This window comes from Budorcas taxicolor, chromosome 20 (genome assembly GCF_023091745.1).
Source record: "Budorcas taxicolor isolate Tak-1 chromosome 20, Takin1.1, whole genome shotgun sequence".
Classification (NCBI taxonomy): domain Eukaryota; kingdom Metazoa; phylum Chordata; class Mammalia; order Artiodactyla; family Bovidae; genus Budorcas; species Budorcas taxicolor.
In genome coordinates this window covers 27733560-27863090 of record NC_068929.1, presented here as the reverse complement: position 1 = coordinate 27863090, position 129531 = coordinate 27733560, and the positions used below count along the sequence as shown (strand labels likewise).

Here is a 129531-nt window from a genome sequence, read left to right as displayed (position 1 = left end):
AGATGCTTCACATTTATTTGGAATATACAATAGTATGTGTTCACTGTCTTTCCCTAGGAGAAAGGAAGAAAGGAAGGGAGGGAGGAAGGGACAAAGGAAAAAAGTGAGGTAAGGAGTAAACAGATATCATTATGGAGGAGAAAGAAATTACCTTCCATCCTTCTAGGTTCCTCTGACTGGCCCAAGGATTAAATTGACACAACCAGATTGAAAGGAGAACATCAAACAAAAATTTAATAACACATTGACACGGCAGAAACCTAGAAAAACTGAGTCATTTGCGAAAATGGCTGAAGCCCTCACCTTAAATACAATCTTCAGCTAAGGGCAAAAGAGCATGCTGAGGGTAGGCGATTGGGACTTCAAAGGGGAGCAAGACAATTTATGTGGAGATGAAAAAGCAAACGTTTACAAAACAAATGTTTGTCAAGCCAGGCAGAGACAATGGGATACAGAAAGGAGCTTTTACAAACACACTTTGCCAGGTCCCTCCCTGTCTACACGCCTAGTTCATACTATAGTTATCTATGGTGATAGTTCCCTCCTAGGAACAGGTCTTCTATCTACATTTTTTAGGCAGTTAGGGGGAAAGTCAAAGGTTTTTCTTGAGGCCGTTGAGTCCAAAAAATAATCAGGCTAAATTAATCCTCATGGAAATGAGACATATTTGAGGGCAGCAAATTTTGTTCCCCTACACCAGATATGATGATAAAACACAGAAGAGAAAAAATCATGTTTAAATTAATGTTTAATGTTGAAAAGTATACAGACCAGGAAGGCTATCCTGAAGATTATCAGTAGAGAAGATAATCCCTCCCCTTAAAAACACTCACCAAATTTGGTTTATACATCTAATGGCTATTATTCAGCCTTTAAAAAGAAGGAAATTCTGAGATATGCTTTAACTTGGATATGCGAAGTGAAATAAGCCTGTCAAAAGGACAAATATTGTATTCCACTTATATGGGATGCCTGAAGAAATAGTCAAATTCAGAGAGACAGAAAGTGGAGTGCTAATTACCAGGGCCTGGTGGAGAGTGGGGTGGGCAATTTTTGTTTAATGAGTATAGAATTTCCATTTGAAAAGGTGAGAAATTTCTGGAGATGGATGGCAGTGATGGTTACACAATAGTGTGAATGTTCAGCATTAATGTCATTAAACTGTATACTTAAGATGGTTAAAATGGTAGGTTTTTTTTGTTATGTATGTATGGATGTGAGAGTTGGACTGTGAAGAAGGCTGAGCGCTGAAGAATTGATGCTTTTGAAATGTGGTGTTGGAGAAGACTCTTGAAGGTCCCTTGGACTGCAAGGAGATCCAACCAGTCCATTCTGAAGGAGATCAACCCTGGGATTTCTTCGGAAGGAATGATGCTAAAGCTGAAGCTCCAGTACTTTGGCCACCTCATGAGAAGAGTTGACTCATTGGAAAAGACTCTGATGCTGGGAGGGATTGGGGGCAGGAGGAGAAGGGGACAACCGAGGATGAGATGGCTGGATGGCATTACGGACTCGATGGACGTGAGTCTGAGTGAACTCTGGGAGTTGGTGATGAACAGGGAGGCCTGGCGTGCTGAGATTCATGGGGTCACAAAGAGTCGGACATGACTGAGTGACTGAACTGAACTGAACAGAACTGAAATGTTACCATAATTTTTTTAAAATCTAGAATTTAAACAAAATCTTCCCCAATATTCACATAATTTAACACTCATTATAAGTTCAGAAAGCAGATCCAGTCCTGCTGAATTCTGACATGGACTGAGTCTCTTCAGTTACCATGTGGATTTAGATGAAAACATTTTACTTCGGGGTGGGACAGGGCACAATGTGACCTCCTTCACTGGCAGTCACTCTCTGAAAGGAAGTGGAGCCTGAGGATGCATTTGGTTCTGTGAGCCCCATTCAGCTAGAGAGCTGGGGGCAAACGAACTTCACCTTTTTCCTCTTCCCCCATGCCTGCCTGCTCAGAGACGTAACATCAACATGTCTGTTGTTTTTGTTTTTTCTTTATAGATGAGCCTTGATGCAGGTGTTTTGAGGTCATATTTTAGTCCCTAATCCTGAACCCAGTCTCTTGGCCTCTGTGGCTCTCATTTAAACTCACTGCAGAGTAAAATTTTTTCTCTTTCTGTGAGAAAGAGCATGTTTTAGATATTTCTTTATTTATGATTTCCCCAGAAGTCTATACAATTTCTAATCTGAAAAAAATAGATAAGCAACAAGCAACAAAGGTTTACTGAACAGCCCAGAGAACTATAGTCAATATCTTGTAATAACCTATAATGGAAAATAATCTGAAAACTAATATATGTGTGATGTATAACTGAATCTCCTTGCTGTGCATCTGAAACATTAATAAGCCAACTATTCTCTTTGCAACCCCATGGACTATAGCCTGCCAGGCTCCTCTGTCCATAGAATTCTCTAGGCAAGAATACCGGAGTGGGTTGCTAGGCCCTCCTCCAGGGGATCTTCCTGACCCAGGAATTGAACTAGGGTCTCCTCTATTGTAGGTGGATTCTTTACCAGCTGAGCTACCAGGGAAGCCCATTTGTATAACTGAATCAACTTGCTGTGCACCTGGAACATTGTAAGTTAACTATACTTCAATAAAATAAATATATTAAGGAAAAAAGGGTTTTTTAAATCAAAAGTCTATAAAAAATAATTACACACAATAAACCTTGAGAATATACTTTGGTTGACTCTCCGTAAAAAAAAAAATAAAACTGAAAAAACCAATCTTCTAGCTTCCAGAGAGTATACTTTCTTTTGCTAATGAGGAATTAGGATTCTGTTTCCAGTTATACAAATTAACCATGATCTTGAAAAGACAAATGGACAAACTCCTGAATTGCTCACAGCAAAGCAGGTAGAGGGAAGCTGTGCTGGAAAACAAGCATTCTTTCTTGAAAGTGATCCCCCATCCCACCCAGAGTGTGGTCTCTTCTTAAACGCCACTGTAGGGAATCTGTTTCTTAAACCAGGTTTCAAACTCAGTCTCCCAAGTTACATAGTGGAACTTTAACTTATACCCAAAACCTTCTTTGTAACACTTCTGAAATTTTGGTTTTTAAGCTTTACTGAATTGAGAATCATTGCCTAAGTAATAAATCAGAGAAAACAGACATATGTTACCTGGATAATACAAGACTGCTCATGGTGTAGCAAATAGAATTAGTAAAATCAGGATCCTTTACCATTTGCTGTTTATAATAATGACTCTGGCTTCAATTGTTTATATACATGTATATTTATACACTCATGGGAAATTAACTTATCCTAGGATGATCATACTGAGTGGTGGTATCTATTCATCTTGTCTACCCAGCAAACTTTCACATCTCTTTTTCTTTAGTAACACATCTGCTCCCCTAATCATAATGCTCTGATTGCCAGGCAACAGAGATCAGCTCAGTGGACAACTATTTACTTATCAGTCGTACAGTGGTGGTGATTTAGTCACTAAGTCATGTCCGACCTTTGCAGCCCCGTGGACCATAGCCCACCAGGTTCCTCTGTCTATGAAATTCTCCAGGTGAGAATACTGGAGTGAGTAGTCATTTCCTTCTCCAGGGGATTTTCCTGACCCCGGGATGAAACCCAGGTCTCCTGCATTGCAGGCAGATTCTTTATCAACTGAACTACCATGGAAGCCACTATTTACCTTTTGCTGCACAACAAATTTTCAGAACTTTGTGACTTAAAACATAAGTAATGATTTATTATAGCTCATGGATGCCGTGGGTCAGGAATTTAGACAGGGCAGAGCAGGATGGCTTATCTCTGTTACACAGTGTTTGGGGTCACAGCCAGAAGAACTGAAGTCTAGGGCTGAAATCAGGTGCAGACTCACAAACATCTCTGCATGTTGATGCTGATGTTGCATCTCCACGTGGCCTGGGCTTCCTCACAACATGGAGGCTGGGATCGAAAGATGAGTATCCCAAGAGAGTGTGGCTGCCAGCCATAACGTGTTTCTGACGTCCTTTTGATATCCTTTTGATGTCCTATCCTCACGAGTTCAATGAGGATACTTTAGAAAGTACTCTGTTTCTAAAGTACTCTGTTGGTTGGAACCATGACAGTCCCCACCCAAATAGAAGGAAGGGAAATACAGGAACCCCCACCAATTTCTGTCCCCTTCTCTCACTTGGTAGAAGGAGTATCAACTATGTTGTAAGATGCTTATCTAGAATGAAGAAGGAATGTATTGATGTGATCATTTCATCTTACCAATGAAAACATCATCTACCATGGTTGGGTATGTGACACAAGCAGAGCTGTTCCAAATACTTCCCTCAGAGTGACAGATGCTGAAAGAAAGAAGCTCCCTTTTCTTGGAGTTTCTAAGCTGAAGGGTGTAAATCAAGGGCAGCAGAAGTCAACTTCTCTACCATGTACAAAAGTCTAAATGAAAAGCTAAGATCGAGTAACAATAAGGCAAGAAGAGAAAGGATCAGAGAAAAAGAGTTCTGATGACATTGTCACTACCCTCCAGAATCTAGCATTGAGTGAGTGACTGGCATATAGCTGTGGACAATAATATTTACTGAAAGAATAAAATGAAAGTCTTAATAATGAACTATTAGCCATGAAAAAGAACAAAATAATGCCATTTGCAGCAACATGGATGGACCTAGAGATTATCATACTAGGTGAAGTAAGTCGGACAGAGAAAGACAAACACCATATGATATTTCCATTCATTTGCGGAATCTCATTTTAAAATGGATGCCTCTTGAGAAACCTGTATGCAGGTCAGGAAGCAACAGTTAGAATTGGACATGGAACAACAGGCTGGTTCCAAGTAGGAAAAGGAGTACGTCAAGGCTGTATATTGTCACCCTGCTTATTTAACTTCTATGCAGAGTACATCATGAGAAAGGCTGGGCTGGAAGAAACACAAGCTGGAATCAAGATTGCCGGGAGAAATATCAATAACCTCAGATATGCAGATGACACCACCCTTATGGCAGAAAGCAAAGAAGAACTAAAAAGCCTCTTGATGAAAGTGAAAGAGGAGAGCGGAAAAGTTGGCTTAAAACTCAACATTCAGAAAAGTAAGATCATAGCATCTGGCCCCATCACTTCATGGGAAATAGATGGGGAAAACAGTGGAAACAATGGCTGACTTTATTTCTCTGGGCTCCAAAATCACTGCAGATGGTGATTGCAGCCATGAAATTAAAAGATGCTTACTCCTTGGAAGGAAAGTTGTGATCAACCTAGATAGCATATTGAAAAGCAGAGACATTACTTTGTTAACAAAGGTCCATCTAGTCAAGGCTATGCTTTTCCAGTGGTCATGTATGGATGTGAGAGTTGGACTATAAAGAAAGCTGAGCGCCGAAGAATTGATGCTTTTGAACCGTGGTTTTGGAGAAGACTCTTGAGAGTCCCTTGGACTGCAAGGAGATCCAACCAGACCATCCTAAAGGTGGACCGGTTGGATAAGTCTTGGGTGTTCATTGGAAGGACTGATGTTGAAGCTGAAACTCCAATACTTTGGCCACCTGATGTGAAGAGCTGACTCATTTGAAAAGACCCTGATGTTGGGGAAGATTGAGGGCGGGAGGAGAAGGGGACGACAGAGGATAAGATGGTTGGATGGCATCACCGACTCAATGGACATGGGTTTGGGTGGACTCCAGGAGTTGGTGATGGACAGGGAGGCCTGGCATGCTGCGACTCATGGGGTCGCAAAGAGTCGGACACAACTGAGTGACTGAACTGAGCTGATACTGATAAAAGAACTTATTTACAAAATGGAAACAGACTCATGGATTTTGAAAACAAACTCATGGTTACCAAAGGGGAAATATGGAGTGGAGGATAAATTAAGAGTTTGGGATTAATATACACACATTACTATTATATAATAGGTTAATCAATAAGGACTTACTGTATACTGTAGGGAATTCTACTCAATATTGTGTAAAAACCTATATGAGAAAAGAATCTGAAAAAGAATGAATATATGCATATGTATACCTGAATCACTTTACTGTACATTTGAAACTAACAACATTGTAAATCAATAAAATTTTAAAAAAAAACCTCAGCATTACTTGTTTTAAAAAAAATGGAAGTCTTGACAAACAGAACATATTCAAGGTATCTAAAACCACTAGAAATGAGAGCTCAAAATTTTGAAGATAACTGACCTATGTTTTTTCCCTGAGGCATGTAGTGATTATCCACATGTAACCCTTCTCCTTGAGGATGGATGGGTCTAATATTACCCAACCTCTGGGGATTCTCTGGTGGTTCAGTGATAAAGAATCCACCTGCCAATGCAGGAGATGTAGTTTTAATCCCTGGGTTGGGAAGATCTGTTGGAAAAAGAAGTGTCAACCCACTCCAGTATTCTTGCCTGGGAAATCCCCTGGAGAGAAGAGTTGAGTGGGCTATTAGTCCATGGGGTCACAAAAAGTCACACATGACTTAGTGATTAAACAACTACAAACAAGCCAACCTCCAAGAATGAGACTTTTTATTCTTTCTACCCTCGGCTAAGTGCTACTTCTGCAGCTAGAGGACAATTAATTTTAGTGACTATTGCTGCCGGCCCAGGTAGTCTTCCTAGAAAAAAGAGCCTTACTCCATATGTCTACAAATGGGGCATTTATTCCTGTATCCTGTAAATCTTCCTGCTTTTATATCCTCCAGTCATTTTAAACTGGCTGTCTCTTTACCTGTGTGCTACAGATTTCCACTTAGAAGTATTTTTTCCCAGTGATTTTAGAATTCCACCCTTAGGGTGGTTCTGATACACATTTCAGATGAGAAAACTGGAAAACACACAAAACCATCTGCAGGAGAATCACTGTAAAAGCTTATAAAGTACATGAGGGCTAACACCCTGCAGTGCCCTTGCTACTGAATTAGAATATTTGGGCTCATTGCATGACAATTATATTTCTAGAAAGCTCCAGAGATGACTACGATACATACCCAAGAACCACTGGGATTTGCATTGCACTTGGGATAGAGGTAACAAGAGAGCTCCATGTTCCCTCTGTCCCCAAACCTCTAAAACAACTTTTTAAAAATGTGACCATCTATTTATTTATTTACTCATTTATCTTCATTTAGTAGTATTTCATTTTCACTTTTTTCTTCTGGTTTTGAGATATAACTGACCTACAGCACTGTATAAGTTTGAGGTATATAGCATAATGATTTGACTTACGTGCATCATAAAATGACCACAATAAGATTAGCAAACATCCGTCATCTCATACAGATATAAAATTAAAGAAACAGAAAAAAACTTTTTTTCTTGTGATGAGAACTCTTATGATTTACTCTCATAATAACTTTCAATACATAATATGCAGCCATGTTAATTGTATTTATCCTGTTGTACATTACATCCCTAGTGCTTATTTATCTTATATCTGGAATTTTGTACATTTCGACCACCTTCATGCAATTATCCAACCTCCACCTCCCTCTAGTAATATAAATTTTCTATCTTTCTCTGTGAGTTGTTTATTGAATATATTATGTAAGTTTCAGGTGTACAACATTGTGATTCATAATTTTTAAAGGTTACACTCCATTTATGCTGTGATCAGTTGTGTCCAACTCTTTGTGACCCCATGGACTATAGCCCACCAGGCACCTCTGTCCATGGGGATTCTCCAGGCAAGAATACTGGACTGGGTTACCATTCCCTCCTCCAGGGGATCTTCCCAACCTGGGGATCGAACACAGGTCTCCCGCATTGCAGGCAGATTCTTTACCCTCTGAGACACCAGGAAAGCCCACAGTCCTTTTATAGTTATTATAAAATATTAACTATAATCCCTGTGCTGCATAACATATGCTTGTAGCTTATTCATATTTACAGTTGTTTGTACCTCTTAATTCTAACACCACTTTTGATGTCAAACTCTTACAAGTACAGTTTACAGGGATTTGGAAGAGATGTCTTACCCCTTCCCACCTGAGCTTCCATTGAAAGGAGCAGATTCCACCATGTATTCCCACAAAGGAAAGTGACCTTTTTCTTCCCCACAGACTGGGGTAGGAGACAGAGCTGGGAAGACTGTGTATTGCAGGACCAATGGGGACAATGGGCTCTCATAAGACCTGAAGCAAATCTGAGTAATTTTGTCCCCTCCCCTTTCCTCTACAGGGCCAGCTTTTAGAATCCAATCTTAACGTCCCACATTCCACCAGGGAAGGTAGAATGAAGCCTGAAGCAGATGCATATTAGATAGAAATGCAGCCCTATAGCCAACTTCCCAGAATGTTCCTTAGGAGACACTGGGAGAAAAGCCCTCAGCTGGCCAGCTTGCCCTAATCAGGCAGAGAGGAAGAAGCATGGAAACTCCAGAGCATAAACTGGAAGAGCATTTCATTTAAAAAACTTCAGGCTTCATTTTAATTTCATCTGATTGAAAAAGGACTAACTGGTAAATAGACAGGTTTTTTAAGTTTCCCTCTGAATATGGCCAATGAAACTGAGGATTTGGAATGGCTGTAGGGGGCAGTGGGCGTGTTGCAGTCCAACAGGAACAGTTTGCACAGCTGCAAAAGGGAGTTTTCCGTGTGCTTGCTCCAGTCTGAGCTGGAGGGAGGTGAGGATTTGACGTCAGCAATGCCTCTGAGCATAGTAACCATGTCCCACGCCCTCTCCCAGTACTCACGGAGCCCCCCAGCCCACCATGTCTTCTCCCCTCTAAACACAGAGCTTCTGAAAGGTGCCAGAGTTCTGCCTGTGAAATGGTGGATTCCAGCCTTTGGGCAGGGACGAGAGGCATGTTCTGACACATTGCCAAGCTGACTCTGAGAGAACTGGACAGATTTTGTGGTGGCTGGAGTTTTGGCATCAGACTTTTATTTCCATCTTGTACTGCTTTGAGCTGATTTAGAAAGTTTCTCTTTCTTAAATAGGAATGTATTTTAGATGTGCAAAATCTGGTTACCATACTCCATGGGCCTATTTGCCTCCAACCAACTTTGAAAACCTACTTTGTCCTAATTGTGCCAACTCTTCAGCCATCCACAATGTTGAGTGTCCCGCAAATCCACATCTTGAAAAGCAAAGATGATTAGTCCAAAGCATTTTCTTTTGTGTGGAGATTTTCACATTGACTAGATTGTCAAAGATGTTCATGACATCATGGAGATGCCTTAGGTCTAACTTGGCAGTGGGCGTGGTGCCAAGAAGGGAGCTGTTCCCACGAAATCGTATTAACAATTTGAGCATACACTTGTCATATTGGTCTCTTAGCTCCCAGTTCATCACTTTTCTGTTACGGTTTTGCCACTAATATTAGTTACTACATGTGATCTTACCAAGTTATTTAACCTGCCAGGCACTCAGTTTCCTCATTTGTAAAATGAAAATAATTTCTTCCATTACTAAGTTGTTATGAAATGAAATTGTGGATGTGGAATGTTTTTAATGAGTTCAGAATGCTACGTGAATGTTTAAACAAAACAAAGGGATAGAGAAGTGGAGATTGTGAGGGAAATTCCAAGAGAAGCCAGGAGTTCAAAACACCATCTGTCAATTTAAGTGCTTACTGAAGGTGGTTTCAGATTTCCCAATCCTGTGGAGAAATGGAAGACACACTTAGATATGTCACAGGAGGGGCAAAGGAAAGATGCTTGGGTGGATATTGCTTTTGTATGGCTTTTAATTTATGGAGCTAACAGACCAGGGAATGGAACATGATGTCTGTGCCTGTGGTCCTGCCTGCTCCCGTTCACTCCATCCCCTGCTGCCAGACCAGAAACTACTCTGATCATAAAAGTCAGGAATGCTAGACAAGAAAGGAACCGTGAAGTCATTTTATGTATAGGTCGGTTGATACTTGTGTAATTTTCTTAGTCTAGACCTAAGTGGCTAGACACCTAGAATACCTCAGACAGTTCCTATTTCTATCATCTGTACCCAGTTTTCTTACTGTTTTCCTTCATAAGTCCCATGCTCCAGTCAAACTAGAATACAGTTTATTGCCTTAAAATTCTACACTTCTTCAGGACCAAAAAAGGCGAGGAGGGAAGTTGACATAGCAGGAACAAAATGGGCAAGAACACAAAGGAGGGTGATACAAATATATTCAGGCAAGGTCGAAGATGTAGACTGGGCTTTGAGTATGATTTGAATAGGGGGAGAAGAAAGGTAAGGAGAGTTATGGACACACAGAATTTCAGAGCAAGGGCTCAGAGCCTATTTAGTCCAATGATTTTTAAACTATGTTCTGCAGATTGTTGGGAGTTGTAGGGAGTAGTTCCCTCTTCCAACTCCAGGCGTCACAGTGAAAGGGAGTGTGGAGTTGGGGTAAGAACAGTATGTGAGAATCTGAACTCTATATTGTTTGTCAATTAAAGTGACATATATTTCTTAATCTGCTCTACTTATAAGCTTTTACATGAAAAAATGGTTTTGCATCAAAGGCAGACACAGATTATAGAATAAAAGTAATTGAGCTGAAAAGGACTTTTGACATGACTGGAGACATTTTAGTAAAATAGGAAAACTTCACTTGTATCTCAGTTCTTCTTACCCAATAGATCTTCTTTGAAGCCTCCCTTTCACAAATTTCTGCCTTTCTTCCATTCCTGATTTAATTTTCAAATATAGTGTTTAAAAAAAGGTTGAAAACAAAGATGTGAAAATAAAATTGGTAAAGCAGAGAAATGAGAGAAGAAAAAGTAGCTTCCAGATGAGGTAAAAAAAGATAAGATAGGATACATTCCACAGTGCAAGAATAATTCAGAGATGCTTCTCAGAATGTAGACAAAGTGGGATAAGTGCTGAATTATTGGACTAATAACTGAATAGGATGGTTGGAGGAATAAAGTATCTGACCAAAGAATTTGAAGAAGGTAAAGTTTCTCTGTACCATTAAAAATAAATTAATAAAAACTTAGTTTAAAAACTATCTTTTATGTCAGTTCAGGCAAACAAGCTAATACAGGGATCTATATAGACATAGACTTAGAGAGGTTATTTGTAAGTAGAACATAGCTATATCTATCTATCTATATCTATGGAATATGGGAAGAAGCAGAACCATAATCCTGCAATGGCTAGAACCAAAACCACATCACAGAAAGTTTATCAGGATGAAAAAGCAGAGGGTTTTGTCCCAGATGAAAGGACAAGATAAAGTCCCAGAAAAACAACCAAAATGAAGTGGAGATAGGCAACGTTCTAGAAAAAGAATTCAGAATAATGATAGTGAAGATAATCCAGGATCTCAGAAAAGGAATGGAGGCAAAGATTGAAAATATGCAAGAAATGTTTACCAAAGACCTAGAAGAACTAAAGAAGAAACAAACAGAGATGAACAATACACTAGAAGGAATCAATAGCAGAATAATTGATGCAGAAGGACAAAAAAGTGACCTGGAGGACAGACTGGTGGAAATCACTGCTGCAAAACAGAATATAGGGGGGAAAAATGAAAAAAATACAGACAGCCTAAGAGACATCTGGGACATTAAATGCACCAGCATTCACATTACAGAGGGCCCCAAAGAAGAGAGAGAGAAAGGACCCAAGAAAATATTTGAAGAAATAATAGCTGAAAACTTCTCTAACATGGGAAAGGAAATAGTCAGCCAGCTCCAGGAAGCATAGAAAGTCCCAGATAGGATAAACCCAAGGAGGAACACACCAAGACACATAATCAAAATGACGAAGATTAAAGGCAAAGATAAAATATTAAAATCAACAAGAGAAAAATGACAAACACAAGAGAACTCCCATAAGGTTTTCAGCCTATTTTTCAACAGAAACTCTACAAGCCAGAAGAGAATGGCATGATATATTTAAAGTGATGAAAGGGAAGAACCCACAACCAAGAATGCTCTACCCAACAAAACCCTCTTCAGATATGATGGAGAAATCAAAAAAGCTTTCTAGACAAGCGAAAGAGAAATCAGCACCACCAAACCAGCTTTACAACAAATCTAAAGGAACTTCCCTAGGCAGGAAACACAAGAGAAGGAAAAGGCCTACACAAAATACACCCACAACAATTAAGAAAATGGTAACAGGATCATACATATCAAAAAGGGCTTCCCTGGTGGCTCAGAGGTTAAAGCGTCTGCCTGCAATGTGGGAGACCTGGGTTCGATCCCTGGATCGGGAAGATCCCCTGGAGAATGAAATGGCAACCCACTCCAGTATACTTGCCTGGAGAATCCCATGGATGGAGGAGCCTGGTGGGCTACAGTCCATGGGGTCGCAAAGAGTTGGACACGACTGAGCGACTAAATATAACATATAAAAGGATTAAAAGCACCAACCAAAAAGCATCAACTGGCTGGGCAGATGAGAACATGTGTATGTATGCACTTCCACGTGATGCATCAGTCTACTTAACCCCCTAAATTGTATGTAATTATTTATATTGTTAAGTCAATCATGTTTCCATATGGCTTGCAAGTGCAATTATCTTTTATTTTTTGTCTGACTATTGATTGTGAAAACTGATAAACATCTTTTACTATTGAAAAAATAAAATAAACAATGTTTTTCTAATACTGTGATATTTTCAGTGGAGAGAGGAAAGAAGATGGGACTAAATGCCAAGTTCAACTAAAATACCATGACACTTTCCTCTCACCCTGAAGAAATTTCCTCCCAACCACACACACACACACACACACACACTCACTAGTGATATAGCAGTTGGCTTCTCCAGTGATCCAAGAGAGAGAGAAGTAACAATGCCTTTTATGATGTAGCCTCAGAAGTCATGCCATTAGAGTAAATGCTTCTTTTTTTTCTGTGTTCTGAATGAGGATGTATACAAAATTTTTCCAAAATGGACGTTTTATATATATCTAACCTTAGCTGTCCCATCCCTGAAGAAGTACCCAGTTTTATATTTAACTCTTTATTATTTATTTTATTTATTTTAATTGGAGGTTAATTACTTTACAATATTGAATTGGCTTTGCCATACATCAACATGAATCCTTTTTAAAGCAAAATGTGGGAGTAGAGAAGAATCTAGGGTAAATTCTTAACAGACACATCAACCTTTCCAAACAATATTTTCAAGTAATTTCTGGACAGACGATGAGGGTCATTAAAAAATACTAGAATTGTCATATTCACAACCAGCAATCCATTCGTCAGGTAGAAATTTGTCTCTAGTCACCAGGGTTGAACACATGCATGTTGTTGCTGTTATTCAGTAGCTAAGAACAAAGATAGTGGAGGTGATGAAATTCCAGTTGAGCTAGTTCAAATCCTAAAAGATGATGCTGTGAAAGTGCTGCACTCAATATGCCAGCAAATTTGGAAAACTCAGCAGTGGCCACAGGACTAAAAAAGGTCAGTTTTCATTCCAGTCCCAAGTAAGGCAATCCCAAAGAATGTTCAAACTACAGCACAATTGAACTCTTCTCACACGCTAGTAAAGTAATGTTCAAAATTCTCCAAGCAAGGCTTCAGCAATACATGAACCATGAACTTCCAGATGTTCAAACTGGTTCCAGAAAAGGCAGAGGAACCAGAGGTCAAATTGCCAACATCCACTGGATCATGGAAAAATCAAGAGAGTTCCAGAAAAACATCTATTTCTGCTTTATTGACTATGCCAAAGCCTTTGACTGTGTGGATCACAATAAACTGTGGAAAATTCTTCAAGAGATGGGAATACCAGACCACCTGACCTGCCTCTTGAGAAACCTGTATACAGGTCAGGAAGCAACCGTTACAACTGGACATGGAACAACAGGCTGGTTCCAAATAGGAAAAGGAGTATGTCAAGGCTGTATATTGTCACCCTGCTTATTTAACTTCTATTCAGAGTACATCATGAGAAACGCTGGGCTGGATGAAGCACAAGCTGGAATCAAGATTGCTGGGAGAAATATCAATAACCTCAGATATGCAGATGACACCACCCTTATGACAGAAAGTGAAGAGGAACTACAAAGCCTCCTGATAAAAGTGAAAGAGGAGAGTGAAAAAGTTGGCTTAAAGCTCAACATTCAGAAAACTAAGATCATGGCATCCGGTCCCATTACTCCATGGCAAATAGATGGGGAAACAGTGGAAACAGTGTCAGACTTTATTTTTCTGGGCTCAAAATCACTGCAGATGGTGACTGCAGCCATGAAATTTAAAGATGGTTACTCCTTGGAAGGAAAGTTATGACCAACCTAGACAGCATATTGAAAAGCAGAGACATTACTTTATCAACAAAGGTCCATCTAATCAAGGCTATGGTTTTTTCTAGTAGTCATGTATGGATGTGAGAGCTGGACCATAAAGAAAGCTGAGCACCAAAGAACTGATGCTTTTGAACTGTGGTGTTGGAGAAGACTCTTGAGAGTCCCTTGGACTGCAAGGAGATCCAACCAGACCATCCTAAAGGAGATCGGTCCTGGGTGTTCATTGGAAGGACTGATGTTGAAGCTGAAACTCCAATACTTTGGCTACCTGATGCGAAGACCTGACTCATCTGAAAAGACCCTGATGCTGGGAAAGATTGAGGGCAGGAGGAGAAGGGGACTACAGAGGATGAGATGGTTGGATGGTATCACTGACTCAATGGACATGGGTTTGGGTAAACTCCAGGAGTTGGTGATGGACAGGGAGGCCTGGCATGCTGCGGTTCATGGGGTCACAAAGAGTCGGACACGACTGAGTGACTGAACTGAACTGAATTGAAGTTGTGTTTGACCCTTTGCAACCCCATGGACTGCAGTACACCAGGCCTTCCTGTCCCTCACTATCTCCCAGATTTTGCCGGACTTCATGTCCATTAAATCAGTGATGCTATTCAACCATCTCATCCTCTGCCACCCTCTTCTCCTTTTGCCTTCAATCTCTCCCAGCATCCAGGTCTATTAGAATGAGTCAGCTCTTCACATCAGGTGGCCAAAGTATTGGAGCTTCAGCTTCAGCATCAGTCCTTCCAATGGATATTCAGGATTGATTTCCTGGTCCTACTCTCCTATCTGTACATGAATACTGAAAAGACCATAGCTTTCACTATACGGACATTTTTTGGCAAAGTAACGTCTCTGCTTTTTAAGATGCTATCTAGGTCATCATAGCTTTTCTTCTGAGGAGCAAGCGTCTTCTAATTTCATGGCTGTAGTCACCATCTGCAGTGATTTTGGAGCCCAAAAAGAGACAGTCTGTCACTGCTTCCACTTTTCCCCCTATTTGCCTTGAAGGGATGGGACTGGATGTTATGATCTTAGTTTTTTTAATGTTGAGCTTTAAGCTAGCTTTCTCACTCTCCTCTTTCACCCTCATCAAGAGGCTCTTTAGTTCCTCTTTGCTTTCTGCCATTAGAGTGGTATCATAGTTACCCCAGTTACTAAAGATAAGATCTGATCTTGCTTACAAAGTTTTAGTTACAATTAGTATCCACAGTGGTACAATTTTGACACCACTGGGTATCAAAAAGGATGACCAAAACATACAGACAGGAGATGGAGTATGGTATCTAGACTCCAAATAGTCTCCAATGAGCCCTGTCTTTTTATAATTACATCCTTGTGTAGTCACCTCCCACACTGTATCAGGATTTGTCTATGTGACCAGTAGGATATGTCAGAAGTGATAGTGTATAATTTATGAAGCTAGGTCATAAAAGATATTGTTTCTGTCTCTCTTAGATCACTTACCTCAGGAAAAGCCAACTGCTATGTCATGAGGATACTCAAGTGGCTTCTGTGGAGAAGCTCATGGCAAGGAACTGAGGCTCCAGCTAACAGTCTTACTCTCCAGCTCCAGTCAAGTCAGCATTTTAATTATAATGTCATGCGGGATCATGATCCAGAACCATCTAGCTAAGCCGCTCCTGAATTCCTGACTCATAACAGTTGTGAGGAAATAAATGTTTGTTGTCTTAAGCCACTAAAGTTTGGGGGTAATATGTTATATGCATGTGTGCTAAGTTACTTCAGTCGTGTCTGACTCTTTGCCACCCTATGGACTACAGCTTGCCGGGCTCCACTGTCCATGGGATTCTCCAGGCAAGAATACTGGAATGGGTTGCCATGCCCTCCTCCAGGGGATCTTCCTGACCCAGAGATCGAACAGAGTCTCTTATGTCTCCTGCATTGGCAGGCAGGTTCTTTACCACTAATGCCACCTGGGAAGCCCTAATTTGTTAGTATAGACGGGCTACATACTCAATAAGAAGTATTCTCACTTTGTTTCTGGGATGTGACCCAGAGTAATATTTAAAATTCATTTTAAAAGGAAAAAGTCATTTGTAAAGCCATCTATGAAGCCAGAATAATACGTATTCAAAATCTGACAAAAATGCCACACAATAAAGAATAGATTAAGTCTCACTTAAAAATATACAGGCAAATATTCTAAATATTATATGAGAAAATGGAATACAGTAATATATTTTTAAAAAACATCATATTCAATTAACTCATTCCAGGAATTCAAGGATGATTGGATTCATGCGTTTATTCATTTAATATATTTTGGAAAATCAATTAATAGAATTCATTGTATTTTACATTGAATGAAAAAACTATACAATTATCTGGATAATGTCAAAAGACAGTCAGTGAAATTAAACATCTATTCTTGATAAAATATACATGTGTGGGCTGTGTACTTAGTTGGTAGTTAGTTGCTAAGTCGTATCCGACTCTTGTGATCCTACAGACTGCTCCTCTGTCCATGGGATTCTCCAGACAAGAATATTGGCGTGGTTGCCATTTCCTACTCCAGAGGATCTTCCTGACCCATGAATCAAACCCAGATCTCCTGCATTACAGGCAGGCTCTTTACTGACTGAGCAGTTGCATATACATAAATATACACAAATTTTTTAAACCAGATATAGAAAGAAGTTTCCTTATTTGACAACATTTTGTCAACAGATAACACATACTTAAATGGAACTACTTCTAGTGTTATACATTCCATCAGAAATAAGGTAAATATGATTGTTTATAATAATTTTTGTGTAGGTTCTAACAAATTCAATAAGACAAGCTGAAATATCAGGAAGGAAGAGACAGGTGGTCATTATTTGTAATACAATTATACCTCAAAAACAATTAGAACTAATAACAGAGAGTTTGGGAAGACAATCATATAGCAAGACAATATTTAAATATCAAACAATTATTAATACAGCAGAAATAACTTAGGAATTACTAAATATTTATATTTTCCTAAGATGTCCATAAAAAAAATAACTTTACTGAAAAACAGGAAGGATTTAAATAAATGGATTTCTATACTGTGATGGACATGGGTTTGGGTGGACTCCAGGAGTTGGTAATGGACAGGGAGGCCTGGCGTGCTGCAGTTCATGGGGTCGCAAAGAGTCAGACATGACTGAGTGACTGAACTGAACTGAATATTGCATTTCTGTTTAGGAAGAGTCCATCTCATAAGTTTCAATTCCTTTCAAATTAATTTATAAATTTACACAATTCTAATAAAGTTTTAATAGCAGTTTGAAAGAATCAAAAAGTTAAAATCAGTTACATTGATTCTAACTTTCATTTGAAAGAATAAATGCACAGAAAAATTAATGAGTGGAAATCTGCCCTTCTAAACATCAAGACATACTTTAAAGCCACAGCAATGAAAACACTCTGGGTTTGAATTAAGTATGGAAAAAGAGACCAATGAAACAGAATATAGGGTCTAAGTTAAAATCCACACATGTATAATTTGTTTTTATGTTTAAAACCTACAGATGAATTTTAAAATAACTGGAGTATTTTAATGTTTCACATTTCATTATGTAGCATTGAAATGATGGTTATATACTGGGTAAAGAAATATGCTAACTCCATTTTGGAGAAATTTTTTTTATACGATGAGAGAATATTCATAAGTTCTTTTGTTTTTACATGTAGAAGTACTTGAAGGAAATGTAGAAGACTTTTATACTTGTGAGGTAGAAAGGGCTTTTCAAAGCATGTCACAGAGCCAGAAATATTACAGCAGAAAATTAACTTTGTGACTTTTGCTTTTACAGAAGTACATAAAATTTAAATCAAGTCTTTCAATATGAGAAAATAATAAAATGTATTATAAAATATTTTCAATGTATATCACAAAGGTTTAAGATCTATAAAATATATAGAACTTTTACCTATCAGTTACAAAACATAAGCAAAAGAAAAATGGGCAAAAATTAAGCACTCAATTAGATAAAATACGAATGATTACCACTATCTGAAAAGAAACTGCTTAAATTCAATAATAAACAGAGAAATGCAAATTTTTTAAAAGCAAGATTGAAGATTTATTTAAACCTTTCAGAGTAATTGGAGTGGTAATATTCAGTGATCCAAAGGTATGGCAAAAATGGGTACTCTCATTCTAGTTTCTAGGAGTATAAACTGTTGCAACATTTCTAGAAAATAATCTATTAACAATTTGAAAGATTTCCTGTACATGCCTTTGAGCTAATATTTCTAATTCTAGTGGTTTATCTTAAAGAAATTATAGGACAGATGTACAAAGATATACTGTATAAAGATGCTTATTGTAGTATTGGTCATAATAATAAATGAATGGCTATAACCTAGTTCTATCAATGGAGAGTTAAGTAAATATGTCATGGTCCACCCACATAGTTATACACTGTAGATTTTTTTTTTTAATGAGGTAGATCCCACTGACATGGAAAAATGTCCCAATACCTTAAAATGAAACAAAAATTAAAGTTACAGAGCAATATATATGTATAGTATGACCCCATTTGGGCTTCCCAGATGGCACTAGTTGTGAAGAACCCTCCTGCCAATGTAGGAGACATAAGAGACAAAGATTTGATCCCTGGGTCAGGAAGATTCCCTAGAGGATGGCATGGCAACCCACTCCAGTATTCTTGCCAGGATTCCATGGACAGAAGAGCCCTGCAGGTGGGCCACAGTCCACAGGGTTGCAAAGAATCAGACACAACTGAAGCAACTTAGCATGTGTGCATGCATGATCCCATTTATATTTTTTTAAATATGTGGATTTGTGTGCATGCATGCATGCTAAGTTGCTTCAGTCCTGTATCTAATTCTCTGTGATCCTATGAACTGTAGCCCACCAGGCTCCTCAGTCCATGGGATTCTCCAGGTAAGAATATTAGAGTGGATTGCCATACCCTGTGGATATGTTAGCATAAAAACTTAGAAGAATATATATCAAATTGTTCACTTACCTGTTAGAGATTTAGGACTAGAAAATGACCATTTCTTTCTGTTGTATTACTTTAATCTTTACAATTGAAACAGATTTTTCAAAAAGATAAATGTCAGGAAAATAAAGTATTTGTGATAGTAGCTCCTTGGTTTTATGCACAAAATGTTGGGCATTTGCTGGATCTTCTAATTCTTTATTTGCTAATTATTATATCTACCAGAACCTAGTGAAGACTCTGTCATTATTAATGAAAATGGAAGAGGTCAACCCAGTTACAGGGATTTCTCACTTAATCTATATGATCAACAACCACAGAATCACCATCCAGCTGTATCACATCCTGTTCTCTGAGAAGAGTCTGCATGCAATGAAACCACTAACTATGACTTTAAATAGTAAGTCTTATCAAAAGCTACATGAGGTGAGGATATGAAAGTCTGGCCTTGCACCTGCTGATGCTGGAACATGCGACTGTGATCATCTATGGGGGAGTCACTCTGAAATAAACTGCCGTCTGTGGAGGGAGAAAGGCACAGGCAACTCAGCTCTCTAGAAGTGAACTTCACCACTGTGGGTGTACCGGCCTCAGTGGCAGGACATCCAAAACCAAGGCCAGCTGGCCAGAATTCAACACTGGGGCCAGGAATCCATGTTTCAATTTGAGGTTCTAGAGCCAATGGCCACCCAGTTATTGCTGCAGAACCAACTACCTGGCAGAGAGGGGTTTGTTTGGAATCACAGTTGTGCCCACCAAGGGAAAGGGGTGTGAATTCTCAGTTCAGAGCCAGGTCCTGAGAGGCCCACTGCAGGTGGGGCATGAACTGGGGTCTGAAGAAGAGGTTTCATAGAGAAGTCTCATTGGCTCAGTTCCTCCTACCAGTTCCGAGGTCACTTGTGAGATGGGATGCAGCTGGGCTCAGGCTTGAAAAGGCAATGTGGCCACAACCCCACCCTGGTTGTAGAAAGAGAATCAAGAAAGAACACACCAGAGCTACCTAACAGCCTTCTCTATATCCTTGGAAACTTGATTTCCTAGAGTAGGAAGGTATACTCAGGTAGCAACTAGTCTTTCCTCAACTTTGAAATTCCTGCCTTCTGTCAGGCCTCTGCCTCTGAGTTGAGAAAGAGGTGTCCAAGTGATGAGCGTCACATTCCTATTGACTTCTCCCACATGGAGGCCTGCTGTTGCCAAATCTTGCTCCTTATGTCTTGTTCCAGCAAGCTGGCCCAGAAATAGAAGCCTGTTGAGTTGGTAGTGGATACTTGCATCTCAAAGGCAAACTTATGAAGTCTCAGTGGCTTCAGAGAGCTGTGGCTTGTTTCATGCTCAGGTGAAGTCTCATGTAAGTTGGAAGGCCATCCTCTGCCTTGCAGCTTTGCCATATGTTCCAACTGATCTCCGAGTTCTACTTTGCAGAGCACATGAAGAATGGAAAAGGGACACTGGCCTGAACTCACTAGCTTGGATGAGGCTCCTCCTCCACTTCTACTCACAGTTCAAGCCAGATGATCTCGTGATTCCAACCTAACTACAGAGGAAGCTGGGAAGTATTAGAGGGACACAGGCAATACGCACTGTGCATCAGCTGTCTCTGGCACATTCATCATGTTGGATGAAATCTCAAAATGGAAGAGCAGGGCGGTAGAAAGAGCCCTTGAGTAACAGTCCAGGTGCAGTGTTCCAGAGCCATTTCTGCCAGTGGTTAGCTGAGGGAACCCTCTGCTCTTCTATACGTCAGCATCCTCATCTATAGAAGATGAAGTAGGGTTGCATGTCCAGAGCTATGCCTACATCCAAAGACACAATTCCATAAAGCTTGGGAGGATGGTACATGGATGATCACTAAGCTTTTCACCAAGGATTCCACACAGAGAAAGCCCTGATGGAGAAAGCTGTGGTGGCTTCTAACCTTCTTCCAGGGCCTACCCCCCTTGCTGTCCTTTATAAAGCTCAGTTCTCAAGGGCCCAAGAGTCATTGAACTCAAACTTTAAGAAGCTCATTGAAAAACAGTAGAGGCCCTTATTTCTACCAAGTTGGGCAACAGATCTCTATTCATACCATTAAAACATGTGCAGGGAAGGGGGAGTGCATTGGCTAAGAACATGGCCTATGGAGCTAGACGGCCCAAGTTCAAATTGTAGCTCTCGTACTATCATGTTGTGGGTTCTCCAGGAGGCAGACTCTGAGTCAAGGGTTTCAGAATGCTGGAGAGTTATTAGGGAGTGTTCCTGGAATCAACTACTATGGAAGGAAAAGGAAATAAGTAGGACTGGGTTAAGGGAGAAGTTAAGCTGCAGTGCAATGTCAGTGAAGGCCTGAGTCAACTTTTCAGGCTTCTGAAACCGAGATGGACCTTCAGCATTATCCTGAGATGAACTGGGGGTGGGGGTTACCTTTGTATTCCTCTGTTAATCAGTCACTGGATACAGGCTGCCTTAAGAAGCAAGTATGGCCCTCGGCTTGATGGTTCTCTTCAGCAAAGGTCTTTCCCAAAAAGGGCTGACGGCTAAGGGCTGTCTGCAGCCACACTCTCAGCAGATGGAGGTGCAAGTCTTTCACCTCTGAAGAGGGAGCTGAGCGGTACATCTCAGCATCTTTATAAGTACTCATTAGTTACATGACCTTGAGCAAGTTAGTCTCTTTATACTTTACAAAGGAGAAAAATGAGATACTATTGGAATATGTAGTTCATCATGCTAGTGCCCGGTCATGTCTGACTCTTTGTGACTCTATGGACTGTAGCCTGCCAGGCTCCTCTGTCCATGGGATTTTCCAGGCAAGAATACTAGAGTGGGTTGCCAATTCCTTCTCCAGGGGACCTTCCTGATCTGGGGGTCGAACCCATGTCTCCTGAGTCTCCTGCGTTGGCAGGCAGATTCTTTACCACTGAGCCTCCTGGGAAGCACGAACTTCATAGAGTATGATAATTAAATAAGTTAAGACATGTAAAACATTCATGAAGTACTTGCTATATGCCTAGCACTGTTGCAAGTGTTAGTTATTGCATGCCTCTCATAAAACTGCACATTAACAAGAATGTTAACATTTGGGGATTAATTGGAACTGTGGAATCTTATGGGAGACCAGAAAAAGGGGAGATGTCTCCACAAAAATCTATCTGTGACCCAGCCCATTGTTGATTCCTCAGAGGCCCAGGCTCTCAGCCAAAATGGTTAGCATGAAAGACTTCAGATCACTTCTTATTCATTCCTAAGCTTACAACCATAAAAGCTCAAGAAAATAACTTCACCTCAAAGGTCCTTTTTAATGCTTCTGAATGTGATCAACTCTCACCTCACTCAGTACCACAGGGAAAGTGTTTTCTCTCTCCTAAGGAAGGCATGTAAGAGCTCTGCCTTTTGAGCTTAGCCCCCAGATTCTCTGCATTCTTCAAGTAATGGAAGAATATGTTAGATCTCCTGAAGGAATCCCAGCCTCCACTCTTTCAGGGCTGGAAGAGATACTGCTCAGGGAGGAATTGTTCCATGTGGGGACTAGCCAGCAGAGACTCCACCCTCATCTGCATTTGGTATGGGCCATTGTTTAGGAATAAAATTCTGACTGATGGGAAAAAAAAAAAAAAGAGCTAAGGCCAGAGAATATGGAGCCTGCAGGAAACAAAAGGCAAAGGGCATGATGGGATGAGTGTTCAACCTTCCTCGTTGAAGTCAGACAGATATCTGGAAAGGTAATGGAAATTTTCCTTCTAAGGCTGGGAGGGTCTCTCCTTATCTTCTATAAACTATTAATATCCCCATGGCGGTGTGAACTAGCCTCCGCTTCTCTTTTTGAAAATGTGGATGGCAATAAAGAAAGGAAGGTTTCTGTGCAGGACTCACCTTCTTACTGCCTCCCTCTGAGACTGTTAGTCTAAAAAGTTCAACCAGCTTCTCTCATCCATAGCCTAGTCTGCCATCAGGGTGGGTCAGACGGAAATTTATTCTACATGGAAACCTCCAATTATTTTCCCTTCTTTTCACCAATAAACTTTCCTGCCCCAACCCAACCACTATTTTCCCTTCCCCTCCTCCAAACCATTCTTCCCCCACCCACTCCTGGACTAGCTGCCAGTGTTGGTTCCAACTCCCTACACATTTCAGTAGAAACAGAACAGTTGTTTTCAATTACATTCCAAAGCACAGGCGAGGGTTTCTGCAAGCAGCTTCCTAGTTCTCAATTGACCGCGGCAATAGCAGCCTCAGAGAAGAAAACTCTTTCCAGGAAGAATGCAGACCTCACTTACTCAGAAAGCAATCTGAGGCTTCTTTTTCCATTGCACACACACACACACAATTATTGGGGGCTTTCCGGTGCTCTCTAAGGAAGGGTTTCTCAGCAAAGCACTCCATCTAGAAGCAAGCCCATCAGAGAACAGGATGGAAGGGCCATAAGATAGTTTTCTGGCCTCTAGAGCTGGGAGGAAACGCAAGAAAAGCAGGCATGAAGGCCAAGGTCTTTCATGACTGGACTGTGTAAAATGCAGGCCAAAGTGGGGCCCTCACAATTTGCAAAGCTAAGCTGCTCCTTCATCTGTAACATGAAACAAACCTTGGAGCAGCCGGCCTAGGGTAACAGAAGAAAATGAGAAGTCAGAGTGTTTTAAAGAGCTTGATGATACAAGTCTGGTAACTGGGGTTCTAGGCCTGGTTGGGTCGCACACCATCTGTCTTGTACCTTCCTTGTGTTTCTGTAGAGCCATTTCCCCACCCTCTCCACCCTGCTGTCTGTCCGGGAAGGCTGCTCTCTATGGACTAAATCAAAGGCAACCTGGCCCTCTGGCTTCCCATTGGGTTCAGTGGATGGCAGTCAACTGGCAGGAGGTCAGAAGGTAGGAGGCAGAGATAAGTGCGTGTCCCCCTCAGCTTTCTCCCTTCCATTCTCTGAGGTTGGCTCCTTCTTACAGCCAGGGAACCGCTCTCTCCAACTCTAGGAACCACTCCTTCCTTTGTCTTTCCAGCCTGAGGGGTTGTGATGGCTCCCTGTGGTGGCAAGTCCTGGGCGTACTGAGCCATACTTCTTCTTCCAGAACCCTGTCCACATCTCTGTAGACTGTTGTTAACTGCTTCTCAGTGACCAAGTTTGGGTGTGCCTTCCGGGACCTTGAAGGTTTTATTACTAAATTCATTGTTACGATGTTTTTAGAGGCAGGAACTCTGAATTTCCCAGGGCCCCTCAGTATAGTTTCATAGAGGAGAATGATATATGAAAGCAGTGACTTTTCATTCTTCAACATGAAAACTGAGAAGTAAGTCATTTATCTGGTCTACATCCCTTAAACCATATTCTGAAGGGGATGTTGGCAGCTACTGGGGAGAGGATGGAGAGGCTGAGAAGGTGACATGAGAGCCCCTACCAAGGCTTCCAGAGCAGCTAAATTTTATCTGCTTAAGAAAATCTCAAGCGGATACTCCAAAATATTCGAGAATAAAGATGATCACTGAAGAGCACTGTTTGGTAAGCAGAAGGGCCCATATGTAGACTTTGAAGTGAATGCAACTCTGGGTGTTATTTTAGTTGTTGTTCAGTTGCTAAGTCATGCCTGACTCTTTGCTACATCATGGACTGCAGCATACCAGGCTTCCCTGTCCTTTACTATCTCCTGGAGTTTGCTCAAAACTCATGTCCATTGAGTTGATGATGCCATCCAACCATCTCTTCCTCTATCACCCCCTCCTCCTTTTGTCTTCAATCTTTCCCAGCATCAGGGTTTTTTCCATTGAGTCAGCTCTTCACATCATGTGGCCAAAGTATTGGAGCTTCAGCTTCAGCATCAGTCCTTCCAATGAATATTCAGAGTTGAATTCTGTTAGGATTGATTGGTTTGATCTCCTTGCTATCCAAGAGACTCTCAAGCATCTTCTTCAGCACCACAGTTCAAAAGCATCAATTCTTCAGTGCTCAGCCTTCTTTATGATCCAACTCTCACATCCATACATGACTATTGGAAAAACCATAACTCTGTCTATACAGACCTTTGTTGGCAAAGTGATGTCTCTGTTTTTTAATATGTTATTTTAGTAGTAGAACACTTACTCCAATAAGAGCCAAAGAAAGTGCGGAGTATTTTGCAATGCCAGCCCATCATACTGGCATTTGTTTTTGCCAAGTATTTCTACCCCACTGCTAGTCACAGCTAACTGAATTCAAGTGGATACCTGACTCAGGAAGAATGACTGTATAAGTTAGACTGAGAAAATTCCTTTCTCTTGAGAATTTGAGCCAAGTGGCCCTGGACTGTAGTCAGATGATATTATGACCTGATACAACAGTCATGTAGCCTGGGGATAAAGGACAGGCTCAGGCTATATGGAGGCTCTGGCTAGTTGAAGCCATGAGGAAATTAAAACTAAGACCTTTGTAGCAGGCGCCAGTCCACTGCCAAGGAAATAGAGCAGGTTCATAGAGATCATCTGTCTTGTTTCCTCCATGTGGTCTCTCATCTCAGTTTATAATATTTCTCTAGACCTTATCATGCTGGTTATTTTTCCTGCCATTGGGTTCTAAACTTTCTCTCTGAATTTTTACTAACAAATGCCCTTTCCTTGCGCTAGAATGAGAATCGGATAGATAAATAGATGTCTATATATACATGCATACACAGAGGAGAAAGGACAAACCTTTCTTGACAGAAGAATTCCAATTAATATATGAACACAAGCCTTCTCTAGCAGATGGAACTCAACTTCCCTATCTCTAAGTGTGAGCTGGACTTAGAGACTCCCTTCTAACAAAAGTATGAAAAGGGAAAAATAGTAGCTTCACAGTGGAGAAATCTATCAGCACTTTAACTAGCTGATCAAAGTTAATATACCAGTGATAAGTCATGTGGATATCATGTATGCCCTGATATTCAACACTTGAAGGGAAGAGACACTTCACCTCTATGCAGTTCTTCCCCCAAATCCATAATTCCAGTCAAATAGCGAGAAAATATCAGATAAATTCAACTTGAGAAACATTTTACAAAACAACTGACAAGTTCTCTTAGAAAACAAGGAAAGACTATTAAGAAATTGTCACAGATGAAAAGAAACCCAGGAGACATGACAGCCAAAAGGAAAGTGGTCTCCTGAACTGGATCCTGTAAGAAAAAAGGAACCTTAGTGGGAAAGTGGGTGAAATAAAGTCTGTCGTTTGGATAATAGTGTTATACCAATGGTAGTTCCTTAGTTTTGATAAAAGTATCGTAGTTATATAAGATATTAACCTTAGGAGAAGCTGGGTGAGAGTACCCGAGGGCACTCTCTACTATGTCTGTAGCTTTTTGTAAATCTATAATTACTTCCAAAAAAATAGAAAAGAGAAAAGATGACTGAGAAGCTCAGTGAATGTCCAGGAGCACCAGAGAACCAGGCGTAGCTACGGAGCCAGGATCTGCTGTCAAACCCACATGGCAGACCTGGGCCAACAGACTCCATGGCCCCCTCGGGGCACAGGCCTTGCAGCTCTACCACCCACACTATAACTCCAGGCCCTTTCCTCGCTCACTGCTGCCTCTAGAAACAGATGTGGCTTCCGCTACCCCCATCTGTCACCACAATGAAGTCCAGACAACACAACTCCTCCCATTGCTGGGCTACACTTGCACAACCGCCACAGGGAGGGTGGGACTTCAGCACCTGACATTTTGGCTTCTATCCCTCAGTGGGGTTCCACTTCCTAAGATCAGAGTTTTCCCAGACATAGGAAGGAGGTTCCAATGCTCAGTGGCCAGAAAGAAGGACATAGGTCCATTGTGGTGACTGAGTCCACATAAATGGAGTGGTCAGACAAGGCCCCTGGGAAGAAATAGTATATAGATAAGGCATTATTAGAGTGAAGCCGAATTTGAAGTAAAACTCAGCAGCCTCTGGCACTCAGCCTTGTGGTCAAGGTGTGATTCTAACAAATAAAAATGCATCCTTCTCATGCAAACACTGTATTGAACAAGCAGTGCACAGAGTGTCAGCAAAAAACAATTTCATTTTTGTCTTTCACTGTCCCCTTCAATCAGCTCTGTGAGGCCATGTCTGCTGATTTTTATGCCGGAAGCATGGAAAGTCCTCAAGAATTCTCTGGTCACTCTTGAGTAACACACACAATTCTAGGGTCACTTCAAGTCATAAATCATAATTTCAGATTTGCTTCAAAATGTGTCTAGTCTTACATAATAGTCGAAATTTCAGATTTGCCTTTAAATTGTGGATTCTCCCCCTCTGATGGCGTGGGTCTGAAGTCAAGGAAGTAGAGGATCTCTCTGCTCTCTTATCTGTGCTTCCTCTGGCTTTGATGGTTTCAATCCCTGCAGAGCTGAAGCACACTCAGAGTGAAGAGGTCAGGGGAGAAGAAAAGTTTCTACTTTCAAATTCTACTTGTCAAATTTATCTACAGATTCAATGAGACATGTATCAAAATCTTCGCTGCCTTCTTTGAAGAAATTAAAAAACTGATTTTAAAGTTCATATGAAAATTAAGGAGCTCAAAATAGGCAAACCAATCTTGAAAAAGAAGAATAAAGTTCAAGAACTCACTTCTTAATTTCAAAACTTACTATAAAACTATAGTAATCAAGACAGGGTGGAACTGGCATAACGGTAGATATAAAAATCAATAGAATAGTATTGAGAAGATAGAAATAACTCATTTTTGAAAATGGAGTATAGACAATTAAATGGGAGCTAATAGTCTCTTCAACACATGGTGCTAAGATAAGTATACATTCAATGTAGAATGATGTTGGACCTACACTTCACACCAAATATACTATGTGTAAAAAGGAACTCAAAATGAGTCAAAGGTCTAATTTTAAGACCTAAAACTATAAAACTCTTACAAGAAAGCACAAGCATAAATCCTTATGACTTTAAATTAGGAAATATTTACTTAGATTCTCCACCATAAGTACAAGCAACAGAAGAAATAATAAATTTTTTAGATATCATCAAAATTAAAACATTTTGTGTTTCATAGGACACCATCAAAAAAGTAAATAGACAGTCCACAGAAAGGGAGAAAAATTTTGTATATTACATATCTGATAAGGATTACTACCATAATATGTAAATCTCTCTTACAACACAAGAATAAAAAGAAAATGGCGTTAACAAAGGATCTGAGTAGATATTTCTCTAAAGAAGATAGACAAATGGCCAATGAGTAAATGAAAAGATGTTCAGTATCATTAGTCATCAGGGAAATGCAAATCAAAACCACAATGGGATAACCACTTCACACCCAGTGTGATGGCTAAAATCATAAAGGCAAATAATAAGTATTGGTAAGGATGTAGAAAAATTTGAACTCTCACACATTGCTAGCAGGAATGTAAAATGTAGTAGCCACTTTGGAAAAGTATAGCAGTTTCTCAGAAGATTAAACATAGAATTACCATGTTCCCTAGCAATTCTACTTTCATTTCAAGAGAAATGAAAACATATCAACACAAACAGGTTCACAAATATTCAAAGTATTATTTTTTACAATAGCCAGAAAAGAGGTGGGAACAACCCAAATGTCCATTAACTGATGCCTGGATAAATAGCTCAAATGGTAAAGAATCTGCCTGCAATGCAGGAGACCAGGGTTTGATCCCTGGAGGGGAAAGATCCTCTGGAGAAGGGAAACAGCAAACCAATCCCATGAACAGACAAGCCTGGTGGGCCACAGTCAGTAGGGTCGCAAAGAGTCAGACACGACTGAGCAACTAACACACACACACATTCATACGCTGAAACAGAGACAGCCACAGAACGGAACTGATACATGACACAACATGATGCACCTTGAAAATACTATGCTAAGTGAAAGATGCCAATCTCAAAGGCTCAAATACTGTATGATTCTATTTAAATGAAATGTCTAGAATAGGCAAATCCATAGGAACAGAAAATATATTAGGGCTGGGGGATTTGGGGATAAATGAAAAGTGATTGCTAATGGGCACAGGGTTTCTTTTTCAAGTGATGAAAATATTCTAAAATTGATTGTAGTCATGGCTGCACAGCTCTGTGACTAGGAACTATTGAATTGTATAATTTGAGTGAATTGTATGGTATGTAAATAATATCTCAATAAAGCTGTAGTTTTTTAAAAAGTGCCAGTGTAGTCTTTGCTATGTGAAGACCTGCAATGCTGAAATGAAATGCAGAGGAGTTTTTTTCAAATATTACAAAATGCACTAAATCTTGGTCTTGCTACAAGTTGTGGTGGATAATTTATTGTTTCTGGGATCTAACACAACCAGCAGAGAAACTGTAGTTTAGAGTGAGGCGATATTCAACTAAAAGGTGGTTTGGGAAAAGCCTAGCTTCTCAGCATGAGGCCAAAATAGCCAAGTCTCCCACCAGCACAAGGCTTCCTGGCTCCCACTTGCAGGCAGACAGCATGTCCCAGCAGACCCGGGTCCTTTGGGAAACAGATCCGGGAGGCAAGTAACCCAGAGCATAACTGTGTGCCTAAGGGTTGTGCAAGGGCCAAGACCCTGAGAGTCCACAGTCCTGGGGCACACAGTACAAGGACAATGTGAGCTATCATCTTAGCCTAGGTTTCCTCCAAAGCAAAGGGTCCTCTGTGAGATGGACAGGACTAATAAACAGGACTGGAAGTATCCATGCCAGTGTATTTGTGCCCAACCTTCAGGACATTCTGAGAAGCCTCACAATGCATTTTATAGCTGTTTACCCCTGAGATGAATGGAGGAAGTGCTTTTTTGTCAGCTCTACTTGGCCAGCGGCCAAGGGCCATTCTGTGGAGAAGTAACTCTCCCTCCTTCTGTGCTGTGCAAGCATAAGTTCCCACAGGCATCCTGTGGGGACCGAGGGACCCAGGGCAGAAGGTACCAGGCACGTCATACCCTCATTTTTAGCTATAAACAAGCTGAGAACAATGCTTACAAGGTGTCTGATGCAACCATCAACTAAGTTCTGTGAGGTCTCAGAATCAGCTACAGAATTTTTAAGGTTCAGTGAAACATGAAAATGTGGAGTCTTGGTTCAAAAATTATTAGAATTTCCAGATGGTGACAGCAGAGCATTAAGCCAAACCCAGGGTTCTTCTGAGAGTGGACCTTGTGTGACTGCACTGGTTGCACACGGCCATGAGGCTGGCCTTGTCCGGACTCTAAAGTAGCAAACTACGTTCATCCCAACTCCCATTCTGGCAACATACACACACACACACACACACACACACACACACACACACACACACCAGGTACACACACACACACACACACCAGGTATACACACACACACACACCAGGTACACACACACACACACACACACACACCAGGTATTCCTGACTAACATCTCCATAAGAAACACTGACATCAAGGAGCTGAATTCCCCTGTCCCTGCCTCTCCCTCAGCTCTGACCACACACCCATAAGGAAGGCCTCTGCAAGGGGGTTCCTCACCCTGGTGTGTGCTAAGACTTTTCCAGGCCCAGGTCAAGTCTGGACAAAGGAGAGAATTTTTCATGAAGCTGCTTATTTTTTTCCCATAAGATTCTTTAATATAAGATTTCTTCCTTACTTTAGAAATGAAATTATGGTGATAGTAAACAGCACTTTTTGGGGGGGGGGGGGGCTATAAAAGGATATTAGTTTTTTTGAGTGTCAGTCCTTTGCAGTTTTGGACTTAAGAAAATTACTGGCTCATGAATACCTGGAAATACTGGGTTGGGAGGAAGAAGAGAAGATAGGTGTTCAAAATCAAGAGGTTGGTTGATGTAAGGATTTGATGCTACTTGGATAGACAGAGAAGAGTGCAGGGTATTTTATCAGCAACGCAGCATCCCTTACAAGACAGAGAACCATCAATACCTCCAAACTCAAGTCTGCCCCTTGTGAGTGTTCTTGATGTGCTTTTTCCTTCATCTATTTTTCTTGCCAAGGCTCTGTGTAAGGATGAAGGAAAAAGCCCTGTCTATCAGTCCCTTGGACTGCAAGGAGATCCAACCAGTCCATCCTAAAGGAAATCAGTCCTGAATATTCACTGGAAGGACTGATGCTGAGACTAAAAGTCCAATACTTTGGCCACCTGATGCAAAGAACTGACTTATTTGAAAAGACCCTGATGCTGGGAAAGATTGAAGGCAGGAGGAGAAGGGGACGACAGAGGATGAGATGGTTGGATGGCATCACCGACTCAATGGACATGAGTTTGAGTAAACTCCAGGAGTTGGCGATGGACAGGGAGGCCTGGCCTGCTGCAGTCCATGGAGTCACAGAGTTGGACATGACTGAGCCACTGAACTGAACTGAACTGTCAGGTAGAGTATGAGCATTCGGGAAGCTCTTAAAAACCCCTCATCTATCCTTAGATCACCCACCTGGCATTCCACTGCCAGTACTGCACTGCTTTGGGCAGAATATGAGCCTCTCGTTTAATCAAGTGGCTTCATGTGTTAATTCTTTTAATATGCATTAAAACCCTAGGCAAGAAGATTCAGTAGCACTTAGTATAGTGCCTGATGCACTGAAGATACTGCTCACATATGATGATGATGATATTAACATCAGGTGATTATATCATTAAATCCTAACAAAACCCAGAGAAATAGGTGCTAATATCATCCCCATTTTCTGGCTGAGGAAACTGAAGCTCAGAGAGACTGAATAAGTTACTCAAAGCCACACTGCTCGGAAGCAGAGGGCCAGGATCCAAAACAGATCCAAAGTCTATTGTTTAACTCCCCTGCTATGTCACTAGTCCTGTGAGAACATGAGTGGGGCACCCTGAGGGGCAGTGATGCAAGGTTGGAGGCTGATGCCGACCACACTGAGAAGTACAGAGGTTGGTGCCAGCGAGCTCCGTAATTCTTGCTGCACCACTGGGTGTGCTGCACTTACCTAAGATGGTTTCTAATGAAAGCACAAGGTCCTGTCCTCGCCTCTGTTTCTCTTTGTCCTTCTTTTCTGTACCCTTTTTTCTCCTAGCATTCCTTGTGTGATTCTGGCAGAGCCAATAGAGGAAACAGACCAAAAATTTCCTTTTAGGACAAAATCTTTGCATCTTCAATATTTAGAAGCAGTATCTAGCATTTAGCATCTCACATATAGTAGGTGCCTGATAAATGTTTGCAGATCACTCTGAGAAGGCAGCCTCTTCCAGGTCCCCATGAAATATCCAGTGGTGTTCTTGAGCAGCCTGGCAAAGTCTCTGGCATCCAGTATGCCACACAGTGGGCTCCATGCCCACTTTTTTGCCACTTCTCTCCCTACATAGGACCAAAATGAAAGGCTGTTGCTGAACCACCAAAGACACCGGGATTCTTGGCCTCCGGAGGAGAACAATTCAACACGGGGCCAGTGACAAGGCTTGATCGCTCAGAGCTTTTGTGTAATAAAGTTTTATTAAAGTATTAAAGAGATAAAGAAAGCTTCTGACATAGACATCAGAAGAGGGCAGAAAGAGTGCCCCGCTGCTAGTTTTTAGCTGGATGTTATATAGAGAAATTAGAGAAAGGAAATGTCTCAAAACTGAGAGAATGGCACCAGGCCCTTCACCCACAATATGCATTTTGAGATAACATTGGCACCAGGTGAGTCATCTGGGGCATAAAACGATTGACATGAATCTTAAAGAAAGGCAGATTTTCAAGCAAATATATAGTTTCATTAACATAGATTAGGAGAACAATGTATGAGTTAAACATACTGGTTTGTCAAGACTGTTTTGAGTCTTAGCAGAACTGATTTGAAGATCAAGTCTAGGCTAAATACATAGTACATTAACATAACTTAAGACAAACTTTTCCACAAGAAAAATGCCTTGGTTAGCTCAAGGTTTGAGAAAAGTTAAGTTCAGGTGGAGCCAGGTGTTGTCATGGCAACACAGAATTTTAAGAGATATCTCTTTTTAAATTTGTATAGAGAAGGGGAAAAAAATCTAACACTTGTTTGTTTCTTCCTGCTGCTTAAGAGAGAGATAAAAAAAATGTCTGGCACTTGCAGCCTATTTCCTCCGCTTGGAGACCCCTGGCTTTCCTGCTTGCTGCTGCTGCTGCTGCTGCTGCTAAGTTGCTTCCGTCGTGTCCGACTCTGCGACCCTCTCAAAAACAAAGCTCGTTATTAATTACAATGCCTCTGAAAGATGCAGGAGGTGTGCAATGCAGCCCCCATTCCCAAATTCAGGGAATGTCATCTGATATGGTCCATTGCCTCCCGTTACCTACCATCCACCCTCCAAATGTGTCTACTTCATCTTCAGAAACCTAAAGAAACAGCTTCTGTGTCATCTCCACTTAATCAATGCACGACTCTAAGGAAGTACTCCCAAGTGTTTGAACAGGGTCTCCTGATGCTGTTTGAGCACAACTGGCTTCCCCAGCGACTCAGATGTTAAAGAATCTGCCTACCATGCAGGAGATGTGGGTTCGATCCCTGGGTCAGGAAGCTTCCCTGGAGGGAGAAATGGAACCCATTTCAGTATTCTTGCCTGGAAGATTCCATGGACAGAGGAGCCTGGTGGGCTACAGACCATGGGTTGCAAAAAGTTGGACACGATTGAGTGACTAACATTTTCACTTTTCTGAAAGGTAAGAATTTGCCAAAGACTCCAGAGAAGGAAAAATATAGACCCTCCCCTCCCAGGCCACCTCAGACAAAATATACCTTCTCTTAAGCAAAATTAGCCACTCTTCTGATACTAGCCCTTAGTATCCACTTATTAAATCACCAGTCACTTGTTAAAATGAAAGTGAAAGTTGCTCAGTGGCTTCCGACTCTTTGCAACCCCAAGGACTGTAGCCTGCGAGGCTCCTCTGTCCATGGAATTCTCCAGGCCAGAACACTGGCATGGGTAGCCATTCCTTTCTCGACGGGATCCTCCCAACCCAGGGATCAAACTTAGGTCTCCTGCATTGCAGGCGGATTATTTATCATCTGAGCCACCAGGGAAGCCCAGTCGCTTGTTAACAAGCATTGAATTCATCATGACAGAATTGAGACTATGCAGTTATAGTTCTGCAAATGGGAGAAACCTTTTCGGACTGATTTAACACTAAACAAGGCTTTGCCAAAATGTTTTATTTCATGTTTTATTTGAGCCAGCACCAAATGATAGGCATTGTTTCCTTTTAATTGAACCCATATGCAAATCGGTAGAATATTCCAGATCCTCTGGAAGAAATCCTTCCAAGCTCTATTTTAATTACTTGATTTATGACTGAGTCTTGACATCTGGATCTCACACTGATGTTCTTATTCTAGCAGGCACACTCACAAACAATGTGAATTATCATTTTAAAGCAGTTGTTTGTGTCTCATTCCAAAATGGACACCAAGTTTGTTTGGAGTTGCAGAGTTAACAGGAAAAAGGGAAATCGGGCTTTTTTGTTTGGTTTAGCTGGTAGTCCCAGCTCCAGAGACTTTATGGCTGAAGCAAGGAAGAGGCCAACATAGTCACAGAGCCAAGTATGTCCAGCTCTCCCACAAAGAACAGGCATTCTCCTTCCCAGTCAAAGGAGAGCAAAGGCTCACTTACTGTATGCAAAGATGCTCCTTGGCCTTCTCTTTCTATGTATAAACTCAAGCACACATTGCCATTCTGCTTCTTCTGAGTGTCTGACTACTTAGAACAGACCTAAGAACAAGCCTATGTTGTACAGTGATCAAACCAACCTTGGATTACAACTATCATTCCTCCTTTTTTCTAAAGGGATCAAGTACAAAAAACACTTGGGAGGTCTATATAAAATTCAGGAATCCAGAAACTGCAGGAGAGAATCACTTTTGGGAGAAGAGCAGAGAAATCTACTTCTGCTAGAGGATGAGATGATTAGATAGCATCTCTGACTCAGTGGACATGAATATGAGCAAACTCTGGGAGACAGTGGAGGAAAGAGGAGCCTGGTGTGCTGCAGTACATGGGGTCACAAAGAGGTGGACATGACTTAGTGACTGAACAACAACAAATAGAAGTCTAGTTCAGCAGCAGTTGTCCATGGCCAGGTATGGTGGCAAAAGCTGTCTGTGGCATACATCTAAGGATCTAAGACAGGCTAGTTGTCTCTAGGCGCACATATGCTATGGCGGTGGTGGTTTAGTCGCTAAGTTGTGTCCGACTCTTGCGACCGCATGGACCGTAGCCTACCAGGCTCCTCTGTCCATGGGATTCTCCAGGCAAGAATACTGGAGTGGGTTGCCATTTCCTTCTCCAGGGAATCTTCCCAACCCAGGAATTGAATCCAGGTCTCCTGCATTGCAGGCAGATTCTTTACCGCCTGAGCTACAAGGGAAGCCTCAACATATGCTATACTTCCATTTATTCTGTAGTTTGTGAAATCAGCTTCCCCAAGAACAGTTAAAATTGGGTTGGGAGAGAAAAGCAACCTAGAAGAGCAGAAAAGGGAGAAGGTGAGGAAAAAGCCTTTTCTATATGGAACACTTTAGGGGCATCAGACTTCTGGGGACACTCTGATCTCACCTTTACCTTTGTAAATATCCTCTCCCCTCCCCACTTTTCTCTCTTTTTCTCCTGATGTGTTCCACTTGTTAGTACAAGGAAACTTTTTTTCTTAGACAAAAAGATTATAAAGAAATGAGTCTGGTCAAGTTTGGTTTGGTTTTTAATATTCTCTTTAAAAATGTTCATGTTTGCCATTAGCCGATCACAATTTCAAACACACTATGGAATTTTTACCCTTCCATTCCATTTTTAGAATACAGTTTTTGCCTAGACTTGGTAATGGATCTATTAATCCTTCACTGGATATAAAGGAAAACTCCACATTTATGACTTTAATCAGGGTTCTCAACTTGGCATTACTGACTTTTGAGGCCAGAAAATTCTTGTACAATGTTGGATATTTAGCAGCATCCTTGGCCTATGCTCGCTAGATGCCATCAGCACCAGCTGTAAAATCCAAAAATGTCTCCTGATATTGCCAACTGTCTCTTAGGAAGAAATTCCTTCCCCCACCCTAGAAACACTGGCTTTAAGAAAATCATTAAAATATGAAAAGGAGACATTAGATACCAATTTGAAAACTCAAAATCTTCATTTCCCAAGTATTTCAATATTTTAATACTTGAAAACTTTTTTAGTAGATCTTATTCATTGCCTATCTAATGGCCATTTCCCAGCCCTCTGTAATTACATGGTGGGCTGATTCATTGACCTTTTTTTAAAATTTTTTCGGCCCTGCTGAAGGGCTTGTGGAATTTCAATTACCCCAACCAAGAACTGAACTAGGGCCATCGCAGTGAACGCACTGAATCCTCACCACTAGACTACCAGAGAACTCCTGGATTCACTGATTTCTGAGCTGGCAGAATCCTGTCCCAGCCCCGGAGGAGGTGCCAATCATGCAAATCCCCTTTCCCTTTGCCAGTGGTTGGTCAATGGATGGGAAACACGTAGCTCGGTTCTAGACAATAAGAGATAAGAGTGGGGGAAATGCTTGAGAAAGCCTTAAGATTTTAAGAAATATCAATAAATAACAATAAATAAGCTCCTCTCTAAGAAAAAGTCTTTCAGCCATCTCTCCTTTTCACCCACTAGGATTTTTGCCTGTGAGTGGGGCTATATTACTTGGAGCTTCAGCAGCTATGTCACAGTCACAAGGAACTAGACAAAAGGCTGAAATGCCAATAGCTTGAGGAAGGTAAAGTAGAAAGAACAAAAGAGCTTCAGTCCTCAATGATGTCTTTGAACTGTTGAACTGGCCTCAGAATATCCACTTTGGGCTGCTTGCTAGTTGAAATAATTCAACATTTTTATTGCTTAGATAAACCAACATTTGACACACTATGGTCTGTGGGTCACATCCAGAAACTAAAAATTGTTCTTACAGTTTTAAAAGGTTGTTAGAAAATAAAAATAAACACCCATATGTGATCCACATAACCAAAATATTTTTACAATATGGCCCTGCACAGAACAAGTTCGCCAGTCCCCAGCCTAAATCCCACTCATAGCAGATGTCTAATGATTTGCTACCCAAAGCATTCCTAACTAATAGAAGTACTGATGTATCCATTTTAAAACTATGGAAACTGAAGGTGGGTTGGCCAATTGTAGGCTCGACTAGGCAGGTCAAATACAAATTTGCCATTATTTCAATTCATTGTAAAGTTAAGCCAAATTGAGGCATCACAAAAGCATTAAACCTATTCCTTAGGGCTTTAAATAATGTTTGTACAACGTGTTTGATAATACAAATAAGAATAGACAAGGCCTCTTGATTAAACACAATGTGTTCAATGAATACCTTCAAAAGGGGCCAGACTGTCCCACTATCTAGAGCACCAAGGCATTTCCTGCATTAGGAAATCAAAGCTGGAGACTCCAACGAGGAAAAGTCATTACAGAAAAACACCAGAAACAAACACAGATACGATCAATTCCGTCTTCTACTTGCTGACACAGTTCCTTCACTTCCTCACTGACTCACTCAGAGAGTGAATCTTCAAGGGAAAACACTCAAAGCCTTCCTCCACTAACTATAGCTCCTGTGTTAATCTGCAGTCAGGTCAGCACGTTCTGTCATGTAAACAGTGACAAAATCTTAAGCACACTCAGAGCACTGGGTCTAGAAGAAGGCACACAAAACTTGTAAACAGCCCCTAAGGTGAGTGTTGCACAAAAGTTACAGTAAACACCTGCCAGCATCTAACCATGGAGCTGAAACTGAGCACCAAGGGGTGGCAGAGCCAGGCTTTTCTCAGTTGATCCAACCAGCATTTCTCTGCCTTGGTATCCCAGGACCTGGCACCTAGCAGGCGGTCAGTGAGGAACGAGCACCCTGAGTCTACACCCAGTACTGCTTGCGCTTCAGTGCTGGGTTGGTCTGTCGGCAGAGCTGGACCATGTCAGGATCCAAATTCACCCATGTCTCCCAAGGAGCACATATTTCTGCTGGCTCGGAAGCCGGAGACTTCTCCATGCGCTCACACTGTGGGGCCCTGAAAAGACTGACTGGAGGACTGCCGGAGCTTCTCAGGAGAGGCGTCACTGTGACAGTGGGGACTGCTGCGCTCCTTTCTGGCCTAGGACCCATGGTTGTGGGTTCTAGGTCGATCTGGGGCTTAGTAAGAGGTTTTGCCTTCTCTGCCTTCCGGCCCAGCAGCCAGACACACAAGGCCACCACGGTTCCTGTTAGCAGGAAGAGCACCACTGTCAGTGGTATGATGACCATCAGAGGCTGACTGCTCTCCCAGGGCTGGGTGTGGGCCCCAGGGCTGGCTCTGGTGGCATCTGGTGACCAAATGACTCTGGTGGGAGAAGCCGTGATATCCAGAGTGGGCTCTTCACCACCGTGTCGTCCCCAGGGAGCTGCTTCCGGCCATCTGGTCTGGGTCAGCTTCCCCAGAGTTCCTGTCTGTGTTGTGGGTTCTGAGGAAACCACAGGCTTTTCCTGAGAGAGACTGATAGTCACAAGGTTATCAGTGACTAAGAAGGAAACATTGGGGGTAAAAGTCTGCGAAAGAAAGGGGCCAGGTGGCACTATGGTGAAGGGGAGACACCCTATTGCTGGTTGGACATGGTCTGCCCTGAGCAGAAATGTGAAGGAGTCATTGAGGCTGCTGGGGCCCGTCAGATTGGCATGCGGCTCGAGCATCAGCAGTCCTTGGTCAATATCCCTCTGAGTGAACAGAGTAACATCTTCCAAGGCAGTGTCCCTGCCTGCTCTTCGTACAAGTCTGCTGTGGAGAGGGGGCTCTGTCACGTCAAATGTGGGGTCACTGTTAGTCCTGTTAGCAAGCTCAGCAGCATCGAGGTCCTTTCTTGTCAGCAGATGGGCCACTCTGTTGGCAACTGTCAGGTCTGACGTAACCCGCAGTAAAGGCTGCACTCGGATGCACAGTGTTTGTCCTGTCAGGTTGCTTTCTGAGGTAAACAGTGAGAACTGTAGCTGGTCCTCTGAGGCAGTGAGGTTTGTCATGTGGTAAGAGAGCTTTCCTAAATTCACATCTTCCTGTCCAAAACTGACGACCACCTGGTCTTCAATGAGCAGATGACCATGTTGGAGGGGCCACATAACCTTGTAAGTGATTTGGGGGCTCCTCCCATTGGTCACTGCTGATAAGTGAGCACTGGTGATGGTGACACTTGTCTGGCCTTGTGGAAGAAGAAGGTCAGTGAGGTTCACAAGGGTGATGGAGACAGGGATGACATCCAGGTGGAAGAGCTTATAGAGTGGCCGGTGTTGGCCATCGGTGACACTGAAGTAAAACGCTCCAGAGGATGGGCTTCCATCCTGTATGAACCACACCCGAGAGTTATCAATGTCGGCTTGTGAGAAGTGGTGAACAGGTATATGCGGATGGTGCGCCATTGCCAAAAAGCCATTATTAGGATCACGGATGATTACATACCTGATCTCTTCTGGAGGACTATCTAGATCTTCCACTTTTAGGTTTTCAGGTCCTAAAACCAACCTATTGCCCTGCAGAACTTGCAGTCGAAGCCCTTTTGTCTTTAATTCTGGTGCTTGGTCATTTATAGGAATGATGGTGATGTTAAACATCTCTTCATGAAAGTCGGCCTCTGGCTTCATGGTGGACTTGCTCTTTTCATTGGGCCAAATGGCAAAGGTAAAGTTATCAGCCAGGGATTCAGAGTCATCGTGAAGGTATGTGACTCCAAATTTATTAATTATATATTGAGAGAAATTGGGTTTTCTTTTGGTAATATTTCTCTCTCCAACCATAAGCGTTCCATGGTGAGGAAGAGATGTAACTTGGAACCAAATTTCATATGAAGAACGCTGAGATTTGGGCAATTTAAGTAAGAGATTGGACGCATCTAACTTAGATTGGTCGATGAGAACTTTGTCTCCCTCCTTGACAACAGCTCCTGTTAAAAACACATGTAAAGAACAAAGTGGCATTTCATTAAAACTTTCAAATGATCTCACATTTGCCTGTCCCAGTGGACGATTCAAAAAACCTTAACACCTGAATTAGCATTGCTACCCAAGGCATACTAAAAAAATAAATTTTAAATACACACACCCACACTAAGTCAGTATTTCAAGTAAGAGAGTTTTAAACCCTGAGATTCACTTACAACAAGTCCATCTCCTAATTTTCCCACTACTGGACTTTCTCTTACCATAGAAACAGGTATAGCTTTCAGTATCTCTTTCTTTTCAAGAATTTACCCTTTTTGTTATGTTCATTTTCCATCAACAGTTTTCAGTCGTGGGCATGGTGAAGTCCCCATTTGGAAGTACAGATAAGAATTCTTGAAAGCTATTTTCCATCCTTTCCCCACTGAAACTATTAAGGCTCAGGAGAGGAAAAAGCAGAGGCCCAGAGAAAAAGCATACATAAAGAAATAACACATTTCATAGCCATATAAGTTTTATTTCAAAGATTGATATCATGGCATTGATAATTAAAAAGGAAAAGATTTATTCCCCAAATGTCCCTGTTCTAAGAAGTGGAGATAAGGTACTGACCTTATCAGTAGGATAAGGTGGAATTACCTGTATTTGCAAGCAGACGACTCTGCCGACCAGGTTCGTTAATTTCATATGAAATAGTTATATGAAACTTCTCAGGGCCTAGAGCTGCTGGCGGGGAGGACACTGTGAACGTGAAAGAGTCTTCTGCGGTCCAGCCTGTGTTTTTCCAGTCCATATGCTGGTATAATATCAGCTGTTCACTCACCTGGCCAGATAGTAAGAAAAATCAGCCCCTGGTTTCAGGGATCATATGAGAATAAACATATATCCCAATTGGAAGAGATGCATGTTTTTTCAGGGTTTATTCATCCTCAGAGTATTGCACATTTCCATGCAAATTCAGAAACATTAAAAGTGTGGTAACTTATTTGTCAAACCTAGGTGATTCTATTACCAAAAGAGAAGGAAAAGCACATTGATTTTGAGATGACTGATGCCTGCGGTATCTATATTATAGCAAGTTTATAATGAACCTTTACTTCCGTGTCAGCATCATAACTACCAACTCCCAACCAATCTTGCTTCATATGTATTCCTACTTTTCTGCCCAACAGATTATTTTGAAGCAAAACACAGACATCAAATAATTTCATCTGTAAATGCTCTAGTAAGTATTAGTAAAAGATGACTTTTTTCAAATATTCAGTTACCACTCATATGGCATCATTTAATGTGGTCCTCTGGTACCTATAGTTCTTATGTACTTGTAGTCATATCTAGAGCTTTAATAAGAATCAGGTTCAATTTTGCAGTAAGAATGTTTTACATGTATATTTCCTCTTGCATTGCATCACAAGGCAAAATAATGTTGGGCTTCTTCTCTTTTGGATATGTTAAGATTGATAGGCGGCTTCAAGTGTTGCCAGACTGATCCAACTATCTTTAAGCTCCCCATGAGTTTATCAACTAACAGTTTTACGTGCTCATTGATACAACTGCCTAAACTCATTATTTTCATGGATTTCCCCAGTGGCTCAGACTGTAAAGAATCCACCTGCAATGCAGGAGACTCAGGTTCAATCCCTAGGTCAGGAAGAACCTCAGGGGAAGGGAATGGCTACCCACTCCAGTATTCTTGTATGGGGAGTCCCATGGACAAAGGAGCCTGGCAGGCTACAATCCGTGGGGTTGAAAAGAGTCAGACACGACTGAGAAACTAAGCACATTATTTTCACAGTGACAAAACAATGATATTATTCATCATTCCCTCTTCATTCTTATTTGTAATTCTTCTATGAAAAACTTTCTCTTATCAGATAATTGGCTGCACTGATATACAGTACATGCAGAACAGACAGGATAAGTGTTTTATTCTTTTCCTTGTAATATCATTCTCCAGAAGAATGAGTCCCTTGGCTCCAATCTCCAAACAATGACCACTGGTTTTGTTTTATTTGCTTGAGAATCATCATTAATTCATGAATTTTAATATATGGTGTATATCATTCTCTTGCAAGTATAACTCCTACTGATTTTTAAGTTTTTCCATCTTGCTTAAGATATTTTTCAAGATTTAATCAGTCCTTCATGTCTGTGACCTATCACTGTCCTTTTTTTGAAAAACATTTTATTTTCTATTGGAGTATAGCCAATTATCAATGTTGTGATAGTTTCAGGTGGACAGAAAACTCAATCATACATAAACACGTATCCCTTCTCTTCCTAACTCCCCTCCCATCCAGGCGGTCACATACTATCAAGGTCCTTTTTATATCAACTGATGGAGATGGTCCCACTCAGTGTTTTGTCGTCCAGATACCATGCGAGCAGCCCTTCCTCCAACAACAAGTGACTGAACGTTCTAAAACTATAACCAAGAAGGGAAGGCTAGAGATAAAATATTCAACCCTTAATTCCTATAGGTCACATCTTTTTCTGACCTGCTATCTATTACAATATCTGAACTTACAGATAGGTTCTGCCAAAGTACTTGACTGTCCGTGTCAAAAGTGCTGAGGATAAACTATCATATAATTTACAGAGAAATTTCCATCAGTCAGTATTTGGAAATATGGTCTTCCATATCCATGGGTTCCACACCCAAAGATTCAACCAACCATGGATCAAAAACATTTGGAAAAAAATCCCATAAAGTTCCAAAAGTCAAAATTGTTATGTGTTACATACTGGCAATGATTTATATGGCATTTATATTATATTAGGTATTGTAAGTAATCTAGAAATGATTTAAAGTACACAGAAGAATATGTGCAGGTTATATGCAAATACCTATTCCATTTTATATATGGGACTTGAGCATCCTCAGATTTTAGTATCTGCAGTGGTGGGGGAATATAGGGAGGGATGGTCCTGGAACTAAAATCCTACAAATATGTAAGGATGACTGTAATGTATTAATTAACAGAGGTTTGGCAATGTGTTGCTCTGACTCTCTGCTCAGGACAGTGGATGTATCTAGAAACAGAAAGGCTTTTGGCTAGTGAGTTTCATGGAATAAAAGATCTGTGTTCCCAGAGTGGCCAAAACTGCTGGCGAGGAGTTTTTTGTTTCTCATCCTATTCAAGGATAAAGCAAGGACGTGCCATCACTTGGGGATTTTAAGTGGGGAGAAGAAAATATCATCTCTCAACATTTCCTAATTAAAAAAACAAGGTTACTCATGAGAAATCAGACTTTCTCCAAAGATAGTAATTTCTGCTACTAACTAGTAACTGAATACCCCAGAAGCTCCTGGGGAATAAGTCAGTTTTATTTAGTAGATCTACCATGTCTATTCCTAGTTTAAGATTTATGACAAAAGGTTAGTTATCAATATATTCCTCCTCCTAGAAGTAGGTGACTGTGCCATGGATTTTAGACCAGAGGATGGTTCCTGAAATGTTTCCATTCTGCTTGAGAAGAATAATATTATAAGGCAAACAAGATCCAGTGTCTTAATATGAAAAATCACAGACTATTAACCAGGAGGAAGGTTTTTGTGGATATGGGTCATTCGTGGCCACTGCTTCTTTGGTATGAGTGAAAGTCAGCTTCCTTAAACAATATATAACAAATTGTTAGACTAATCTAAGATCTTTTGATGTCTACTGTAAGGAAAATGATTTTCCCATGGAAAGAATGGTTTTTATAGATGGGAAGAGTAGACATGAAGGTCAGAAATCTTCTGAAAGAAGTAACTGGGAAAGAGTCTTAAACATAGTTCTGTATTTTAGGAGCCTAATGGCACCCCACTCCAGTACTCTTGCCTGGAAAATCCCATGGACAGAGGAGCCTGGTAGGCTGCAGTCCATGGGGTCGTGAAGAGTCGGACACAGCTGAGCAACTTCACTTTCAGTTTTCACTTTCATGCATTGGAGAAGGAAATGGCAACCCACCCCAGTATTCTTGCCTGGAGAATCCCAGGGACGGGGGAGCCTGCTGGGCTGCCATCTCTGGGGTCGCACAGAGTCGGATACGACTGAAGTGACTTAGCAGCACTTAGCAGCAATGTAGGAGAGGTCTGTTCTGAGTTCTGTTTTTGAAAGGCATTTTAAGAGTAAGAAATTGTGGATAACAAAGTGACATTTTACTCTGGAGAGAGAGAGAGGGAATGGAATTAGATTCATCTTGAGTGTGTGAGCTTCCAAGACCAGAGAACAGGTAACTGAAAAGGCTGAGCTAGAAGTCAAAGGAAGTGAGGGCACCTGTGGAATGTCAACTTGCCACTCATGCCTTGAAAGAGGATAAGAGGGTTGAGGTGATGTTTAGAAAACAACTTTGGCTTCACCAGCTGTAAGAGTCCGGTTCTAAGGGGTGTGTGTGTGTGTGTGTGAGTTGGTGTATTTGTGAGAGTGCCTGTGTGTGTGTGCATGCTGAGAGAGGGCCAGGAAAGGAAGAATAAGATCAAGACCTTATGCAAAAAAGTGTAGGGTCAACCTGAGGAGAGAAGGTTCTCAGAGAAGATTAGGAATTACTTGTTACCTCAAATAGAAGGCAGCCTTAGGAACAACTTCCAACAGCTCTGCATATTTCCACTGTGTTAAATATAGACAGATAAGCCACTTAGCAAAATACCTGGGCTCTGGGATTAAGGGGAGGGGAAAGGGGTGTTTTTGTTTCCTATGGATTTAGATTAGCCCAGATGTTTTCTCTTTCACAATTTTTCTGGTACGTCATTAGAAACTGAATGGTGTATACTTTCAATATAGAAAGAAAAATACAAAATCAGAAAAGTCAGGGTTTCCCTGGTGGCTCAGTAGTAAAGAATCCGCCTGCCAATGCAGGAGACACAGGTTCCATCCCTGATCCCGGAAAATTCCACACACTACGGAACAACTAAGCCCGTGTGCCTCAACCATTGAGCCTGTGCTCTAGAGCCCTTGAGCCGCAACTGCTAAGCCCAAGCGTCCCAGCTACTGAAGCTTCGCCCCTTAGAGCCCATGCACGGCAACGAGAGAGGCCACCGCAGCGAGAAGCCCGTGCGCAACTGGAGTCGCCCCCGCTTGCCACAACTCGAGAAAATCCACGCAGCAGTGAAGACCCAGCACAGCCAAAAATAGACAGATACAATTATTTTAAAAAAGAAAAGAAAACTCACCATTTGGCAACCAACTAGCAATAAATGCTTCAGGTAAGAATCCTAAAATGACTGGTAAAACTACTGAGCTAAATTATGATGAGAAACAGGATATTTAGATGATTCCAAAGCATCTCCTCACAGATACTTACTAATTTTCAAAGGGGAAAATAGTACCTTTACAGTTGAGAAACCGGAAAAACAGCACCTGACCAAGTGATGAAAGAAAATATCATCAGGGACAGGGCAAAGCTGAGCACCGGGCTGGAAGCTCTGGAAGAATCTGGCCTCTCTTGTGGCTCTCTTGCCCCAGACAAGAGGAAACATCAGATGAAACCAAACGGAGGGACTTCCTACAAATAACTGGCCTGTTGGCCACAAAAAATGACAAGGTCACAAAAGTCAACAGGACTGTGGAATGAATCCAGATTAAAGGCGACTAAAGGCTCCTGACACCTATTTGCTATGTTTTGTGCTGTGGGTTTTCCCCTCTGCCATAGAGGACAGTCACTGAAACAACTTATCAAATTTGAATAAGGTCTATAGATTATAAAACAGCATTAGTGTTAATTTCATGCTGTTGAAAATTAAACTGTGGTTATATAAGAGAATGGCTTCTTGATTTTAGGAACTATACAGAGCTAAACATGAATGTACTAAATATAGAGGTAAATAAATACAAATATGTTACTAAATATAGTGGCAAGGGGGGCATCGTGTGTGTACCTGGCTCTCAAAACTCAAAACATCAAAAGTGTGTGTGTGTGTGTGTGTGTATAGGGAGAATGATAAAGGCAGTTAAAAGGCAGATAAATGCTAACATTTGGTGAATATGGATGAACAATATAAGAGAATTCTGTATTCTACTGTGATTTTTTTCTGAGTCTGAAATTATTTCAAAATAAAAAGCTAATATAACAATTTAAAAAAGTAAATCCTGGGATGTCTTACTATATCAACTTCAAGAAGGGATCAACAGTCCCTCTTCTCTGATGACTCTGTGTATGTAGAATGGGGGAAGTGCCTTGGCACTCTGAAATCAACTAGAGGTTGTAGGCTCTGCCAGCATGCACCCCACCTCCAAACTGGTCCATTTCTCTAGGACTCTACTGAGGTTGTATTCCTCTCCGAATGGATGGATATGTGGCTCCAGATCCTAGACCTTCTCAGAGCAGTGCTTTTACTAGAAGGGACACTAGGATAACACCCTTTGGATCTCTGAGATCGAAACATCCTGGATCTCATATCCTCAATTCCTACTGAACCACAAAGAAAAACATTTATCATAGTCTAGAGAGACAGATTTGGCTCTAAGAAGGCTAGGGATTCTATTGGGTTTTGTGTGATGGGCTAAAGTTTACAGCTGAGAGGCTCCTGAGATGCTCAAAGAAGTTGGAATTTCAGTAACTCCTCTCCCTCCCTGCAGTGTCAGGACTAGCTGGGAGCAGCGCAGGGGCCAGAAGCCAGATGTCCAGGCTTACAGATAAGAGCTCTTTCTTTAGAGCCACATTACTGGCAACTTTTTGCCCCCAACTACTTGAACCATTAACCTTCTTCCTCCAAGAAGGAAAAGGATGTTCATTAATATAAAAATGGAAGCACAGGAGTGTAGTAACATTTGAACCCTGGATTGATCAGCTGCTCTGAGGCTTAGTTATTCAGTTGTGTCTGACTCTGCAACCCCATGGACTATAGCCCACCAGGCTCCTCTGTCCATGGGATTTCCCAGATAAGAATACTGGAGTGGGTTGCCATTCCCTTCTCCAGAGGATCTTCCTGACCCAGGGATCTCCTGTATCTCCTGCATTGGCAGGCAGATTCTTTACACTGAGCCACCCGGGGAGCCAGATTGATCAGATCCAAAGTCAAATATAAATATTACCAACTGCCAGCTCTGTGGAGAAGGCAATGGCACCCCACTCCAGTACTCTTGCCTGGAAAATCCCATGGATGGAGGAGCCTGGTAGGCTGCAGTCCATGGGGTCGCTAAGAGTCGGACACGACTGAGCGACTTCACTTTCACTTTCATGCATTGGAGAAGGAAATGGCAACCCACTCCAGTGTTCTTGCCTGGAGAATCCGAGGGATGGTGGAGCCTGGTGGGCTGCTGTCTCTGGGGTCGCACAGAGTCGGACATGACTGAAGCAACTTAGCAGCAGCAGCAGCAGCAGCCAGCTCTGTGGCTTTTATGCAAGTCATTTAATCTCACTGAGCCTCCATTTATGCATTAAAATACAGAATTATATCTGATTTGCAGATATGCATTTGACCTAATTGGTCTTTTGCCATATCAATGTTCAAAATGGTAGGCTTTGGGCATTTCTAGGGCTTTCAAGAAAGGATCTAAGCCCTAACTAAACAATTCCTTACAGATGGAAGGCTATATTCATTTTTTATAGTGAATCATGGCATGAGAATATTAAGCAATCAGAAAGTTCTAAAATATGCCTAATAAAATGAATATTTTCCCATAAAACAAAGGAAATTGTAGGCTGGAATTTTGGCACATATTTTGGAAGCTTACTTTCAGTTGCTTTGTAAATAAGTATTAGCTCACCATTCTATGGGCTTCCCAGGTGGTGTCAGTGGTAAAGACTGAACCTGCTGATGTGGAAAACACAGGAGACAAGGGTTCAGTCCTGAGTTGGGAAGATCCCCTGGAGGAGGAAATGTCAAGCCACCCCAGAATTCTTGCCTGGAGAATCCCATGGACAGAGGATCTTGGTGGGCTACCGTCCATAGAGTTGCTAAGATTTGGACACAACTGAAGAGACTTAGCATGCAAGCATGCACCATTCTACACTTGGTGATTCAGTAAATATTTGTTTAACAAACAGATACACTACTTACAAAGTGTTTTACGAAACTTAATTATAAAGTGTACATTTACATCATAAAGCAGTAGAAATAAGGCAATACAAGACATCTTACCCATTTATTTAATAAAAACACATTGACAGTACCTAACCTTAATTGTGTCCTAAATATATGCCAGGCATTCTGTTTGGCACATATGTAACTCACTTAATTTTTGTTTTAGGAGGGATTGTTATATTCATTTGACAGATTAAAAAAAAACAACAACTGAGGCTCAGAAAATTTAAATAATTCACTAGCCAACAGGTGTAAGAACTCAGTTTTTAATTTAGTCCTGTGTGACTCCAGAGTTCATTGTACCTATGTGTGGAAAGCTCAGTGTGTGCTAAATCACTTCGGTCATGTCTGACTCTTTGTGACCCCATGGACTGAAGCCCAGCAGGCTCCTCTGTACATGGGAGTCTCCAGGCAAGAATACTGGAGGGGGTTTCCATTTCCCCCTCCAGGGGATCTTCCTGACTCAAGGATCAAACCCTATCTCTTACCTCTCCTGCATTGTGAGGTGGGTTCTTTACCACTAGTACCACCTGGGAAGCCCAGAAAACTCAGTGGCACTATAGTAAGCCAGAAATTCACAAGTTAGGCTCTCTCAGTTCAGTTCAGTTCAGTTGCTCAGTTGTGTCCGACTCTTTGCGACCCCATGAATTGCAGCACGCCAGGCCTCCTTGTCCATCACCAAGTCCCGGAGTTCACTCAGACTCACGTCCATCGAGTCAGTGATGCCATCCAGCCATCTCATCCTCTATCATCCCCTTCTCCTCCTGCTCCCAATCCCTCCCAGCATCAGAGTCTTTTCCAGTGAGGAATTCAGGAATGTGGAAAGTGAATGGGTAGGTATGATTAGGGCAGACAAGTGCCATTTTGGTCTGGCCTGTCTAGGACACAGTCAGTAATCTCACCCAAAAAAATCTCTATCTTGGGCAGATATTTGTAAGGAAAGGAAACTATAGGAATCCAAACAGTTCAAAAAGATAAAATTTCCAAGGTTCCATGTAGGTTAATAAAAAGTCCTAAAGGCTACGACTGGGAAAACAACAAGCTCCTGTGCTCCTGAAGGATGATCTCAGAGAAATGACTCCTTTCTGTGTGCCCTTTCTTGTTTCCACCAGGACTGGGACCACCATGTCTGCAGTCGCTATTAGCCAGAGCTTGTAAGGATTCAAAGAAATAGCTCCACATACTGTGTCTATCACAAACAGCAAGTTAAGGGAAGGTTGTATTCATTTTCTTTACTGCTGCCATTGTAGATAAGGTAGACTTTCTTACAGGACACTGAGGGAAAGACAATAGGGCTGAAAGGAAAGGAGTTCCACCTGGCTCCAGACTGAGGGCAATTTCTGTCCAAAAGTACATGTGGTCAGGACTGAGTGTTGGAGAATAAAACTGTCAAACTTGGCCAAAGGGCAGGGCTAGAAAGTTCCGGATTACATCTTTCTAAAGTTCTCGGAGTCTTTCTAAATATAGCTCCCCATGATCCTGATAAGAAAATCAGAACATGAGTTCTTTAAACCAATCTTTCCCTCTGTCTGTACTTAGTCGTTCAGTCGTGTCTGACTCTTTGCAACCCCATGGACTGTATCCCTCCAGGCTCCTCTGTCCATAGGGATTCTCCAGGCAAAAATACTGGAGCGGGTTGCCATGCCCTCCTCCAGGGGATCCTCTCAGCCCAAGGATCGAACCCAGCTCTCACGCATTGCTGGAGGATCCCTTACCGTCTGAGCCATCAGGGAAGCCTGATCTTCCCCACAGTGGATACTGAAAGTTGACTGTAGCTTTGATATTCCCACTGGAGGAGAGAGTAACCAAATTATCTCAGGGTCAGCTGGGTGAAGAGGCAGGGAGAAGGAGGGACATGCAGGCCACTCACTTGATTCTCCATAACATGACAGCTTTGCCAAAAGGCATGTTTGTAGATAGGACGATGATTGGCCAGAAGGAGCAAGGGAAAGAGACTGGCCAAAAAATCTGTATCTCGGACAGATATTTGTAAGGAAAGGAGACTATAGGAATCCAAACAGTTCAAAAAGATAAAATCTCCGAGGTTCCACATAGGTTAATAAAAAGTCCTAAAGGCTGAGAGTGGGAAAACAACAAGATCCTGTGCTCCTGAAGGATGATCTCAGAGAAATGACTCCTTTTGTGAGCCCTTTCTTGTTTCCACCAGGACTGGGACCACCATGCCTGCAGAGAACAGCTGGGCACAGAGGGTTCAAAGGTTCCCAGAAGAGGTCAGAAGTCTGGGGCAGCTCAGGATGAACCAGCTTAGAGGGTGCCCAGGTATCAGGCATGCATAAGTCCCAGGCATGACTCTCCTTAGTGGAAATGGATAGAGGAGGCATTTTAGGAAACTTAAGTTCCTGAACAGTGATATCTGGAAATCTCCAGCTAGAAATGGGCAACTGAAAACCAGGCCCAAACAATTATCCATGCTCCTCCATACTTTACATAAAAATATTACAACAAAAAGCTCTTCATGGGAGCCAAGCAATATATCCATCTACAGCCCTACCTGACAGAGAGGTCCAAATCCACATTTATATGGAAGCAGACTTGCTGCCAGACCAGAGTTCTTTGTTTCTGGAGAAGGGAATGGCTACCCACTCCAGTATTCGCACCTGGAGAATTCTTTGGACAGAGGAGCCTAATAGGCTACAGTCCATGGGGTCGCAAAGAGTTGGACACAATTGAGCGACTAACACTTTCAGACGCAGATTTGGGCTTCCCAGATGGCACTTGTGGTAAAGAACCCACCTAGCAATGCAGGAGATGTAAGAGGCTTGGGTTCAATCCCTGGGTTGGGAAGACCCTCTGGAGAAGGGCATGGCAACCCACTCCAGTATTCGTGCCTGGGAAATCCCATGGACAAAGGAGCCTGGTGGGCTATGGTCCATGGGGTTGCAAAGAGTCAGACACGGCTGAAGTGACTTAGCACACACGCACAGACATAGATTCTCATGGGCCTTATACCATTACAAGCATGGAGTCCTTTAATCAAACTACCAAGTGAGATCATATGGGACCCCCAGCTTTTACTTTATATGAGCATACTAGGCTAAAAACACCCACCAAAAATATCAGGTCCAAATCTCTCGAACCTGTGAATGTTACCTTCTATGGCAAAGACTTTGCAGATGTGAGTAAGTCAATCTTCCTAAGATGGGAAGGGTATCCTGGATTATTCAGGTGGGCTCGAACTGCAATCACATGAATAAGAGGGATGCAGAGGGCTATAAGATACAGACAGAAGGGAAGGCAATGTGACCACGAAGACAGAAATTAGAGAGATGCGGCCACATGCCAGGAAAGCCTGGCAGCCACCGGAAGCAGGAAGACAGGGGAGGAAGAAGTTCTCCCCTAGTGCCTCCAGAGAGAGCATAGTCCTGCCAATGCCTTGATTTCAGTCCAGTGAAATGGAGTTCCAACTTCTGACCTCCAGAACTATGAGACAGTAAATTTCTGCTGTTTTAAGCCACCAAGTCTGAGGTCATTTATTACCGCAGCTTTAGGAAGTTAATAAAAGGAGAAAGGCTCAACCATGCTTACTGAAATGGGAATTAGTTCTCTCTGCTTTTTTAGTTATTCAAAGCCAGCTTCAAGTTTGGACAATGAAAAGGTGGCTAGATGACAATGCAATACAATCATTTCCATGCATGCAAAAATATGCTACCACATAATTCAGTGAACTGCAAGGGCCAAATCAAAATTGCTAAAACAAGAAACTGGAAAGTGTTCAAAATGTCTACTGAGTCTAGTTGCCATTAGGCTTGTCACTGAAGAGACCCCAAGAAAGCAGGGGTCAGGGTGGGGCAAGAGCGATCACTAACACAAAGAAGCTTATCCTTCCCTGTTCAGAAAATAAAAGAGCCAAAGTTTAACCATCCCATTGCACTCTCCATTAAGTTGTAATAAATTAGCTTCTCTCCTATGGGAAATGCGTTCACAATTTCTTAAAATGTACACGCTGATTTCAGAGTCTAGAAGGGGTTATTAGACAAAACTCATAACCCAGAATCGATTGTATCATTTTCTAAATGTGGTCCTGGAATCCTGTATCTGTGCTGAAGCAGCAGGCAGAGACGAAGATGGATGATCTACCCATAACAGCATAATGGCTGAAACACAATTACTGGGCTTTATGGAAAAGAAAAAAGGCCAGGCGTCATAAACCTCAAAACCAGAACACTTTGCTTTTTAATGATTCCAAATTATCTAAACAAGCACTGGAATGAAAATCACTCAATTCGCCTTGTGCTCTACTAGTAAGAGAATTCTTTAGAGAATTCAATTCTTACTTTTTTGCACATTCTTTAAAATGAACAATAATTTCTCTACATTTGTAAAAAGGTTTTATTTCATTTTAAAATTTGATGATTCACCTTTTCTGTGTATTTGTATGTTTAATTCTTTTCTGTGGTTTAATCTACTCCCTCTTGGGCAGTTGTAAAATTAGGCAGATGAAAAATAAGAATGTTACCTGTTTATCTTGGTAGGTTGATATGGTATGGTTTGAAAATCATTAATGTCTTCCAGGATAAAGTATTTTGAGCTATTAACTAACAAATGTTTTCCCCACAATTACTCTTCCAAAGGATGATATTAAGCAAGAAATGTCTTGATTTCTTTCATGAGCTGTAACCATCCAGAGCCATTAATTTAAATGGTCATTTTTGTTTATCCATCAAAAGCCAGACAGGGTATAGGTTTTACATGCAAATGATACAGTGTTTCTGCCTCCCCAAGCTGAGTGGTAGAGAGCTGGAAAGAATTCAGTCCTTTAAGGTAAAGGTGTGAAAAAAGACTCCACCACCACCTGTCTGAAGCCCTCTCCCCATTGGACCGTTAGCAGGTTATGGGCTAGAACCAACTCTTGAAATTAGAAAAAACTAATCTAAAAAGTCAAAAGCAACTGAAGCCATTGTATTACATGAACATGGCTGAACACCTCTGAGCTCCTTTTATAATGAAAATTGTTTCCTCTGTAATATCTCTTCTCACCAACCAGATTGAAGATGACTAATCAAAGCACACAATAGTGTTCAATTAAGGTCCTTGTTCAGTAATTTCAGAGAACAGGTTTTAACCATTGTCGCTACCTCCAAAACCTATCCCACCCTCTTTTTGACTTTTTCTGGAGCTGCTGGTGAGGAAACTGAACCATCATAAAACGGCTGAGAATTTGACCAAGGTCCTGTATGTCAGAGGCCATGAAACTATTGATTTTATGAAAGGATTCATAATCCATTTGCATGTGAAGAAGAAGACAGGATCTGAAAAGAGGAAAGTCAGGGAGGTAAGTAATAAGTTTCTTTCTCTTCCCAAGTCACAAATCAAAATGCGCATTTTTGAACACACAAGCTAAACAGAATTAGAACGCCTTCACCTAAACACCAATTGCACTGAATTTTTTGATGATGCTCTACTCTTTTTCAGTATTAATTTTCTTTGTTTTGATGTCAGGACCTTTTTTATTTTTATATATTTTTTTAGCTTTTTATTTTATATTGGAGTATAACTGATTAACGATGTTGTGATAGCTTCAGGGGGACAGCAAAGGGACTCCGCCATACATATCTCAATATTAATGTTCTGCTTTAATGGTTCCTAATTTTATTTTTACACAAAGCATGTGTTATATAAAAACTCAAAAAACCCACACACACTGAAAGAGCCAGAGTTAGCATTTGGGTTTGTATTCTTGCAGAGTTTCTTCTACAGATTCTCCTTTCCCCCACAGTACTGATGCTCTTTGTGACTAAAGAAGAGGAAAGGGAGTCAGGGTATTTCAATGAAATTTATTCACAGAAGCTTAGAAGCTTAGCCAAACACACCCTGCAAAACACACCAGGTTTGTTCAGCCGCTCCCGGCTGCTCTGGTGAGGCCTTTCACCGGGTCCTCCTTGCCCTGACCCTCTGGGGTGGGATCCTTGGCACTGTCCCAGCCTCAGGCCTCAGTCTGCCTCCAGCCTGTGCTCAGCCCCAGGATGCAGTCCTGCTGGATCCAGATATGAAGCCCCTGACACGGTCCCCAGCCTCCTCTTCTTGTCATTGCAGGGAAATGTGTTCCAGAACACCAGGGACTCTTCCACAAAGGGAATCAGTGAGTGGGTGACAGGATGAAGCAAACACCACTTTCCTCTAATGGCCTCATTCCCATTCATGGAATCATCACAGCCCATTAGGGGAGATATAGCAGCCAATTCCAGTGTCCCAGAAAATGGCCTGCCCCGGGAAATTAGTCCTTTGGCTACGAGAGGAAAGGAACCTCTCGCATTTTTCAAGGACAAAAAGATAATCACAACAGCCTTAGCTACTATTTATGTAGCATCTGCTACATGGGGCAGTGTGCTAAACATTTCGTATTTACTTTCTTGTGTTAATTCACTACAAACTCTAAGAGGAAATTATGGACTAGCAGATAGGAGCATGACCTTTAGTTGAGACCCTGAGTTCCAATCCTGACTCTGACACTTGCGAACTGTGTAGCTGTAGGCAAGTGGCTTAACTTCCCTGTGCTTTAGGATCCCAGCCTGCAAAGCAATATAATGAGTAATATAAAAGAAATCTGTGAAAGTGCTGCACTCAATATGTCAGCAAATTTGGAAAACTCAGCAGTGGCCACAGGACTAGAAAAGTTCAGTTTTCATTCCAATCCCAAAGAAGGGCAATGCCAAAGAATGTTCAAACTACCACACAATTGTGCTCATTTCACATGCTAGGAAGTAATGCTCCAAATCCTTCAAGCTAGGCTTCAGCAGTATGGGAAGCAAGAATTTCCAGATATACAAGCTGGGTTTAGAAAAGGCACAAGAACCAGAGATCAAATTGCCAACACTTGTGGGATCATGGGGAAAGCAAGGGAATTCCAGAAAAACATCTACTTCTTCATTGACTATGCTAAAGCCTTTAACTGTGTGGATCACAGCAGACCGTGGAAAACTCTTAAAGACAAAAGAGTACCAGACCCCCTGACCTGCCTCCTGAGAAACCATATGTGGGTCGAGAAGCAACAGTTAGAACTGGACATGGAACAACAGACTGGTTCAAAATTGGAAAAGAAGGATGTCAAGGCCGTACGTTGCCACCCTGCTTATTTAACTTCTATGCAGAGTATATCATACCAAATGCCGGGCTGGATAAATCACAAGCTGGAATCAAGATTGCCAGGAGAAATAACAACTTCAGATATGCAGGTGATACCACTCTAATGGCAGAAAGTGAAGAGGAACTAAAGAGCTTCTTGATGAGGGTGAAAGAGGAAAGTGAAAAAGCTGGCTTGAAACTCAACGTTCAAAAAACCTAAGTCAAGGCAGACAGTCCCATCACTTCATGGCAAATAGATGGGGGGAAAGGCGAAGCAGTGACAGATTTTATTTTCTTGAGCTCCAAAATCACTGCGGACAGTGACTGCAGTCTTGAAATTAAAAGACGCTTGTTCCTCCGAAGAATAGCTATGACAACCCAAGATAGCATATTAAAAAGCAGAGACTTCACTTTGCAGACAAAGGTCCATCTAGTCAAAGCTATGGTTTTTCCAGTAGTCACATACGGATGTGAGAGTTAGACCATAAAGAAAGCTGAGTGCCAAAGAATTGATGCTTTCAAATTGTGGTGCTGGAGAAGACTCTTGAAAGTCCCTTGGACAGCAAGGAGACCAAACCGGTCAATCTTAAGGGAACTCACCACTGAATATTCATTGGAAGGATTGTTGCTGAAGCTGAAACTCTAATACTTTGTTTGGGCACCTGATGCAAAGAGCCAACTCACTGGGAAAGACTCTGATGCTGGGAAAGATTGAAGGCAAAAGGAGAAGGGAGAGACAGAGAATGAGATGGTTAGATAGCATCACTGACTCAACGGACATGAATTTAAGCACACTCTGGGAGACAGTAAAGGTTAGGGAGGCCTGGTGTGCTGCAGCCGCAAAGAGGGGTTGCAAAGAGTCAGACAAGACTGAGCAACTGCACAACAACACAACTCAGCAGAAAGCTGAGAAAGTTCCATTCTAACGGCATTCCGGGACACAGGGAATGTTCAAAATGGTTTCAACTGTCATTACTACTATTTCCTCCCATTTTACAGATGAGGAAACTAACGATTAAAAGATACATTATAACTCACAGAGTTAATCCAGGTCTTTCCACTTCAGAGGCCAAGGCACTGTCTTCAGTCATAAGTGGTCAGTAGTGGCTCAAGGAGCAGCAAGAAGGCACCCGATTCCTACATGATATGCTCTGTCCCCTCTCTTACACCAAAGACTGGGAGTATGGGCTGCTGTGCTGAATTCCCACAGACTCTAAACGTATCTTAGATGCTGTTTTGGGGAGATAGGAATCATCCCATTCGGGAGTTACCTGCATAAAGACCTGATGCCTTGTACACAACAGAAGGGGCTCCCCTTTGTCCTCTGATTCAAAGCACTGGGCAAGGCCACACTGGCATGTTGGGTGCATGCTCTGGAGAGGAAAGGGCTATGTGGAGAAGAGGGATGTTCTCCTGGTCCATTCAAGAAGGAGACTACACCTTTCTCTCTTACCACACCTGACTTGTGATGTTGCCCAGACTGTGCTTCCCTGGAGCCTCCCCCTGCCCCCACGAGGACCACCAGCTGGATCTAACACCCCTCATCCCCAACACCACTGTGCAGGCACTTTCCAGCCATGAGCCCCACAGTAACACATCACCCACAGACTAATAACTGCCACTGATGATACAAACAGCTGCCACTGATAATACATTTTCCTGATACTCGCCTCTTGATTCATAAAGTAGAAAAAATAAAACCTTAAATAACTGATTTTTAATCAATCAAGACTTTTTCTTCCCCACTAGTTGGCCTTCTGGGCTTCCCTGGGGGCTCAGACGGTAAAGAATCTGCCTCAATGCAGGAGATCTGGGTTTGATCCCTGGGAAGATCCCCAGAAAAAGGGAACAGCAACCCATTCCAGTATTCTTGCCTGGAAAATTCCATGGACAGAGGAGCCTGGTGGGCTACAGTCCATGCGGTTGCAAAAAAGCTGGACATGACTGAGGATGCACTCACTCCAATCTAAATTATTATATATTTGCAATGAAAAGTAGCGGAAATTAAAGCTTGAAATGATCACCATCAAAAAATAATTTTTTAAAGAACTAGGGCTAGAGTCAAGGCATCTTAATATGACTGTCATCATTTTTGCTAGTATTCAAAATACTAGCAAAAAAAAACAAAAAAAAACTGGGCAAGTTTTGATGCCTTTGGGCTCATTAAAAGCTCCCCCTCACAATGTAGTTTTCATCCTTAATTCCTTTTCTCCTTCCTCCAGAGTGCATCTGTGAACTAGAGAATTTATACTTCCTCTTTTCAGTGTTCCTTTCAGAACTTCTGCTAACCTTATGATCTGTTCCCTTCACTGCATCCCAGACAAAGGCAATTGCAAAGCAAAAGCTAAATTCAATTCTGCTACATCACACTGGAGAAAAATGGCTCAGTGGTTAAAGGCAGATTTGTGGTTCACTCTGGCTATTTCCTCTAAACTTGACAAAGCTCTTTTATTCCTTAGTCATGTAAAGCTATATCCAGATCAGCTACCATATCCCTGTACCCATTGTTTAAGAATGGAAAAAGAAAGTTGAATTGATGTGCAATAGTTATATTCAAGAAGACAATTTGGAAACAAAGATTTTTAGAAAATGAAATCACACATAAGCAGTCAGATTCCTAGGGTGCAAAAGTAAAAAAAAAATATATCAAATGACTTGAAGGCTTATACATTTAAATAAAAAGGCATGTACGTAGATGCTGGTGGTGATAAAGTACCAATGAAGTTGGAAACAGATGGCTCTGGGTGCAGATTAAATACACACACACACTTTATCCACATACATATTTACATGCATACATACAACTGTAATACGTGAAATTATGTATATCATTTCATATATTAAGCATAAATGTACACAGACATATCCTTCAGGATTTACTCTTGCAACTCTGCTTTGGGTTCCCTTTTAAATTCATCTTTAGTGATAAAAGGATCCCCTCTTATTTATTAGACACAAGGTTTGAATTTGCTTGGTGTTTTCTGCCAGTCGTGTTTTACCCTGTGTTCACCACAAAGTGTCCAGTTTCAAGACCAGCACAGCTGGAATGAGTAACTGCCTGGGCAAAGGGGCACCTCTGCTTGACTCTAACAGGATGAGGATGAGCAGCGAGGGGCCCGCTTTGCACAGATACCGAGCCCTGTCCAGCTGCACAGAAGTACATCAGGACTCACCAGATTCTGCGTAAACACGGAAACGTCCTCTGTGCTGTTGTCAGAATTGACACATAGCAGCCTCCCGAGTCTAGGGGAACGTATGACAGTAAAGGTTATAGTTCTGTTTCCTTCACTGTCCACGTCATTGGTCACAGCTCGCAGGTCACGAGATGAAAGGGGCTTCACGGAACCTAAGTGAAGATTAAAACATGCATGTAAAGCATATGAAGACTATGGTTAATGACTTTTAAAGACCCCTGGGAACTGGAAAACACGTAGTTATGTACAGGAGACTGGCTAACTTTAACTTGAAGTTGGGCTATGAGGAGCTAGTGATCCATAAGGCATCTGTTTGTGGATGTGCTTTGCTACTGGGGCTGGAGATGAAGAGGAAAATCCCACGAAAAGACCCCCTCAGCCTCCACAGTCCTGTGTGTCTAACTGATCCCAAGAGAAAGAAGGCATTGCCAGGTGAGTGGCACCCAGCTCAGCTCCGGGCACAGGAAGGCGGAGTCGACGTTGTGCATGGAGAGAACAGGAGACAGCCCCCTCCCCGGGAGGACAGGCCCATCCTGGCCTGATAGCAGCTGCAGGTGCTCCATGGAGTGTCCATCTGTGGACCCCTGAGGGAGAGGCTGGCTCTGGGACAAATGTGAGAGGTCTCCAGAGGACCCCCACGCATGCACGCTACATGGATAACATGGGGAGGGAGGAGCCTGTGTAGATATCATGGGAAGAAGAACCAGTGTGAGTGGTCAGTGTGCTAATGTGACCTCATTGATAATCAATGGCCAGAGAGACTGGGGGACATGCAGGTTAGAGCAGTGCTTGTCACATGCTCTGTACTGAAGGATCAGTGTTTCCCCCAAAATCCACTGTGGGCCAATAATTTTATAAAACACAATAAAACACTGCAATAATTTCAAATTGCTATAAAATTTCCAAACACCTCCTTTCACTTTCCATTCTTATCACTTCACAGACCAGAAGGTCCATGGACCACAGCTTGAGGAATACAGGGCTGAAGTACATATCCCTTCACTTTGCACGGGATTAAGGAGTAATCCCAACCTGACAGGATGGCAGATCTGAGAGAAATTTATGCAGTCCACCTGGCCCAGAATTTCACCTTCTCTCTTCTGTTTTAGCCCTAGCTAAAGGGCCTTAGCATCAGGTCTTGCACAGGGGCCTTGCACTAGCTCTTGGAGTAGGCACTCAATAAATTGTTTAACTAAGCCTCCTAAGTGGCATCCACTGTGCTTTCATTACTCAACGATAATAGCCCTGGAGAGTGAGGGCCACCAACTGCAGTATTTAAACCATGTTAGATGCTTAAAGGCAGGACCTTGACTATAGCTAATACACGGAGAAAACCAGCTTTCAGTAAGACTTTCAAACATGCAAGGAATGTTCTGAGCCTTTAATTAACTAAGGTTCCCTTTAAAATAGCAGACAACAAAACCAAAAATAAACAAAATTTCCTCCACTCAGCAAAGGAAACCGTCAACAAGATGAAAAGGAAACCTGTGGAATGGGAGAAAATACTTGCAAACCATATATCTGATAAAGGGTTAATATCCAAAATATACAAGGATCTAAAACAACTTAGTAGAAAAATCCCCAAATAACCCAATTTTAAAATGGGCAAATGACTTAAATAGACATTTTTCCCAAGACGACTTACAAATAGGCAACAGGTACATGGAAAGGTGTTCATCAGTGCTAACCATCAGGGAAATTCAAGTCAAAACCACAATAAGATATCACCTCACACCTGTCAGGATGCCCATTAACAAAAAGACATGAAGTAACAAATGCTAGTGAGGGACGTGGAGAAAAGAGAACAGAACCCTCGTGCACTGTTGATGGGAATGTAAATTGATACAGTCACCATGGAAAACAGTACAGAGTTTCCTTAAGAAATTAAAAGTAGAACTACCATATGATCCAGAAATCCCACCTCTGGGTATACATTCAAAAGAAACAAATTCATTATCTCAAAGGAAAATGTGTACTCCCATGTTTATTGCAGCATCATTCAAAATAGTCAAGGTATAGAGACAACTTAAATGTCAATCAGTGGATGAATAGATCAAAAAAATGTTGTAAAATGTGATATATATACACATACACACACACACACACACATACACATACACTGTGCTGTGCTTAGTTGCTCAGTCATGTCCGACTCTTTGCAACCTTACGGACTAGCCCACCAGGCTCCTCTGTCCATGGGGATTCTCCAGGCAAGAATACTGGAGTAGGTTGCCACGCTTTCCTCCAGGGGATCTTCTCAACCCAAGGATTCAACCCAGGTCTCCCACATTGCAAGTGGCTTCTTTATCATCTGAGTCACCAGGGAAGCCCAGTTATAATCTGTATGGCCTGCCTAATTTGAAAAGTTAATCTTTAATTCAATTACTTTAAAATAGGAGGACCTATCTGAGTCACTAAGGAAGCCCAAGAACACTGGAGTGGGTAGCCTATCCCTTCTCCAGGGTATCTTCCCAACCCAGGACTCAAACCTGGGTCTTTTGCATTGCAGGAGGATTCTTCACCAACTGAGCTACACAGTGAACACACACACACACACACACACACACACACACTGGAATAGTATTTAGCCTTAAAAAAGAAGGAAATCCTGTCATTTGCAACAACATGGATGAAGCTAGAGGGCATTAGGCTGATGTGAAACAAGTGAAACAAGCAAGACAAAGACAAATACTGAATGGTATCACTTACATGTGGAATTTTTTTAAAGTCAAACTCAGAAACAGAGATTGGAAAGTGGTTGCCAGGGGCTGGGGGTGAAGGAAACGGGGAGAGTTTGGTAAAAGGGTACAAACTTTCAGTTGTAAGATAAATAAGGTCTGAAGATCTAATGTACAGCATGGTGACTATAGTAAATACCACTTCATTGTATAATTGATATTTGCTAAGGCAGTAAAAGTGAAAAGAAAAAAGTAAACATAGGAAGACTTGAATGTATTCATTAGCTTGATTTGGGGAGGATCTTTTCACAGTGTACACAAATATCAAATCATCACATTATATATTTCAGGTATCTTACAATTTTTGTCAATTATACCTTTATAAAGCTACCAAAAAAAGTCTAAAATAAGATAAAATAAAACAAGAAAAGATAAACATAATAAAGTAAAATAAAATATCTGAGCTCTGGGGATAGGCACTAAGCCCTGGGGCTCCTGAGAGGAGGCAGAAGTACCTGGAAATATCAGCCTCAGGAACGCAGTTCTGACTCTTGGGCAGAGTCAGAACTGCCTTGGCACACACACACACAAAAGTATGCTTTAATTGGCTCCTGTATTTCTATAGTTCTTGCTGCTGAAAGTCACTGCTACCTTTTAGCTTCTGGAACTGGGGACCCAGGCAATGAGGTCATCCCAGGGAGGCCAAGAAAAATTATTCTGTATATTCAGTCAACGTTACACGAAGTCATAGCTGAGGCCCATTCTCTGTTACCTGTCGAGCAAGGGTCCCCCCTCCTGTCAGGTGGATTATATCTCTTGTGTGCAGTCTCTGGGCACCCCAACATCCAGCTTCTTCTCCTCCTCAATTTTTCATTGGAACTTTTAACACTGTGCTTTCTTAATTATTTCCTTAATGAAATCTTTTCATTTATTCCTTCACCTCAAGGATTATCTGTCAGGTGAAGGGGGTGTTGGTGGGAGGGCTCTTTAAAAAAATCATTTTATTTATCTTTAGTTGAAGCATGTGGCATCTAGTTCCCTGACCAGGGATTGAACCTGAGCCTCCTACACTGGAAGGACAGAGTCTTAGCCTCTGGACCACCAGAGAGGTCAATTTCCAAAAGTCTTTTTGGGTAGAGGGCCCATCAGAGATGCCCTAGGTCAATAGTACTTCTCGCTCAGCCAGGGTATATTAATCCCTCATTCCCTTGTCCAGCTTCCTAACCCAGGAGGGTGTCCAGTTCCTAGTCAGCAGTCACCCAGAGCATGCTCAGTCAGCAAGACTAGCTGGCTCCCTGCTGCAAATGCCTGATAAGCATCTCTGACCACGCAGCCCAATTCACCAAGAGCCAAACATCACTTCCCGCCAACCCCACCTTCTTTCATCCAAGCATTGATATTTTCATCAGTTAGCTTCAAGCACTTAATTTGGGAAAGATTTCACTCAAGTCCCACCTAAAGTTATACTGGAGAAGGACATGGCAACCCACTCCAGTGTTCTTGCCTGGAGAATCCCAGGGACAGGGGAGCTGGGTGGGCTGCCATCTATGGGGTTGCACAGAGTCGGACATGACTGAAGCGACTTAGCAGCAGCAAAGTTATATTCTATAGAAGAACTGCCCTACCAGGAGTGTGGTAATAAAAGGGCACTGTAACCATATCTGTTTGGCAAGCTCCCACGCTATATGTACCTCATGGCGATTTCAAAAGCAAGTTGGCACGTTGAAGACTCTAAGTCTTGGAGTAAAGATATCTTCTTACCCTTCTTTTAAGTACAGCAATTCTTAAACATACTCATATCCTATTATGTTTGCTTCATGAAAAACCACCACCACCATAGCAGCAAGAGTTTCATGGCCACTGTGCATTCCTTCAACAGACATTATCAGGTGCCTTGTACGTGACAAGCCCTCTAATGAGGAATGGAGATATACCAGGAAACAGCACAGACCCAGTCCTGCCTTTTCATTTAGATGTCATGATAACTCCTAAGATGTATGTATTTTTTTCCCTCCTCGCTAAGAAGGGATGATAAGGTTAAGCAACTTGTCTAATGGTCAAACGTAGATCTCACTGACTCTGAAGTCAGTATTATTAGAAAGCTGGCACTCACTATATTGCCTATATCATACTATTCAGTTGGCCGAAATGTTCATTTCAGTTTTTCTATAAGATGCTACAACCAAAATGAACTTTTTGCCAATCCAATACTTTGAGCTCAGTTAAAATGACCCCTGAGTTAGGAAATGTGATGAATGATTCAGGAAATCTGATAGAGGCAGCTCTCCACCTTCCAGACACAGCCTGCCTCCTCCCTGGGCTTTGCCTCAGCATCATGCTGTCCTCACTGGTAACCTCTCCCCTCTCTGTTCCCACCATCACAATGCTGCTCACTCTGCAGGGGCAGCTTCAGACCCATCTGGCCAACAAGATCTCCCTCCCCATTGTTGCCTATGGGAAATTTTCCTCCCCCAAACTCAAGGAGCTCACCCAGGCTGCACCCTCACTGGACACTTAGGATAATATATTTTGCATGATTACTATACTCCTGAGTATAAGTCTCTTATTTCCCCAATGAGTAAGTCTTTAATTTTTCCCTTGAGGATTGACAGTCTTTTCTTAAAGTTCTTGGTTATCTCCCACTAAGTCTTACAATATTCAATTCAGTGTTTCAAGACTATCTGACTAAAAGACTTTATAAATCTCTGCTCCAAACCCTTTAGCAACATGCTGTGACTTCCTTCTGCTTTCTTCTCTCCCTCAATTCCCATCATGCAGGACAGATGGCCCATTGGTGAGACATGATTCCCTCCATAGCATATCCAAACCCCAAGGGGACTGAAGACACACAGTTTGCTATGAATATCCTTCACTGCTCAGTTATTTAACTCTAGGTCTGTGCAAGCTTATATTCCAGACCAGTTTGACAAAACTCTCAAGCTCAACCCCCACCTCTACACTCTTTGTAAAAGAGCCAGGTACAGCTCTGATACACAGAAAGACTAGGACCTAAGGCCACAGTATGTTCCAACATGCTATAACTAAATATAAACACATTCAGTGGTGGCATTCAAGGTGAAAAACTGGTTACAAAATTCCTTTCTGGGGAACAACTTTTCCTGAAAGAAATAGAATATATGTATAAGCATACACACACACATATATATACGTGTATTTGGCGTGCTGCGATTCATGGGGTCGCAGAGAGTCGAACACGACTGAGAAACTGAACTGAACTGAACTGAATTGATACTTATATACAAAATAATAATGAAAATATACATTAAATTTACTTTCTTAGTTGACAACCAGAAAGTCTGTTTAGAACTACAGCTCTTCCTACTTTAAAATAATTGAGTTAAAGATTGACTTTTCAAATTTGGCAGGGCATACAAATTATAACCGGGCTTTCCAGGTGACTCAGTGGTAAAAAATCCGCCTGCAATGCAGAAGATGCTGGTTTGATCCCTGGGTCAGGAAGATCCTTGGAGAAGGAAATGGCAACCCACTCCAGTATTCTTGCCTGGAGAATCTCATGGACAGAGAAGCCTGGCAGGCTACAGTCCATGGGGTCACAAAATAGTCAGATATGACTTAGCAACTAAACAGTAACAACAACACAAATTATAACTAACCTTCAAACATTCACTCAGTAAGTATTTTTATAATTATTTTGGCTTACCCTACAAATTCTCACAAGTTTCAAGCCAGGGCCGCTTTTTAAGGCAGTATACAAAGGAGGCAGAACAGCATGGCCCAAGTCTGCTGGGCTGATAATGAAGAGCCAATTGGTATGAGCTCAGTGGGGGTGATTGAAAAAAAAAATTGACTACTGCTGGGCTATATAATATTTTAATAATTCAAGAAAGTAAAACACACAACATTTCCACATAAGCACTGCTGCTTATTAAATTGCTCTGCACCATTTCCTGGTTGTGTGTATCAATCCATCAATAACATTAAGACGGAGACAGACTAAGCAGCCACCATGATGGTCTTATTCTAAGGGAGCTGATATTCTAACATAGAGGCAGTCCTGGAACAGAGGCACATACAGAAAGAACAGATACTGTGATCCGAGCACACGGTCTGGGGGTCATGTCAGCCCTTGGTCTCGAGGCTTACGATTCCTATCAGTCACCTGACTTTGAACCCGCCCACGTCTCAGTTACTTATGTGCCAAATAAAGATGATCAAAACTTGCTTTTAAACACATTATTTTGTTTAAATCTTTATAACAACCCAGTTCAGTAGATTAAAAAGATACAAAACACTATAAAAACCCAGATGTCAATAGTATCTATTGATACCATCCTATAATAGAAATAGATTTTCTCCTATTATAGTTCTATGAAGTCCATAGCTCTATAAAAAGGAATAAACTGTCTCCAATATTTCAGGACACATAGGTCAACTCGAGTTTGATAAGAGCTACAGTAGCTGACAGCTGACACCTGGAGCCAAACCAGAGGTGGAACACAGAGAGTCCCCCTATCTCCTTCCCCTGCCAAAGGGCTAGCTAATAGATGAAGGAGGCAGAGGTCACTCAAGGCCTGCTCCCAGCAGGATCTGATATGGTGGAGGCGGGTCCCAAGGGAAGATGAGTCAGGCATCTGTCATCATCACCCCTGTAGCATTACACAGCATCAGGGACCAATATCCTCGGGAGGCTGCGGCAGAGCCAGGCTGAGCAAGACTCAACTATGCCTCTGGAGAGAGGATGAGGCCATGTGGTCTTCAGAATCACAGCCCACATCCAGGAATTCTGATGCAGAACAGAGGGGTCACTGCTACTTGGGGACATTAGGGTAAGAAGAATGCCAAGAACAACTGGACCAAGGGACCCATAATGTCCATCCCATCTCTAAAATCTATGACTCCCTCGTTCTCATTCCACACCCACCCAAGCTCAGATCAAATGTAAGAATCAACTGATGGAAATGTACACGAAAATTCATCTTCCTTCTTACTGACCAGGGGCTGGAGTTGGATATAAGTCATGGTCTGGGGATAGAGAATGACAGAGAACCAAGAATAACAGACCTAACAGGCTAGGGGGAGCTGGAAAAAGAAACAGCTCACTTCGGGATCTGAGGATAATGTACAAGTTCTGGTGGAGGGTTCTTAGATACAGGATGCAGGGAGGCCAGAGTAGGGCAGGTGCAGTGCCTGTCGGAAAGGGAAAGGGGAGGGTTACTCAGGGCTGTGTCCATGGTTACTCTATGTTTTGCAGAGTTCCACAAGGGTGACAAGAGATACTTTAACATGTTTTTCTTGCTAAATTAATATTCAGTAAAACAGGTGCCAGAAACTCGAAACTTTCTAAGCTGTAGCGGCTATAACTCCCCTTGAATCTGTCTTCAATCACAAACCAGAGTTTAGCCAGAATAGATGAAAGGTATTTAATCTTTTGCAGCAACGAGATTTATTCTAAGTTTAGACCCTCTTTTTAATAGATGGCTGTATTTTTTTTCCAAAATATTAGGGTGTAGTAGTTTGCTTATTTTTTAAAACAACAAATGGCACTCTAATTGCCTTGAAAAATGATAGAAGCATTGCACTTTTCAGAGAAAAATTATGGACTATAAAAAGGTTTTAGAAGAGAAGAATCCAGGTTAACATATCTTCAGTTAAATTTTGATAAAGATTCTTTTTGTGAGCTCAAAGGCTTAAGGCACCTAAAAGTTTCAAAAATTTTCCTTAAAATTCTTGTTTTTTTTTGAAAGTTATGAACAGTGATTTTTCTCTAGGTTTATTCAGAGGTATGTAAGCTTTGTCTATTTCCTGGTTGCACAATCAAGTTATATCATTTCTTTAAGCCACAAATTCTGCCAACTTGCTGTGAATATACCACCTATTTCACACAGATATAAGGATTAAAAGACTAGTACACCACTAGCCCCATGATCTCAGTCCTGGTTGTACTTCAGGACCACCTGAAACTTAAAACAAAATGGTGGCCAGCACCTAGTCCAAAGAGTCCCATTCAGTTGGTGAGGCTGAGACACTGGTATTTTTTAAAGCTTTGCAGTGGTTGAGGATGACTGGCTAGAGTAACCACAGAGTGACCATATTATTAAAATGATCAATGTCTATATTTTACTGATAACATTGCTGTTGTTGTTCAGTCGCCAATTCACGTCTGACTCTTTGCAATCCACTGGACTGCAGCATTACTGATAATGTATATCAGTTAAACAAGTTATAATACACAGGGTTTTTTTAAACTGTAATGTAAAATTTTATTATTTTCTGTGCAATCTACCTCAGTGCTTTTGGAAAGAAATAACAAGTTTAAAATTTTTTTCTTCCTCTTTTATTACCCTTGCCATTCGGTAAAACCTTGTTCTATCCTTGCAGTGAGGGTTTTGAGTCAGAGATGCTCACTTCTATCTCTCCATCTCAGCCAGGCTGAAATGCTTGGCAAAAACCAGTTCAAAGGCTGTAGGGCCTCAAAGCAAGAACTGCTGGTCCCCTGATACACAAGGTTTTTTATATTCAAAACCAGAAAACCCCAAGATCCAGGTAGTCATGATAGAAGCTCTCCTGCTTCTTTAAGGACCCTAAGGCTAGTGCAGGAAGTGTACACGGACTACAAAGATTCCTTCCCCCACTGCCCATCACCAGCATGCCCTCTTCTGAGGAACAGGAAAGAGGAGGGACAGGGGTGGGGGATACCCAGCCTTACTTCTGTTAAATTCCTGCAAAGACACAATCCTTTTTAGGACTTTGTAACTGTTGTTGAAGTCACTCTATAGTAAAAGATAATACTTTATACTATGCAGGTAGAACTTTCTGTATTTAGAAAGATATTATATTAAGTTATATTTCAATTTATTAATTGAAAAACACTTAAACCCAAACACTCAATGAAGTTAAAATCTTACCTGGGAAGATGCTCAGTCCTCTGTTTACTTCCAAGCTAATGATCAGAGCTCGAGCTGTGATGCTAAAAATTTGTCGTGGTGCAAAGTTCAAACCATCAGTAACCTGAAAATTAAAGCCTCCTGACATTGCTCCTTCAAGAGAAGAAATTACAGTCTGATCAGTCTGGTCATTTTGCAAAAGCCACCCACTTTCACCTTCTCTCCCACCTGATCTCCCTGCAAAGCTACTCCTATCAATTTGAGAGTTAGTTAATACGGTAACCAAGCTCACCAAATCAAATACTGTCAAAACACGAAATGAAAAGAATACCAAAAAGGTCTACAATGCATATTCCCGCCTCATCCTCTCCTGAAAGTAATAAAAGAAAGCAAAGATATCACCTCCAAGAAATTTTTTTAAAAATTTAAGACATGTTCATTACCTGTATTTTATTATCTTGGAGTCAATTTATACCAATAAAAGTAATACAAGGATGCCGCACACACATGCATCCCTTAGCAGTTTCTGAACTATTGATAACACTTGATGATAATGAAAATCAAAACTAGAGGGAATTAAATAACACAGCCCCTCCCCCCCAAATACTTTCCCATTATTCATCTATCTCTGTTTCCTGCTAAGAGGGGAAAGAGCAAAGTGGAGAAAGACTCAGCCCCAGTTTTGTTAAATTTCTGCAAGAAGACAATTCTACTCTCATACTTCCGTCAAGGGATCAGTGACATCAACAAAGTTATAAATTAACTTATGTGTGAAACAGAAGTTGGGCTGGGCCCCTACTGATCCTGTTTCCCCGAGTGCTTTACCAGCCTGACTCCCAAAGCACCAGGCAAGATCATCACGCAGAGAGCATGACGATCACAGCCCCCTCGCCTTTTGAAATTGTTCATCCAGCAGTGAATGTGCAGCCCACAGGTCTCTGCATCATGTAATAGGTAGAAATGCCCTCCTCGTTGCCCTCAGGGACATGCGGCAAGGAACAAAGGAGGCATGATCAGGATCTGCAATTGCCTACAAGTACTCCCTTAATAACATGATTTAATAAAAGGCTGGTTAATGACTTAACCTTCTCTTAAGTCTCTGTTATTTAAGCAAACCCAGAGAGTTCTGACTCCTCAAAATAAAAGGTTACAGCCTTTACACATTTTTTCCCCAATATACTGGAGTCACCATATTTAAAAAAAACAGAGGAAGAGAATTCTGGGTCTGCTTAATTTAGAATAGAGGCGCACAGCCCAATATTATTTTTGTTCGTTTGCTCCTTTTTACTAGAAATAGTACTTTGAAAGTTGCATTTAATTAAATGTGAAACTATGGAGAAAATGGTTTCTGCTATTGTGAATTCGGAAACAAAATGGAAATGGAATCCAAAGGAATCATAGCAAAACTAAGACTAGAACAGTGTACTAGGTACACTGACTATCACACAAATTATGACCAAGAGACAGAGGGAGGGAAACATGAAAGTGACCTGTGGATTTCATTGCATAACCTTAGACTCTCCTGACCTGACAGTACTTTCAGAAGGGCAACCTGAAATCATTTATCCCCCCACTTCTTGGCTGTATCGACCTACTTAGATTGTTATGTGGAAAAATGAATTAGATTAATGGCGGAGCACTTTGCAGATATAAATGCTAAGAGAGACTAATTAAACCTAAGCCTTTGTCTGCGGCTGCTGAGGGACGGATGCAGCAGGGAGAACCAGCTGGTTTTAGCAAGAGGCTCATCTGCAGCTGGGCTCCTGCCACTTTGAAGGCTATTACTGCCTCCAGGTCCATTTAGAAAATGTGATGGATTGACTCTCAAGAGAGCTTGACTTTAACTCTCCTTTCTGCTTTTTTAGAAGAAATTATCTTCTCTATTTGCCAAAAGCAAATATTGACCTGGTAGTTGACAAACAAATCAATCCAAAGAGCTAATTTATATTTCAATCCTTCTCTGCAAAGAGTAACTTCAGCGATTCAAACTACTCTGCCCTGCTATGGGTGGCAGCTATTAGAGAAAGCCCAGCTTTAGAGTCAGACCAGTTCTATCTTTCCGGGCCTCAGTTTCTTCATCTCTATAATGAGATCGTTTACTCCCAATCCCTCAGAAAACTTCTGCAGATTAAATGAAATGGGTCCTGTCACTGTATCTCCTGCAGTGCCTAGCACATGCCAGACAATCAGTAACTCCTTCCCACTGCACACTGCTTAGTCTTAGAAACTCTCTCTGTGCAAGTCTCTAAAGCAGTTCTCACTATTTTGAACATATGATAATCCTTTCATAGAGATAAAAAACTTCTAGGCCCTTGCCTAATAATACCTGGATTTTTAGTATCTAGTAACCAAAACCACACATAATTGGCAGAAACATCGTATCAATTCAATGCCCCTTTAAATGAATTTTACTTTATTAATGAGAACAACTGCATACAATTAAAAAATAAAACACATGTGGAAAAGATCATTTAGTCTAGAAACAATGCTTTGGTACACATGTGGGTAGATTTATGATTTTAGATTTTATTGCAGTAAAACTAACCCCCAACAGGTCCCGAGGCTACAGGTTTGGAACCACTAGATAAGAGCAGTCACATAGTAAATGCTTTTCAGGTTATCTGGGAATTCTTTGTACTTAACTGCAGAGATAATCAGGAAATTACTACCTCTGAATTTAGCAGATTTTAATCTTTGTTTTCTTTATTATATTTTCAAAGAAGGTAATTAAAAGTGGCTGGAAAGATACAGCTTTTAGCTTTCCCATCATGCACCCCAGGCTCACACTCCTCCTCCTCCCACTTCCTCCTGTGGCTGAGAATGGGCAGCTTGCCCTCTCTGACCACTGTCAAGGGCAGCCAGGAAACAGGCCAGCTAGATTACCCCTCCTGCAGATGTACAGTGGTGATGTGACTTACTGATTTACTGGTGACCAGAGGGAAGAAAACAAAGCCTTTTAATATCAGGGTCTCTTAGATTTACAGTTATATCCATTCATTCATCCTTGTAGTTATTCATTTAACAAATGCATTTGTTGCATTCCTAGCATTTGGAACATTACCTGGCACATAATAGGTATCAATAGGATTTCATTCTTACAACTAATTTTTATTAAGCCCCTACTATGTTCCAGTCACTGTTCTTAGGTGGTGAGAATGTAAGAACAAACAAAAGAAAGATCCTATTCTTCTAGCCCTTATACTCTAGTGGGGAAGACAGACCACACACAAGTGAACAAATCAGTCTATACTACAACGTAAGGTAGCCAGAATAAGGGATAGAGATAAATGGAAGAGATGTGATTTCAGTGGGTGGTCAGGAAAAAGATCTCTGAGAAGCTTGCATTTACCTTTTTTATATCTAATGGATAAACAATAAGGACTTACTATACGGCATAGGGAACTGTATTCAATATCTTGCAATAACCCATAAAGGAAAAGAATCTGAAATGTACATATTTCACCTCACATAACAATGTGAGTAAGCCAAGTATGAGTTACAGGTACCATCTGATGTTTGCTATTACTGGCCTTACTCAAATGTAAGGTTAAATGTACTGGCCTTACCAAAATGTGTGACTTTTTAAAAAAACTATACAGTCTGCAAGGGTTTTAGATGGCTTGTGGTTTTCCGTCTGCAGCTATTAGGTTTGACTACATGTTAACCTTTGACTGAAACACATTTTAGTTTCACATTGCTTTTCTCAGTTACCTACCAGTGTGTACAAACACTAGCTGGCCCTCGTTGATCTGAGCCTGGGTGAAGTTCTGGATGCTACGGCCAGGAATGGACTTGAGAGCCAAATGTCCATTGCTGGGTGAAGAGACCAAGTAGGCCAGGTCCTGTGGGGAGGAGTCCCTATCCACTGCACAGAGTTCATCACGGGTAATCTCAGTGACAGAATTCACCCATACCTTAAAAAGAAAGAATCACAGATCTTGTGAGGACAAATTCCAATCACATAACACCAGTAAACTGAATAACTATGAGACACCGGTCCCTTGCACAAAGACTTAAAAGAAAAAAAAACTAGAGCAACTCACTCAAGTTTTTAAAGCATGATGAGTCTTAATTCAAAACAGACATATAATTAAATGCCAGATGAAATGCAGAGCATGTTGTAGTGTTTATTTAATTTATGAGATTTCAATAAAAAAAAACAGGATTCATTGTTATTTATTCAGAACTAATTATTTAAACTGCATATGCATTTATGTAAAGTACAAAAGCAATAAAATTGATGGTTACTAAGTACTGTCTGTGTGGCTGGTATATGCTAAGCACTCCATATGGAATCTCAAATAATCACAGCAACTACCCCATAGGGTTGACTTAAGGATTTCTATTCATTACTTTAAGAAGCAAATGATTTCATCAGCTTTTAAATATTTGAGGGCAGAACACAAACAGTACATTTTTTATTTTTTAATTCTCCTTTATCCTATCCATCTTGCAAAGAAACAAATACCTAGTCCCCATGGCCTTGCCATGTTTACTATGCTTGTGTGTGTGTGCTGTTGCTTGGTTGTGCCCAACTCTACAGGACCCCATGGACTGTAGCCTGCCAGGCTCCCCTGTTCATAGGATTTTCTAGGCAAGAACACTGGAGTGGGTTTCCACTTCCTTCTCCAGGGGATCTTCCCAACCCAGGCATCAAACCCAAGTCTCCTGCCTGCATCTCCTGCATTGGCAGCCAGGTTCTTTCCCACTTGAGCCATCCAGGAAGCCCAGGTGAGTGCTTACTACAGTTGTTTCTGAGTAACAGTCTCCATTTTTCCAATTGTATTTAAAATCTATTTACATTAGTCAACAAGTCATCCTTTTTTGAGCATCTGCTACATCCCAGGCAATGTTCTGGTGCTTGCAATACATTAGTACACAAAACAGAGTCCGGTCCTCATGAAGCATACATTCCAAAAGCAGGGGATAAAGGGATACAGGGAAGAAATGATAGGAATAATGAAAAAATAAATGACAGTCTGTTAGAGAGACACAGGCACTGTGAAAAAATTTTAAATGAAGCAAAATGAGATGCTCAGATGTTAAATAGGAGGCTTATCTGAGGAAAACTGGAAGGAGGTGAGGGAGGACCCATGAGGACACGTGGGCAAGAACAAGCAAGAAGAGAGCACAGCCCTACAGTGCGAGCGAGCCTCGGCCGTCTGCGGAGCAGCAAAGAGGTCAGCGCAGCGGGACCAGAACTAGCAAGCTGAAGAGCAGAAGGAGGCACACCGACACGGCCTCCAAGGTCAAATCCTGCAGGCTCCTGAAGGCCGCCTGGGCTTCACTTGAGTGCAACCAGGAATTACCATGGGGCTTTAGGTGAGCCGTAACCTGGGCCAGCTTAGTGATAACAGATCCCTGTGGCCTTGTGTCAAGGACAGAGTGTGAGAGGCCAAGGATAGAAGTAGGACAACAGTTAGGAGACGACTGCCATAATCCTGCAGAGAGAAGAGAGTGGAGGACATTGGAAAGGAGGGAAGAAGTGGGGAAATTCTGGGTGCTGTCGACAGTTTCTAACGAGCTAGGTGTGGTGAGGTGCAGAAGAAGGAAGACAGTGAAAAGGACCTGGTTTGGGTCTCAGCAACTAGAAGGACCAAATCACCATCAACCGAAATGAGGGTAGGTGCGGGAGGCGCGGATCTGGGCAGTAAGAGAAGGAGTTCGGTTTTGAAACCCCCAAAGCCCGAAAAGTCACTTCAGTCGTGTCCAACTCTTTGCGACCCCATGGACTGTAGCCTGCCATGCTCCTCTGTCCATGGGACTCTCCAGGCAAGAACACTGGAATGGGTTGCCATTTCCTCCTCCAGGGGATCTTCCCGACCCAGGGATTGAACCCGTGTCTCTTATGTCTCCTGCACTGGCGGGTGGGTCCTTTACCACTAGGGCCGCTGAGTTTAAAGTGCTTGCTGAGACATCACATCACATCTCATGGAATCATGCTGCCTGGGGTTTCTCTAATCCTATGGTCATGTGATATTTCACCAACACTAAAGGCGGTGGCTTTATCACTAAATAGATTTTCACATTTCTGTCTGTATTTATAAAGTCATCCCACAAAAATACTGTGCATATTTCCAAACTTATGTGTCATTCTCTGCTCTCTGACAAGAACCTTATCCTCTTCTACACTTCTTACCAACTCTTTAAAAATTCTACCCTAAACTATTTAGGAGGTAATTGCTCTGGTCTAATGGGCTGTTCTCTTCAGTAGAAAATGCAGTTTGTGAAATTAACTATGACTAAACAGAATTTGAGAAAGGGTGATCAGAAACTACATAGGATTTCTACATTTTTCTACCAGAAATGATATGCCACTTCAGCTATGAAACTTTGGGCACATTTCTCAATTTCTCTGTGCCTCAATTTCCTCTTTAGTGAAGTAGGAATAATAGAATTATTATGTATAATGAGTGATATAAAGCACTGTAAAGTACTGAGAACAAGTTTTACCTGGCACAGAGTAACTATCCAATAAATATTAGCTTTATGTTACTCATCTTTCTTCATCAGATTTGGCTCTGAGAATGGATATGATTTTTTAATATGACTTAAAAGTCACCTGGAATGTAATATCACTCTTGACGCTATTCTTTATTTTTTAACTTAAAAAAAAATTGGCGTATAGGGACTTAACTGGTGTTTCAGTGGTTAGTCACCTTCCAACACAGGGTTTGATCCCTGGTTGGAGAGCTGATCCCACACGTCACGAGTCAACTAAGTCTGCATGCCGCAACTACTAAGCCCGTGGGCCACAAGGAAAATCCCCCACCCCCTCGACACACAAAAATTTAAAAAGAATATTGGAGTGTAGGTGATTTACAATAATGTGTTACTTCCTGGTATACAGCAATGTGATTCAGTTATATATATGTATGTATTTTTTCAGATTATTTCCCACTATAGCTTATTAAAAGATATTGAATATAGTTCCCTGTGCTTTGCAGTAAATCCTTGTTATCTATTATATATGTAGTAGTTTGTATCTGTTAATCCCATACTCTGATTTACCCCTCCCCCATCTCCTTCCCCTCTGATAACCATGAATTGGCTGTTCTACGATACGCACCGCACATTTTGCTTCATCCCACAGCATTCCTCCCTAATTTGGGATGCGTAGTTTGTCTGTTTAATGTTTGTGTTGCCAATGGATGCTCCTATGTCTTGGTATTTGGAATATGCCCCCAGAGGAATTTTCAGCCCTAAACTCTAAGAACATCAATTTTAATAGCTACCAGAAATACTAATCAACCTAACGTCAAATTGTAAGTTTTGGCTTTCAGTTAATCCATGAAAAGGCTACAGTTTCTATAAAATATACAAGTTGGACTGCCTAACTAAATTCTAAGCCCAATCATCCTAGTTTTGCCCTTTTTACATTTTAAAATCCATAATGAATCTTATCTTCATTTCTTCAGGAACTTGATTTGGAAACATACTGCCATTTCTCTTCCTGTGACTCGCAGATACTCATTTTTTCCAGTGGTGCACACAAAAGCTGCATGAAGCATGTTTTCCACTGTAGTTACTATTCTGTGAAACACTGTTTTTGCCCCTCTTGCCTCTAGAATATATCATCTTCCAAAACCAATGTAAAATCTGCCACTCAAAACAAGAGCTAGTAACCTCAGTTCTCCATTTCCACTCAAACAAAATTTACTTCAGTTAAAAGTCCCATTGCTTTTGATGAGACCTGATTTAATGCCTAGTCTTCGGTAACAGAAACTTCAAATGGGCAGGGACAAGAAAACAAAGATTCCAAACTTGAATTCAGATTTCAGTGTGATCCAAAGCCCAATAAATAATGGCTTAAGGAACAAATATCTGAGAAAATTAACACTTGAACCTGGAATGATGTATTTTTTAATTCACTTTTATTTTAAACAGGACGTTAGATTTAGAAAAATGATCCAATATATCCAAATTATGATCCAAATATTTAAAAACCCAGGCCTTTGTTTGGGGTTTCAGGAGGGATGTGAAATATCTGTGAATGGACTATCCCAATCTTTGATCCTTCCAGGCCTCCAGGCCTCCAAGTCACCGTTTCAGACTTCGCTGCCTTCATTTCTCTACTGTCCATAGCTCTCAGAGATCTTTACAGTGATGGCAAGTGCTTATCAGAAACAAGCAAATAGTTCTATTTTTGGTATAAACAACAACAACAAAACAAAATGTACAGTACCATTGAAAGCAAAAGGTGAAAAATAGAAAAATGAAGCCCCCTTGTGGACACCAATACATTTTATCAAGCATGCACGAAAATCACTGGTCATGCCTGAGTACAAAAGTACTCAGGAGAGCGTACTTCAGAGGAAAATGCAAAGGATTCACCCCACACAGTCTAACTCAAATTCCTAACTCCAGTCTGTCATGCCAAAATGACCTCCTGTACCACCAGTGATTGGTCATGTGCTTCAAAGCAATGTTGTTTAAAGTACTCCAGGAGAAAGGAGTGTGCTTGGAATGCTGGGACTGAGTGGTGAATGCTCAGATTCCTGCCTCTGAACTCCCATCCGGAGTCTGAGAGCCTCAGCAGTTCTACCCCGTCCTCCCGCTATCTTCGCCCACACAGGCTGTAGATGAGTCTCCGTGCCACCTCCTCTAAGCTCCGATGACAAGTGAGGAGAGTGAGCGGTCATGTGGGATGGACTGAAGGTCTTGAGAAAATGCTGTTTGAAAGTCAAAGACAGCAAAAGAATCTGAAGACTCTGATGGTTAATTTTATATGTCAACATGACTGGGCCACAGGGTACTCAGATATTTGGTCAAATATTACTCTGGGTGTTTTTACGAAGATGTTTTTGGAGGAGGTTAACATTTAAATCAGCTGAATAACACAGATTTCCCTCTCTTAGGGGTGTGTGTGTGTGTGTGTGTGTGTGTGTGTGTGTGTGTTAATCACTCAGTCGCCTCCGACTCTGTGCCACCCCCTGGACTGCAGCCCACCAGGCTCCTCTGTCCATGAGATTTTCCAGGCAAGAATACTGGAGTGGGTAGCCATTCCCTTCTTCAGGATATCTTCCCAACCTAGGGATTGAACCAAGGTCTCTTGCATTGCAAGCAGATTCTTTACTGTCTGAGCCACCAGGAAAGCCCCATCTCAGGTGAGAGGGCCTCACCAATCAGCTGAAGGCCTGAGTGGGACAAACTGGCTGATCCTTTCCTGAGTAAAGAGTATTCTTTCCTGCCTGACTGCCTTTGAACCAGGAAAGCCTTTACATGGGGCTTCTCTTATAGCTCAGTTGGTAAAAAAAAAAAAAATCCACCTGCAATACAGGAGACCCCAGTTCGATTTCTGGGTCGGCAAGACCTGCTGGAGGAGGGATAGGCTACCCATTCCAGTATTCTTGGGCTTCCCTTGTGGCTCAGCTGGTAAAGAATCCACCTGCAATGCGGGAGACCTGGGTTCGATCCTGGGTTGGGAAGATCCCTTGGAGAAGAGAAGGGCTACCCACTCCAGTATTCTGGCCTGGAGACTTTCCCTTGACTTCACACTATTGGTTCTCCCGCATCTGCAGCCTGCCCCTTGCCCATAGATCTTGGGACTTGCAAGCCTCCATGATCACGTAAGTCAATTCCTTATAATAAACCAACAAATAATACACACACACACTCACCCTATTGGTTCTTTCTCTGAAGAATGCTTCATAATACAGAGGCCTTATTAATTCATATTTAGGACTGTTTTTGTCCCAGACTCTGCCACTGTCTAACTTGATTATTTTGGGCAACTCACTTCATTTCTGAAGCTTTCTCTCTTTTTGAAAATGGAAATAACAGTAAAACTCACTCTATCTACTTCCTCAGGTCCTTGGGCTTCTTACCTATAACCATGAAGGAAGACAAGAGTAGAGCATCACAGTTACAAGTGAAAACTTACATCCTCACCTCTGTCACTTACTGTCTACTAGCGGCTCTTCCATTTCTGATCATGGGCAAATGTCTGAGTCTCTCTGTGCCCCAGATTCCTCATCCTTAAAATGAAAACCACATCCCAGAGAGTTGTTACAGATTCGATGAATAAATAAATACAAAATGCTTAGAACAATGTTAGAAGCAGAGTAAGTACAATGTAAGCATCAGCGACTGTTGTTGAGGTTGTTGCTCAGTTGCTCAGTCATGTCCAACTCTTTGCGACCCCATGGACTGCAGCACACCAGGCCTCCCTGGCCCTCACCATCTCCCAAAGTTTGCCCAAGTTCATGTCCATTGCATTGGTGATGCCATCCAGCCATCTCATCCTCTGACACCCTCTTCTCCTTCTGCCCTCAATCTTTCCCAGCATCAGGGAATTTTCCAATGAGTCAGCTGTGTGCACAAGATGACCAAAATACTGGAGCTTCAGCTTCAGCATCAGTCCTTCCAACAAAAAGTCAGGGTTGATTTCCCTCAAGATTGACTGGTTTGGTCTCCTTGCTGTCCACAGGACTTTCAGGAGTCTTCTCCAGCACCACAGTTTGAAGGCATCTCTTTGGCGCTCTGCCTTCTTTACGGTCTCACTCTCACAACCGTACATGATCACTGGGAAGACCACAGCCTTGACTGTATGGACCTTTATCGGCAATGTCTCTGCTTTTCAACACACTGTCTAGGTGTGTCATAGCTTTCCTGCCAAGAAGCAACTGTCTTCTGATTTCACGGCTGCAGTCAACATCCACAGTGATTTTAGAGCCCAAGAAAAGGAAATCTGTCACTACTTCCACCTTTTCCCCTTCTATTTGCCATGAATGGGGCCAGATGCCAAGATCTTAGTATTTTTTAGTATTTAGTTTTCAGCCAACTCTTTCACTCTTCTCCTTGACCCTCTTCAAGAGGCTCTTAGTTCTTCGCTTTCTGCCATTAGAGTGGTATCATCCGTGTATCTAAGGTTGTTGATGTTTCTCCCGCCTATCTTGATTCCAGCTTGTAACTCATCCAGCCCAGCGTTTCTCATGATGTGCTCAGCGTATAGGTTAAACAAACAGGGTGACAGCAGACAGCCCTTGTTGTACTCCTTTCTTAGTCTTGAACCAATCGGTTGTTCCATTCAGGGTTCTAACTGTTGCTTCTCAACCTGCATTCAAGTTTCTCAGAAGACAGGTAAGACGGTTTGGTATTCCCATCTCTCTAAGAGCTTTCCACAGTTTATGATCCACACAGTCATAGGCTTTGAAAGTGAAAGTGAAGTCGCTCAGTCTTGTCCGACTCTTTGCAACCCCGTGGACTGTAGCCCACCAAGCTCCTCCGTCCACGGGATTCTCCAGGCAAGAATACTGGAGTGGGTTGCCATTTCCTTCTCCAGGGCATCTTCCTGACCCAGGGATCGAACCCAGGTCTCCCGCATTGTGGGCAGATGCTTTAACGTCTGAGCCACCAGGGAAGCAAAAGCTTAGGCTTTTGCGTAAAGCATAGGCTTTAGCGTAGTTGATTAAACAGAGGTAGATGTTTTTCTGGAATATTCTTGCTTTCTCTATGATCCAGCAAATGTTGGCAATTTGATCTCTGGTTCCTCTATCTTTTCTAAACCCAGCTTGGACGTCTGGAAGTTCTTCGTTCACATAATGCTGAAGCCTACCATGCAAGATTTTAAGCATGACCTTACTAGCACAGGAGAGGAGCGCAATTGTTCAACTGTTAGAACGTTCTTTAGTATTACCTTTCTTATGATTATGTAAATTATAGTTATTATTACTGTTTCCCATGCTCTGAAATCTAGGAAAAGAAAAATCACTGCCTGAAATAATTCCCTACATTTGAAATTTTCCCTAGAAAGAAGTAACTAGTAACCATAGCTTTGGGGAAATTATTATTTTGTTGGAAAAACTACTCCCAGAGCTTTACTATTTTGATGAAATGCATACACTTTATATATTACTTTTCAGAAAGTTTACAAGCCTAACATGTGGCACTTCTTTAATTGTATTAAAAGTTGTCAGTTTTGGAGAACACTTTGCAATATGTTCCACACACACAGTTTTTCCAGGAAGTTTTCTGTGTTCATTTGTCATTGCTATTACACACTGTCATGGATATGATAGAGAGATCATACTTCAGGAAAAAAAAATATTAGGGGCAAAAAGTAAAGGATATCTTAGATGTCATAAACTGCCAACACAGGCTCTCGAAATAAGCTGCCTCTTCGCTCTTTTTCATCAGGTCTAAATTATACTGAGATTGATAATAGACATTATAATTATATCATAAAATTTTAGGGCTCAAGATTTCCTTCTTCTAAAATCTTTAAACCAATTTCATTCACATTATACTATATATAACAGAAAAGGAAGGTTGTCATTATATACCCTGGTCTACAACCCTTTTTTCCCTAATATTTAAAATTTTATAATTTATGATGTTCTTCCTTTTTTGTATATGCCCTCCTCACCATGACTCTGGGCTGTAGAGCAGTACCTAAAGTGAGTCAGACATGTCTGTAGACAATGTACCTAGTCTGACCATCCCCATCTCCTTTCTTGCTGGACGGTACAGGCAGATGGGCAGCGAATGGGCGGGCAGGGCTGAACCGGCAGGTAGGCCTATGATGACAGTGTTCACAGGGAGACTTCAAAGCTGATAGTGACAATCTATGCCTCCTCCCCTGAATACAGAGACTTCTTGCATGTGGTAAAGTACCCTGATGAAGGAGTATCTGGCGGTGAGGTGGGGTGGGGGGTTGTTACAGGCTGCATTAACTCTGTTAAATCCCTCCAGTATCCACTTCCAGGTCCCTGCTAGATAGAAGTTTCTACAAATGAACTTCTAAGACTTGACTCAACCTGTCAAAGGTCAGGTGTTCCTAGGAACAGGAAGAGTAATTTTAAAAAGCAATTTATCTATATCAAAACATTTAGATTTGCTAGATCAGTGTCATATAATGTTCTTTAACACCCAAAGAGAGGGATGCTTTTTACACAACAACCTAGAACATATATGTGTATTTGTATGTGTGTGTTTAAAATGAAGCAAAAGTTTCATATAACAATCCTGCCCTTGCTACACACAGTGCATTCTGATGCTACCTGTTCTATTTGATTTTATTTAATTTGTTTTTAAAACGTTGGTCCTGTTCCACTCAATTAATTTCACAGACTATGAACAGTTTGCAACCTGGAGTTTTAAAACACTGAACCAGATCATTCACATTGTGGATAGCAGAGTGGACTCTGCTGAGACCACCTGGGCTTAAAGCTCACTCTCTTACTAACTATATGACAGTGGTCAAGTAATTTAACCTTTCTGCGCCCAGATCTACTGCAATCCTCATTCTACATCAAGGACTATGAGAGCAATGAATGAGAAGTCACATGTGATGCTTCTAGAATGGAGCCTGGCAGGGGCTCAATAAATGCTGGCCCACTTCCCCATCTCCTCTGAAGCCTAGTGGAATGAAATGGTCTAGCATAGGGGGTCCTTATGCCCAGCAGTCAGCTCTTACCGTGGAACCTGACGGCGGACCACTCTCCTCCCTCCATCTGCTCTGGTCACTCTGAGCTTCTCATGTCCTCAAACACTCCAAACCTGCTACAGACTCACAACTTCTGCTGTAGCTGAATCCTTTTCTGGGAATGCTTGTGCTCCTAACATTCATACGGTTCCTCTCTCCCCTACCTGAGCCCACTCACCCTGGCCTTTATTCAGAAAAAGTAGGCTTAAGACTGCCTTTCCTTAGGGAGTCCTGTGTGCAAATCAGTACTTGGCTGGCATCTGGGAACTCCGTTATTAAACAGTTTCCTGTACTGATACAGACCTTTTCCTAAAATAATAAGAGTGTGTATCTAAACAGCACAAACAATGTAATTTGTGCTGGGCCCCTGCTTTCCTCCTGGGAATCTGGGACTTGGTACATACTAGGTAGAGGGCGCCTGTTTATTGAGCTCCAGCCCCCAGTAAACATCTTGGGTACTTAGGTCTAATGATCTTCCCTGGTAGACACCACTTCCTGCACATCATCACAATTTGCTGCCAGAAGAATTGAGTGCATCCTGTGTGACTTCACTGAGAGAGGACTCTTATAGCCTGACCTCCCTTCCTCTGGACTTCACCCCATGTGCCTTTTCCCCGAGCAGATTTTGCTTCATATCTCTCACTGAAATAAATCTTAGCCATGATTTGACTCTATGCTGAGTTCTATGAGTCCTTGCTAACCGCTAACCAACAAACCAGTAGAGGGCTTGGGAACCCCTGACACACAGGGCTCTGCTCAAATGTCCCTTCCTTGATAAGACCTTCCCTCACCATGCTCTCTGCAAGGTCGTCATTCTCTGACCCCATGGCTCTCTGTCCCCGTAAGTGCTCTGCAGAAAAATACCACAGTTCATCACTGTTTATCACATACCATCAAGGTCTTCTCCAATCAACAGAAACTCCATGGAGCACTTAGAGAGTCAAAATTTATTGCCCTTATTACTTGTCAGGGACTGTGCCAGACAGTGAGGCCACCACAGGAAAGGGAGAGCAAATTCCCTTCCCAATGGAGCTTACGTTTATGGGAGGAGACAATCAATATTTGTTTACTACAAAGGAGAATAAGGCAGGGTCAAGGGACAGAGGACGGCACACTGCTCCTTCAGCTGGGAAGGTCATCAGGGAAGCATCTATGAGAGGAGCATGCCTAGAAGGCTGGGTGACCAGGGTCCAGCTAGGCTTCCAGAGCAGGCAACAAACCCATGCTTAAGGAGTCCTGGCACTATTAATATGTTCTGCACCAGATGACTGGTAATCAGTGAAATCTAGAAAGCCTCTATTCACAATCATCACAATTTAAACAACAAAAAAATCATTTTTTTTTTTTTTGCAAATAAGCCTGAACACCTTGATATGGAAAGATTTTCACTGATAGAGCCCCTTGACCACCATCTACAACTGAAGAAACAAATTCTTGAGATTTCTTCCATTTTAAAATAATCAAGCAAATCCTACCAAAACTATTTCTACATGTATACATGACTAGTTAATATGTCCTACCGTCGTACCTAGTCACCTCCAGATTTTAGACACACTGACTTTAAAACCAAAACTATTCATATGTTTCCCAGTCAGAGAAAAGGTTCCCCCAGTCTAGCCTGGAATGATTCCATCCAACAGAAAATGGAAGCTCAATAGCCCCTTCATCCATCTAAGTGTAGCTTTACCCAGAGAGTGTCAAACGATGTTTACAGTCATAAAAACCACAAGATGTTAGAACTGGGCGGGCCTGCGAGATGATCAAGGAAAGCATACACACGCATAGACGCTCACACACCCCACCCTGCAACATGCTTATGGCTTTGCTATTGAGGAAGGTGAGGCCCAGAGACTGTTCAGTCGCTAAGTTGTGTCCAACTCTCTGCAACACCATGGACTGCAGCACACCAGGCTCCTCTGTCCTTCTCTATTTCCCAGAGTTTGCTTAAATTCATGTCTGTTGAGTTGGTGATGCTATCTAACCATCTCATTCTCTGCTGACCCCTTCTCCTTTTGCCTTCTATCTTTCCCAGCATCAGGGTCTTTTCCAATGAGTCAGCTCTTCACATCAGGTGGCCAAAGTATTGAAATTTCAGCAGCAGTCCTTCCGATGAATATTCAGGGTTGATTTCCTTTAGGATTGACTGGTTTGATCTCCTTGCTGTCCAAGGGACTTTCAAGAGTCTTCTCCAGCACCACAGTTTGAAAGCATCAATTCTTTGAAAGCTCAGCTGAGGCCCAGGGAAATTTTGCTTAAATTGGGCAGTTTACAAGCTTTTAACTCTGGTCTCCTAACTTTAATCCAGAACTTTCATGGCAGAAATGAGTTTCTTACTAGATAAATAAAAAATAAGTTCAGAAAGAGCCAGTGTCAAATGACTACACAACTCAAAACTGGGAAGTTGCATCTTTTCTGGCCTGGATCCAAGCTATTGAGGGGGACAGGCAGGAGTAAAGGCAATGGGCCCTGCTCCCAGCTACTATTATTATTTTTTTATTATTATTGAGAAAAACACTGGATTCAGGGATGGGGCAAGAGGTCTGGGCAGACTACTTGAGCAAGCAAGGTTCCCGGCAGACTATATTTTCCTAATTTTAAGAGAAGACAAAGTCTAGGGTACACTTTTTTTCTCCTCACAACTTAATGTTCTGAACATCTTAAATTGACAAGTACATTTAAATATAGTAAAGCAATTATTAAGTTGATGGTGCCTCTTACAATTGATGGTACCTCAGAACTGAACACCAAGCCCACAGCAGGGCTTCAGTTCCTTTCCATAAGGAAGCCTGAGAGTTCACTACCTAATTCCTTGGTCCTCCTCTCTCTCTCAGGCAACTCTAGCTCTTCTCTTTCTAGAGCCTCGGTCCCTCCCTTATATCTTTCTCACCCCTCAGTTCAGCATCACTCAGCAAAGTGCTCAGATCCTCTGCCGAGGCTCCTGAGCACACGGAGGTGTCAATATGCCTGCTTCAGACCTATTCCTGTAAGTCCACTTTAGTAGGAGCAAGAGGAAGAAAAGCTCTGGAGATTTTTCTTCACTAGTAAGACAGCCCTTGATCACACAGACACATTGGGAGAGCTTGAGTCAGTCATGGGTAAGAGGGGAAGTGGCAGAGCACAGTGGTTAGACAGTCAGGCTTGGGCACACTCGGCTTCAAGTCCACACCTTCCCTTGAGACTGCTCAGAGCCCCAGCACTCCCATCTATAACAAGGGTATTAATCACAGCAGTTCTTTTGTAGGGCTGTGAAGATGACACCAGCATGGAAGATGGACAGTACTCTACTCAGTAATAAATGTAAACTTTTATAACTGTGTTTAATAATGATTGACTCCTACAGTTCACCACACTAGCCCACAGCCTACTTCTTAGATCATTTTGCTGAGAGTGGGTCAACAGGTACTAAAATTAGTCTGGAGAGAGGGAGAAAGGAAGCTGAAAACAGAGGGGGAGGCCCACACGGTTGACCGGTTGGAATACACTATCCCCAGGTACCTGGGCAATGACAGGGAAGTCAACTAAAAGATAAAGGAATGGGTTCCAAAGATTTAAAAACACCATCATCAATTTTTCACTTAAAATGTAGAGGCTGCATAACAAACAAGCTGTAATAGAATTAAAAGCACTAAAAAGCCTATTCCCAGATCCAATTATTGTGAGCAAATAAAAACATAAAAACTCCAGTGATTTTTAACAATGCAAAATTTTCTATTTAGATTAGCCCCTGGTGGGTTCCTGGGTATGCCAGCATAATCATCCAGCTGGTGCTGGAGTGTCTTATAAATCAAGGTCAAAGGCTTCTTGTTCCTTATTTCTTTATTGTTCTCCTTGCTTTCTTCCTGCCCCTCTGTGTCACCTACCAGGACACCACTCTCCAAAGATCCTTTTTCTCTTTGTGTCAACTACCAGCTGGATATCATGGGTATGTTGCACCAAGTTGTAGCTTGGTGGACTAGATCCTTTGTCACTTAGAAAATAACATTTTAGATGACTGGTTTAGAATAGCAGAAGCCAAAATCAACATAATGTCTTGGTATGACTAACATTTATTTAAAACCAGCTGGAATATGTCAACTATACATACATCATCATATATCTTATTAACATCAAAAATAATACAAAAGAAAATCAAGCAGGTAGCCCTGTATTATTATGATAAATTCAAAAGCATGGAGCACTCACCTGGAGGATTTTATTGGCTGTTATTACTGGAGCCTCATCGTTTACTGATTCAACAGTCACAAAAAGAGTTTGGGGCAAACTCTGTTTTCCAAGCTCTGAGCTATTTGCAAAGATGATGAAGCTGTCAAGAAGTGCTTCACTACCATCATGCACATAGGAAATCAATTCATTTTCTACCTGTAACCAACAAAAAGAATCACCAAACTACTGGTTATGTAATTTAAAACTATGACAAAAATGCTCTAAGAGAAATCCTGATATTTTATATCTCTTTAAAACACAGAAGCATGTGTTCATCCCATAAAATTTGATTCTGACAATCAGAGTGCAAATTCTGATGGATGGCATAATTTTGATGAAGCAGGGCAGTATCCCAAAAGTAAGTTTAAGGATGAACAGAGTGACTGAGCAACATGGGGTAATAAAGAAAATGCTGGACTGGTTATCACAAGGCCTGAGTTCAAAGGCTATTTCAAACCCTAAAATGTGTTGTAGGTGACATAGTCTTCCCTTTCTTCCAACAGATCACCCATTAAAATTCAGACTCTGCTGGTGTATTTAGACAGGCTAATTTTTGAAGTTGTAGACAATTCAGAATGTTGGACAATTCAGAATACTGGGCTTAGGCTCTGAACTTTCCATCCACTAGTTGGATTTCTGCTCTTTGGGGACACATGGTCCAGTGCGACTATTGTGTGCATGCATGCCTGCTCAGACTCTTTAAGTTTACCCAAACTTCTCTTTTTTGAGCTGTGTATGCATTATTTCCTTAACTGCTCTTTGTATGTGAGGTTACACCTGCTACCTCCTCCTCCAGCAGAATGCAATAATTTTTTGGTGCATCTCTTAACAGCTACCAAAAAGCTCCTGAGGACAGAGTATAATGAAATATATTGTAAATAAATTATTTTATCAAGCCAGATTTCTTTCACTATAATAACCAAAATGCAAATGTTTACTTTTATCCCTGGTTGATTTCATCTTTCTAATTTTCATTCTGAAACAGTTGTCCAATGAATCAGTTATTCCTCTTGGATTTGTGATAGCCACAGATTTAATCAGAATGCCTTTCATGTCTTTAAGGCTCTGATGGAAGTACGGATCAAAACCAGACACCAGGAGAATTTTAAAGCTAGAAGGGAACTTAGCTTCAGTGAACCTGTGACCCCAAAATACAACAGCAGAGAACTTCCAAAGCCCAACAGGAGTAGTTGAACTTCCAAAAAGTCTCTGGGGTTGTGTTTGTTTTGATAAAATACAGCCAACATTCTTAACAGTTCAACTTTGTCCAGTTCTATGGCGCACTTCCTTTGAGCAAAGACTTTTGATCTCTCAGAGGTGTCTCTGACAAGAGTTGAAAAGTTCACGAACCGTCTCAAGGGAAAGTTGTAGTCACTTGAACACAGGTGCATGAAAGTTTCTTTGGAGTTCCGTGGGAAGAGAATTCCAGACCATAGGCCTAACCACATATTCCTGGAACATACTGTTTAAAGCTATTAAAAAAAAAAAAAAAGTAGAAGATGGCACTGATCAGAGGGTAGGAGAAATTCTAACCTAACATGCTTTAGGAAGATAGCATTTAAATAGACATCACCTTCTCTGTATCCTTCCTACAGAAATACATCATTTTCTCAATGGAGTGGTACTCTCTCAAATTACCATGTAAAATGCCAGTGTGCACATGCATGTGCTAAGTCACCTCAGTCGTGTCCAACTCTTTGTGACCCCTTGGACTGTAGCCTGAAGGTTCCTCTGTCCATGGAGAGTCTCCAGGCAAGAATACTGCAGCGGGTTGTCATGCTCTCCTCCAGGGGATCTTCCCAACCCAGAGATCAAACTCACAGCTCTTACATCTCCTGCATTGGCAGGTGGGCTCTTTACCAGCTGAGCCAGCTGGGAAGCCCAAAATGCCAGATAGTAGGTATTAATCTAAAGGCAAGGAGGGTTTGGTGGGAATGTATCTATTCCTAGTTCTAATGCTAGAAAAACATCTGCTGACCTTCAGGTACTTAATACACTTGTAGAAAATCTTAAAAGATTAAAAAGCGTTTGGTCCTGTCACCAGTCATGTTCAGGGAATATTAAGTTCCCCACTTCTGTTCACAGTAGGCTTTCCAGGTGGCTCAGTAGTAAATAATCCACCTGCCATTGCAGGAGACGTAAGAGACGTGACCCCTGTTTTGACCCCTCGGTCGGAAATCCTCTGGAGTAGGAAATGGCAACCCATTCCAGTATTCTTGCCTGGAAAATTCTGTGGACAGAGGAGCCTGGCGAGCTACAGTCCATGGGGTCACAAAGAATTGGACATGACTGAGCACACAGAAAACTAACAACGGTTCACATTCCCCCTCCCCCATTATTTTGAACCTCACTAGGGGTCAAAGGTGAAGTCAAAAGCCCTCCCATACTGGACCTCCCTAAATCTCACCTATGGCCCCCCACCCTTGTGTGAAGCTCCACACACTGAGCTCCTCCTGCTCCCCTCACAGAACTGTTCGCTTGCTCTTCCCTCTGCCTGAATGCTCTTCCTCCATATCCACCAAGCTCACTATCCGTCACGTCCTCCTTGAGCAGGTGTCTGCTCAAGGCTGCCTTGGGCCCCCAACCACTGTATTTGAAGCTGAGCATCAGCACACACAGACACACAAACACCACTGATGTTCCCAGCACTTCCTCTCTCTCTTTCCTGTTCTATTTTTCTCCATAGCACTAATCTTCATTCAACTATTTTATTTCTAGAAATTCACTTATTTATTTTATTTATTCTCTCTCTCTGCCTCTTTCTTTCCCCACCAGGAAAAAAGATCCATACGGGCAGGGTTTGTTGCCGGGTTAATTCACTGCTTTACACTCAATACTTAGAACTAGCATACCTGACACATAACGGACACTCAAAAATTATTCACTGAATGAATGAAGGGCAAAAATGGCCAAGACCTCTCCTTCTCTGAGTCACTGAAGGTGATAGTCACGAGTTGTGAGGTGTCACCCTAAGTGAAAATGACCATGTCTCAAACCCTGGAGACCTCAGAAGGCATAAAAGAAGGGAAAATGTAAAGGTCTTGAGAAATGGAGGATTTCCTGTCACAACAGTAAACAAAGGATGTCACAGTGATGTTCTGGTTCTCTAAATGTGAATTCCTGAGCCTTTCGGGCACTCAGGAAGAAGAATGCCCACAACCTGGCAGCCATTAGGCTGTAGCCACTCCCTACAGCGAGCTCTGAGCAACTCAGGACATGAAAGCAGGATACTGGCTCCAGATAGCTGAGGTGTATGTGAAAGGAATGATTCAAGTGAGCCCAGGCTCTTTCATTGTCCCGTAAATAGAAAAGCGCTAAATTCTTTAGATGGGTTAATCTGATTTACTTCATTAACAATAATCTTTTGATGTTCAGACTACCTGCGCTTTGTTGCAAACTTCTATATAACCTGATTCCTCCCCCCACCTCCTTGGAGCAATTCTCTCAGGGTCACTTGAGATGCTGTCTCCTGGGCTTGAAGTCCTAAAAATTTCCACCAAATAAAACACGACTCTCAGCTTTTAGATTGTGACTATTTTTTAAGTCAACAGGGTCACCTGAAGATCAGGAACGTATAATCTTGACTGTGAACAAGGCTACACAGCAACATGGACACTGTAAGGGACACACACACTTGATGCCTATTTCAACCAACCATGCTTAAATATACACTTCTCACAATACAAAGCACAGATGATAATGAATTGGTTAAGACAGAACCAAAATTTAGAGCTCAGTCTCTCACCCAGAGTACATGGGGTGAATAGAATTAAAATTCCGTTCACATGAGAGCAGGTGGTTATCTTAGGTGGTTTGTCCAGCCTTTGGGAGGGAAGCTATGATTAAGAGATGGCTGCATGGAGTCAGTGAAGAATCACCTCCCCTGGGTCCCCAGATGAGAGGCTCTGAGCTCCAAGGTCTTTTCCACCCTCAGCACTCTCCACTTCCCCCCATGGCTCTGAATACCACCTGATTGAGTCTAACCCTCTTGACATGTGCCTCAGGGATCTCCAAAGCTGGCCCCTAAGCACCCTCCAGCACACTCTGTCCATCTGGGAGCCTCATGAACTATTCCTTGGCCCCCAGAACACCATTCACTTCAATGCCTTCTTGTCATTGCCATATAGTCCCCTTTTGCTTGCATTTCTTTGCTTTCTCTCTCCACCTCTATTATCTCCCAGCTTTCTCTCTATCCTAGAAGTCTAGCTTAAACTTTATTCCCTCTGAGAAGCCTTCAATTAGAGTCAAATGTGACCATTCTGCACACCCACAGTATCATTGTTAAAGTGCTACATGAAAGACAAGAAGAGTACAGCTTGTATTAAAGCTCATGTGCCTAACTCCCCCACAGCAATTCTTGAAGGCAAAAAAATATGTCTACTTATCATGGAAACCTTACACAGTAACTTGAACAGAGTAAGTTTTCAGTAAATGGATTCAAGTCAGTTGATGAGGTGAAATCCTTAGAAGCAAAATGAAGCAGCAACGTGCATTCTTAGCTAACTGGACAAAGATATCCAAAGATGCTAGATAGCTGCTCATGGTTTCCATCCTGAAAACAGTGTGTTCCTAGGAGCTTATAAAGGAAATAATGGGGATCTGAAGGATACTTTGCAATATTTTTTTAAGTATGGAAATCATTCTTTTATTCATGGTAAGAAAGCAAACTACCACAGTAATAACACTCTAATAACTCACTGAGGATATTTAAGCAATGACTAGATGATCTCTCTATGGAGTTATCATGGAAGGGCTTCTCTATCTGCTGGGAGGTTAGACCAGATATCTTCTAAGGCCCCATCTCTTCCCAAAGTCTGTGAATCCAAGTGATAAATAGCCAATTTTTTTCTTATCCAACAACTCCAAATCCAAATATATTAATTGAGAGTTATTACCTGTTTCCTGGTAAATTTCATCAGCTTTACTCTTGGAAAATGAGAATTTTCAACATAACCATGTTTCGGTGGTTTAAGTAGAACAAATTCACAGTCAAGTCCCTCAAAATGCTTGCTTGGAATTCTGAAATAGTCTTCTGGAAGTGCCTTGGAGCCACCTTCCTGGACTGTGAAATTTTGTACTGCCAGAGGAATACGTTTAGGGACAATATCCACCAGGATTTCAAGTCTGCTCACAGCTTGGAAGCCACTCATAACATCCAGTATAAAATGGTCCTGTTGTTGGTCAGGCATTGTCTGTACATAATGGATGTAACCATCATCAACATCCTGCTGCGTAAACATCAAAGGGAACTTCTCCTCTGTACTCACGCTACCCTCCTCCAGTAAAGTCCTTCGAAGGTATCCATGCACTGGCGGAGTTCTAACAATGAACACTGCCTCTGAAGGAACAGGGTCTTCGTGCACAGCCTTGAGTGCACATTAACAACACAGAGACACAAAAAGAAAAACATTAATCTATGGAAGAGTCAAGACCCTTGATGAACCAAATTTTTTTCTATTAATGTTCACAAATGGCTTAAGTTACAATCCAGGTTAAGACACAGTTTAAGCCTGGGTCTGTTCTGGTAACCATGCTAATATTTCGAATTTCAGTCCTGATCAAAAGACAAAGCAACATTTGAACAGTTACTAATGTATTATCAAGACATCGTTCACAGTGGCAAGAAACCTAGGACTCAGAAAATAGAGCTGAAAGAAATAAAATGGTATCTAGAGAAGGAACAAAAGATAGTAGAAGAAGTAGCAGATAAAGTACTAAAATTGCAAGACTTTAAAGGAAAGTCTATTTTTAAACTAGCTCAGCTTTTTAAATATACATTTAATTTACTGATTCAGCAAAATTCATCTCAAAACTTTCTGTGACAGATTTAGAGTCCATAGATTTAGAGTCTATGTACACCCCCTTGTGGTGAAACAAATTCTCTAAGATCCTGAAAAATAATGGAGAAAAAAGCTGGTGGGCTCCATATTCTCTTGGTCAAAACTCATTATTCAGTAAATTGCTCTGACTTGAATTCATTTCTGCTGCTGCTACTTTTCAGTTGCTCAGTCATGTCCAACTCTTTGCAACCCCATGGACTGTAGCCACCAGGCTCCTCTGTCCACGGGATTCTCCAGGTAAGAATATTGGCGTGGGTTGCCATGCCCTCCTCCAGGGGATCTTCTTGACCCAGGGATCGAACCCAGGTCTCCTGTACTGCAGGCAGATTCTTTACCACTGACCCACCAGAGAAGTCCAAATTCATTTCTACTTAATGTTATTGGCTGTATTTAGCAAGCAGGCAAACTCGTTTGCAGTCCTGAGGGTAGATTCAGAATAGCTTGCATTTGTGGCCAATTTTCATAAATCAGTTTACATACCCTGCACAGATTACTCATTCTCCCCTAACTCTGATCAGCAGGGCTGTGCTGCTAGAGGCTCTCAAGTCGGAGCCTCAGGAAACCAGGCGGCTTCTGGTGTGAAGTCTCACCCTTGGCATTCCCTAGGGCTGGGCCAATTTATCCATCAATTTCAAGAAACTACACAAGGCCACATTCAGAGCTAAAGAAATAAACTGTGTAATATAGTATCCTCGTCTGTTTTAGGAATCCTTTTTATGTCTGTTAAATTACACATTTATACCCTGCTTCACCACATTACAAATGTAACTCAGATCAAATGAAATATTGGCAGTGTTGGCATGAGAAATGAAAAGAGTAATGACCTCTTCATTGACTATAATATATACATTCCCTCCTCCTTCGCAGGTTATTCTACATTATAAACATATATGCATACTCGTGTGATCATATGCACACAGCTTTAAAGTGAAGGGAATTTAGGATTCGTTATATTCCATTTCCAATAGAACAATTAGCAGTATCAAAATCATGGAACCGTCTGGCTTTTCTTCTCAAAGGCATCTGCATTTTTAAAAAGTCATTCCAAATACCAGGAGAGAAATCAGCATAAAAATAGCTCTCAGGAGCAAACAAAGAGATCATTTGTCCCTGTGGTTCCAGAGAGGGAGAATGCTAGGAGCTGGGACCAGCACTTACCTGAAGCCTTCCTCTACTCAGTTTTACTGGTTTTCCTTCTTCAGCCATAAGGGTCTTGCTGTGCAGAATTTGCGTGTGATGTTGGTGGCTTTCTGAGTCCACCTGCACGTAGACTCCCACATATAAATGTATATCTTTAACTCGCACTGTTAGGTTGAACATATCGAAGCTGCCACTGCCATCATGCCTGTAAATCACATGCCCTTGCTTCAAGTCATGCATGGAAAATGAGCCAGGCGCTGAGCTGCTGACCAGCACTCTGCCGTGCTTTGGGGGCTGAACAATATGGAATTCGACTTCGTGGTCTGTTCTGACATCTTGGTTTGTGGTGACACTGAGGTTGGCTGTTGTGAGGCTGCTGTCTTTTCCTCTCTGTACGAGCAGCCCCGTGTTGTTGACCACACGGACGTAGGGATCTGACACGCTGACCTCAAGGAGGGATGATGTGTAGTGGACACCATCCGTCACGAACAACACAAAGCGGGCCGAGTCTGCGCCCTGGTGCCTGAAGAGCACGCGTCCTTCCCGCAGGTCCTCTTGCCTGAACTGGTAGAGTTTTTGCGTCGGGTCACTGGCTTGCACCAAGTCCCCGTTCGGGATGCCCCGCCGGATGTAGAGCAACTGCCCGTCGTCAAAATCTGAATCAGGGTCATGGTAGCAGAGATCTGAGAGGGTCAACAAGCGCTGGCCGTTCCGCACAACCTGAAAGACCTTATCCACCACGCGCACTGGTTTCTCGTCATTCTTTAACTCCACAGAAACGGTGACTTTGATTTCTGTAGACAGATGCTCCGTGTCAAGATCCCTGAACGCTCCCTCTTGGTCTGGTCCTGCGGTGGAGGCCACGAGGAGGAATTCGTCACTCTGGGTCTCAGAGTCATCGTGCTCATATATCAGCCGCTCACCCAGGATGTCTTGATCCGTGAAGGTAGTAATGTTGTCCTGATTTCCAGGAAAATCTGAAAAGCGAATCAGTTTCAGCTTCCCGTGTTGCGGACTCTTGGTGACTGTATATTGGAAAGTCCGATTGTCTAAGGTTTGAGCAAATAATTCCGGCTTTGTGATTAATTTCCCTTCTCCCTCTTTTACAAGTAATCCTCTGTTCATTACAATAATGTGCCTCCTCTCTGCTTTAAAGTTGATTCTGAAAGTATAATCTTTTGATTCTATGTGTTTTGCAACCATCAAGAACCTGAAAATATCTTGTGAATGTTCCCTGGGCCTCTCCTGTGGCTCATAACTTATCTTACCATCTGTAATGTTTTGTTGGCTGAAGACTGAGTTTGTCTGTAGAACTTCTGTGCCAAATAACAGTTTTCCTTTCTTAGGGGGGCTCAGTAACTTAAAATGCAGTTCCCTCTCAGCTACTTCCACCCCCTCTGTCACGGCCTGTAAGTGATCAGAATTCAATACATGCCTGTTGATTTTACTGATCTCAAGGGCAACATTTTTCAGAAGGGTAAACTTTAGCCACTGTATCGTAATAGGAAACACCAGCTCTTCGCTGCTTTTTCCTTCTATGTCAACTTTAAATTTAAAGTGATCCGTAACATTTTCTAGTTGCAAATCTTTGAATGTAGTACAGTACCGGATCTGACTCCGATCAACCGAACGCTGAGAAAAGGTACTGATTTGTTTCCACTCGCCACCTGGCCCTTGCTGCTGAATTTGGCCAAAGCGAGGTGGATAAGTGATAACATAACGGGTGTCCACCTCAGGGCGTTCACCATTAACCTCCACCGACAAGTTGCTCTGTGTAATCAGAACCGAACCACCCTGCTGTACGGCCACACCGGTCCGATTGGCCACTGCCAAGTCCCAAGGAATAGCCATGACCCGCAACACCACTGTACTGCTAACCAGTTCTCCATCATTTGCTCTCAGAAGGATCCGGGAGTTTGGATGGCCCCTGTGCACATAGAAAATATTGCCATCTCTTAAATCCCCATATGAGAAACCACTAATGGCTCTCCCGGGAACATTGATGTTTTCTAAAAACCCAGCATCTGAATTGAAGTTGCCAAGCACTGAGACACTAAGACTCAAGGAATCTGTGTCTGGGTCTGAAACATGTATGATATTTGGAGTCAGTCGTTTCTTAGAATTCTCAAACACGAGAAGCAAGTTTCCTTCAGGGAGCTTAAGGTTTGGGGGATCATTTACTGGAACGACAACAATGTTAAACACATAAGAAACATGTCCTTGCAGATGCAGTGGCACTTCCCTCTTGCTGTTGGAAGAGACTGAAAATGTGAAATAATCCCTAGGTTCTTCTGAACCGTCATGGACATACCAAACATTCCCTTGCTCCAAATCCAACAGAGTGAAAACTTTTTCCGGTCCTTGCTCGGGGGAAACAGCTAATCGAAGGAACCCATAAACAGGCATCTCCTTTATTTTAAAGAGTATCTGAGACTGATGGATACCCAAATCCTTCAGCTCCATATCCACCTTCATATGCCTTTGTTCCAGTAAGGCTTGCCCACCTTCTTGGACCTCCAAGTTATTCAGGACCAAGAAATAGCTACTCACATCTTGAAGACTAGGCTTGCCCGCCTCAGAGTCGGCAGTGGAAACGGAAACTTCTGCCAGCAGCAGTTTCTCCAAGGTTGTTGCGAAAGGGTTTTCATTATCACTGCCCTTCGTTTTACACCCAGCAGATATATCTTTGGAAACAAAGGCATCCTTTAATGCTTTCTTTTCTGAGTTGGCTTCCAAGCCTCTTAAGCACCCTTTAAAAGAGATTCCTCCAGCAGATTTCCCAGACACAGAGGCAAGTCCTAACCTCCTAACTTCTTCTCCCTTGTGTCTATCAAGACCTCCCACGAAGAGAGGGCCTGCAGATACAAACAGTTTGCTCTGCAAAGGCAGGTTTGTCCTTACTCTTTGTTCATCCACCATCAGGCCCAAGTATCTTTCAGTGAATCTGAGTTGAATATCGTGCCACTGGTTGTCACTAACTGAGCTGAAAGAAGAGAGCTGAGTATCACTCCTATTCCTTCCTACATGAGCCTTCAAAAAACCTTTAACTATTTCCAAAGCGACAAAATCTCCTTCCCTACCTGACTGAAATAAAAGCAAGGCTTGTTGAGTTCCAGTCTGCAAAGCAAATTCCAACAGCCCATCCCGTTGGACCTTCCACTCTGGGAAGGTGACATAGGATCTGGAGCTAAAGAAATTGATGGCTTCATCCTCCCCTGCAAAAAATTCATCACTGCATCCTAGTGACACCTCATAAACTTTCTTAAAACCAGGGTAAGATCTAAGAGAGGAAAGGATCTCCCTCTGGTTAAACACCACATCCTCCATACAGCCACGGAAATTGGGGAGCTGTCCATCAAGATATGAGACATCAAGTCCATCGTGGCCCGCGATGTAGATTCCATGCTGAAAGTGCAAATTGTGCATCCCACCAGTGATCCGGCCAGTCATCTCATAGTGTTTGTCAATAACGAGAGAGACATGATCCTTAACACAGCACATTTCCACTAAATGCCAAGCCAAGTCATCCACACGAAGTCTTTGCTCAGAAAGAAGCACCGGTTCACCTGTCCCCAAATTCACTCTCACCTGAAAGACAAAGAATCATAATTAAGCAATCTCATCTCATAGTGTTTTATTGAGAAAATATGGCCATTCACAAAGATAAAGAGAAACCTGGACATGGAAACCCCTTCCCACACTTATGGACTACATATTGAAATTAAAATGTTTTGCATTGGAATATTTAAGACATGCTCATAACATTGGGAGAAGATCTCAACCCTTACATGTGGCATCTGATTTTATTCTAGTGAAATAGCAATAATCATGTGTTTTGTTCTCTTTCTCTCACTGTTTTTCCCTCCAGTAATTGAATCATTGTACATTTTTAAAGATTAAAAAAAATCTTACCCGTAAGTTTCCTGATAGAAGTTCAATTATACAGTAGTCATTTTCCCCAGCTGCAAGAAAAAGTAATCCCTGTGGTTTGCTGGTTTGAAATTTTAATTGAAGAGTTAGCTCAGAGGAAACGTCTATGATATTGAGCCTCACGTAGCTTTCACCATAAAAAGAAGCTGTAGGAAAAAAAGAAGTCAGTAAACTTATTACACAATGACTGTTACACTTATATTGTCACCTCCCTGCAGGAGAGACCATGCTGAAGACAGCTGCCTTACCCAAGGCCACACCTTGCTTCCTGGGATAGCCCACAGATCTGTCGTGGGGGTATAAACACTGTGTTCTCTTACTCCAACTCAGGACACTTCTGATGGATCAGTCCCTCTTCAGAACTCTTAAGAGGGCCAAGGCTTCTACTGAAACTGAATTGCAAATCTGCTTCTCTATATACCCAATTCTGCTTCTTTCCCTTCTAAAGGGGCTAATCCCAAGTCGCTGATGGTGAACTGGTGTTGTAGTGAAAGGGAACACATTAGCCAGCTCTGAAATATCAACCTATGAGAAATATAGGGCAAGTAATAGCAATGAGAACAATGGAATTGCATGTCTATTGATAAGTTTGAATGAAGCTTTGGAAAAGATAAGGAAAAACTAGGAGAGATTAGCTGACAATTACAAGGCAGGTGTGAAAGCCAAAGGGCTTCCCTTGTAGCATATAAAATCTTTCTCATCTCCTACAGCAGGTGGGCAGGGGAAGTTGAGACTCTCACCCAGAAAATGGCTTTGTCAGCTTCAAACAAAGTTCAAGTTCCAGTCATGTCAGGCTGCCTCTGACAAGTCCAAGGCTTTGTTTGGGAAAGAATGGAAACTTGACTTATGGGATGGGGACATCTCATAAGTCATCTTATGGGATGGGGTATTGATGCTCAAATACCCTGTGTCCCTAGATCCCTCTGAACGCTCTGATCCTGAAGACCCATTCCCTGATTAAAGTGATCCTCCCTTTGCTGAAAGAGGATGCAGAAACCTCTCCCCACAAATAACATGTAACCCCTGAAGACACACCCCCATCTCTCCTCCTGACCACTAGACCCAAAAGCCTAAGTCACAACATAACTCTAGTATGGAGACATGACTAGACCCTACAGGAGCTGCAGGACGTATCCAGAAGGTAGTGCCAGCAGGAAATGCACATGGGACTAAGGATACCTAATCAAGGGGGCAGGAACATAAAGTTAAATAGGGAGACTTTATAATACTTCTGGGGGCACATCCCCAGGGATGCAGGATGTAGCCTGCTGGCACAGATGGCTGTAAATGATGTGGACTCACAGCTAAGGTAGATCCTAGAAGCACAGAAAGTGCAATGACTCAGTTTGAGACGCACATGGCAGAATTGCCATGACGGATGGACGGTGGAAGCAGAGATTTGAGGGACAGAAGTGGGACATCCAGAACTGAGCATGGACAGGACCAGAAGTCATGAGCAAGCCACATGACATGGTGGCCTGGAACTTCACGTCATCACCTTTCTTGTGTCAGCACCTTTTCCTCAGCTTGTGAGTCTGGTTGCCTAATAAGGGAGAAACCCCTTACTGCCAGCTGATGGAAGGACCAAACACCTAAGCCTGGTTCACGGCTGAGTCAGCATCATCACATGCACGCAGACTGGAAATGGATCCCAACTGCATTGCAGCTGCTCTTAGGCGAGGCCATGAAACCACCAGTGAGGGAAAATTCTCCCCAAGGTAAAACTATGGGTAGTACATCTAATCATTTGGTTTATATGGAGCCAGAAGCGGCTTGAGGTTAGAAGACTGATAGGTAGTAGTAAACAGCCTGGCCAGATGGGCTTCCTGAGTAACCCAGGCTGCAATGCCTGCTTCTCCTCTTTGTTCCTACAACATTGTGCATTTCTTTATCCTAGCATTTGCCTGGGGGATTAAAATTACTTGTTTATTCATCTATCTCCTGCACCAGTCCATGAGTTTCCTATGATGAGGGACTCCATCGTTTTTGCCTTCCTCTCTCCAATACCTAGCACAGTACCTGGCGCCCAGGTGGCATAATAGATTTTTGGTACCCCATTTAGATCTCTTTTAACAGGTTGATACCTCCATCCCCCAGCTGATGACCTCTGTTATCCAGAAATTTCAGTAAAATCATACCCTCTGTCCTGGAGGGTGACCTCTAGCCAGTGACTGATTGAAAGAGGTGTTCTGCTCTTCATATTCCGAGCTGAGATGAGACCCCCATCTTTGCTTGGTTTCTTTTCCTGCCCTCTCTGCTTCCATCACTTCCTTAAAGTTCTCTCCTGGTAGCACTCACTCAATTATTTACTCCCACAAGAATCCTTTCCTAAGCCTCTCTCTCTAGGGAATCCAATCCAAGGTAGGCAGGTATCAGGCAATCATTTATTGAACCAAACTGAACTGAACAATAAACCTTCATTTTATAGTTGAGTCAAGTCAGGCCTAAAGAAGCTTACGGACTTAGGTAAAGTCAAAGTTAATTTGAAGCAGAGCTAAGACAAAACCTAAGCATAACCAACCACCAAGCCAGTGTTTTTTGTTTGGTTTTTTTCACCAAGATACAAAGTTGATACAGAGATGAACACGATCTCTTTCAGACTTCCTCAGATATGCAGAAGCATCCTTTTTCCTCATTAAAAACAGCCATTAATAATTAAATTCAATAAAACTAGAATATAGAGACACAGTCATAAAGTTGAAAAAAGCAATTACAAATCCACTAGCTTATCCTTCTGGCTCTCCCGTTACTGAAACCCCCCACTCCGATTTTTGACAGACTTAGAGGGTGTATTGTTAAGTTTTCAAAACCAGGAAATGTTTTCTAAATCATAAAATCTACTGCTGAGAATGACTAAGTAACCTTAATAAACAACATCCCTATATTTTCCCATGTTTCACCTCTGGCACTGAATCAATCCCAGTCTCAGCTGGTGGCTAGAAATTTCCATTGCCTCAGGGGAAAAACAAGGAAGCAGGTTTAAAACTTCTGGCCTGACAGCCTGAAACCCCATACTTCCAAGTCAACCTTAACTTTTGTGGTCCCTAGTAAGTGCCTCAAAATCAGAATAAAAAGCAAGTAGAAGCACAAGTAAAACTGGTTTCTAGAAAAAGAAAGGCAGTCTCTACCTGCAGTGAAGGGAAAGGTATGTTTGCGTATTTTACAGGAGGGGAGCGAATCAAGTTGAACCAAAAAATCAGAGCAACTTCCTGATTTTGTGTCCTTAAATAAATGATGAAATGTCTGAATAGAAACCAAAGTTTTGCCGTGAGGTAAAATACTTTGCGTGGAAGGTTTCTGTAATTTCTCCCAGGTAGGTGACCATATGACTCATTTTACCTACTTTAGAATTGGTTTCAATTCCTTCTTTCAAACTACATCTTCCTGGATTTTTGTTTGATTTTGGTTTTACGTTCAAGTTTTTTGGCGTTTACTGTGTGCCAGGTACTATGAGGGGTTGGTTGGAGAATTAATAAGACAAAGGAACCCCCAATCTATCACAGGAGAAAATTGTTTAGAAAAAAGAGGGTATCCAAGTGATAACAGAAAGTACTAGAACAGAAGCTTGGCTTGAGCCCAGTGGGGTATGAGGGAAGGAGCAATCTATTAAGGTCTCTCCCTGGCAGATGTAAATATCCCTTCCCATGTGCATATTCTGTTCACACAGACTGTTTGGTCCTGGGAATTCAGTGGTGACTGGAAAGACTGTAAATCAAGCAATTACAGTTGCCTGATTATTAACCAGGAAATTCAGACCACAACAGAAGCACTGGGCCTTGTCAAGGAGGGTAGATGGAGGAAAGGTGTTTCAGGCAAGGCACTGGCTTCTAGGAAGAGCTGGTGAGGGGTGGAGGAAAGGAAGAGGAAAGAAAAAAAGTGGGGAGAGATAGAAGAGAGGAACCAGAAGCCCAGTGTGGCTGAGCACAGTATAAGAAGTGGGCAGCCAGGATAGAAGCTGCAGAGGCTGCAGCTGGCAGAGGCACGAGGGGTCAGGGGGCAAATACCACTGCATCCATTTGAGGCCTTCCCTGAACTTCCAGTTCAAAGTGCATGTGCACAGCCACACACACACATGCACACACGTGCATGTTTGCAAAGGTAGACACCCAGTCCCAGTACCTGACTACTCCCTTCAAGACTCTTACTTGAATCTCTGATTATCTTCTCTATTTGTTTTCTGGGTTATTATTCGGTCCCAACACCACACCACTCCAAACAGAAGGTAAGACTCTGAGGTCAGGAGCCTTTGTTGATCTTGACCATAGCTTCACCGTGCACATAGCAGTGCAGGGCACATTAGGCACTCTGTAAATGATGGCTTAGAACCCAAGCTGAAGAGTTTAGACTATCTGAAGAGGGCCATAAAGGGGTCACACAGGGACATGACATAACCAGATTGCAATTTAGAAGAGGACTCTGGCTGAAATGCAGAGAAGGGACTCAAGGGGATGGTAGGGTGGGGAGAAGCAAGCAGAGGGGAGAGGTAGGCAAGCTAAAGAGATATTTAAAAAGTAAGACTGTCAGGAGAGGGAAAGGGAGAGGCCAACGGGGCAATCCAAATTTCTGGTTGAGTAGCCAGTTATTAACTGAGGGAATCTGGGAGGGGAGCTTTAGTTTTCCTTTGTTTTGTTGTGTATATATGACAGGAAATTCTCAATAAACGTTTAGGGAGTAAATAACTGACTGATCACCTGGATCCCGACTTACAGGCGTGGGTGACTTACACAGACTTACATATTACTTCCATATTACTTACATATTAAGAAGGTTGAACCTTACTCTGCAGACAGTAAGGAAGCATTATAGTTTTCAGTTGGAAAAAGACATATCAGTTCTGTGTTTTAGGAAGATCAGTCTGGTGACTATGCAAGGGCAAAATAAGAATAGGACAGAAATTAACCAGAAAAGTATTTTAAAGAAAGATTTCAGAACTGTTTGGTTACACTGAAATTAGAATTGTCTTTTCATAATACAGTATTTTTGGTAACTTTACATCATTCCTTTTTATGTACTATGTTTCTTCCAAAATGTTCTATAGATGATATGGCATAAGTGTAGAAAATTATTTTTTTAATTAAAATAAAAAACAACAAAAGCAAACTTCTTTGCTAGAGTATTTGCATTATACAGACTCCTAAGATGAAGTCCTAAGAGAAGGGCTGAAGTTATAAAACAGCTCTTATTCATACTGTATCATTTGAGTGGAATAACTTCATTTGGAAAGGAAAGTCACATTCTACCCAACAAATGCATCCGTAAGAGCCTTGACAGTGTTTCACCATGGTATTGACGGCCCATACTTTATCAAACTGACGTTGAGTATTTATTCAAGAGATCACTAACTTTATGCACTAGCTTCCCAGGTGGCACTAGTGATAAAGAACCCACCTACCAAAATGCAGGAGATACGCTGATTCCATCAGTTAGGAAGATCCTCTAGAGGAGGGCATGGCAACCTACTTCAGTATTCTTGCCTGAAAAATCCCATGGACAGAGGAGTCTGGCAGGCTACAGTCCATAGAGTCACACAGAGTCTAATATGACTGAAGCAATTTAGCTCACATGTGCACAACTTAATCCACAGCACTCTAAGATAGATGAACTCACAAATGTGATAAAAATTAGCACAAATATCTAACACGCCCTAGGAAGCCTGACCTCCTTTATTCACTGAAAGCAAATCCCAATAGGGAAAGTTCTAACAGTCTCTCCCACAAGAGTCAGGTCCACTAACATTTAAATTAAGAAAGAAAATCAATGAGTGAATAGATATTTGCTCCACGGCTGCAGGCTGGGCAGCTGACCAGGTGTTCACTAGGCTGGGAGGGTGGGATGGGTCCCTGGCTCCACATCTCTATACTAAATGTGTTGCTGACACAGTTGGGAGGGTGGTGGAGAAGCGAGTAGTAGGCCCAAGGCCACTGTGAGGATGGAAATCTTAGGTTTCCAGGAAGAGCTGGAGCAATCCACAGCCCTGGAATCCTGGCTATTGCAGAACATGTCGCACCAGCCTCTCAACTTTCATTCATTCCCCGAACATCAGTCTCCATGCCCACTGTTCAGGTTGCAAGAGAAAACCAGCACTTGCCCTGCCCATACCCCTTCTCAATGGGGCGTTCTCTAGGCCTGCTAAAAATGGTCATAAAGATTGTGTCCCGCACAACTGCAGGGGGAGCTAATCCTGCAGACATTGTAGATTCCTATAGAAACCCCTAGAATTGAGGTAGTGGTCATCCTGGTCCCCAGCCACCTCCGGCTGAGCTGACAGCTCCTTCCTTAGTGACAGCAGAGCTTGTGTCCTATCCTGAATGCTCCACGAGTGACACTCAGACATTTCTGTGTCTGCTCCCCCACTGTCTAGGAGCTCTCTAGGCCCAGCCACAGGCTCTAGAGCGAGTGCTGGAGCCAGGCTCACTCTGCTCACGAACAGAACCTTCTCTAAAGCTCCCAGCTCCCTTGCTCTCTGATGGCATGCGCCTTATCCTGACAATCAGAATCAAATGACCCTCGGAACTCTGCTCAGTGATATGTGGCAGCCTGGATGGGAGGGGAGTTTGAGGGAGAATGGATACACACATATATATGGCTGAGTTCTTTTACTGTCCATCTGAAACTATCACAACACTGTTAATCAGCTATACTCTAACATAAAGGGCTTCCCAGGTGAGGCTAGTGGTAAAGAACCTGCCTGCCAATGCAGGAGACATAAGAGACATGGGTTCGATCTCCGGGTGGGAAGATCTCCTGGAGGAGGGCATGGCAACTCACTCCAGTATTCTTGCCTGGAGAATCCCATGAACAGAGGAGCCTGGAGGACTAGTCCATGGGACTAGGACATGACTGAAATGACTTAGCACTCATGCATACTCTACTATAAAATAAAAAGTTTAAAAACAAACAGAATTAAATAGCCCTTTATATGATCTCTCACTAATTCAGACACTCCCTCTATAAACTTCCTATTGCTGCTGTTAGGGCTTCCCTGGTGGCTCAGCTGGTAAAGAATCCGCCTGCAATTCGGGAGACCTGTATTCGATCCCTGGGTTGGGAAGATCCCCTGGAGAAGGAAAAGGCTACCCACTCCAGTATTCTGGCCTGGAGAATTCCATGGACTGTTTAGTCCATGGGGTCACAAAGAGTTAGACACGACTGAACTGCTAACAAACTGCCACTAATTTAATGGCTTAAAATGAAACACATTGATTGTGTTAAAGAGTTCTGGAGTTCACTGAGCTAAATCAAAGTGCTTGAATGCCTGCATTCTCACTGAGCTAAATCAAAGTGCTTGAATGCCTGTATTCTTTCTGGAAGCTCTGGGGGAGACTCTGTCTCGTTGCCTTGTCCAACTTCTAGAGACCATCACATATCTTGACTTGTGACCCCAGCCAGCAATGCTACCACTCTGACCTCTGCTTCTATCACACCATCTCCTTCTTTGATTTTGACCCTCCTACCCTCCTCTTGTGGCACCCCTATGATCACCTTTAGGGCCCGTTGAGATAATTCAGGATAATCTCTCCACCTTCAAAATCCCTAATTTGATATCATCTGCAAAGTCCCTTTCACTATGTAAAGTAATATAATCCATGTTGAATGAATTAAGATGTGACTATCTCAGCCAGCGTATCTGTAGCATCCCCAATCTGCTTACCAGACAAAGGTGACTTCCTACTGTGATGAGACTCCATAAGGACATAACACCCTGTGTCACATAAAGACTAAGAGCAGCATTTATCTAAGCCTTTGTCAACCATATATTGATACTTGCCATCTACCTCTACAAGGACTAAATCGGTTGCTACTGCAGCTGCTGATTTTCAACAAAACACCCTCTGCAAGGAGTTCAGGGTGGAGATTAGAAGTGAGGCATTCTGTGCTCTGAGAAAAACTTGCAGAACAGGTCCTCAGATAGTTAGATATTTTCAGGAGACGATTTTATAAGCGCATTTCTTGAGTCTCCTCACATCTAGAAAAGCACTAAAATCCTTCATGGTGACGACTGCTCCTTGTGACTAGCAAAAACCTTCTTAGAAAACAGCTGCTTGAGTGCACGCACTCCACCTTCACCAAAATCACGTATACACTGATCTTCCCCACTACCTCTTTCGAGCGGTTTCTCAGAGCTATCTGAAATGCTGTCTCCCTGCTGTCTCCTCATTTTGCCCCAAATATAAAACTTAACTTGCAACTCTCATGTTGTGCGTTTTTTAGTTGGCATCTTCAATTAGATTCTTCAAAACAACAGCCTGAATCACTCAAGGAAGAAAGATAAATTCACATTACGCATCTGGCTAAGCAAGAATATATTCTTCAAAGTGCCTGAAAGCAGCTTTTGGTGAGACCTCAGTATCCGATATCTGTCATGCAATTAGAGCTGAGGGTGAAGAACAGTATACATGTTAAATTATATGCTATGGAATTCTTCATTCAATCTGTGCTCAGTCACTCAGTCATGTCCAACTCTTTGTGACCCCATGGATGGTAGCCTACCAGGCTCCTCTGTCCATGGAATTTTCCAGGCAAGAAAACTGGGGTGGGTTGCCATTTCCTTCTCCAGGGCTTCATTCAATAAATCTCCTCTATCCATATTCTGCACCCCTCAGTGGATATCTAACCTATTGGGTCTCATGCCCAAGCTAATCACACAGATGAAGAGGACAGGAGAGTCATTAGTAGGAGAGAAGGGAAATGAGCGTTTATCCAGTACTTTCCAGGCTGCCATGTCTTGCCTGTGTGGAGGTCTTGCCTGCGTGCATGATCAGTCACTTCAGTCATGTCCAACTTTTTGTGACCTTATGGACCACAGCCCACCAAGCTCGGTCTGCTAGGGAAAGCACACTGACTGAAACCGCTCACCCTTGGCCAGGCACCATAGTAACTGTTCGCATGAGTTGTTTTATGACAGGGGGTCCTGGTAAGGAACACAGAACTAATAAGCCACCACCAACTGGAAGAGTTCAGGAAAGGTCAAAAGGAGACACCACATGTTCGACCACCTCCCAGAATCCTCCTCTCTGGCATCCATCTTGGCTGAACAAGGCATGCACCACCAGGAAAGACTCTGAGTCAGATGATTGGCTAAAGACAACCGGGAAACTAATTCCATCACCATAAAACCCAAGACTGCGAGCCACAGAACAGTCTTGCTGACTGGCAGGGCAGTTCTCCTGGGTTCCCTTGCCCTACTGCTCTCCACCCGGGTGTCCTTTCCCAATAAAATCTCTTGCTTTGTCAGCAGATGTGTCTCCTCAGACAATTCATTTTGAGTCTTAGACAAGAGCCCACTTTCGGGCCCTGGAAGGAGTCCCCCTTCCTGCAACAGGTCCATGGGATTCTCCAGGCAAGAATACTGGAGTGAGTTGCCCTGCCTTCCTCCAGGTGATCTTTCCAACCCAGGGATTAAAACCCTCCCCCCACCTCCCCCACCCCCAACCCCTGTGTCTCCTGCATTACAAGTGGATTCTTTACCCCTTCTAAAGAACTCTGAAGAAGCAATTATCATCCCAGTTTTACAAAAGCAACATCAAGACCAAGAAATTTTCCCAAAGTCACTATGAGAATAGGTGATGACACCCAGATTAAAGCTCAAATCCACCTAATTCCAAAGCCATAGACTTCTCATCACCCCACAGGGACCACTCAGATCCCTGGCCGTGACCATCACCACCTCACCTATCCCCCAACACCATTCACTGCCCACTCAGATCCCCCTGGCCTGCAGCCAGCACCTTCCCTCTCAACGATACACCAAAGCCACAGCCACAGGGGCCTCACACCTGGACTCCTGTACCCTCCGGTTGCTCCCTGCCCGCCAGGCAGGAAGAGGCCAGGAAGCGGGCAGAAAAAAGAATCTGGAAGGAGGAAGATGAAGAGGGAGGAGCTTGCAAGTGCCTCAAATGGCAGAATTGACTGCCCAGTGTCAGAGGAACTTTGAAGCAGGTCTGCACAGGGGTGAGAGCCAGGCGTGCCCCAGTACAGGGCCGGGTGCTGTACATCACTCCAGAGCTCCTTGTGAAATTGCCTGAAGTGAAGTAAAGAACCATTCCGAACTTAATCAGAAGACCACAAAGATTGGCAAGGCCTTTGATTGAGAATGCGTTCTCAAGTCTCAAAGAATGTCTTTTGTTATAAACTGAAATAAATTTCAGGGAGCCAGAGAGGGCGGGAAGGCCCCAGTGTCCAGCTCAATGATGTCAAAAGTCACTGTGCTTTTACTAGTCATCTCTGACTTCTGAAAGCCGCCAAGGAAATGTAACGCACCTCCAGAGAATGGGGTCCAGAAAATGTCTGCGGACGTGTGAGGGGACTTAAGTAACCAGAGGGCTGCTGCTGCTGCTGCTAAGTCGCTTCAGTCGTGTCCGACTCTGTGTGACACCATAGACGGCCTCCTACCAGGCTCCTCTGTCCCTGGGATTGTTCTCGAGGCAAGAACACTGGAGTGTGTTGCCATTTCCTTCTCCAATGCATGAAAGTGAAAAGTGAAAGTGAAGTCGCTCAGTCGTGTCCGACTCTTAGCGACCCCATGCACTGCAGCCTACCAGGCTCCTCCGTCCATGGGATTTTCCAGGCAAGAGTACTGGAGTGGGGTGCCATTGCCTTCTCCGAACGAGAGGGCAGCCACCCACAAAAGAAACTCGGCGAGCAGTTTAAGGCCTCTTGAGGGTCACGAGCAGTCGAGGGAGGGTCTGGGTAGGGCAGGGCTGGAAAGCCTGAGAAGGGAGGACAGCAGGAAGCCTTCCTTCTGCTGGTTCAAGTGCCGCCGAGAGTCCGGCCCCAAAGCGCAGACCCGCGGCGCAGGGCCCGCCCCCGGGGCTCGCGAACTGGCCGGGACCGGAGGGGCCGGGCCGCGCGGGGCGGGGAGTCGGAAGTTTTCCGCGGAGGCGACGGAGCCACTGCGCAGGGCCGAGCGGTCTCCTCCTCCGGCTGCCCGGCTCCCAAGGCCCCGCCTGAGAGTCCAAGTCGCGCTCGCTGCGGGACTGGCCGGGCCGCGGGGTCTCCCGGGGCCCTCGGATCACATGGGGCTCCCGCCCGCGCCCTCCGCCCCGCTCCCCACCGCCTCTAGCGGGCTCGGCGCGCGGCCAGCCGGGGAAGGGACGGGGAGGGGAAGTGGGGAAGTGGGGAAGTTGGGGGCGCGTACCTCCAAGCGCCCTGCGCGCCCCGCAGAGCCCCAGGAAGGCGGCGAGCAGGACGAGGCGGCGGGCCCCGAGGCGCCCCATCCCGCTGCAACAGCCCCGAGCTCCGAGCTCGTTCCCGGGTGGCTGCTGAGCTACCTGCTTCGGCCCCTCCCCGGCCCCGGCAGGGACCCGGAGCGGGACCAGGGGGCGCCGCCCCCAACCAGCGCCGGGGCTGGGCCGGGGCGGGGAGAGCCGCAGGCAGCCCGCAGCTGTTGCGCCCCATCACTCTCCCCCCGGCGCCGGGGCCAGGGCGCCCCGGCAGATTCGGTACGGAGAGAGCACGAGTCGCCAGCCCTGCGCAGCGAGTTCTGCGCTGGAGTTGACTGTGCGTGCGGGCGCTGATGAGAAGTGGAGAATGGTGGGGAAAGCATTCCTGGTGGAGGTAGGACCTTACCGAACACGACTTTAAGGTGCCAGAGTGAGCGCCAGCTTATTGCTGAATCCCCAATGCTGACCTTGTGCATAGACACCAGCAGATGAATAAGAATTAAACACAAATTGAGCCTCTGTTACTTCCTTCTGGAAATGGAGATTGCACCAAATCTCTAAGGCCCTTCCAGCTTTACCATTCTCACGTTCGAATTCGAAACAAATGGAAAGGCTGTCCACGAGGAATGTGAGTGTTAGCACAGAGAAGGGTCCCGCCCCGGGCTGGCTGTGTCCTAGCCAAGAGCTGGAGGTGTAGCTGTGCCTGGGGTTGGAAGGGCAGGCTGAGCCAGGCATGCAGACTTTCTCCTGGCAGGCTCAAGTAACCAGAGAAACGTAAATGCGCAAGCAGTGCAGAGCGAGATTGCCCAGAGAGCCCGAGACGGCCACCAGTGTCCCCAGGGAGCCTCTACTCAACCGCCATCCCTGGTTAAGGACAGAAGCTTGGTTCCTTAAGAGACCTGAGGGCAAATCACGATTCAAGTATTATTAGGTGACCTTGGTCTGTGACCTTGAACAAATCTCTTAATTGTCTCAACTTCTGTCTCCACTCCTGTAAAAGGAAGGTAATGATGCTGATCCCATAGGTGGGTTGTGTGGTTATTCCAGCCCATGAGGACTGAGTGTTGAGCATGGTGCCTGGCTTTGTGGTAAGAACTCACTGGGCAGTCTTGTTATACCCAGGACCCCAGCCAGGCCCAGGGGGCTTCTCTGACTGGTTTGGAACAACTCTGGCTAGACACACACTCCTGAGAGTAAGCCATCTTTTCTCTTTCCTTCAGGATGGAGCGCTGTCTCATTTTCCTTCCATGGGCTTAGCCGTATGTACTATTGAAGACAAAAATAAAAAGACCGGGTGCTGACTTGTGGCTCAGATCATGAATTCCTTATTGCAAAATGCAGGCTTAAATTGAAGAAAATGGGGAAAAAATTCAGGTAAATCAAATCCCTTATGATTATACAGTGGAAGTGACAAATAGATTCAAGGGATTAGATGTAATAGAGTACCTGAAGAACTATGGATGGAGGTTTGTGACATTGTACAGGAGGCAGTGATCAAGACCATCCCCAAGAAAAAGAAATGCAAAAAGGCAAAATGGTTGTCTGAGGAAGCTTTACAAATAGCTGAGAAAAGAAGTGAAAGGCAAATGAGAAAAGGAAAAATATACCCATTTGAATGCAGAGTTCCAAAGAAGAGCAAGGAGAGATAAGAAACGCTTCCTCCGTGATCAATGCAAAGAAATAGAGGAAAACAATAGAATGGGAAAGACTCGAGATCTCCTCAAGAAAATTAGAGATACCAAGGGAACATTTCATGCAAAGATGGGCACAATAAAGGACAGAAACAGTATGGACCTAACGGAAGCAGAAGATATTAAGAAAAGTGGCAAGAATACACAGAAGAATTATACAAAAGAGATCTTAATGACCCAGATAACCATGATGGTGTGATCACTCACCTAGAGCCAGACATCCTGGAATGCAAAGTCAAGTGGGCTTTAGGAAGCATCACTATGAAAGAAGCTAGTGAAGGTGATGGAATTCCAGTTGAGCTATTTCAAACTGAAAAAGATGATGCTGTGAAAGTGCTGCACTCAATGTGCCAGCAAATTTGGAAAACTCAGCAGTGGCCACAGAACTGGAAAATGTCAGTTTTCATTTCAATCCCAAAGAAAGGCAATGTCAAAAAATGTTCAGCGACCACACAATTGGACTTCTCTCACATGCTAGTAATGCTCAAAATTCTGCAAATGAGCCTTCAATAGCACGTGAACTGAGAACTTCCAGATGTTCAAGTTGGATTTAGAAAAGGCAGAGGAACAAGAGATCAAATTACCAACATCTGTTGGATCATAGACAAAGGAAGAGAGTTCTGGAAAAATATCTACTTCTGCTTTGTTGATTATGCCAAAGCCTTTGACTGTGTGGATCACAACAAACTGTGGAAAATTCTTCAAGAGATGGGAATACCAGATTACCTCATCTGCCTTCTGAGAAATCTGTATGCAGGTCAAGAAGCAGCAGTTAGAACCAGACATGAAACAACAGACTGGTTCCAAATAGGGAAAGGAGTACATCAAGGCTATATATTGTCACCCTGCTTACTTAACTTCTATGCAGAGTATAAGAAATGCCGGGCTGGATGAAGCACAAGCTGCAATCAAGATTGCCGGGAGAAATATCAATAACCTCAGATATGCAGATGACACCACCCTTATGGCAGAAAGCAAAGAGGAACTAAAGAGCCTTTTTGATGAAAGTGAAAGAGGAGAGTGAAAAAGTTGGCTTAAAACTCAACATTCAAAAAACTAAGTTCATGATATCCAGTCCCATCACTTCATGGAAAATAGATGGGAAAACAATGGAAACAGTGACAGACTTTATTTTCTTGGGCTCCAGAACCACTGCAGATGGTGACTGCAGCCATGAAATTAAAGGACACTTGCTCCTTTGAAGGAAAGCTATGACCAACCTAGGCAGCATATTAAAAAGCAGAGACATTACTTTGCCAACAAAGGTCCATCTAGTCAAAGCTATGGTTTTCCCAGTAGTCATGTGTGGATGTGAGACTTGGACCACAAAGAAAGCTGAAAGAAAGTAGAAAGTGTCAGTCTCTCAGTCATATTCGACTCTGTGACCACATGGACTGTAGCCCACCAGGCTCCTCTGTCCACTTGATTCTTCAGGCAAGAATACTGGAGTAGGTAGCCTTTCCCTTCTCCAGGAGATCTTCCTAACCCAGGGATCGAACCCAGGTCTCCTGCATTGTAGGCAAATTCTTTACCATCTGAGCCACCAGGGAAGCTTTGATACTTTTGAACTGTGGTGTTGGAGAAGACTCTTGAGAGTCTCTTGGACTTCAAGGAGTTCAAACCAGTCAATCCTAAGGGGAATCAGTCCTAAATGTTCATTGGAAGGAGTGATACTGAAGCTGAAGCTCCAATACTTTGGCCACTTGATGCAAAGAACTGACTCATTGGAAAAGACCCAGATGCTGGGAAAGATTGAAGGCAGGAGGAGAAGCGGATGACAGAGGATGAGATGGTGGGTTGGCATCACCGACTCGATGGACATGAGTTTGAGCAAATTCTGGGAAATGGTGAAGGACATGGGGAAGCTGATGTTCTGCAATCCACTGGGTCACGAGGAGTCAGACACAACTGAGCAACTGAACTATACTGATCTGAACTACTCAAGACGCCGTATGTCATCATGTTCATAATCTCCAGCGTCCCCCACTTGCCCATAGTTGAGCTGATTTTCCTGGGACTGCAGAAGCTTGGACCAGGTTGGTGGGAGTGGTAGTTCTACCTCTAAATGTGTCACAGCTTCCACTTTCTCTCCTATAAAATGCAAAGATTGGTTAAATGATCTGTACATTCCCTCCAGGTCCAAAATTTTATGATTCTGATTTGTCATCTTTGGCATCAGGATAGCTCTGCCATTTAAATAGAGCCCTTTTAATTAGTGCATAAAGAATCACGTAATGTTTGAATTTCTTTACTTCAAGCGGTGATTGCCAATAAACTTCGAGCTTTTAATTTAGAAAAATCATTCAAAGTGTCAAAAAGAGACTACGAATTATCTCCCTATAAAGTACCACTTTCTCCTCTTCTTTAAATTAGTTCTAATCTATCACATAAGTTCTTCAAAGATTGAATGAAGTCTCCAGCCAATTTCTGCAGCAGTGAAGTTGGCTCTAGAATGATGAGAAAGTATTATGCTCGGTTGTTATGGAAAGCCCCATGATAAATATCGTGACTCTAAGGATGTTTATAGTGTCTGATCAGGAAACCCACCTATGTAACCCACCTATAGTCACTCAGATCTAATCATCTAGTCATTTTGACTGGCATTCACCTGCTATGCCCCAGCAACGGGAGTTATTCTGTTCAGATGTTAACCTGAACACTGTTCTCTGAGGAATGAAGATATGGAGAACAGAGAATGAATATAGAGATGGACATTCACTCAACAAATATTCATTGAACTCTTCCAAATGGAAAAGGCACAGAAAAGATGTCATTCACAGAAATTAATTAGAGCCCCTGTGTCCAAAGAAGTTACAATAGAGAGGCGTTGAGACTTCCCTGGTGGTTCAGTGGTTGACTCTGCACTTCCATTGCAGGGGCCATGGGTTCAATCCCTGTCCAGGGAACTAAGATCCCATTTGGCAAAGCCAAAAACTGAAATAAAATATAAAAATATTGAGAGGAGTATAAGACAAGTATAGTGGTAATTTTAATAAGGGTGCATTAGAAACTGGGCTTCTCTGGAACTGTCCAGGCCATACATCTCTGATGATGTGATGGCTTGAGCAGCCATGTCTCATTTACATGACCACCCTCCCTTTGACCCCCACCCCACCATGACTGGGGCAGGGTGGGTTTCTCGTCTAAGGAGCATAGACTCCAGGGAAAAGAGTGTCAAAGCTGATTCCTTCTCAAAACTTTCATCCTAGAAGCATTAAGAATGAAATGATTGGTGGTGATCTCAGACCAGTAAGTCATGTGGAGATGGCACCTTAGTGAGCACCAGCCAAAGACCCATGTCCACAAAGGTCTGAAGGGACCATGAGTCAGGAGAAGAAGCTGTTTGCCTCTTTCTAGGTCTTTGCAGAGAGAGGATTGGCACCGGGTCCCAGAGAAAAGGTGATTATGAGGGACAGTCAGAGAGACAGACTGTAAGTTGCTGCCCATTGGCTTTCTTAGTCCCATGAAACACAGATGTACTTCCTGAGTATTGTTTCCATGAGATTCTTCTGAGTTCTCTTGATAAATCCACATTTAACTGAGTTGGTATACAACTCTAGCTTCACAAATGCACATGTACATAAGTGATCATTTTCTACATTTTTTAAAAACTCAACTTGATTTCTGTTTTGACCTCTCAATTTGCTGTGGACGCAAAACTATTTCTCAGTGAATTGAAGTTTTCTCTCCTGCATTGCCCTGTGTTGTGTTATGTTGAAGTGCCATAGACCTTATGTAGTGCCAAAACAGGAATGACTGAGAGAAGGGGCGTGGCAGCTCTCTGATTTTGGATGCCTCCCATGATGCTTTGCCATTTGCAACAGCATGGAGGGACCTGGAGGGCATTTGTTTAATAAAATAAGTCAGACAAAGACAAATGCCATACACTATCATCTACGTGGACTCCAAACAATAAAGCAAATGAATGAGTATAACAAAACAGAGACAAACTCACAGATACAGAGAACAAACTAATGGTTACCAGTGGGGAGACAGGAGGGAGGAAGGACAAGAGAGGGCTAGGGGCTTAAGAGGTGCAAACTACAATGTATAAAATAAATAAGCTACAAGGATATATGGCACAGTGCAGGGAATATAGCTGATATTTTATCATAACTATAAATGAAGCATGGGGCTTCCCTGGTGGCTCGGTGGTAAAGAATCCACCCATAATGCAGGAGCTACAGGAGATGTGGGTTGGATCTCTGGGTCAGGAAGATCCCCTGGAGAAGGATTTGGCAACCCGTGCTAGTATTCTTGCCTGGGGAATCCCATGGACAGAGGAGCCTGTCGGGCTACAATCCATAGGGACACAAAGAGTCAAACATGACTTAGCAACTAAAGAGCAACAATAAATGAAGTATAACCTTTAAAAATTATGAATCACTATCTTTGTACACCTGTAACTTACATGATATTCTACCTCAGTTAAGAAAAAGAAAGACCTCCTCAAAATAAATAATAAAGAAGTTTACTCTGCGACACTAGTTTGTCAGCAAGGAACAGCATCCCATTAGAAGGGCCTTGGGTAGAACAAAAGGTCATATATGATGAACATGAGGGAACCAAGAACCATTTTTGGCACTGGAGCTTGACTTTGAAGCGTGGGTCACTGGAGATGGCCTAAGAGCCCAGGAAGAAAGAGGACATGAAGGCCTTGAGATCTGTCTCTGAAGAGGGTGAGGACTGAAGACAGTGGCAACAAGTTAGTAAAAAGGGTGGGGGATGCTGGTGGTATAACAAATTTATCTTTACAAGACCTTCATGTTTCGCTTGGTTCTCATTTCATGTTTTGCTGTCAGCAATGAAGAGCTTAACATTGAAGGAATGTAAAACATTTTGAAATAACAGGACTTGATACAATGATGGAGGTCAGGCTCTTTCAAAACTTAAAAAAACTGAGCATCCTGGGCTGGTGGATCTCTGAGCCCCTGTCAGCTCTTGCAATCCATGATGCCTTGAACAATTGAACTTTTCTAGAGGCCTTTCAGTAACACAGACCACACAAAGATGACTCTGGTCTGTAGCCGTAATGGGAAATCTTGCAACCTTCCCACAACTGGTGAATCCTCTGCTTCCAATGGCCAGATTTTCTTACAAGTTATATAAGCAGAGTGACAACATACAACCTTGATGAACTCCTTTCTCAATTTTGAACCAGTCCATTGTTCCATGTCAGGTGAGGACAGAAGACAGCAGCAACAGGTTCATAAAAAGAGTGCGAGATGCTGGTGGTATAAAGAATTTAGCTTCACTCAGAATCAAGGCTCCATCAGGCCACAGGCTTCAATGTAACACCCACCAAGAGACAGGGGGTTCATACAGCCAGCTCTGAGTGGTAAGCTGCTCCCCACAGGGCTCCATGTAGAGTCAAGCCCCACATGGAAGCTCTACACTGAATCCCAGGGTGAGGGGTATGGCCATTTAATATGTCCGCAGGATGCCTATGGGCTTCGCAACAACTGGAAAATCACCCACTGAACAGCCCCAGGGACTCAGACATAATACCGACAGGCACCAGGCCTCATTAGGGGAAGATGTTTCTGCTAAACTTGCATTTCTAACACAAAGCTGAGTTCTGGTAACCCTAGTGAAAGAAATAGAAGAAGCCACAGAAAACTATTTTTGGCTATCTGAGAACAAAAGTTGATTTTAAATTGTTGAACTCTGCTTCCCAAAAAACAATTTAGTGCTGTGTTTGGCCTCCTCTTATGCAAGTTACACAGGTGGCCCACTCCTACCTTCACCCCACAGTTGGGTGAGACTTGAAAAAAACTAAGTGCTAAAAAGATCCCTCAGCCACATGACTCCTCCAGATCCAGAGCACTGAGGGTTTTCAAGTCAGGAATAAAGAGCATCACCAGCTTTTCTGAGCCCCTTCTCTGACCACCGGCTCTTGACCCTGTGTGGCTGGTGCCATCGCAGGAAGTAGAAACAGCCAGATGTTCTGTATCTTCATATGGTGTTAGTCCAGGTAATGGACTAGTGACAGCTGACTGTGGAGGAGACTGTACGTGAGCAGTCTCACAGAGTCACCAAGAGAACCAGGACATCTTGCTTCATGGAGAATGAGGGACTTGTCAATGTTCATCAGGAAGGCTCAAGAGTGCTAAAGGCATCCAGAGCAGTGAAGAAGGATAAAGGTCATCCAGTGGTTTTGACCACTGGGATAAAGCTAACGTTTTTTTCTTTTGGCCATGCTGTACACGCTGCAGGATCTTAGTGCCCCAACCAGGGATTGAACCTGGGGCTCCAGCAGTGAAAGTGTCAAGTGCTAACCCCTGGACCACTAGGGAGTTCTCCATAAAACTGACCTTGATGAGACTAGCTTTAATAACTCAGAGGGAGACAGAAATTGTTCAAGCCTCTGTAGATGGGACACAAAGAAGAGGAGCCATCAGATGCAGATAGCACTTCAAAGGGTTTGATTAGAGGAGTAGGAATGAAATTAGATTATAGGATGAGGCGGTCATAATATCAAGAAAGAGATTTTTAGGATTAGAGTCTGTTTTTAGGTGGTGAAAAACAGAGAAGAAGAGATTGAAGATTAAGGAAAGAGAGGGGAAGCTGGCAGTAGGTCCTGGAAGGAATGGGGTTCACATGTGAGTGGAGGTTTGTCCTGAACGAGAGGAGAGGAGAGGTGAGGAGGGTGAACTTAGATACATGGCAAGTTTATGGGTCAGAGCACAGGGAATCAGCTTGGTAACCTTGATTTTCTCTATGAAATGGGATAAAATATGCCTACTAAGTGTAGATGGGTTCAGCACAGGTCTGGAAGGTTTGGAATTATCCTTTCTTTGAAAAAAGAAAAAATTATACCTCCACCTGGTATCCCCTTTGGGAACCATAAGTTTGTTTTCTTTGTGTGTGAGTCTACTTCTGTTTTGTAAATAAGTTCATTTTTAGATTCCGCATGAAGTGATGTCACACAATATTTGGAATCATTCTTGATCTGCTCCTCCTTCCCTTTTCTTTGGTTGTGCAGACTTGTTTATAAGTAGGTTGACCATTACCTGCTCTGTGTTCAAGAGAGTCCTGGTTCACACCTGTTGTCTGGGTGTGATTTCTCACAGTATCCATTCACTCTCGACAATGTCCTAGTTGGAACAATAGTTTAGACAGACAGATAGAGATTCATGTTTTTTTTTCAATCTGCACAACCGTGTCATTTTCTCCTGTGGTACAGAGCCCTGCATCCAGACACAAAGCAAAATGTAGAATTGACTATACTATGTTTTAGTACAGGGTTGGGATGTTTCTCTGTTGGTGAAGTGGAAGGCTGGGCGTTCAAGAGCTTCAGAAGTTCTGGTAACTGGACAGCATGGAGATAACGACAGCCAGCCGAGCTGTTTCTGTGAGACACAGGTAAGAAGACGGAAAACTTTGTGGTTTTAAGCATCTCCCAGAGGAGAAACTCTGCCTTACAAGGTGCTTTTGACCTGTGCCCACTTCCCACCCTCTACTACTTCCCTCTCATTTACTCATTCTGGGAAACGAGACAACAGCCTCAGAGTTTACAGTGAAGACTGCACTATAGGAAGGAGGGAGGGAAGTGCCTAGAACTTGCATGAACACCACAGCCCACGTCCTTAATACATTAGCATTAAGTTATTGTTGTTGTTGAGTCGCTAAGTTATATCCGCCTCTTTGGTGACATCGTGGACTGTGGCCCACCAGCCTTCTCCATCCATGGGATTCCCCAGGCAAGAATACTGGAGTGGGTTGCTATTTCCTTCTCCAGGGGAGCTTCCCAACCCAGGGATTAAACCTGCATCTCCTGCATTGGCAGGCTCAGGGAAGCTCAGACTTTGTTTTACATACTGATATAACTGAAGGCCCGCCCACCCACCTAAGAATTGCCTTATACATCAGGAGGGTGTGGGAATTTCGTGATGCACAAATGGGACTGGAGGGACTTGTGATAGGCTGGGAAGAGGAAATCTAGGGGTTACCAGAGAAGGGAAAATATTGTCGTCCTGAATGGCAAACTCCAAAGGGCCATATATGGAAGGAATGGCAATTGTGTAGTCAACCATTAGCAACCTTCACTTTACCAGACTTCGCTTTCTTTTTCTAAAGAGCAGTTTATGAAATTTGAAACTCGGAGGGACAATAAAACATCAAGGATGTCTGGAGTGGATTCCTAAGGAAAAGTCAACCCCATAGCAGACAACACCCTGGGTACATTCCCTGCTCTGGACCTTGACACTCACTGTGTCCTCTGCCAGCGATGCTCCTATGTCCTCCTGGTCCATCCCTCTCTGTCTGCAGGTCTCTGCTTAAATGCCCTCTAACTAGTGGGGCCTTCTATAGCCACCTGTGGAAAATAGCTCCTTAGTCTCACTTCCCCTGCTTTTTCTCCATAGCATTTATCACTGTCTAGTATGTATGTGGACTTATTTCTTGTCTGCCTTCACACACTACAATGTGAACTCTGTGTGGCAGAGACTTGGTTTGGTCCCCTGCAGTAAGCCCACTGTTTGGGCCATTATAGGTTTTTAATTACTGTGCGTTGACTAAATGAAAAAAAAAAAAAGTGAATGAGTGGTTACTTCGAGTTTTAATGCAATGTCTGTTTTAATGGATTTTGATAAGTCTTCATGATCAAATGGGAGAGAGATTCTATGAGATTCTTGATTCTTACAATATGAGTAGATGAGTGGCCTCTATCTCCCTTCAGGTAAATCTGTTGGATAGGTGAGCTATGCTCAGTTTCTTGGGATCAAGGGCAAAGGGCAAATATTAATATTTAATATTTAAAGACCAAGAGCAAAACAAAACTCCATGGAGCAGGCAGTATTGTCAAACCCACGTTGCCAATGAAGAAACTGAGACTGAGATGTGGAACGGTACTTGTTCAAGATCATCCAACTGATGAGTCTCAGTCCTAGGATTCAAGTCTTCTGACTTCAAATTCCATCCTGTTCCTGTAGCCCAACATGCCTCTCCTTCCGTAACACAGAAAAGACTTTGCGGGGAGGAGTCATCTCCTTTCACTGCCTCTACTTTCTCACCTCCCAGACTCCTTTTACCAATCTGGCTTCCTCATCTCTGCTCCCCTGCACCTGGTCCTATACTAATCACTGGCCACCTCATCCAGGGGCGCGTCTCCATTCTCATCTTACCTGATTTTCAGAAGCGTTCAAGGTAAGTACTCCCTCCTTGAAACCTTTCCCTTTCTTGGCCTCCATTAAGCACAGGCTCCTGGTCAGCCTTCTACTGCAGTAACCATACCTCCACAGTCTCCTTTGCCAGCTCCAAGCCATCTCTACAGGCTGCAAAACCTTAGAGCTCAACCCTGCCTCTTCTTTCTTCTCTAGTTACAATCCCACGGTATTAAGAATCGAACTGGGGTCTCCTGCATTGCAAACAGATTCTTCACCAGCTGAGCTATCAGGGAAGCCCACTACATGGAAATGACTCACAAATTCACATCCCTGGTTATGAACTTCACCCTGGATTTCGGCCTTACTTTCATTTCCAAAAACCTTGTTATGGGTTAAATGTGTCTGCCCCTGCATTCCAAATCCATATGTTGAAATTCTAACCCCAATGTGATAGTATTTGGAGGTGGGACCTCTAGGAGGTGATTAGGCCAAGAGCCTGGAGCTCTCATGAATGTAATTAGTGCCCTTACAAGGTGAGACCTGAGGGCTTGTCCTCTTCTCTGCCATGGAGGATACATTGAGAAGACAGCTAAGTGCAAACCAGAAGGTAAGCTCTCACCAGACATTGGATCTGCCAGCACCTTCTTCTTAGACTCCTCAACTTTTGGAACCGTGAGAAATAAATGTTTGGTACTTCAGTCATCCAGTTTATGCTATTATAGCAGCCGGAGCTAAGACAAGCCTGCTTGCCATCTTCTCTTGAATGTCTAACAGACATCTCAAAATTAACATAACAGAACTAGAACTCTGTTTTACCACCCCAATCCTACCCCTCATCTCGGTAAATAACACTACCATCTATTCAGTGGTTCAAATCCAACCCTTAAGCATCTTCATTCATCTCTTTCTCTCATATCCAAGGTTCTTCATTTCTACCTCTGAACATGACCTAAATTAACCTGCTTCTCTCCATCTCTACTGCTGCCCTAATCCACCTCACCACTCTCTCTGTCTTATACCCCTAGAGTCTGGAGCAGTGGTTTGTTGATTGGTCCAGACACGGCTGATAGTAAATATAGGGTGAAAAACCGAATATGAATTATTTTCAATTTAGAGTTGACTGGAGAATACTTGCCATCCAGGAGTCATTTCACAGCAGAACTCAGAGACCCCCAGGAAAAATTTAGAAGTCAGGACACTCGAATACCCCCAGTGCCAATCCTGCCCTTACTCCCATGGGATCCTTCTACTCCTTAGCTGTATTCATGATGTCTCATAGACAAAACCTACTCAGAAAAAAGTAGATGAAATTTACCCATACAAAAGTGCAGATCGGTGATAATCACTTAAGGACTCATCTCCCAGAGTATTTGGAAGTTCAGTTCAGTTCAGTTGCTCAGTCGTGTCTGACTCTTTGCGACCCCGTGGACTGCAGCACGCCAGACCTCCCTGTCCATCACCAACTTCCGGAGTTTACCCAAACCCATGTCCACTGAGTCAGTGATGCATCCAACCATTTCATCCTCTGTAATCCCCTTTTCCTCCCACCTTCAATCTTTCCCAGCATCAGGGTCTTTTCAAATGAGTCAGTTCTTTGCATCAGGTGGCCAAAATATTGGAGTTTCAGCTTCAACATCAGTCCTTCCAATGAACACTCAGGACTGATCTCCTTTAGGATGGACTGGTTGGATCTCCTTGCAGTCCAAGGGACCCTCAAGAGTCTTCTCCAACACCACAGTTCAAAAGCATCAATTCTTCAGCGCTCAGCTTTCACTATAGTTCAACTCTCACATCCATACATGACTACTGGAAAAACCATAGTCTTGACTAGACAGACCTTTGTTGGCAAAGTAATGTCTGCTTTTTAATATGCTGTCTAGGTTGGTCATAACTTTCCTTCCAAGGAGTAAGCGTCTTTTAATTTCATGGCTGCAGTCACCATTTGCAGTGATTTTGGAGCCCAAAAAATAAAGTCTGCCACTGGAAGCAAGGCCTTAAATTGAAGGAAAAAAATATTAAAGCACACATGAGCCAGTGGGGATTTTCCTCTATTTCCTCTCAGAGACAGCTCTGGAGATTCAGGACCATGTGAGCCACTTCCTTTAGCCAAGATTAGATTCAGGATTAGTCCATCAGCACAAGTCACACACAATTCCCCGACAGGCCACAGAGTTACAGGAAGAATTCCTAAAACCATGAAAGTCGGCGTTCTGCGTGACGCCATGAAAAACACCTGCTTTTCTCTTATTCCTCTAGTCCTGTAACCCCATCATCTCTCTTCTGGGTCAGCAACTGGGTGACAGCTTCTATTTTTACGTCATGGGAGAGAAGGACAGGAATCTAGAGGGAAATCAGACATGAGAACGTATAGGCTGAGGAGTGTGATTTTTTTTTCTATTCCCCTGCTACTAATACTTGTAAGAGTGTCGGGATTAAAAGCCCCAGTCCTCAGGCCCTATGCCCTACTGCCCCCATTCCCACAGCTCTGTGTCAGGCATTTTTCTAGAGCGTCACGAGGCATCTGCATCTTCAGCTGCTTGGAAAGTGTCATCTGATAAAGCAGAAGCCCAAGACACAGCTTTGACATACCCACAGCATCTGTTCAGGGAGACTGCCGCTCTGTGGCTCCTCACTGAGGCTCTCCTAGGCTTCAAGAGATCCTGCTGATGGAGGCTTACTGCATCACTCACTGCACAGATATGGGGGCGCCCAGGGCCCTCCTCCTCAGGAAGCCTGTATTCCCATATGAGACTTCTGAACAAAATGTCTTAGCCAACTACATGCCCCCAGAGCTGCCATTGGAGGCCTACTGCCCTGCTGTAAATTGGCCCTAAATCCCTTTGGTCATTCAGCAAACTTCTGGTTCTTTTTGGGTGGATACCAGAAGCTGAGGACTTCCTTGGTAGCTCAGATGGTAAAGAATCTACTTGCAATGCAAGAGACATAGGTTCGATACCTGGGTCAGGAAGATCCCATGGAAAAAGGAATGGCTACCCACTCCAGTATTCTTGCCTGGAGAATTCCATGGACAGAGGAGCCTGGTGGGCTACAGTCCACAGGATCATAGGATCAGAGTCAAACACAAGCGACTAACACAACATAACCGAACAACCGGAAGCTGACTCTCCAGTGGTTCTGAGTGGGAGCGGTTAGACTTTCCCTTCACCAGAACCTCACTACTGGGTAGTAGAACAATGAAAGGGACAAATTCCACTGAGAGTTACAATTCAATCCCCAGTTTCTACGTGGCAGAAACCCCACGCTCTGCTCTGGCCATATGATCATGCTTACATAAAAGGCCCAGTCCAAGGTGCATGAACGCCCATCTTTGTGGTCAAATCCAGTGGCAAAGTCCTCCTTATAGCCAGAAGAAGCAGGGACAAAGGGGTTTTAGGTCTGGAAAACAGGTATCAAAGTCCTGGGCTTGTCAGATTCTTAAACATCATTCATTCAAGGACAGCAAGTCCTATACAATGCTCCCAGTCAAACCTTCTCTCACACTATGAATGCCACTACTTAAAATTATCTCACATTCCTTATGCTAATTTACATGCCCTCTTAGGTCTTACTTCAGTATGAATACTTTAAGAGCCAAGAGATCAACTTGAGATTTAGATTGCTATTTAGGATTCACTATAACTAATTAATAACCCTGAAAGTTTCAAAGATGGTTAATCACCTCTGGGATGAAGACTGGAGTTAACTTGTACATAAGTCATACCCTTTATACAAATTATTCTAAAGTAAATTAATCCAAAGACAATATTAGATTGACTCTAAAATAGAAGTAAACCCTAATGCTCTCGCTCAAGGACAACCCTCATCCTCCTTCCAATATAAATCAACTGGCAATCAACACTTCTCTCTCTCTCTCTCTCTCTCACACACACACACACACACACACTGCAAAGCCCTTCTCTGTTTGCATTGGAAGAAACAGAAAACTGGGCAATAGCTGTGCCCTTTCTTGAAGGCGCCTATTTCTCAGGCTCAGCAAAAGTTGGGATTTAAACCATCAACTCTCCAGGAAGCATTTCTCAGAAACCATCAAGAACTTGAATATAGAGAGCATGACTGGAAGGTTCAGAAAAACTGCTTGGTCTTTGTGTGAGTTTAGGGTTTCAGAGTCTGCTGGTGTTGCTGTGAAAATGGCCCACGTGAAACTTGCCCTGGGTGAGCCTAGGACTCTGTGATGGAGGAGCCCCAGCTTCCAGGTAGCGCTGCAACACCTGGGCCCAAAATATACACTCTCGGTCCTCCTCCCCAACTCAGTTGCCAAGTGCATTCCCCACCAAACCACTGTGTGGGGCTCACACTCCCTCCTCATCACTCCCGCACACCTTATACTCTCCTCTCATCAGCCCTGCTTGGTCCTGATGATCTGCGTGCCCTCATATTTATTAATTAGGCAGTTAGGTCTAGTATTCTAGATAGCCTCATGGCACCTTGCACAGTGTAGGTGCTTCACAAATACCGGTTTCCATTTTCTCTATAGCTCATACATTCATTTATTCAATGATGTTTGAACTCAGGGGGCAGTATTCAAAGGTGACTTCAAAGGGAAATTTCAAGGTGGATTAATTTTCACCATGAAAATTAATTCTGTTTCATGGGCAGGTCTGTTCCAGGTTTCTAGATGCCACAGTGTCAGATGTTAGAGACAAGGACAGTTTGTGTTTTTTTCTTTATTAAAGTATAGTTAATTTATGATGTTGTTTCTGGAGTACAGCAAAGTGGTTATGTTACATATATTTTTATATATATATATATATATATATATATATATATATATATACACACACACACACACACACACACACACAGTTTTCCAGATTCTTTCCCAGTATAGGTTATTAAAATATAATAAATTTAGTTCTCTATGGTATATAGTAGGACCTTGTTTATCTATTTCCTTTCTTCAGGGGATCTTCCCAACCCAGGGATTGAACCTGGGTCTCCTGCATTGCAGGCGTATTCTTTACCATCTAAGCCACCAGGTAAGTCCCTTGGCACGCACAGGACCTTCTTTATCTATTTTATATATTGTGAGTGAGTGAATGAGTGAAGTTGCCCAATCGTGTCCAACTCTTTGTAACCCCATGGACTAGCAGCTTACCAGGCTCCTCCCTCCATGGGATTCTCCAGGCAAGAGTACTGGAGTGGGTTGCCATTTCCTTCTCCAGGGGATCTTCCGGACCCAGGGATCAAACCCGGGTCTCCCACATTCCAGGCAGACGCTTTAACCTCTCGCTTCAGTTGTGTCCGACTCTGTGTGACCCCATGGACTGTAGCCTGCCAGGCTCCTCTTTCCATGGGATTCTCCAGGCAAGAATACTGGAGTCATTTGCCATGCCCTATTCCAGGGGATCTTCCTGACTCAGGAATCAAACTTGCGTTTCTTATATCTCCTGCACTGGCCGGCAGGTTCTTTACCATTAGCACCACCTGGGAAGCCATTATATATAGTAGTGTATATCTGCTAATCCTGAACTCCTGACACCTTTCCCCCTTTCTCATAAGTTTGTTTTCTATGGCTGTGAATCTGTTTTTTGTGTTATAAATAAGTTCATCTGTATCATGTTTTAAAATTCCACATTTAAGTGATATAATATATTATTTGTCTTTGTCTGATGTACTTAATTTAACCTGGTAATCTCTAAGTCCATCCATGTTGCTACAGATGATGTAATTTCATTCTTTTTATGGATAAGTAACATCAAGGTGATATATAGATATATCACGTCTTCTTTATCCATTTATCTGTCAGTGGACATTTAGATTGCTTTCATGTCTTGGCTGTTGTAAATAATAGAATGAGAAAACAACAGAATGGGAAAGACTAAAGATCTCTTCAAGAAAATTAGAGATACCAGGGAACATTTTATGCAAAGATGGGCACCATAAAGGACAGAAATGTTATGGACCTAACAGAAGCAGAAGATCCTAAGAAGAGGTGGAAAGAATGCGCAGAAGATCTTCGTGACCCAGATAATCACAATGGCGTGATCACTCACCCAGAGCCAAGTGGGCCCTAGGAAGCATCCCTACGAACAAAGCTAGTGGAGGTGATGGAATTCCAGTTGAGCTATTTCAGATCCTAAAAGATGATGCTGTGAAAGTGCTGCATTCAATATGCCAGCAAATTTGGAAAACTCAGCAGCAGCCACAGGACTGGAAAAGGTCAGTTTTCATTCCAATCCCAAAGAAAGGCAATGCCAAAGAATGCTCAAACTACCACACAATTGCACTCATCTCACATGCTAGCAAAGTAATGCTCGAAATTCTCCAAGCCAGCCTTCAACAGTATATGAACTGCGAACTTCCAGATGTTCAAGCCGGATTTAGAAAATGCAGAGGAACCAGAGATCAAATTGCCAACATCCGTTAGATCATAGAAAAAGGAAGAGAGTTCCAGAAATAGGTCTACCTCTGCCAAAGCCTTTGACTGTGTGGATCACAACAAACTGTGGAAAATTCTTCAAGAGCTGAGAATACCAGGCCACCTGACATGCCTCCTGAGAAATCTGTGTGCATGTCAAGAAGCAACAGTTAGAACTGGACATGGAACAACAGACTGGTTCCAAATGGGGAAAGGAGTACTCAAGGCTGTATATTGTCACCCTGCTTGTTTAACTTATATGCAGAGTACATCATGAGAAACACCGGGCTGGATGAAGCATAGCTGGAATCAAGACTGCCGGGAGAAATATCAATAACCTCAGATATGCAGATGACACCACCCTTTTGGCAGAAAGCGAAGAAGAACCAAAGAGCCTCTTGTTGGAAGTGAAAGAGGAGAATGAAAAAGTTGGCTTAAAGTTCAACATTCAGAAAACTAAGATCATGGCATCCGATCCCATCACTTCATGGGAAATAGATGGGGAAACAATGGGAAGAGTAAGGGACTTTATTTTCTTGGGCTCCAAAATCACTGCAGGTGGTGACTGCAGCCATGAAATTAAAAGACGCTTACTCCTTGGAAGGAAAGTTATGACCAACTTAGACAGCATATTGAAAAGCAGAGACATTACTTTCCCAACAAAGGTCCATCTAGTCAAAGCTATGGTTTGTCCAGTAGTCATGTATGGATGTGAGAGTTGGACTATAAAGAAAGCTGAGCGAAAAAGAATTGATGCTTTTGAACTGTGGTGTTGGTGAAGACTCTTGAGTGTCCCTTGGACTGCAAGGAGATCCAACCAGTCCATCCTAAAGGAGATCAGTCCTGAGTGTTCATTGGAAGGACTGATCTTGAAACTGAAACGCCAGTACTTTGGCCACCTGATGCAAAGAACTGACTCATTTGAAAAGACCCTGATGCTGGGAAAGATTGAGGGCAGGAGGAGAAGGGGACGACAAAGGATAAGATGGTTGGATGGTATCACCGTCTCAATGGACATGAGTTGGTGATGGACAGGGGGGCCTGGTGTGCTGCAGTCCATGGGATCGCGAAGAGTCGGACACAACTAAGCGACTGAACTGAACTGATGAACACTAGGGTGCATGCATTTTTTTTTAATTAGAGTTTTCATCTTTTCCAGATATATGAGTAGGAGTGGGATTGCTAGATCATATGGTAACTTCGTTTTTAGTTTTATGAGGAACCTCCATGCAGTTCTTCATAATGGCTGCACCAATATACATTACCACCGACAGTGTAGGAGGGTTCCTTTTCTCCACACCCTCTCCAGCATTTGTTATTTGTAGACCTTTAATGATATCCATTCTGACTGATGTGAGGTGATACTTCCTTGTACAATAGCTCTGATTTGCATTTCACTAATAACTAACAATGTTGAGCATTTTTCATAAGCCTGTTGGCCATCTGTATGTCTTCTTTGGAGAAATGTTTATTTATCAGATAAAGACAGTTTTAAAGGAATTTGGTTCAGCCTGGAAGCTAGTCTACCTCTTTCCAAACATGTCTTTTGGACAGATAATAAAATAGTAATAATAACAAAGAACAACTAGTATTTTTTAGATTGTTTACTTTTTGTCAGGAACTGTTGTAAGTGCTTTACCTATTTAGTCCACATTATAACTTTATGAGATAAATATTATTGATGCCCCCATGCTACAGATCCAGCGGTTCCCAGAATTCTGTTGTTAGAGACTCATTTACTAGATTTAAATCACATTCTCTTTCAGGCAGTTCTCTCCTTTTAAATGTGCATATCCCTCAGCATGATGATGCCCAGAAGTATACCAGATGAAAAGGGGAAGCTTCATGTAAGTAAATGCCTCACCCCCTAGTCGTCTGCTCTCTCTGGTGGAACTGGAGGAGTTTTGAAGAGAGACAGCTGCAGATAAAGAAGGCAGCATGCACATCTGTATCATACCAGACTGGGAGCCCTGTATCTGGGCTTTAACTGAGAAGTTGCTGCAGATGTTGGCCAGAGAAACTCTGGTGTCTGTGCAGTTGTTTATTGAGCCCAGGATAAAGAAAGAGTTTAGGGAAAGAGAATCTGAGCCTTGGAACAATGGTCTGACTGATGTCTAGACCCAACATTCAAGACACGAATGGTTGTCCATAGGAGGGCGATTTTTGCCCTCTCCGGACATTTGCAATGTCTGGGGATATTTTTTGTCGTGACTGGGTTAGGGGAGGGGGGCAGTGAGGGCTACTGTCATTTAGTGGTCAGAGGTCAGATATGCTGTGACATGCTACGATGCAGAGGGCGGCTGCCTTGCCTTAAAGATTGGTCCAAAGAGCACCAGTGCTAATACTAAGAGACCAGATTCTGTATGATTTCAACACCTTTAGGCCGTGAAAATTTTGCACCTTGTTTTATGTCCCTAGATATGTTCCAGTGTCTCTCAGTTTACAGTCTATGGGACCTTGAGTAGCATTTGTATTCTTACTATTGTGTGAAAATTGTATAAATCTTTATTATGTTGAATTTGTTCATAGTGCTTTTCATGTCTATTATATCCTTCTATTTATACTACTATATCCATTCTTTTTTTTTTTTTTTTTTTTGAGAGCTTGGTATTGAAACTCCAACTAAAAATCTTAATTTAGCTACTTGAAAAATAATTGCAATTGTGATATGTAGTAGAACTATATGTAAGCTTGCCCTGTATTTTCCAAGAAGTGAAGTGAGAGTCTCTCAGTCGTGTCCAACTCTTTGTGACCCTATGGAGTTCTCCAGTCCAGAATACTGTTCCCTTCTCCAGGGGATCTTCCCAACCCAGGGATCAAAACCCAGGGCTCCCACACTGCAGGCTGACACTTTACCAACTGAGTCATAAGGGAAGCCCAAGAATACTAGAGCGGGTAGCTGATCCCTTCTCTAGCAGATCTTCCCAAACCAGGACTCAAACTGGGGTCTCCTGCATTGCAGGCGGATTCTTTACCAGCTGAGCTACCAGGACTATAACTATACGTAACCTTGCCCTATATTTTCCAAGTCTCCTATAAATGTTTTATCATACTTTAATAATAAAAATATTTTAATTTAAATAATTTAAAAAATAAAAAAGAGACAAAAAAAATTTAAAAAAAAAAAAAAAAAAGTATCACCAGGGCTGAGGCTGAGAAACCCTGCAATACGTTTGGATCTGAGTCTAAAAATTCTTGTCTGGGCTTCTGGGCAGTGACGACTCACAGGCGCCCTCCAATGGCCAGTATGAATAATGATCCTAAATCCCAGGGAGTGTCTCCTGGTCTCAATCCTTTCCCCACTGTGCTCAGCTTTCTTTGAAAGAGCTAGAAGTCCTGCCTTGTCCTTTACATGGCTGTCCCCACCTCCCAGACACATGCATTATGAGAAAGCATGGAGCATGAGACCTCTTTCTTCATGATGAAACTCTGCTGATCTTCCAGTCTTGTAACTTTATGAAAACACCTTGGTGTTGCAGAAGTTAGTTAGTTCCTTTCCCAGAAGAGCAAGCAGCAAAACCAAGGAACTCTTTCTCCTTTGTGCCAACAAGTTACACCTCTATTTGTATTTTCTCTTTCTTGGCTCTTTCAGCTTCTTTTCATTTCCCAAGTCGGTGTGGACTTGTAATCCCATGATTCGCAGAGTGGTGTTCATTGCTTTCCTGGGAATATTAATGAGTTTAGCAACAACGACAGAATCCTGATGTCTCGGAAGCTGATGAACCTCCTGACTTGTGCATACATCTCAAAGACATTTTGCTGAAACTGATCTTTCATTCTCCAAGCAATGAAGAGACATTAGGAAAGCCTTTTCTTCCTTACTCCTATAGTTTTTAAGCTGTTAGATAATTATTTTGACACTTACCTTAGGCCTGTGTAAAATGCCAAAATTATTGGGAAAGTGTAAGCCCGAGAATCATTCTAGATTATTCCCCTGACTGATATTGTGTGAAGCAATTTGCCGTCCCACACCCCAGATCATGTCTGCATGTGCCAAGTTAGGTCTGCACTGACTGTCGATCAAACCACTCATCCTGGTTGAGTGAGGGGAGGGGCAGTGCTTCCTGGCTCTTAGGAAGCTAGTTCTTTGGACCAAGTGACTAGTAACACACCCACGCAACAGACACTGGCCCACTCAGCCGCAGCCCTTGGCTGGCCTGCCTCTCCTGTTGGCCACGTCACTCCTGTTACACGGGGGATGTGGTTGGTCTGGTGAATGATTTGTCAGCCCATGGGAAGCTCTGAACCCATCTCCTTAGAATGCCTCGAAGATTCTTTGTTCTAAGTCAGCCTTGAAAAGCAGTGACCAGTATAGTTATTCACCCCACCAGTAACCTGATCACTGACACTTGAGAGGAAACCTAAGAATTCAGGAGCATTATTTATTACCTTGTGAAGTATATATCATTGTGCTTGCTTGAAACTGCATGTGTGTGAGGGAGAAGGTCAAGGTAGGCTTAGGTTCAAATCCTTTACCTATTTCCTCAAGTCTCCTCCCTTGCTCAAGCCTTAACTCAGCACAATCACTGATTCTGGGAGCGAACGCACCCTTCCCATGAGAACGTTCTGAGAAACCATCAGTCAGGCATGCCCTGTCGCATCAATGCACACATCTCCGTTCTTTCCTCGTGGCAGCAGGTAGCAAGAAGCGTCTCAAGTTCTCCAGGAATCCAAGGCTAATAAGGATGAACTTAGAAGTCATCTTAAAAGAGGATAAACCTAACTGCAGCTTTGTCACTGAAAAAATAATTTCTCGACTTTCTACGAAGCAAAGCTTGTGCCACTTGAGGGCGCCATTGGGTTTTAAGAAAAGAGCTTTCTCTTACCTTGAAAGAGCCCAGACACAAGTCCAACAAGTTCTGCGAAATAAAACTGAATTTAGATCTCACTTCTAGGAAAAGGAAGGGAAACAGT

At 42.6% G+C, this 129531-nt stretch overlaps 1 protein-coding gene across 1 annotated transcript; it reads right to left on the bottom strand.

Annotated features, from left to right (window-relative positions):
* Window positions 1–37867: 37867 nt before the first annotated feature.
* LOC128065918 (chondroitin sulfate proteoglycan 4-like) lies at window positions 37868–106321 on the bottom strand. The gene is made up of 10 exons (XM_052658959.1): window positions 106069–106321; window positions 96261–96424; window positions 92367–95936; window positions 90264–90734; window positions 85348–85524; window positions 71455–71653; window positions 67761–67892; window positions 58175–58347; window positions 40550–40733; window positions 37868–39915 (listed from the first exon to the last, which is right to left on the bottom strand). Exons 1-10 carry the CDS (start codon window positions 106319–106321, stop codon window positions 37868–37870), a joined length of 7371 nt encoding a protein of 2456 aa, XP_052514919.1.
* Between the last annotated feature and the right edge of the window lie 23210 nt (window positions 106322–129531).

Coding starts and splice junctions, on each gene's coding strand:
- LOC128065918 (XM_052658959.1), bottom strand. CDS start 106,321: ATGGTTCTTTACTTCACTTCAGGCAATTTCACAAGGAGCTCTGGAGTG. Junction 95,937..96,260: donor TTCTATCAGGAAACTTACGG/GTAAGATTTTTT, acceptor TTTGTCTTTCAG/GTGAGAGTGAATTTGGGGAC. Junction 67,893..71,454: donor GCTAGTGTTTGTACACACTG/GTAGGTAACTGA, acceptor CTTCTCTTGAAG/GAGCAATGTCAGGAGGCTTT.